The sequence below is a fragment of the Gossypium hirsutum genome, chromosome A02, assembly GCF_007990345.1.
Source record: "Gossypium hirsutum isolate 1008001.06 chromosome A02, Gossypium_hirsutum_v2.1, whole genome shotgun sequence".
Lineage (NCBI taxonomy): Eukaryota > Viridiplantae > Streptophyta > Magnoliopsida > Malvales > Malvaceae > Gossypium > Gossypium hirsutum.
Genome location: NC_053425.1, coordinates 24,173,102 through 24,317,280, shown reverse-complemented (window position 1 = coordinate 24,317,280; position 144,179 = coordinate 24,173,102). Strand labels below are relative to the sequence as shown.

The 144,179-nt window shown below is 35.4% G+C and overlaps 1 protein-coding gene across 1 annotated transcript; it reads left to right on the top strand.

The window, feature by feature from the left end:
- The first annotated feature begins 135 nt into the window (after positions 1-135).
- Positions 136-1,922, top strand: LOC107951045 (berberine bridge enzyme-like 13). The gene has a single exon (XM_016885937.2). It carries the CDS (start codon positions 180-182, stop codon positions 1,818-1,820), a length of 1,641 nt encoding a protein of 546 aa, XP_016741426.1. The 5' UTR covers positions 136-179; the 3' UTR covers positions 1,821-1,922.
- The last annotated feature ends 142,257 nt before the right edge of the window (positions 1,923-144,179 follow it).

Sequence of the window (144,179 nt, the reverse complement as noted above, 5' to 3'; positions counted from 1 at the left end):
ATTGTTCTTTCACTAGAAGAATGACTATGACGTTAAGATTAGCTCAATTACACGTCTGGGAAATTGGCTGGATTAAAATCAAAGGGTTTCTCCGATCCTCATCATCTATATATATAAGAGCACATACTCGAAGTCTCTCTCATGTTCTTGAGTAGTAACAAGACAAGATATTGAAAACAATGGCGTTTTGGCGCATTTCCATTTGTTCATTACTTTTACTCCTGCTATCTTCTTCAACGATGGCAACAGCTTCCATTTACAGACTTAGAAAAAGACCAACTTCGAGTTTGATCCAAGAAAAGTTTATCCAGTGCTTTACTGGCAGCTCCCAGTTTTATATACCGCTCTCCACAGCCTTTTTTACCCCAAACAATGCTTCGTTTACCTCTGTGCTGCAGTCGACATCACAAAACCTCAGGTACTTGGTGCCTTCAATGCCGAAGCCGGAGTTGATCATCACACCACTGCATGAATCCCAAGCCCAAGCTTCTGTCATTTGTGCAAAGAGGCTCGATATTCACCTAAGAGTCCGTAGTGGAGGCCATGATTACGAAGGACTCTCTTATGTATCCCAAATTGAATCACCTTTCGTCATTGTTGACCTCTCCAAACTGCGGTTAATCAAAGTTGATATCCAGGACAACAGTGCTTGGGTTGAAGCTGGTGCCACCATTGGTGAAGTTTATTATAGAATTGCTGAGAAAAGTAACATCCATGGCTTCCCTGGAGGTCTTTGTACTAGCCTAGGCATTGGGGGGCACATCACCGGCGGTGCATATGGTTCAATGATGAGGAAATTTGGCCTCGGTGCTGATAATGTCATAGATGCTCGAATCGTGGATGTTAATGGAAGAGTTCTTGACCGAGCAGCCATGGGAGAAGATCTTTTCTGGGCAATTAGAGGAGGTGGAGGTGCGAGCTTTGGGATTATCCTTGAATGGAAGATAAAGCTAGTCCCAATCCCAGCTACTGTGACAGTTTTCACTGTCACCAAGTCTCTAGAACAAGGTGCAACAAAGCTCCTTTATAAATGGCAAACTGTCGCAGACAAACTTGACGAAGATCTTTTCATTAGAGTTATAATTCAAACGGCCAACGCTGGGAAAAACAATGCCAAAACGGTGACGACATCTTACAATGCACTGTTTCTGGGCGATGCCGAAAGGCTACTCCGAGTAATGCAACAAAGCTTCCCTGAACTGGGTTTAACACGAAAAGAATGCACTGAAACTAGCTGGATCAAATCGGTGCTTTACATTGCTGGTTACTCGAGTAACACTCCTGCAGAGATTCTTCTTCAAGGTAGGTCGACGTTCAAGAACTATTTTAAAGCCAAATCAGACTTCGTTAAAGAAGCTATACCAGAAACAGCACTGGAAGGGCTTTGGAAAAGACTGCTCGAGGAAGACAGTCCATTGATGATATGGAATCCATATGGTGGTATGATGGGCAGGATTTCCGAGTCCCAAATCCCTTTCCCACATCGGCAAGGAATCAAATTCAAAATCCAGTACTTGACGCTTTGGCAAGTTGAGGACAACAATGCATCCAAGCATTTCGATTGGATTCGGAGGCTATACAATTACATGGCCCCATACGTTTCAATGTTTCCCAGAGGTGCATATGTGAATTATAGAGACCTTGATTTGGGGATGAACAAGAATATCAACACAAGCTTCATTGAGGCTAGCCTTTGGGGAGTCAGATACTTCAAGGATAACTTCATGAGGTTGGTCAAAGTGAAAACCAGAGTTGATCCAAACAACTTTTTCAGGCATGAGCAGAGCATCCCGCCTCTTCCAGTTCAAGCTAGATATTAGGAATAATGCTCATTTTTGTCCTTAATTTGTTCTCTAATAATGCTTGTCTCAAAAACTAAAATAAAAAAAGTTTTCACTATTAATATATACTATAAAATGCCATTGATAATAATTATATCAGTAAATAAAAATATAATGATCAAATTTTTAACTAATTTTATTTAGATTTAACAATTAAACTATCATGAAACATTTTATGAAATATATATAATGGATGGAGATATTAATATAAACATATGAACAATAATTAGATATATAGATATATTAACATGTTGCAATTTATATAAAATAAATTATAAATGTAATTTTTTTTTAAATTTATAATATTCTGAACACATAAAATTATAACATAAAAAACAAACTATAAAATAACTATGTCTAATGCACAACAAATCAATGGGACAAAATAGCTCATACCATAACTTAGTTTAACTTAACATTGCAAAAAAGATATTCATATTTCATTAATCAAACAATAATTTTGTATGAAATCAATGTTAGTTATAGAAGTATATATCAAAATTATAGTCGATCTCCCAGGCATAAGCATTTTTGATAATATTATCATTACCCAAGAAGTTATTCATTCCATGAGAGGAAAGAACAAACAGTGGATGGCCATCAAAATTGACTTAGACACGATAGGATATGTTGGGATTTCATTGACAAATCTATCCAAGCAGCTGATATACCCTCAATAGTAGGTGCCGCTAGTTTTTCATCAACATTTGCTCCCACTATATCTGTAACACCCCTTACTCAACCCAGTCTTCAGGTTTGAGCTACAGAATGCTACATGCATTGCTGAAGCAACTACAAATAATTGTACATTATTCATTTTGAGCTACAGAATGCTACATGCATTGCTGAAGCAACTACAAATAATTGTACATTATTCATTCATCCAAACATGTAAACAAGTATTAATCACATTCACAATAGGTTACACAACCATTACTGGGTCTCACACGAGCTTATGAAAGCTCTTTTTCTAACTCAAGTATGAATTAGGACCAAAATGTAAAGTTTTTTAAAGTTTTGGGATGACATTGTGACTTCATAACTTCCTTGTCAGGGCATTGCCAACTTAGTCAGTTACGTCGCGCGACATGTATAATCACGTCATGATGCCACTGAGTAAGCATAAATGCTTAGTAAGTTCACATGCAAATAGCAAGTAACATAACCATATAAGCAAACATAAAACATCATTTGCATAATCATCACCAAGACATTCATATCACATTTTCATTTATCATCTTACCATATTGTTGTTATATCGAGTTTTCAACCCGAGGGTTAAGTACATACCTGTTCAAAGTATCCATTTCACAACACTTACCAATACGTCCCTTTCATCTTGAGTATTCCTCCATTTGAGTAGAACTTTACCCGTTGAACACATCGGAATATAATTCGGATACATGGAAAGTTTGCTCATAAGTGCCACATATGTAGCCAAGCTACCATGTAACCCGCCCATAAGTGAACTCGGACTCAACTAAACGAGCTCAGGCGTTCGCATCCATAAGTGAACTCGGACTTAACTCAACGAGTTCAGATGCCTAGTTACATCTCACGAACTCGGACTCAACTCAACGAGTTCGGACATTCGCATCCATAGGTGAACTCGGACTCAACTCAATGAGTTCGGATGCCCAAATATCCTAGTGACATGTCACTTGTATCCTAATCCATTCCTAAGGTTCAACGGGACCTTTTTCCCAATCATGTGTCTCAACCATCTTCTACGGAATGCCGATACCGATACTCGGTAGTATTTCACATTTTCCAAGTATATCACACAATTTGACATATTATCAAACAATTATCACGAGTATAATATTTCATAATAATTATCATATCATTTAAATAACATAAAAACATTTAAAATAATAACTATCTTACCAACATTTACATATGAACTTACCTTGTAACACCCCAGACCCGAGACCGTTTCCGGAGTCGGACACGAGGGGTTCACAGACTAAATTCGCTTACTATCGCAGTCCATTTTAAAATTTTCTAGGCAGTTGGCTAACTGCGACACTGTCACCTTAAAAATCATATCTTGAGTTTCACAACTCGAAAATCAGTTTCGTAATTTTTTTCCTGAAACTAGACTCATATGGCCATCTACATATTTTTTTCTAGAATTTTTGATCGGGCCAATTAGTACAGTTTATTAGTCAAAGTCTCCCATGTTACAGGGATCGACTACACTGATCTTTGCGCATTACGACTTGGATATATCCATGCACAGAGCTTCAATACTGCTGCCGTTTGTTTCTATAGAAACTAGACTCAGAGAGGAATCTATACATATATGGTATGACTCCTAATTATCTCTGGTTAATTTATAATGAATTTCCAAAGTCAGAACAGGGAATCCAGAAACCGTTCTGGCCCTGTCTCACGAGAACCTGAATATCTCTTAACATACTGTCCATATGATTGTTTCGTTACTTTCCTATGAAAATAGATTCATCAAGGTTCGTTTACATAATTTATTCATTATTTAATTCCAATCCTACTATTTTTAGTGATTTTCCAAATCTACATCACTGCTGCTGCCAGCATCTGCCTTTAAGGTAGACTTTACCTATTTCATAGTTTCCATGATTCAACTAGCCCTTTTAGCATAAATAGCACAAATTATGATAGTGATTAACCATTCCATACCAAATGATTATAAAATTATGCTCAAACATATATAAGCCATTTTCGCATGGCTATACACATTAACCAAAATATTCTTCCGCCACTAGTCTATTTTATACATGCCATAAGATAATCCAAAACATAGCAGTACCAAACAATGGATAGTGATAGTGTGACTAGTTGCTGACGATCCCCGAGCCTGTAGCTTCCAAATGAGATCTATAAAACAGAGGAAACAGAGTAAACGGAGTAAGCATTACAATGCTTAGTAAGTTTTAAGCAGTGTCAACTGATAACAATCAAATTATAACATAGTTGTTCGTATTTTTATTTCACTCTTCCTTCGGGCATACCATCCCTTTACCGAATATGCACATCTCATCATATACAATAGGCAGATAAACTTTCACATAAAAGCGAGCTCATGTGACATAGATATATCGTATGATTTCACATAACCTCTCACACTGATCCGATGTCACATAATCATAGGAATAGTCTCATAGATTGCTCTCGTATGCATCACATAGCTACCTTATGATTTAGTGCAAATCAAGCTCACATATAAACTTGGAGTACATACCTGTTTAACCTTTCGCATTGAGTATATTTATAAGTAATTCTTATTACGAAGTCTTACCCGGACATAATCTCCACACGAAGTTATCGGGTCTTACCCGGACAAAATCCCCACACGTAGTCATCGGGTCTTTAGAGCTCGGATATAGTACGAGCACGAAGCTTACGGACATTAATCAGTGATAATATTCTCGCATAAAGCCTGCGGGGTTTTAACCCAGATATAGTACTGACACAAATGCCCTTCGGGACTTATCACATTTATACACATTCACATCCATCACGTTGGCCACTCGGCCCTGTCACATATATATACACTTCCACATTCATCACATCGGCCATTAGGCCTTATCACATATATACACTTTCACATTCATCACATCGGCCATTAGGCCCTATCACGTATATACACTTTCACATTCATCACATCGGCCATTAGGCCCTATCACATATATATACACTTTCACATTCATCACATCGGCCATTAGGCCTTATCACATATATACACTTTCACATTCATCACATCGGCTATTAGGCCTTATCACATATATACACTTTCACATTCATCACATTGGCCATTCGGCCTTATCACATATATATACACTTTCACATTTATTCAAATATACTTCACATACCACAATTACTATCATTTCATATTCGAATACTCATAAGCTTACAATACCACGATTTAGAATTCAAGTATGGGTTTAATCAATAGCTTATGAGCAACTAAAACAAGTTTTATCCATGTTTACAACAAAATCACATATTCACTACGAGCTGTTTTCCTGAGCAATGGTCACTAAATCATTTATAACCGGAGATACAAAACTCCAAATCACTTGCCGTTAATTTTTCCTGAATATAGACTCGTATATCTTCCATCCATAAAATTTCCAGAATTTTAGGTTTGGCCAATCAATACCAGATTTTTCTTAAAGTTTCCCCTGTTTCACTGTTTGACTAATCTGACCACTCTTCACTACGAATCAAATTTCTCATTTTACAGAATTCAAAATGTGTTGTATTTGATTTCATTTGAAACTAGACTCATTAAGGAGTCTAAGCATATAAATTTTATCTTATAACCATTTTTGCACAAATTATAATGATTTTCTAAAAACAGAATAGGGGATTTCGGAGTCATTCTGACACCATCTCACACAACTTTAAATATCTCATTATCGGAAATTAATTTTCTTACACGGTTTCTTTTATAAGAAACTAGACTCATTAAGCTTTAATTTCATAGTTTATTCAGCCTCTAATTCAACTCCAAAAATTTATGGTGATTTTCTAAATTCATGTTACTGCTGCTGTCCTAAGCAGGTTTATCACAAATTTACTCTTCGACATATCCTTTTAGCACTTCATGATATCATATCCATTTGGCAACATATCACATCAATAACTTACCTATACTTCATAATAGCCATTAGGCTATATGCATAAAAATTTACAATAGAGTTATGATTCTTTTAATATGTGCTTAACATATCATACTCAATCACATTATAGGCTTTAATACTTAAAACTTACCTCGATCGCTAATGTACGTCAATTCCAACTATTCGACCAATTTCCCTTTTTCCACGATCCGACTTTGTTTCCTTGAGTTCTTGAGCTAATGAACCAAATTTAAACTTATCACATCACTATTGTGTAAAACCACATTCGATTATATTATAATTCGGTTAGCAAGAAATACACTTATTCCTTATAACATTTAGCTTCGAGATCACCACCTCAATCATCTCAAGTACCAAACATGCATTAATACTCTCTTTAGTACAATTTCGTTACTTTAACTAAATACTAAACATATCCTTTTGCTTATCTATACACATCCGCATTTTAACTCATACCAATCATAACAAATAGCATAATATTTGTTAACATATAAAATTATGGTTGACATTACATCATTTACTTCCACTAATCATTTAAGCATAACCTAAGCGCATACATTGCATTGACAAACCAAACCAAAATATCCAATACATAGTCAAACATATAATTGTTATTTCACTCCTTTTCGAACTAATTTATAAAATGCATTCTCAAAGCCATAGCATATCATACATGAAACTTACCAGAGATGAATTAATCATAAGCTATTTATAGTACCTTAACCAAACACAACAACTAACTTCACACATATTTTGTCTATGCAAATACCAAAGCCGAATCAACTAAATATACTTATGAATATATATATATCATCATCAAAATCACCTAAGCTTAGACATCATTTCTTAATTCCAAGCAAGTTGCCGAATGCAACCTTACTAAATTTTCATGGATTCAAGTCATGGATTCAATATACCATTACCATGAAATCAACAACCAAAAATTCATAGACAATTTAGGAAAATCACATTACAAATCTCAAATTCAAGCAAAGACCATGGCCGAAATGCACATATAACCACATAACAAAAATATTGAACCTTTGGTTGCCTAAGTAGCTCAACATCCATCAAATTTTAAATGAAGAAACTCACCTCATCTATAATCAACCCTCAATACCCTAAAGCATCAAAAACGACATCAAAGAAATACAACCATCCATGGCCGAATCTCATCTTCTTAACTTTACAAAAAAACATTTGCCATGAGCTAGCTTCTATACTTGATGGCCACTCCAAATATACAAAGATTTTCAATGATAGAGCATTAACATACCTTAATCCACTTAAAGGTGACCAAATGCCTTAACTTCAATTTCTTCTTTTCTTTCTTTAGGTACGGCTAGAACCCAAAAACAATGAAGTCTCCCCTCCTTCCCTAGCTCACGGCACTTCAAGAAAAGAAAGAAGATGAAGACTTTCTCTTGCTTTCTTATTTTATTCCCCCTTTCTTTTCCTTTTTTTTTTGATCTATTTTAATCATTTACTAATAAAAGCATCATTAAAAATTCAACTTAATGGAAGAACCATCCTTGCTTGGCCGGCCACTACTTGAGGTTTGGGTGATTTGACATGCAAACCCAAGTTTCCTCACTTTGTTATCATTTGATCCTTACATATTCCCCTATCATATTTTCCTAGGTTCTCAACTAAGTCAATCACATGAAATTCACCTTCATAAGTCTAATTTAAAACATCAAATTTTCACACATGCACTATGGTTTAAATTCATGAACAATTACATAAAAATCACATTAACATACCTTTGATTTATGAACTAACCATGGCCGAATGCCTTGGCTTCTTCTTCTCCTTTTTTTTTTTCTTTCACTAGTTACGGCAATGGGGAAAAGAAAGATGGACATACCTTGTTTCTATCACTCTTTCCTTCTTTTAATTATTCTTTCTTCCATAATATAAAGCCATTAACTATTATCATGCTATAATAAAAATGCATATAATATCTATCAACTATCATTATGGCCGGCCACTAATTAAAAGTGGTCCATTTGACATGCAAGTCCCTCATGTCAATAACTCATGCATTATTTGGCCACTTTAAATTTCACCTATCACATTTTCAAGTCTTATCACATGGGTCCTTTCTTATAAATTAACACCGGCTTGATAAAATCAAGGCACGAAATATTCGCACATACAAATTCCACATTCAATAAGCACAGAATATAACATCTGATTATTTTTGTGACTCGGTTTTGGGGTTCCAAAACCACTTTCGACTAGGGTCAAATTAGGGTGTCACAACTCTCCTCCCCTTTAGGGATTTTCGTCCTCGAAAATTTCTACTGATGCATAGTTTAGGATAACGTCCTCTTATTGAATTATATCCATAAAACATTAGCTCATCGATAGCAATTGTAATTCATTACTGATTTCGCATCGATCTATAGAATCATTTTCATATCTTAAAACAAATACATAAACATTTACAAGTATGCACATATATCTCATTTTCTTGATTTCATAAGCAATAATCACTTAATTTAATTCACAAATGCATTTCAAACACATATTAGGCACATATTAACATGTATAATTCACATCGTCAACCCACATATTCATTCATGAATAAGCTGCAACCTAGCCGAAAGTACGCATATACTCAAACATCCCAATAATTATCTTTTATAACTTTATCACGTCTCAATATTCAACTAAACTCATTTCCAAAAGAAAAGTCAACTTCCACGTACCTGAACATTTAGTTCATTTAGCACATTCAATCATAGTTAACGTTACCCATATACAGTCGAATAGGCATAAAGTCTAATATAATACACTGGCATGAGATTTATTCTAGCGCATAACTCGTATATCCAAAATTATCAACATTCATCAAAAATTCTTTCAAACTTTCGAATGTCGAAACTTAACCAAAATAATTTCTTGAACAAGATTAACAAAATAGTGTCCATTCAGCAATAGCACATATAGCTCTTACAATGCCATATCCTAGATATGGTCTTACATATTCTCACATATCGAGCCGATGCCATGTCCCAGACATGGTCTTACACACTATCTCAAATCAATGCCTTCGTCCCAAACGAGGTCTTACATGAATTCCACTTCACACACTTAGTGCCCACTGACCGATCTCGCACTCATAGTGCTCGGTTAAAGGAATTCGCACACACACAGTGCCTCTAATCATTCACATACATAGTGCTCTTATTCATTCGTTAATACACATTGATATGACTTAACCAAGTCTATAAACATCATGTATGTACACTTTTAAACATATCATCTCATTTAAATTTGAATTTGTATAGTAATGAGCACTTAAACTTTGCTCAAATTACCGGCACGAAGCCTACTAGGCACGAAGGCCCGAATACACGTCACCAGCATGATTACTCTTCGGGACCTAGCCCGGATATAACACCAGCACAAATGCTCTTCGGGGTTTAGCACGAATATATCACTAGCACGAATGCTCTTCGGAACTTAGTCCGGATACATCACTAGCACGAATGCTCTTCGAGACTTAGCCCGGATACATCACTAGCACGAATGCTCCTCGGGACTTAGCCCGGATACATCACTAGCACGAATGCTCTTCGGAACTTAGTCCGGATACATCACTAGCACGAATGCTCTTCGGAACTTAGTCGGGATACATCACTAGCACGAATTCTCTTCGGGACTTAGCCCGGATACATCACTAGCACGAATGCTCTTCGGAACTTAGTCCGGATACATCACTAGCACGAATGCTCTTCGGAACTTAGTCCGGATACATCACTAGCACGAATGCTCTTCGGAACTTAGTCCGGATGCATCACTAGCACGAATGCTCTTCGGAACTTAGTCCGGATACATCACTAGCACGAATGCTCTTCGGAACTTAGTCCGGATACATCACTAGCACGAATGCTCTTCGGAACTTAGTCCGGATACATCACTCTCAATTCTCATGTACAGATACACATATAGCAATATACATTAGTATATCATTTACATTGCTTGAATACAAACACAACATGCTTATCGACCATTCAACTTCCAGTTCCATAGCCACATACAAAAATCACATTTATAGTCATAACACTCTTTCAAAATTGCATCACTTATACCCTTATAATTCAATCCAAATCGAAATTCAAATACGAGTACATGATACGTACCTGATCAACTTAATAATTTAGGCATATCTAAGTGAAGTTATATCGCAAATTCTCATAGTCAGAAGCTTGCTATAGCTCGATCGGGATTAAGATTCATTGTAATACAGCAAACACATTTTAATAGCCAAAAATCATCACACTATCATTTTATCACTTTATGGCATGTATAAATAGACTCACGCGTGCTACGTTAGTCCTAGAATCGACTAAACCTTAGCTCTGATACCAATAAAATTGTAACACCCCAGACCCGAGACCGTTTCCGGAGTCGGACACGAGGGGTTCACAAACTAAATTCGCTTACTATCGCAATCCATTTTAAAATTTTCTAGGCAGTTGGCTAACTGCGACACTGTCACCTTAAAAATCATATCTTGAGTTTCACAACTCGAAAATCAGTTTCGTAATTTTTTCCTGAAACTAGACTCATATTCCCATCTAAATATTTTTTTCTAGAATTTTTGATCGGGCCAATTAGTACAGTTTATTAGTCAAAGTCTCCCATGTTACAGGGATCGACTACACTGACCTTTGCACATTACGACTTGGATATATCCATGCAAAGAGCTTCAATACTGCTGCCGTTTGTTTCTATAGAAACTAGACTCAGAGAGGAATCTATACATATATGGTATGACTCCTAATTATCTCTGGTTAATTTATAATGAATTTCCAAAGTCAGAACAGGGAATCCAGAAACCGTTCTGGCCCTGTCTCACGAGAACCTGAATATCTCTTAACATACTGTCCATATGATTGTTTCGTTACTTTCCTATGAAAATAGATTCATCAAGGTTCGTTTACATAATTTATTCATTATTTAATTCCAATCCTACTATTTTTAGTGATTTTCCAAATCTACATCACTGCTGCTGCCAGCATCTGCCTTTAAGGTAGACTTTACCTATTTCATAGTTTCCATGATTCAACTAGCCCTTTTAGCATAAATAGCACAAATTATGATAGTGATTAACCATTCCATACCAAATGATTATAACATTATGCTCAAACATATATAAGCCATTTTCGCATGGCTATACACATTAACCAAAATATTCTTCCGCCACTAGTCTATTTTATACATGCCATAAGATAATCCAAAACGTAGCAGTACCAAACAATGGATAGTGATAGTGTGACTAGTTGCTGACGATCCCCGAGCCTGTAGCTTCCAAATGAGATCTATAAAACAGAGGAAACAGAGTAAACGGAGTAAGCATTACAATGCTTAGTAAGTTTTAAGCAGTGTCAACTGATAACAATCAAATTATAACATAGTTGTTCGTATTTTTATTTCACTCTTCCTTCGGGCATACCATCCCTTTACCGAATATGCACATCTCATCATATACAATAGGCAGATAAACTTTCACATAAAAGCGAGCTCATGTGACATAGATATATCGTATGATTTCACATAACCTCTCACACTGATCCGATGTCACATAATCATAGGAATAGTCTCATAGATTGCTCTCGTATGCATCACATAGCTACCTTATGATTTAGTGCAAATCAAGCTCACATATAAACTTGGAGTACATACCTGTTTAACCTTTCGCATTGAGTATATTTATAAGCAATTCTTATTACGAAGTCTTACCCGGACATAATCTCCACACGAAGTTATCGGGTCTTACCCGGACAAAATCCCCACAGGTAGTCATCGGGTCTTTAGAGCTCGGATATAGTACGAGCACGAAGCTTACGGACATTAATCAGTGATAATATTCTCGCATAAAGCCTGCGGGGTTTTAACCCGGATATAGTACTGACACAAATGCCCTTCGGGACTTATCACATTTATACACTTTCACATCCATCACGTTGGCCACTCGGCCCTGTCACATATATATACACTTCCACATTCATCACATCGGCCATTAGGCCTTATCACATATATACACTTTCACATTCATCACATCGGCCATTAGGCCCTATCACGTATATACACTTTCACATTCATCACATCGGCCATTAGGCCTTATCACATATATATACACTTTCACATTCATCACATCGGCCATTAGGCCCTATCACATATATATACACTTTCACATTCATCACATCGGCTATTAGGCCTTATCACATATATACACTTTCACATTCATCACATTGGCCATTCGGCCTTATCACATATATATACACTTTCACATTTATTCAAATATACTTCACATACCACAATTACTATCATTTCATATTCGAATACTCATAAGCTTACAATACCACGATTTAGAATTCAAGTATGGGTTTAATCAATAGCTTATGAGCAACTAAAACAAGTTTTATCCATGTTTACAACAAAATCACATATTCACTACGAGCTGTTTTCTTGAGCAATGGTCACTAAATCATTTATAACCGGAGCTACAAAACTCCAAATCACTTGCCGTTAATTTTTCCTGAATATAGACTCGTATATCTTCCATCCATAAAATTTCCAGAATTTTAGGTTTGGCCAATCAATACCATATTTTTCTTAAAGTTTCCCCTGTTTCACTGTTTGACTAATCTGACCACTCTTCACTACGAATCAAATTTCTCGTTTTACAGAATTCAAAATGTGTTGTATTTGATTTAATTTGAAACTAGACTCATTAAGGAGTCTAAGCATATAAATTTTATCTTATAACCATTTTTTCACAAATTATAATGATTTTCTAAATACAGAACAGGGGATTTCGGAGTCATTCTGACACCGTCTCACACAACTTTAAATATCTCATTATCGGAAATTAATTTTCTTACACGGTTTCTTTTATAAGAAACTAGACTCATTAAGCTTTAATTTCATAATTTATTCAGCCTCTAATTCAACTCCAACAATTTATGGTGATTTTCTAAATTCATGTTACTGCTGCTGTCCTAAGCAGGTTTATCACAAATTTACTCTTCTGACATATCCTTTTAGCACTTCATGATATCATATCCATTTGGCAACATATCACATCAATAACTTACCTATACTTCATAATAGCCATTAGGCTATATGCATAAAAATTTACAATAGAGTTATGATTCTTTTAATATGTGCTTAACATATCATACTCAATCACATTATAGGCTTTAATACTTAAAACTTACCTCGATCGCTAATGTACGTCAATTCCAACTATTCGACCAATTTCCCTTTTTCCACGATCCGACTTTGTTTCCTTGAGTTCTTGAGCTAATGAACCAAATTTAAACTTATCACATCACCATTGTGTAAAACCACATTCGATTATATTATAATTCGGTTAGCAAGAAATACACTTATTCCTTATAACATTTAGCTTCGAGATCACCACCTCAATCATCTCAAGTACCAAACATGCATTAATACTCTCTTTAGTACAATTTCGTTACTTTAACTAAATACTAAACATATCCTTTTGCTTATCTATACACATCCGCATTTTAACTCATACCAATCATAACAAATAGCATAATATTTGTTAACATATAAAATTATGGTTGACATTACATCATTTACTTCCACTAACCATTTAAGCATAACCTAAGCGCATACATTGCATTGACAAACCAAACCAAAATATCCAATACATAGTCAAACATATAATTGTTATTTCACTCCTTTTCGAACTAATTTATAAAATGCATTCTCAAAGCCATAGCATATCATACATGAAACTTACCAGAGATGAATTAATCATAAGCTATTTATAGTACCTTAACCAAACACAACAACTAACTTCACACATATTTTATCTATGCAAATACCAAAGCCGAATCAACTAAATATACTTATGAATATATATATATCATCATCGAAATCACCTAAGCTTAGACATCATTTCTTAATTCCAAGCAAGTTGCCGAATGCAACCTTACTAAATTTTCATGGATTCAAGTCATGGATTCAATATACCATTACCATGAAATCAACAACCAAAAATTCATAGACAATTTAGGAAAATCACATTACAAATCTCAAATTCAAGCAAAGACCATGGCCGAAATGCACATATAACCACATAACAAAAATATTGAACCTTTGGTTGCCTAACTAGCTTAACATCCATCAAATTTTAAATCAAGAAACTCACCTCATCTATAATCAACCCTCAATACCCTAAAGCATCAGAAACGACATCAAAGAAATACAACCATCCATGGCCGAATGTCATCTTCTTAACTTTACAAAAAAAACATTTGCCATGAGCTAGCTTCTATACTTGATGGCCACTCCAAATATACAAAGATTTTCAATGATAGAGCATTAACATACCTTAATCCACTTAAAGGTGACCAAATGCCTTAACTTCAATTTCTTCTTTTCTTTCTTTAGGTACGGCTAGAACCCAAAAACAATGAAGTCTCCCCTCCTTCCCTAGCTCACGGCACTTCAAGAAAAGAAAGAAGATGAAGACTTTCTCTTGCTTTCTTATTTTATTCCCCCTTTCTTTTCCTTTTTTTTTGATCTATTTTAATCATTTACTAATAAAAGCATCATTAAAAATTCAACTTAATGGAAGAACCATCCTTGCTTGGCCGGCCACTACTTGAGGTTTGGGTGATTTGACATGCAAACCCAAGTTTCCTCACTTTGTTATCATTTGATCCTTACATATTCCCCTATCATATTTTCTTAGGTTCTCAACTAAGTCAATCACATGAAATTCACCTTCATAAGTCTAATTTAAAACATCAAATTTTCACACATGCACTATGGTTTAAATTCATGAACAATTACATAAAAATCACATTAACATACCTTTGATTTATGAACTAACCATGGCCGAATGCCTTGGCTTCTTCTTCTCCTTTTTTTTTTCTTTCACTAGTTACGGCAATGGGGAAAAGAAAGATGGACATACCTTGTTTCTATCACTCTTTCCTTCTTTTAATTATTCTTTCTTCCATAATATAAAGCCATTAACTATTATCATGCTATAATAAAAATGCATATAATATCTATCAACTATCATTATGGCCGGCCACTAATTAAAAGTGGTCCATTTGACATGCAAGTCCCTCATGTCAATAACTCATGCATTATTTGGCCACTTTAAATTTCACCTATCACATTTTCAAGTCTTATCACATGGGTCCTTTCTTATAAATTAACACCGGCTTGATAAAATCAAGGCACGAAATATTCACACATACAAATTCCACATTCAATAAGCACAGAATATAACATCTGATTATTTTTGTGACTCGGTTTTGGGGTTCCAAAACCACTTTCGACTAGGGTCAAATTAGGGTGTCACATACCTCGTATGCAAAAATGACTATTTTTACCATTTCGTCCACAACTTGGTATTTTCCCCATTTTAGCCCGAATTTCAGTTTTCATTGCTAATCGAGCTTGGAAGCTTGAAAAACCCTAGTCATGGTTTCTCCTTGCTATATTCGGCCATGGGGTTGAAGATGAGCAAAATTGGCTTTTAATTTTGTATTTTAATTCATTTTACCCCTAAATGACCAAAATGCCCTTGTGCTACTCGGTTTTAAGCGAAAACTAGCAAAAGGGCTTAATCGGTAAAAATACCTAATAGTCATAAGTACATGTTAGAGTGAGAATTTGATGTTGCCATAGAAGGGAAAAATGTTCAGCATGTCATAAAACATAAGAAAATAGGTTGAAGTTTAATTTACGAGCTTTGAGGCAAAAGTGTAAATATGCAAAAGTTTAGGGGCAAAACTGTAATTTTGCCAAAATATGATTTTGGGTCAATTTGAATAATGTGAGTCATAATTAGACTATATTTTAAATGATAGAGCAAGGAAAACTGAAATTCGGGCTAAAATGGAAAAATACCAAGTTGTGGACGAATTGGTAAAAGTAGCCATTTTCGCATACGAGGTAAGTTTATGTGTAAATAATGTAGCATAATTGTTATTTTTAAGCTATTGATGTTAATTATATGATATGCTGATTTTTTATCGTGAAATATTATGCTTTGTGGTTAATGTTGAGTAATATGCAAAATATGTTTACTACTTGATAATATGAATTGCTACCGAGTATCAGTTCCGATATTCCATGGAAGACGGCAATGTGAGATCGAGGAAAAAAGCCCGTTTGAACCTTAGGAATAGATTAGGATACAAGTGACATGTCACTAGGATGGTTGAGCATCCGAACTCGTTGAGTTGAGTCCGAGTTCACTTATGGATGCGAATGTTCGAACTCGTTGAGTTGAGTCCGAGTTCGTGAAATGTAACTAGGCATCCGAACTCGTTGAGTTGAGTCCGAGTTCACTTATGGATGCGAACGCCCGAGCTCGTTGAGTTGAGTCCGAGTTCACTTAGGGGCGGGTTACATGATTTCTTGATTACATATGAGGCACTTATGTGCAAATTATCCGTGTATCCGAGTTGTATTCCGATGTGTTCAACGGGTGAAATTTCTAGTGAAATGAAAGAACACTTAAGATGCAAGCGACGTTTTGGTAAATGTTGTGAAATGGACACTTTGGACAGGTATGTTCTTAACCCTCAGGTTGATAATAGATACAACAACGATAAGGTAGTAAGATGATGAATGATGTTTAGAAATATGATATATGTTTTGGTGATACCATGCTAAAGTTGTTTGGTATATTTGTATTGTTATGTTACTTGTTATTTACATATGAACTTACTAAGCATTTATGCTTAGTCCCTCCTCTTTATTTACTGTAGTTTTGAACAAGCCAGCTCGGGAATCGGGACGAGTCGAAGGTTCGATCACACTATCCAAAGGACTTTCATCTGGCTCGACTCCGGCGACGGTTTCGGGCGTGGGGGCGTTACATTTGGTGGTCATACCATCTAAATCTTATAATTCAACCTTCACTACCCAAAGTAATATGCATATTCAAGTGACTATATAACACCTATGTACATGCCACCTTTACCCAAAAGAAAAATATACATCACCAAATTTGTGTTGGAGTCGGGAATGTTCTGGATGCTGAACCGGGACACTTGACTTCTACTAACCTGCGCGCGGAAACAACCGTACGCTAAGTATGGATATACTCAGTGATATTACCATAATTCAAATTATATCAACAATAGTAAAAATATAAATATTAAAATACCTAACAATTAATGTCATATATACTAATTCATAAATCAATGTATTTTCTCAAACTTAAATTTATATCACTTATGAATATACATTTCATACTTTTCTCTTATTATCACAATTCCAATTTCAATTCGTAATTCAATTTATTTTTCTCGTTTCAATGCCTCAAATTCACATTTCAATTTTTCACCCTATTAACGTAACTCGGACTTTGGCGGATACACGGATCCAACCAAACACACCAATATGGCACCCGGTGCCTCATCGGATAGTTCGAAGTAATAGTTGACACCCAGTGTCTCATCGGCCTAGCCGAAGTAAAGTTGGTACCCAGTACCTCATCGAATCTATCCGAAGAAATATAGTGACACCTAGTGTCTCATCGACTCGAGGTCGAAGTATCCCTGAACACTTTCAATCCTATGGCATGCCAACTATATCCGACTCAGCCCGACTAGTTAATAGGGTATTCAATTCACTTTCTCAATCCTATATCACTTTCAATTCACAATTCAAATCACCAATCATTTTTCAATTAATACGCTTTTCAAATAATTACATCTTCCATAATTCACTTATTCAATTCAATTTGATTCAATTTGCATCACTTTCATTTTCACTCAATATTCATATCAATTTCACATACTTACCTCAAGTCTTACTTACCATACATAACAATAAAAAAATTCAGCAATCAGTAATAATTAAAATTCGAATTATAGTAATACACACCGTAATTCTCCCGTTTTAGTACTCGATGACTTTCTCCTTTCCTTTCGATGCTGATGCTTCAGGTTCTTTGTTGGCTACGAAAATAATAATTTATAATCATCAATACAACATGATTCAATTTAATTCATGAGCCTAAACATGCAAATTTAATCATTTTTAATGTATATATATAATTCCACCATTAAGCTGTCTACTTGAGTCATTGTTACTAAATTATTTATATCTTGAGCTACGAAACTCCAAATTAATATACGTAAATTTTCCTTAAAACTAGACTCATATATCTACTAATCATAAAATTTCCAGAATTTTTGGTCTAGCCATTTAATACAGTTTATTCGTTAAATACTCCCCTATTATTTCATTTGACAGTTCTAACCTCTCTCTACTAAAACTAAATTATCTCATTGTACAGAACTCGAATAAAGTTCTTGTTTATTTATTTTGAAACTAGATTCATTAAGGAGTTCACATATATAAATTACACTCCATAATAATTTTTTTACAATTTTTAATGATTTTCCAAAGTTAAAACAGGGCATCTCGAAATCACCCCAAACCAGTATTACAAAATTTCAAATATCTCTTGATTCATCAATTAATTGCTTACAATGTTTATACTATAAGAAACTAGACTCAATAAGATTTAATTCCATATTTTGTTCATCCTCTAGTTCAATTTATAAAATTTTTAGTGAATTTTCAAAGTCAGACCATTGCTACTTCCCAAAACTGTTTTGATGAAAAATGTTAATAACCAAATTTATAACACCAATTCACACCTTATTCCTATTCAAATTTCATTTAAACTCAAATTTAACTATTAAATTTTCAACATATTTTCTTAATTTTGAATTTTCCTCAATCTAGTCCCTAAAACACAAAACTTATAGCTTACTTTGCAATTCAATCCTTATATCTATTCTAACTTGAATTTCGTTCAATTAAACCCCTATTTAATCATTTTATTCAACATGAACTTTGTTTAAAACCTAAGAACTTCCAAACTAACAACTTAATTTCATCAAAAACTTGTTTTAAGACTTCTAAATATCAAAATTATGAGAAAAGGACTTGATTGAGCTTACCAATTAACTCCAAGCTTCATAAACCTTATTTCCCCTTTTCTTTCTTCTTTCCATTCTTTCTCCCCTGTTCTTCTCTGTTTCGTTTGCTTTCATTCTGTTTCTTTTAACTTATTTGTTTCTTTTATATATAATAATAATATAATATAATATAATATAATATACTTAATTATTAAATAAATATATATATATTTTTAATCAATAAAATCTTTGATATTTTCCACGTTAAACCGCCTCAGCTATAGGAAATGGTTTAATTTCCTCTTAAGTCCTTCTAATTTTTCTTTAATCTATAATTAAACTTTTACTCTTATTCAATTTAATCCTTTTTACTAATTATTCTAAATTAAGCTAAATTTACTTAATTAAAACCTAATTAAACACACTACTAGACTCATAAATATTTTTAATAATTATTTTCGAACTTATTTCACTAAGACGGAGGCCCGATAACACACTTTTCTGGTGCCTACGGATTTTGGGTTGTTACATTTCCTCCCTCCTTAAAAAAATTTCGTCCTCGAAATTTTACCTGAAAATAAGTGAGGATACTGCGATCTCATAGTTTCCTCTGGCTCCCACGTTGCTTCTTCTACACTATGGCTTCTCCACAGTACTTTTACCAGAGGGACTCGTTTGTTTCTTAATTCTTTCACTTCTCGAGCTAGAATTTGAACTGGTTCCTCTTCATATGACAGATCTGGTCTAATATCAATGTTTTCAGTAGAGATAATATGAAATGGATCCGATCGATACCTTCGTAACATGGAAACATGAAAAACATCATGAATTTGTTGTAATTCCGGAGGTAAAGCTAATCGGTAAGCAACTGGTCCAACTCTCTCTATAACTTCATATGGTCTGATAAACCGAGGACTTAACTTTCCTTTTCGGCCAAATCTTAATACTTTCTTCTAAGGAGAAACTTTGAGAAACACTTTATCTCCAACTGAATATTCAATGTCTCGACGTTTCAGATCAGCATAAGATTTTTGTCTGTCAAAAGCTGCTTTTAATCTTTGTTGAATCTTCTTGACTGTTTCTTCTGTTTCACGAATCAATTCCGGCCCAATTATTTTTCTTTCATTCAACTCCGTCCAACATACTGGTGATCTACATTTTCGACCATATAACGCTTCATAAGGAGCCATCTGAATACTAGATTGGAAACTATTATTATAGACAAACTCAGCCAGTGGCAAATATCGCTCCCAACCTGCTTCAAACTCAATAATACAAGCTTGAAGCATATCTTCTGTAATACCCAGCTAAACCAAGAAAACTACGTACTTCAGATACATTCCTCGGTGCATTCCATTGAACAATTGCTTCAATCTTTTTCGGATCAACTCGGATTCCATCTGCAGATACTACATGTCCCAGAAATACCACTTCTGATAACCAGAACTCGCATTTACTGAGCTTTTCATATAGCTGTTTCTCTCGTAAAGTCTGTAGCACAATCCTTAGATGCCGATCATGTTCTGACTCTGACTTTGAATAAACCAATATATCATCAATAAAAACCACCACAAATTGATCTAAATATGGCTGAAAGATACGATTCATGAGATCCATAAAAGCAGCTGGGGCATTTGTTAACCCAAATGGCATTACCAAAAACTCATAATGGCCATACCTCGTACGGAAATCTGTCTTCGGTACATCACTTTCTTTTACCTTTAGCTGATAATACCCGGATCTCAAATCAATTTTTGAAAATACTGAAGCTCCCTTAAGCTGATCAAACAAATCATCTATACGAGGCAACGGATACCAGTTCTTAATCATCACTTTATTCAACTGTCGATAATCAATGCATAACCGCATAGAACCATCTTTCTTTTTAACAAACAACACTGGAGCTCCCCAGGGTGAAATGCTTGGTCTAATAAATCCACGATCTAGTAAATCTTGTAACTGCACCTTCAACTCTTTCAACTCAGTGGGCGACATTCGATACGGAGGTATAGAAATTGGTGTTGTACCTGGATACACCTCAATAGCAAATTCAACCTCTCTATCAGGTGGTAAGCTCAGTAATTCTTCTGGGAATACATCTGAAAACTCACGTACAGTCCTAATTTGACTGCACTGACTCCCAACTGAATCAGAATTAATAACATATGCCAAGTATGCTGGACAACCCTGCTGCAGTAATTTCTTAGCCTTCATCGCTGAAATAATGCGTGTCGAACCACTGGTATGGATGCCATTCACTTCAATTCTATCCCCATTTTCTGTCTGAATACTAAACCTCTTTTTATAGCAATCCAAAACTACCCCATGTTCATATAGCCAGTCCATACCCAAAATGATATCAAAATCACCAAAAGGCATGATCAACAAGTCCACAAGAAACATTTTATCATGTATTATTAACGGGCACCTCCGACATACTCTATCTACTAACACCGTTTGTCCCAAAGGGCTAGACACTTCTATAGAAACTTTAGACATTTCAGATTCTAATTTCCCCGATTCGACTAGTTTTGAATTTATATAAGAGTGTGACGAACCCGGATCAATTAAAGCATAAATAGGCTCAGAATATAATAGAGATATACCTGCAACAACATCATGTGCATCGCTTTCTTCTCGTTTTCTGACCACATAAGCTCTAGCTGGTACTCTGGCTTCAGACTGCTGAGTAGCAATATCACTGCTCCTTCTACCAGCACCTCCTCTGGAAGCCGAATTACCTCTACCTGACCCTCTGCCTCTAGCAGTAGATACTGATCTTTGTGATGATACAGGTGCAGCACTATCAGTATCCGGACAGTCTCTGATAAAATGGTCTGTAGAACCACATCTAAAGCAACCTCTAGTTACTTTCCAACATTCTCCTCTGTGTTTCTTTCCGCAGTGCTCACAGTCTGGAATTTCTACACCTCGAGATGGACCTCTCATACTGCTAGTAGTTACTGTCATCTGTTTACCTCTGCTTCTACCACCTCTGTCTGAACTAAAACTAGATTTCCAGTCACTTCTTGATTCTTTGAATCTCTTCGGTAATGGATTAAAACTAGTAGTTCCCATACGTTTCCCAGCTGATTTACCAATTTCTGATTTTTTATCCAGGCCCAGTACTTGTTCTATCATTTTTGCTCGCTCGACCAGATCAACAAGTTCAGTAATTTTGAGACTTACCAATTGAATCTTGATTTCATCTCGTAGTCCCCGTAGAAATCGTTTACAACTATCAGCCTCGGTTGGAACATATTCTAAAGCATACCTACTCAATCTAGAGAACTCTCGCTCATAATCCAGTACTGACATATTCCCCTGTTTCAACACTAAAAACTCTTGCTTTTTCTCTTCGATGTACAATTCCCCAATATACTTCTTCTGAAATTCTTTTTGAAACAAGTCCCAAGTTACCTGATCATCCGGCAAATGTCTAACCACAGATTCCCACCAGAGATACGCTTCTCCTTGTAACAGTGATATAGCACATATCAGACTCTCTCGGGGGGTGCAGTCTAATTGTTGCAAAACTCTTTTTGTTGTTTCTATCCAATTTTCAACAACGGATGGATCAGCTCCTTTTAATCCCTGAAATTTCGTGGCACCATATTTTCGTACCTCTTTAATCGGGGCCTGTCTGACAGTAGGTACAGATGTAGTAGCAGGTATAGCTCTCACTATATGCTGTAATGCATCAGCTATATCTCTTAACACTTGTGAGGTATTTCTTTCTCTCCCTACGTTAGGAGATTGATTATTTAACGGATCCACACCAGGTGTAACAGATTCAGTTTCTTCTAATTCTCGACTTCCAGTATACATTTCCTGTTCAACATTATCCATTCTTTCATCTGACATTTTATCTATAAAACAAAATCAAATAAATACATTAGCATCCAGAAATCCCGACTCGATTTCGACTCGACAGTGGCATGTACTTCTAAACTCACTTCCGAGCCCAATTTAGCCCGAGAATCGGCTAAACCTGATAGCTCTGATACCAACAATTGTAACACCTCCTAACCCCAAATCGTTATCGGAATGAGGTTATGAGGCATTACCGGACATATCAGACAACTTACTAATAATTTACAATTAATATAACTTTTATAGTATAATATAATAATTGAGTCCCTATCTTGAACTCTCAAAGTTCAAGCACGTGTTAAAAGTAGAACATAATTTGTTCGAATATTCTGAATTTTTTTTTTATAAAAATTTCGGTCTGCTTATTTTTACCTAAAACCTTCTGCAAATTCAAACTAAAACAACCAGCACCAATTTTTCACATTCATATAACTAATATTTATATCATTAACATAATTTCAACTTAATAACTATCATAGCATCATTCAAAATTGATTAAAAACTTCATTCATTTAACAACTTAATGTTCATGTATCAAAATATCATATACTTTTCTTACCATTTCATTTAACCATCTAAATCTTATAATTCAACCTTCACTACCCAAAGTAATATGCATATTCAACTGACTATATAACATCTATGTACATGCCACCTTTACCCAAAAGAAAAATATACATCACCAAATTTGTGTTGGAGTCGGGAATGTTCTGGATGCTGAACCGGGACACTTGACTTCTACTAACCTGCGCACGGAAACAACCGTACGCTGAGTATGGATATACTCAGTGATATTACCATAATTCAAATTATATCAACAATAGTAAAAACATAAATATTAAAATACCTAACAATTAATGTCATATGTACTAATTCATAAATCAATGTATTTTCTCAAACTTAAATTTATATCACTTATGAATATACATTTCATACTTTTCTCTTATTATCACAATTCCAATTTCAATTCGTAATTCAATTTATTTTTCTCGTTTCAATGCCTCAAATTCACATTTCAATTTTTCACCCTATTAACGTAACTCGGACTTTGGCGGATACACGGATCCAACCAAACACACCAATATGGCACCCAGTGCCTCATCGGATAGTTCGAAGTAATAGTTGACACCCAGTGTCTCATCGGCCTAGCCGAAGTAAAGTTGGTACCCAGTACCTCATCGAATCTATCCGAAGAAATATAGTGTCGGAAAAGGTTGTGACGCCAAAGATTCTTCGTCACAACGTTGCCCCTGTTTTTGTGAAAATGTACATTTGGTACCTAATTCTAGTGTCTCCAACACAAACTATCAATGAATTCTTTCATATCTCAATTCTACCTATACCAAAAGGTGGCAAACAAACCAAAACAAGTCTAAACATTTAAACCAAACCTTTAAACATAATATTCCATCCATAATAATCATTTGTCCGACTAACCAATTCAAACTAAATCAAAAAACTTTAACACATACATACTTGCACATTTTTGTGCATCAAAGATTTGCATTATAAACCAAACCAACACAAGTACATATGAAAAGCTACCTATTCACATGCCATAATCAATCATCAAGATTACCAATTTCTACCATTCATCAACCTAGCCATTTCAATTTATACATTTGCAATCTTTAACACATTAAACCATACCAAGCTTATGTTCTTCATTCACCAAGACATCAACATTGACCAAAGAATGCAACTATAAGGTACATATTATTTTGAACATTCAAATTCAAACATTGTCACATTTACCATGCCATAGCTAACACAAGACTTTCATTCCAAAACGATCATTTGTGTCTAAAAGCCCTTATGTACATGCCACATAGTCTAGACAACAAATTAAACACATAAGTATCGTCTCAAGATTAGTGTGTGCTCATTCGCTGATTCGGCCTGACAAGTTCCTTAAGGTGACAATCTACAAGGAAGGAAAACACTAGAGTAAGCATTAGAAATGCTTAGTAAGTTAAAATGGAAACAGTAAACATACATTGATTATTTAAAGCATAACTAAATTATTCATTGTTGCGCTTAACATCGCTATCCTTTGCACATAATGGCATAACTATTCACAAGTCATGCAACACCCTTGCCCGACCTGAACGCCAAATTCGGGTACAGAGTGTCACAAATGGATCCGATTTTAACTAAGAACCAAATTACAAACTTAATAAATTTAAGAAAAAATTTATTAAATAATATATATCTCTTACAACAAAATCATTAAATAAAAGTTTTCTATCTCAAGTTTAAACTTTGAAGGAACTAATTGTTTACAACATTTTTGCCCCTTTGGCGAAGTCTATAAAGGCACCTCCTTCCTATGTGCATGACATCTTCCTAACGAAGCTCCTTGATCCTACACGGTCTAGCTTGGTTCCTTCTTGAATTCTTTATCCTGCGAATCTTGCAATCACAGGTCAAACCCTTGTAAGTTTGAATAAACTTAGTGAGTTTCTACATTACACGAAAACATACCACACCTTTCTGGGGTTCAAATAAATAATACTAAAATACAAAAAAAAACTCCCTGCTCATTTAGGGAAATTTCTCTCCATATGACCCGATAGTGTTTGATTTATCTCCGAACATATTCGTTGGCAAATAGGTTGTTAAGCAATCCTTTCTTGAACCATACTAGTTTAATGGTGCCTTGAACGACTCCTCATATATGCAAACTCTACCCTTCATTTACTTATATCCTTTATTTTAATCCTACCCTAGGGTGGGTTTCTTCTTTTTACCATTTAACTATAAAGGGGGTCCCCAACCTATCCTCCTAATGGCCCTTCTTGTCAAGCCTCATTTTTTATTTAGTTATCATTAGTTTTTTAACAATATGATGTTTTAGCATAGTGTTTGAGAGGAAGGTTAGTCACCCTTGTCACCTAAGTTTGAGTCCCCTCTCTTACATTTTTATTTTTAGTTTTGACACACCTTTGGTCAACTCCTTTTGTTGCCCAAATGGGTTGTCAACCCATTGATTTCTTTCCTCCCTTTTCTTCTTCTTCCTTTCCTTACTTACTCCCCTTTTCACTCCCTATATCCCTTAATTTCCATTTTTCCTTCCCTTTGACTATTCCTAGTTGTCCCTAGTAGCTAAGAAAAACAATTCATTTTGTTTTTCTTTCATATTTCTTCTCTTCTCTCATTTTTTTTCATTTCTCCAGCACATTGTGCCACCACTTGTAGTCAGTTAGTTATAAAGGACTTATTTCATTTTGTTGCTACACCACCACCATTTGCCACCATTTGCACACCTTCAACCACCCTTGCACCATCGCTTTTTTCTTTCTTTTTCTTTGCTTCACCATTGGACCTCCACCACTGCCACCGCTGTTTCTGTCTCCACGCGTTTGTCTTCCTTTCTCCTCCTCTCTTCTTTTTTTTGGTTAAAACTAAATCCATATAATTCTTTCTTTTATATTTTTCAATTTGATTTATAATATTATACACATATTTTCTTTATTTTTATTTGTATTTCTCTACAGTTGTTTTTCCTCTATCTTTTCAAGTTTTCCGTTGGACCGTAATATTTTCTATCTAGCCTTGTAAAGAGTAAGTGATGATTAGTTAAGTCTAATCCCAATTCCTTCTTCTTTAATAAGGCTAAATCTTATTTTTATTATATGTATTGTTTATCATTGAAGGTGGCAATCCGGATCGCTTAAAATTGCTTTAGTGTAAGAGAAATATTTGGATCTCCATTCGAAAGAGTAATAGAGTAAGTGATTCTCAATCGATTTAATAAGAGAACTCCATTAGACTGTGTGACTGAACTAACACATTTGTGTTTTGGTGTTCGTGTTATTATTCTATAATTAAATTGAGGCATGATTTAGTAAGATTCAAAACAAAAGAGTGTGAAGGAATAGACCTTGTATTGTGAGACTTTCATTCAAGGTGTGGGTTCTAACCATTAAAGGATTGTGGATGATCCACTCATAAATAATTTAAGAGTACACGTAATAACAATAATAAATTTTATTTAAAATTTTATTAGACTTATGACTAATCATTTGCATAAGTGATCTTGGTGAAAAAAAATCCTTTATAAAGGATTGGCTACAAATAAGGATTATGATTGTACCATTGAGTACCATTCGGAGAAAGCTAACATCATGGTAGATGTATTGAGTAGGAGATCAATGATTGATCTGAGAATAATGTTTGCTAAGTTGATTTTGTATGAGGATGGAGGTTTACTTGCAGAGTTGTGAGTAAAGCCTACTTTGGCCAATGAGATTAAGATTAAGAAGCCTTTAGATGTGTCTCTTTTGCCTCAAGTTAAGTAGATTGAGGAGGGCAAGACTACAAATTTTGGGTTCAATTTGATGGTGTTCTGTGTTTTCATGAAAGGTATTATGTGTCGAGCGACAAGGATCTGAGACAATCTATACTTCGAAAAGCGCATAGTAGCATTACATTATGCATCCTGGAGGTAATAAGATGTACCATGATCTAAGAGAACTTTATTAGTGGTCGGGCCTGAAGATAATCGATTATGTAGCTAAATATCTGACATGTCAGCAAGTGAAACCTGAGCACCAGTTCCCTTTTGGGTTGTTATAGCCTATTAATATTCCTCAGTGGAAATGAGAGCGAGTGACTATGCATTTAGTGGGTTGCCCTCAAAACCTACCAAGAAAGATTCAATCTAGGTGATTTTGGATAGATTGACTAAGTTAGCTCACTTCTTATTGGTTTGTATGCATCATTCTCTGCAAAATTTGGTGAGGTTGTACCTCTCTGAGATAGTGAGACTACATGGGGTACCGGTATCGATTATTTCAGGTTGGGATCCTCGTTTTACATCTCGATTATGAAAGAAGTTGCATGAGGCACTTGGTACTTGACTAGACTTTAGTACAACTTTTCATCCACAATTTGATAGATAGTGTAAGCGAGTTATTCATATCCTGGAGATATGTCAAGGAGTTGTGTTATAAATTTTTTAGGTAGTTGGGAGGAGCACTTGTTGTTATCAATGTTGGACCGAGTTAGGTGAGAAGAAAGTGTAGGGTCCGGAATTGGTTCAAGAGATTGAGGGTATCGTTAAGCTGATTCAGGGCAAATTGAATGTGACATTGGATCAACAAAATTCCTATGCAGATTTAAAGAGAAAGGATATAGAGTTTAAGATATTTCTAGAAGTATCGCAATGGAATGAGGTTTTGAGATTTGGTCGGAAGGGCAAGCTAAGCTCGAGGTTTATTAGGCCTTATAGGATCTTTAAGAGGATTAGACTGGTGCCTTATCAGTTAGAGTTACCCCCAAATCTAGACCGTATTCATGACGTGTTTAGCGGATTCCACTAGTAAAAGTGTTGTAGCGAAATCATGGCACTGAATAGGCTAATTGAGAGCTAGAAGACTCGTTTAGTCAACAATATCCCCATCTGTTTGGATCAGGTAAATTTCAAGCAAGAAATTTCTTTTAAGCAGGGTAGAGTTATCACACCCCATTTTTATTTAGTTATCATTATTTTTTGAACAAGATGGAGTTCTAGACTTGTGTTTAAGAGCAAGGTTAGTTACCCTTGTGACCCAAGTTTGAGTCCCATAGCTTACATTTTTACTTTTAATTTCGGCACACCTTGGTCAACTCCTTTTGCCGCCCAAATGGGTTGTCAACCCATTGATTTATTTCCTCCCTTTTTTTCCTCCTCTTTTCCTTACTCCACTTTTCACTCCATATTTTCCCTTCCTTTCCTTTTCTTCTCCTTTTCTTTTTCCTCCTTTCTATTTTTCCTTCCCTTTGAATACTGATAGTCGTGTAACACCGCTAGCCCGTATCCGTCACTGGATTAGGGTTATGAGGTATTACCGATCATACTATTATTCATACAAATTTTCATTATAAATTGCAATTCGAGATTCAGATCACATATATGCTTATAACTCAATCCATTATCAAATCTTAAAAAAAATTAACATGCACAACGTAGCATAAATAATGTATGACCCAAAATGTGTATATATATATATAAGTTAAACATTTTATACATATACAGAACATGGAACACATCCATAACTTTATTATTGATTATTAGACTTGTATTATAAATGTCGCGCGTATGCACAAATTTTACATTAATTAAAACAAATGTCATTACCTTCCTTTTTATTTATTTATGTGGCATTACTTTATCAATTATTATGTTGTTCATAGGTCATACATTAAGGCTATCTAATACACCCATTAAATATATATAAACATGTAAGTAGGTGTAACTAAACATAACCGAATAAAACTATAAGGCAAGTCATAATTTCAATTTAATAAATCACCATCACATAAGAGACGCAACATATGTTATAGAGCTCAAACACATTTTACCATTTCGCATAAACCCGTTAAAGAACCCTAATGATAATTTAATATCACATCATGCAAAATTCATTATATTATCAAGCTGCCATTAAATCACAATAACAATCTTTGCATACACTTCTATGTAAACTAAAAGAATCAATAGTACATAATTTAAATAAAAATCACATATGCATCATTGGTGCTATATAACATGGCCGTACCTACTATCAATATATATATATTTGTAAGTAATGCTCATTTATCCAAAATTTTAATGCCACACTTAACATATGCATACATGCCAAATAATTAACCAAAACAATTTTAAAATGTATTTAATACTTGATACCTTTCATCACCGAATGGTAATACTTAAATCTAAGCTCACTAAGTATTATATCATGCACATACGAGCCTAAGCCAAAGCATATAAAAAAAATTAACATATGTATACTTCATCTAAACTTAATCACATCCAAACTAATTTAACATGCTTATGACCGATTCTACCATGTCACTTACTAAGTCATAAACCAACCTTAATATACAATCACATAGCACCATTTATAAATGTTCATAGCATAAGGCACCTTGACCCAAAATAGACTTAAACTATAACTAGACAGAAACCAAAATCAAGTAAGGTTGTTAAGCCATTTTCGCATGGCTACTATACAAACATTTTCAAAATAATTAATCCCCAAAGCCAGTCTATACATGGCATACTTTAAGTTTAGCTTATAAGGCACCAAAACAGTAGATAGTGTGATGAACTTGGCTGATAGTCCCCGAGCTCGTAGCTTGACTCCAAAATCTACAAAATAGAGTAACATAACACACAGAATAAGCTATCATAGCTTAGTAAGCCATAAGCAAATAAACAATCTAGTGATATAACCAACTCATTTTAAACTTAACCGAATTATACTAGCATAATTATGCTTAGTCTCAACCTACCAATTTCATACATGATATTTTCGTTTTTATACAAAATTCCCACTTTGGCCGAATGCCTATATAACCAATATGAGTAATTCACATTTCACTTACAAAGCCAATATATCATTAGACAATCAAATATATTTATACTCATAAACACTAACTCACGCATCTTAATATATCATCATGTACACATTACCTAAATGGCCGAATAGACATGGTTACATCAATAAACATATCTCATATCATTTCAAAGACAATCACAATATATATATCTGATCAAGATCGATTACACTTTTATAATTACACATTCCATATTTTCCTCATAAGTCATTTGTATCAAACATTAAATACTTACTTACCTTACCTTGAATAGGTAACAAGTTAATCCATACCTAGCATATAGCTCATTTTACACATTCAATCATAGCTTATCTTTGCCCGATGAATCATTTGGAATCGGATAGGACACTCGGATAATCACATAAATCGTACAATGCCAACGTCCTAGACGTGGTCTTACATGTAGCCACATATCGATGCCACTGTCCCAGACAGGGTCTTACTCGTACACACATATCGAAATTACATATCGATGCCATGGTCTTACTCACACACATATATCGGAATCTTATGTCATGAAATATGTATCCTAACTATTCCTAAGGTTCATACGGGGCTTTCGGACGCCGTAACTCAGTCGAAACGATTTCATGAACATAGTTACCATGCTTACACATTTGAAATTAGCACATATTAATTCATATATTTCATATCAGCATATATTCTCTACATTAGATTCAATTTAAGTACGTCTATTTGCTTATAAACTTACCTCGGACGTTATAAACGGAACAGGGCAACTAGTCGATGACTTTCGTTTTCCCCCGATCCAAATTCGATTTCTTTGGTTCTTAATCTAAACATATTCAAATTAAGTTCATTCAAAAATATTTTCATTCAATTTAGTCCAAAAACACATAAATGGGCAAATTACCATTTTACCTTAACATTTACAATTTTTACAATTTAGTCCCTATTGCACAAAACAAAAAATACACAAAATTTCCCTATACTCATGCTGGGCCGAATTTTACCCATGCTTATACAAGTCCATATATTTCATTTATTTCACATTTTAGTCCCTCAAATTATTATTTTTGCAATTTATTCCTAATTACTCAAAATCATCAAAAACTCCAATACAAAACATGTTAATCTAAACATATCTTTCATTTTTCATCATCAAACAACAAAAATCACAAGCTCTCATTAATGGCATAACTCAAAGTATTCATCCAAATAAAAAATTCAAGCATGGGTTTTGTAGTACTCGAAGCAACGATCTCAAAAACGTAAAAATTATCAAAAATCGAGCTGAACACTTACCTTGATTGAGCTTAGAACCAACCGAACCTTAGCTTGGTTTCTTTCTTTTTTTTTCTTGTTTTAACTTTCGGCAATGAAACTAAATAATTTTGATAACTTTATTATTAACTAATATATGTTTATTAACTAAATTACTTTAATAACCGTCCACTTATTATGCCAATGGGCTATTCACAACTTAAGGACTTCCATTTAATAAGCCAATAACAATTCGACCCTTTATGCTTTTAACTACCAAATTTTTAATTTACGCGATTAAGTCCTTTTATTAAATCGGATACCTAAACGACAAAATTAAATCACGAAAATTTCACAGATATAAATTCAAACAAAATAAACACAGAATATAATTTTTAAATATTTTTCTGACTCAGATTCGTGGTCTCGAAACCACAGTTTCGATTAGGGTCTAAATCGGGCTGTTACAAGTCGTCCCTAGTAGTTAAGGAAAGAAATTCATTTTGGTTTTCCTTTATCTTTCTTCTCTTCTATCGTTTTTCCATTTCTCCACCACCTTTTGCAACCACTTTTATTTCATTTTACCACAACACCACCACTATTTGCCACCATTTTCACCACTATTGCACCATCACCTTTTCCTTTCTTTTTCTTTACTCCACCACTGGACCTCTACCACCAGACACGCTGCCGCTGCCACCACCTATTTTTCTTCCTTTCTCCTCATCTCTTCTTTTCTTTGGTTATAACCAAATCCCTATCATTATTTGTTCTATATTTTTCAATTTGATACATTATATTATACTCATCTTTTCTTTATTTTTTTTCTCCATAGTCGTTTTTCCTCCATCTTCTAAAATTTTTCATTGAATTGTAATCTTTTCGATCTAGCCCGGTAAAGAGTAAGTGATGATTAGTTTAGTCTAAACTCAATTTATTCTTCTTCTTTAATAAGGCTGAAACTTATATTTATTATATATATTGTTTATCGTTGAAGATGACAATCCAGATCACTCAAAATTGCTTTAGTGTGAGAAAAATATTTAGATCTCCATTCGAAATAGTAATAGAGTAAGTGATTCTCAATCGATTTAATTAGACAACTACATTGGATTGTATGGCCAAACTAACACATGTGTCTATAATCAAATTGAGGCGATATCTAGTTAGATTCGAAGCATAGGAGTGTGAAGGAGAAAATCTTGTATTATGAGAAATTCATTCAAGGTGTGGGTTCTAACCATCAAAGGATTGTGGATGATACACTCATAAATAATTTAAAATTATACTTAATAACAATAATAATTTTTGTTTAAACTCTGATTATACTTATGACTAATCGTTTGCAGAAGTGATCTTGGTGAAAAATAAATCCTTTGTAAAGGATTGGCTACAAGTAAGTATCTCTGATCTAAGAAATTTGTGTTCTAAAAAAATGTGTGTATATGATTCGAGAATGTTCTTATGTTTTGAGATATTAAAGTATGCCACTGTTCTATTATTGATAAGATTTGCATGATAAACCATGTTCACTGAGACTGATAAATATGATTGCATGTTTAAAACATGCCACTGTTTCTGTTAAAAAAATTGATTACATGATAAAATCATGATTATTGATACTGAAATACTGAACGCATGAAATTCATTGTTAGAGTATGCCCAAAGAATAATCATGAGATGATTGTAATTACATACTCATTTTACCTTCCTGTTAATATAAGGCATTGCTATTGTTATTTCAATTTCTTTTTTTCAGTGTGTATAAATAAACTAATTAATAACAAAGTCCTAAGAATAATATGATTATTCTTGAAAGGTCCTTAGTCAAGTATTTTATAAGCTTGAATAATAATAATAATGCATTGAGACTAATGTGTAGTTGATTGATGACAAAGTATTGTCATTGACATAGGGATGTCAAAATCAATACATGAGTATGTGTTAGAGAACAACATACTGGACTAAGGGCTTGTTTCGTAGTGCTTAAAAAAACACTTTTGGCCCCAAAAGCATTTTTGAAAGAAAAGTTGTGCTAAACAAACTGCTTTTCATTGAGATTTTTTACTTTGTCATTGACATAGGGATGTCAAAATCAATACATGAGTATATGTTAGAGAACAACATACTGGACTAAGGGCTTGTTACGTAGTGCTTAAAAAAACACTTTTGGCCCCAAAAGCATTTTTGAAAGAAAAGTTGTGCTAAACAAGCTGCTTTTCATTGAGATTTTTTACTTTTCAGAAGTACTTTTGAAAAACACTTTTGAAAAGGAGAAGCTAAAATTTTTAGCTTTTCCTCTCCCAAAAGCACTTTTGGTGCTTTATTACTTTTGCACCCCTCCAATAACATAGTACTTTCCTTTCTTTTTTTCTTGGTACTTAATTACAAATGTGTTAAAATCATTAACTAAAAATAAAAAATATATATATTTTAAAATAATACAAATGTGTTAATATCTAATTAAAAATATTTAATGATTATATTTAAATATTTAAAATATAGTTATATATTCTAAATAAATTTTATAAATAATTAATCTTTATTTCTTAAAAATATTTCAAATTTATATTTTATTTATTAAAATATTAACAAGTTATAATAATTTTTATATTCTTACTAAAATATAATAATATTAACAAATTTGAACATTATTTAAATGCATATTTGTTACTTGATAATAACATGTCTAAAATGAACATTTTACTTCTCAAAAGCACTTTTTGACAGCAATGCTAAACACTAAAATCTTAAACCAAACTTTTCAAAAATACTTCTCAAAAGCACTTTTCCACAGCACCTTTTAAAAGCACTTTTTAAAAACATTGCTAAACTAGCCCAAACCCACCTTGAGTATGTTTCTGGATTATTATGTAATATTCACAAACATTAGTCATAGTGATAACTATGTATATGATCCTTAGACTTGAGATCATCATTATCCCAACATTGTGAGTTGCATATTTTGATACAGTCAAACCTCTACTATAACAAGTTATGCTATAAAGATTGATGTTGGATATACCATCATCCATGTAGTGGGATATGATTGATCAAGATAGGATTTATCACTCCTACATAATGGGAGTAATATCTTGGGCCACTTGATGGAATCAGACTAAAAATGCATGGCCATACTTAAATACGTTGATATGAGATACCACACTTATTTGTTTATTGTAGTCTACTTAGAATATCAAGAAATATGAGATTGGACTATACAAGTGTGATTATACCATGACTTGTGTCCAATATAGATATAAAGGATAAAAATATAAAATACATGAAAATTTTATCACAAAAAGGTTATGTCGAATCACGACTTCTTGTAACTTGGGTAGCAATGACGCATTGCTAGATTCCATTTATTGCTTGTAGCATTAGAAATGTTCTAGCATTACTACTAATGTTACAAGAACCTAAAGGGTCACACCTTAGGGTTAAAGTGAATATACTTCATGCAAATAAATTGGGCGTATACCCTTCTACATACATATTTGGCGGACTGTATCGCCTGGCAGATAGTATTTCTTGGTGAGCTATATCATCTGGTGAATTGTATCACATCGCGGAGTGTATCACCTGATAGACAGTATCTCCTAGTGAAAATGATTCGCAACTACTTTCCAAAGTTAATAGTTATGGAAGTTGATATTCTTTTGGAAAGAATATAAAATTTTAATACCTTCCATGATTTTCTCTAAAAGTAAAAGGCAATTGTTTCGTTTTATTATAGGTGATTAATAAAAGGAAACAGATCTTTGATGATTGTGAGGCAGTAAGAAAAATTCAAAAGGTCTAGTAACCAATTTTGAATTCTCTCTAAAAAGGTTCAAAGAGTTTTTGCTATTTGTGCTTAACTAGGTGCACTACGTAGAGGTTGAGACGATTCTATTGCGGCTTGGAATTGACACCCCGAAAGAAATGAGATCTCTAAAGGTATATTTTCAATCCTATTTCAACCCGATTCATTCCTCATACATGGATCCTTAGTTGACGATCACCAGAATAATTTTTTCGTTTTGCCACAGGGTGTACTGGCGATCCAACATTCATGTCTATTGTTTCTGCCACTATTCACATATTTTAATCATGCGTAATGTACTACTCTGTTATTATTAAAACATGTCATACTACATTGGGCTTGACACGATTATTTAAAGAGGAAGTATTGGAAGCTTGTCTACAATTCTTGTGGTTTGTACCCATTATTAGTAGCTTGTTTGCAACAATGGTGGCTTGACCACATATTACTGGCAGCTTGTTTGCAATTTTGATGGCTTGTCCACAATATTGCTAGCTTGTTTGCAATTTTGGTGGCTTGTCCATAGTACTGGCAGTTTATCTGCAATACTGGTGGCTTGTCCACAAACTGGTGTGTTATTGCCTGGATGAGTTCTGGGGAAATCTTATTATGGTGTGTAATGAAGTTGGGTAGGAACTTTTTTGAAAACATTGCATTGACATGTTCATGCATGACATAAATTGTGAATTTTATATTGTTTTTTTAATATTTTGTATATCCACTACTTGAATGCTATAATTACTTTCTATTACTGTTTACTGGAGTTATGACTCACATTGAGCTTATCAAACTCACTCATTAGTTTCTGATTTCATTTTAGATAATCATCAAGGTTAGGACTTGGACACGACTATCGGAGAAGCTTTTCGGATGTTTTCACTTTTTAAAGTACTTTAAACTTAACTTTAATAATTGCTTTGGGACTATAATAATTTTATTCAGACTGTGGCAAGATACTTTATTTTGGGGTTTATTTCAAATTGAATGACATAAAATTTTAAACTACTTGAATTGATATTTAAATGACTATCCATGAAATTTGTTTTTTTAATAAAATTCTGATTAAATCACTTCTTTTTGTTGCAATATTGAAAATAAGTTTTTAACAAAATTCAACTTAGTTTTTAAAATGATTATTCTTTACAAATGAAATTCTAAAATCAACCAATTTTCTGAAATTAGCATATTTTCATGAAATAAAGAAAAATATCCAATTTCACTAGTTTTAAGTAGAAAAGCAAATGGTTTTAAAACATTTTTGAAAAATACAAAAGTTTATCTAAGCCTTTTTGATGGCCAATGTAGCCTTCAAAATTCAACCATAATGCCTAGGCCAGGCTAGGAAGGTTACATTTAACCGTTAAAATCATCTTATCTCATCTCAACCTTGATGCTCGAACACTGAAGTGCCCCCCTAAGGCCTAGAGCTTCATACATCACAATTTGCTTCCAACAACCCCGGATGGCAGAATTGTAATGGAATGTTACAACCCGTTTTAGTTAAATCGGAATAGTGGTTTTGGAACCACAAATCCAAAGTAAAAATATTTATTTTATTATTATTTTAATGTTTACAGCATGATAGCATGTATGTGAGAAAATTTCGTGAAGAAATTTTAGCATTTGAATACTCAAGTAGGTAAAAATAATTAAATCGCGTAAAGTTTAAAAGTGGAGTTCTATTAGCTAAAAGTTCTAATAGCTATAGAACCTTAAAGTAAAGGTCCTTATGTTGTAATTAGACCATTAATGGCATGATTGGACAATTATGGACAACCATTAAGTGATTTTAAAGTTTATTTACAAAGGTTAATTTAGTAAAATGAAAATAAACAAATATTAAATAAAAACAAATAATAAAATAGTGTTCATATTTCATCTTCAACCAAATTTGAAAGAAGAAAAAGAAGCCATTGTTCAGCTAGGTTCGGCCAACCTTATTTTGTCAATTGTAAGTCCGTTTTTGCTCGATTTTTAATGATTTTTATGTTTTTGTAATCGTTGCAGCTAGTACTAGCTAGCCCAGGGACTAATTTGCAAAATTTTTTAAAGATTTTGGAAGTTTCCATTGATGAATATGTATGAGTTTTGATGTTTAATGATAGATTATAAATATTTGGTTTTAGTTAAACAAGTTTTGTTAAGTGATTTTTGAGAAAAATGCAAAATAGGGATTAAATTGAGAAATGTGTAAATTGTGTGGTAAAATTCTGAAATAAATAAAAAATGGACTGCTAGGGGTATAATGGTAATTTGGCTAGCATGTGTTAGTCTTGAATTTCATGATTTTGTGATTTTGTGAAATAAGGACTAAATTGTAAAAATGTGAAAGTTTAGGGGCAAAGATGTAAAATAACCCTAGTGTGTGTTTTGGATTGAATTGAATAAATAGAAGAATAAATAAGTTGATTTTGATTACTTATAGATCAAGAAAAGAGGAATTCAAACTTAGATCGAGGAAAAAGAAAAGTAATTGAATAGTCGATCCGTTTCGTCATTTCCGTATTCGTATATTTGAACTTAAATGTGCATTTATTCAATGGATGGATGGTATTAAGATTGTATTTATCCTATGGTTAAATGTGTAGAACTTAATTTAAATGTACGGTTTAAGTGGACGAGTTGTTGAATAAGACCCTAGTTAGGCTCTGGCAAATTGGATAATAAGACCATAACAGGGTTATGGCATGTGAATGTAAGACCACGACAAGGCCTTGGCAATGTATGTGTAAAACCATAGTTGAACTATGGCATCGAAAAATCAAAGTATTTGTATCGTAAACATTTATAAGCTCGAAGTGATTTGGTAAGAGAGTTAGTGATAAATGGATAAGTATCAGTACAGGTATGTACTGAAAACTATTCAGGTAACGAGTTAGAAGAAGTTGAGGACTTATGAGTTCGATATGGTTAAACTTTATGTTAGCTCATTGATTGATGTTTTAAATGTTAATTATGTTATCCATTTTGAAATGCTAATGATTGTTGAGATTATTTAATATTTACATACCAACTTACTAAGCTTTATAGCTTACTTTGTTTAATTTTCGATGTTTTATAGTTCTAGAAAGCTAGCTCGGATCTAGGGATCATCAGGGACTTCATCACACTATCGAACATCTATTTTGGTACTTCTGAAGTGTGTATATATGGTATATGGCATGTATAGGCTTGAGTCATTTTGGTATGTGATGAAAATGTATTTTGGCCACTTGAGTTTGCTTGTGATGATGAATTTAATGATGTTTTTAAATGTACAAATGGTTCTGTTTTGAGTTTGGTAATTGGCTTATATTGTATGTTTGAAGTTGGATTTATAATGCTTAATGATATTAGGTAATTTGAATGGTAAAGGATTGATATTTGGGAAGCTTTATGCTTGTGAATTGGTAAATGATAATGCATGATTATAAAGGTATAATTAGTTGAATTGTATATGTGAATTTAGGTATGAAATTAGATTGCAAATTGTAGCATATTGGTGATTGGTATTGATGGTAAAGAAATGGCATGATTTGAACATTGGTTGATGGTATTTTGATGCATATTAGTGTCTTGAAATGGTACCATTTGAGCTTGAATAGGTATGTGCAAAATGGGTGGCAAAATGGCTTGGTAAATAACCTATTTTTGTCCAAACGGGTGGAGACACCGGCGTATGTCTTAGCCGTGTGTCCCTTGGTGTTAAATTTGAAAACAAATAAGTTTGCTTCACACGGTCTTTGTAACAACCCGATTTCGGGTCTAGCCAGAATAGTGGTTTCGGGACCACAAATTAGAGGTAGAAAAATTTATTTTTATTATATTTTTATGGTCTACAATTTTATGGAATGATTTCATGAAAATTTCATTCAAAAATTTTAACATTTGGGCACTCAATTTGGTCAAAAGGACTAAATTGTAAAAAGTACAAAAGTTGAGTTCTACATGCTAGAGGTGTCTAATTGCTATGAAATTTTAAATTAGAGGTCCTTAAATGGTAATTAGAACATTGGTTAAGTTGTTGGACAAAAATGGACATGGTTAGGTATGTTTCTAAAGTTTTTCATTAAGGGCATTTTTGTAATTTGGTAATTAAATGAATTAAAAAGCCAAATTTTGTCCATGCCGAATTTTACAAGGAGAAACCATGGCTAGGATTTTTCAAGCTTACAAGCTCGATTGTAAGTCCGTTCTAGCCTCGTTTTTAATGATTTTTATGTTTTTGAAATCTTTGCAACATGATCTATCTATTTCTACCACTAATTTAAGACATAATCAAAGTATAAAATTTTACCCATGATGGATATTTGTGTATTTTGATGTTTAATGGTAGATTATACAAGTTTTGTGTTTGATAAATGACTTTTGCTAAGTGATTTTCGATGAAAATGCCTAAAAGGACCTATTTGTAAAAGTTATAAAATAAGTAGAAAAAGTGTGATTTAATGAAAAATGTGGGCTGTTATGAGTACAATAAATATTTTTCGAGGCTTGGGTAATGAAGAAATTTGATGAAAATCATTTTACGATCCTAGGGACTAAAATGTAAAAATGTGAAACTTTAGGGACAAAAATGTTATTTTTCCATAATATGATTTTGGGCTGATTTGAATAGTATAATGATTAAATAAGTTAAATGTAATATTATAGATCAAGAAAAACAAGGTTTGGACCTAGAACGGGGGAAAACGAGTATTTGACGGTTAGGTCCTTTTTGCCATTTTTATGTCGAGGTAAGTTTGTATGCAAATAATGCATTGTTTTTAATTATGTTTCAAATGCTTTATTATTGTATGAAGTATGATTGATCATTGAGCGTGTTCAACAAAGTTCGACAAGCGTGAAATCCCGGTTGAACCTTAGGAACAGATAGGATACAAATGTCATGACATTAGGGTTACTAAGACTATGAGTAAGACCATATCTGGGATAGGGCATCTATATGAGACTTCATGTAAGACCATATCTAGGATATGGCATCGATATGGGATTTCGTGTAAGACCATAGCTGGGATATGGCATTGGTATGGTACCGAGTGTACGAGACTCCCGAGTATCCTTTAGTATTCCAAGTGGTTCAACAGGTAATTTAACAGGTATGCCAAAGAAGAGAAACAACATGTAAGTATTACGAATTGGTACAGGTATGTACGTAAAGTTTATAAGCATTGACTTCATGAAATTATGAGTTCATGATTTTGCGAAAACCTTGTGATTATTGGCTTATGCTTATGATGTATGAAATTCATGATAAATTCAGTTGAAGACCATGTGATTGGCTTTCGGGCCAAATTGAGTTATGATATAGCGTGTTTTATTCACCTAAGTTGCGATCTATCGGATATGAGAAAAAGGAAAGATTGGTATAATTGTCTATTAAAATGATTATGGAAGTATGATAAGATATGAACTTGGAACAATTGAAAAATGTTAAAATATATGCTTGAAATGTGAATACTCATATTTAATGTGCATGTTTACTATGAGGTTCAAAATGACATGTTAAGTGCTGTAATATGTTACGAAAGAGAGATTATGGTTGTTAGGCTAATGCCAAGATATGTTAAATTATGCTTATAAGTTAATAGAGTAAATATCGTGATTGAATAAAATTATAACTATGAGATTTATAGCAATTCGTATTATTTTGTGTTTAAATTGTTGAACTTGATAAATGCCTAATAAGAGTTGCTTATTATTTTCATGCGGACTAAGCTATATAGCTTACCCTCTTTCCTTTCCCTTATCTTATAGGGTTATTAAACTAGCTCGAGTTGGAGAACATCAGAGATCTTATAACATTATCAAGTTATCGATTTTGGGTATTGTTGAATTCAAGTATTTTAAGTTTATGGCATGTATAGGGACTTGGTCTTTTGGTCATATGTGTCATTATGATTTTAGCCAATGTAATGGCTTGTAATCGTCAAAGGCTTGTTTTGCTATTTGGCCATGTAAGTTGGCTTATATTGGCAACATGGTTGTAAGCCTAAGTATATTCATATATATGTCAATGCCTTTGGTGATATGAGCGTGGTATGCATGGTGAATGTGAATTGTTTGTAAATGTGATTTATGGCATGAATGTGAAATGTTTGGTAATGTGGCCTATTGATGAGATGAAGAATTTGAGTATAATTTGGTAACTAGAAAGTAGTTAAACGAAGCCTAATGAAGGTGAAATTGACATGAATTATTGATGGCATGATAAATGTTGTGTGCATGATAAATGTTGATATGGTATTGGTATGTTATGTTCATAATTTTGAATGGTTTCGTTGATCTTACATGCTTGAATTTGTGCCACGTGATGTTGTCTAGATATGTGCAAGTGAGGGTGGCAAAATGACTTGGTAAATAGCCTTGTTTTTGTCCACAGAGGTAGACACACGGGCGTGTGTGACATATAGTCAGCCCCATGGGGGTGTGATCTGACCATGTGTCCCTGCACCTAAATTGTTGCAAAATAGAATGCTCAGTATTGAGCACATGGGTATGAGACACAACTGTGTGTCTCAACCATGTGAAAGACACGTCTCGGGACACAGGCGTATGTCTTGGCCATGTGGCTTCAATTTGTTCTTGGGTGACAAACAGAGAGTTACACGGGTTAGGGACACGAGCGTGTGTGACCACACGGCCTACCCACACAGGCATGTCCCAAGCCACACAGGCGTGTGACTCCTGTTTTAGCAAAAATTTTCTAAGTTTTGTAAAATTTCCTTGAGTTATCGGTTTAGTCCTGAACCACTCCTAAAGCATATTTTGAGCCTCGTAGGCTCATATTAGGGACGATATGATTGATTGTTAAAAAGTTTTAATTGGGTGCCAAATTTGTTGCTCAAAAATGTGTGTTTGCTTATGTTTAAGTCCGGTAATGCCTCGTACCCTGTTCTGTCGTTGGATACGGGTAAAGGGTGTTACAGTCTCACACACGGGCGTGTGGCTTGGCCGTGTGGTATAAGTCAGTATACCCTACAGGTTTGACACGACCTAGTACACGGCTTGGCATATGGGCGTGTATGGTCATTTTTAGGGCACACGGGCGTGTGTGTTGGCCATGTGACAGAAGTCAATGAGTTACACGGGGTCAAACACGGGCTGGGACACGGCCATGTGCTTTCATTTCAAATGTCCACACTGCCTGTGATAGAGGCGTGTTTGGTGGCCGTGTGAGACACATGGCCTGGCCACACGGGCATGTGTCCCCTGTTTTAAGAAAAATTTTCAAAGTTTTGTAAAAGTTTTTAGAGTTACCAGTTTAGTCCCGAATCACTCCCAAAGCATGTTTAGGGCCTCGTAGGCTCGTATAAGGGAAAAATTGATTGAGATTGAATGATGAATTCTTGAATTGAGAAAATTTATGCTAAATGGATGTTTTATTATTTTGTAAGTCCGGTAATGCTCCATAACTTTATTCTGGCATTGAATACGGGTGAGGGGTGTTACATGGGATTCCAAATTTTTGTTTCTTCCCTATTCCTCCTCCCATTCCTCCATTCACCGTCCAAACCTTAATGCTTGAACACTGCAATGTTCCCTCCACAAGGCCTGGAGCTTTGCGCATCATGGTTTGCATACAACAAAACCCTATGGTTGTATCTAACAGGATCACTCTTTCCAAAATCCTAACTTCATCTAGCCCGCTGATGGTTCCCTTCAGTATTTCACAATAATAATTAGACATTTCATGCAAATTCATAAACAACGACATATGGCAGATACTCATAACATTTTCAACCATATGCAACCAACATTCTCAAACAATTAGAATTATGTATCATCATAGAACTTATGCCATCATCACAATATTTCAAAAAATAGAGTTCAAAAACTCACCTGGTACTTCTTTACTTTATCAGCATAGCTTTTCCCATATGCTAGAGCTTTTCTCCTAACAATTAAGCATTATAACCAAAATCATAGGTTAAACTCAACATTTTTAACTTAAACCCCTAATTTTCAAGAAACATGCAGAACCCCTAAAATGGTTTTAAAAACCTTTTGACTTTGTTTTCTAAATCTAATGTACACCGAAGGCCTTAGAACCTTACTAGTTCCCCAAATTTTCTACTTTTTCAACTAGTTCTATAACATCCCAAAAACAGGGTTAGAAAATCTAGAGTTAGTGAATCAAAAATCGTAGTTAGGTTAAATAATTAAAATATATAGGAATAATAAAATAAAATATTAAAATAAATAAAATTAAAATAAAGGTTTGAAAATTAAAAATTAGATATCCAATAATTAATTTGGTTAAAACAAAATTTTCAAACAAGGTCGAATTTGAAAATATTGTAGAAAATAAGTTTTAATTGGAAAATAAGGACCTATTTGAAAAAGAGAAGAAACTAGAGGTCGTTAAATAGGTAATGACCTAATTTTTAAAAATCGGTTGCCTATTTAACAACCTTACCGTCCTTTTCCCTTTCATTTCTCCCTTTATTCAAAATATTCCTAAACACCAAATTAGAGCTTTTCTATCTAAATTAATTTATCCTTTTTTATTCTAAGCTTTCTAAACACAAATTCCTTTACCAATTTCAAAGAATAATCAAGTTTTCATCCTCAATTCCTCTATTGTTAATCACACATCCTAGTTCAAATTTGATCTTAAACTCGTCATTTTCGTAAAATTGAGGCGAGATTCTGACTTTTTAAGATTAAACTAAGTTGTTATTTCATTTTGAGTTTTAATTGATTAAATTAAGTTTTCAATAGATCCATTGATTTTAAACCAATTTTTAGCTTGAAAATGGTAGATCTCGTATCACTAAGCTAAGCTTCTATTTTAAAGTGATTTCTAACTCATTTTGATATAATTAAAAGGTATTTTATCTTGATTAAACAAATCCTTAAGTAATTTAAACAAATCAAACGTTTTCCCCATCCTAAGGATCATATAAGCTTGATTTTTTTGAAAAAATAGGTCTATTCAATTTGATAAATTTTATGGTTTAGATCTGTAATTAAATGATATTTAGGATGCATGAAGTCAAAATAAAAGGTTAGAAATGAGATTTGAGTGTTTAAATACCTATTTCGGCAAAACTAACAAACTTTTTGGTATTGAGAATGAAAGGCTTTGATTTGTTATTTTGGAGTGATTTAGTTGTGTTTGTTGTTATTTGTAATACCTTTGTATTGTTTGATGTATATGTTCAGTACCAACTCGTTTAGAAGCCTCTACAAGCAAGGAAAAAGGCAAACAAAAGTTTATTTGAGATTTGGCTTGAAACAAAGTTGATCAAGCTGAATGGTCTAGTGTGCTATGATTATTATACAATCAGTACATTAAAGTGGGGCTTAGGTGGTCTAAACACCTAACCTAAATTCCAAGAGTAAGTGTTCTTACTTGAGCTTGATATGTTGCAAATAATGCCTACATGAATTGTGATATGCTTAAGTGTGTGAGATAATCATATGTGTTGAATAAATGTTTAAACATGCCTTGAAATAGTTGATTTTATGCACTCACATCTGATATGAAAGTGTATTTGGCTCAATGAGCAAAGCGGTTGCACTTGAAGTGGATTATGTTAACATGTGATAAGTGTTTAATCATGATAAATATGATATGTGTAAGTGTGCATTCTACAAAATGAATGTGTGAAATGGATATATTAGCCTTGTGAACTTTTGAAAACATTGGATATAGTTGGCATGCCATAGGTTTGATTACTCATTTATATGCTTTGTTATTAGGAAATGTTTGGAGGGTTAAGTGAATGTAGAGCATTGCTCTATTCAGTGGGACATGTTGGTGTGTTGGAGAGTGTTAGCAAAATGCTACACTTGGGACATGTTAGGCTCTTTTGAGTCATGGTGTCATGAAGATCTGAGTATCCAATGAGATGTATTTGTATAAATTTTCATATTCACAAGTTGTCAATGTATCAACATGGTATGTTATTTGAAGATACTAAGTGATAAATTCCTTTAGCGTGCTTGCTTTTTAAGCACTCACTGAGCTTGTTTAAACTCACACTCCTTTGTGTTTACTTTTGCATAGAAATAGATTGAGTGGAGTGGTGAAGTGAGCAAGCTTGTGATCCCAAGGAAAAGGAACTCCTTTGTGCATGTGAGCTGGTTTTAATAGGAAATAAGGGATGACAATATGAGGTTATTTTTAGGGACTAGACTTTAGTTTTGTTTTGGTTTGTAAATGGACTTTCCATGGATTGTTTATGGACTTTTATAATTAGTTTGTGGATGTTTTATTTGGTTTAATTGATGCATGAAATATGCCAGATGATTGACTAGGTTGTGTGTTGGTTAGCATGCATGTGCCTTAATGAATTGTGGTTTGAAATGTTTAACTCACTTGTTAGATGCTTTAATAGATGAAAAGTGAGCAAATGGCAAGGTATGGACCTGCAATGCACTTAAATTTCCTTATATGCAAATTTGGTATATTGAGTAATGGATTTTGAACTTTAGAAAATCATGTCAATATAGGTAATTAATTTGGATTCCAAAGCATGTTAGTGTTTGATATTGGGTGATTGAGCATAATTTATATGATCTATGTATGTCTTATGACATGTTAGAATAGGTATTTTTGCATGAAATCATATAAGGGTATGTGTACTTAAGTGTCAAAGTGTCATATGCTTATGTTGTAATTTTTCTGCAAAATATTACACTTGGAAGTCATGACGAGCCTTAATGACGTTGCGACGAGGACCCATTTTCGGGCCATCATTATCGCATCAACAGGACTAACAAACCCTTTCATGCAACTTCGTGATGAGATTTTTCATGTCATCTCGACGTGGCTATTGAGTGAACTGGCATGTTTTGTTATATTTACAAATATTTCCTGATTTTAATGCAATTAAATTGGAGGACTTAAACACCACGAAACATTTTGAAAATTTACAAGATAAGGTTTTAAACTATGAAATTCACAATGTTACCTTTAATCTCTTAAAAAAGGGTTTCGATATTTCATAAAATTTATATTTTAGTCCTTAAACTTCGTTTAGAAATAAATTGGGTTTTAATTATCATTTTGATCTAAAATTTTCAAATATGATTTAAAATAAAATACCCAAGGTGTAACATCCCCAAGTTGGGCCTAGTCGGAACAGTGGTTTCAGGACCAAAAATTCAAAGTCAAAATATTTATTTTATGATTATTATGAGACCTAGAATATGAAAGTAAGCATATGTTAAAGTTTCGTGAAGAAATTCTTAGTGTAAGGTGTCCAATTAGAAATTAGGGACCAAATCGAATAAATTGCAAAACTTGGATTCTAGAAAAAAAATTGTATGAAATTGTTTTAGATTATTAATTAGAAGGCCTTAAAGAGAATTTTTCCAATTTCTAAGTTTTTGGACAAAAATCGGCATGCATGGAAACTTTTGGAAGTTTAGTCAGGAAGGGCATTTTGGTTATTTAGTAATAAAAAAATAAAAAGGGAAAATGATGGCACAAATCAGCCATTCTTCTCCCTCTTGCTGCCGAAATTTCAAGGGACACCATAGCTAGGGTTTCTTCACTTTTCAAGCTCAATAGTAAGTGACTCCTAGCCCCGTTTTTAATGTTCTTTGTATTTTTGAGATCCTTGTAACATGTTCTCTCCATTTCTACCCATATTTTAAGCTAGGGTTCATGTATGCAAAATGACCCATGTGTAGGGTTCATGTATGCAAAATGAACCATGTGAGACATGTTTTTTCTTTGATGATTTATGGGGGAATATGAAAGTTAGATGTGTGTTAAACATCATTTCCTAAGTGACTTTCATGAAAAACACCTAAAAGGACCTTTTTGCAAAAAGAAAAAAATATGTGGTAGAAATGTAAAATAAGGGAAAATGTGGGCTAGTATGAGTTTATAATACATTTGGCTAGGCTTGGGTAACCAATGAATTTCATGTATTTCATTTTACGAGCCTAGGGACTAAGTTGTAAAATTTTGAAATGTTAGGGGCAAAATGGTCAATTTTCCCGGGGGTGAATTTTAGGTTTGAAATAAATAGCATGAGGTATTAATAATTTATTTTTACTGATATAGACCCCGAGAAACCGATTCTGGAGATCGATCGTGGAAAACAAAAGGTTTTGGAATAACTGAAATACGAAACCTAAACAGTTACTAGGTAAATTCGTGTAACTCGAATGTGAACTATTTTAAAAATACATTTAAGATGTATGTACATAGATGAATTGCAATAGTAGTATTTATTGTATGATAACTCATGAATTATTAATGTTATGATGAAATGTCCCGGTTGAATAAAAAGGAATGTCTGATGGATTACACGAAAACGAAATAACAGTATAAAGGATCTAGCCCAGAAGGGTGATCTTATAGTGATCTAGCATCTCGAAGAATATATGTGCTTTGACAGATTTAGGCCGGACGGGTAAGCTGAATAGGATCTGAATTTAGCCTGGACTGGTAATTCAGACCTGAACTCGTAGGAGTGTATGTCATTGTAGAGGATTTAGCCTGGGCTGGTAATCTCGACATTACTCTGTGAGTCACGTTGTGGGGGATTTAGCCTAGACTGGTAATCCTACCATAAAAGTGAGGTTCAAGGGAGTGTGTATTTAAAGGATCACTTGCATGATTTGATGGTAAATGAGATATCTATCGAAATTCCAAGAAATTCAACAAGATTAAAATGTTAAATGGTAATAGACATGTTTGAATTGATGAGCTCATCTATGAAGGATGTTACATTGTACTGGCATGAAGCTAACTTGATGGTTGAGTACATGTGATAGGAAATTTTACTATGAATATTGGCCTGGATGTTTTCTGTGATTGCATGATAAATAACCGGTAAGTTTACTTTCCCGTTATCCGGACTTACTAAGCATTTTAATGCTTACCACATTTCCTTTCCCTATTTTTCAGAGCTCGTGGACTCGTGAAGATTGGACGACAGTTGGAGTATTGTCAACACTATCAACTTGTTTTGCTTTGGTATATTGATACTTTATTTTGTTTCAATGGCATGTGTAGGTCCTGGTTATTTTGTGATATGTGTCATTGGTTGGCTTATGTAAAGCTTAAAACATTTAACTTATTCTTTTTATATATGGCCATAAGACATGGCTTATTTTGATGTAGGCTATGACCTACTAATCGTGCTTGTTTTTGGTTAAATGTTCTTGTGATGGTTAAATGTGGCATATTATAAATAAACATATGAAATGTGGCCAAATCACTTGGGATGGTTAGGTCATAATTGACAATGAATTATGATAATGAGCCAAGTCTATGTGTGTTTTTGAATGAGACGAAAATCTTAAATATAAAAAGGACAAATTAGCATGTACATAACTGATAAGATGAGGTTTACATGCAATAGACCATTGTGGTAGTACTCGGACATATTTAGGCCCTGTTAAATGTCATTGAGGTTCACGAATATGAGCGGTTATAAAGGGTGACCATTGGCTTAGATTTTAGCCTCCAAAAAGGTCTACATAGATAGGCACACGGGCATGTGTCTAGGCCGTGTGTGACACACGGACAGCCTCATGGGCGTGTGGTAAGGTCGTGTGTCCCATGTATCTAAAATTTTTAGGCTAGAATGCATACGGGTAGAGACACGGCCGCGTGTCTCAACCATGTGAAAGACACGGCCTAGCACACGAGCTTGTGTTCTAGCCATGTGTCCCTAAATGCATGATAATGTCATAAACAAAATGCTCAAGTTTTTGGGCATGAGCGACAACACGGGCGTGTCTAGGTTGTGTGAAGTACACGGGCCAGGGACACGGGCATGTGCTCGGCCGTGTGAAAACCCCTGCAGGTTTGGATTGAGAAATAAATTCAATTAATTACAAATGGGTAAAGGACACGGGCGTGTCCCAAAGCACACGGGCGTGTGCATTGCCTCTACACAGGCGTGTGAGGCTTAACCTAGGAAATTTTCCAAAAACTTTCTTAAGTTCTCAGTTTAGTCTTAGACTATTCTCAATGTATGTTTTGGGCCTCGTAGGTCTATAATAGGGACATTATGAATATAATTGTTTGGTTTTAATTTTGGACGAAATTTTTATAGCCCAAAATTTTCCGGAAGTGTCATGTTCGTGCACAGTAATGCCCTGTACCTTGTCACTGTCTTGGGTACGGGTAAGAGGTATTACATTTAGTGGTATCAGAGCTACAGTTTAGTCATTTTTAGGACTAACGTAGTATATGTCGAGTATATCTATACATGCCATTATACAAGTTATGAAAGTGTGACAGCTCCTAACATTTCTTAATTGTATTTGAATATAGTAAATGTATTCCAATCAAGCTCAAGATGAGTCTGAGGGAGCCGAGAGCCATGCGCTAGCTTCAGTTCAATGAGCTACTGCTAGTAGTAGTAGAAGGCCTATGTCTGAAGGCGGAGAAGAGGCAAGAGCTATCTTTAAGATGATGGATGAATGGTTTAGGGATTATTTGAGAAATCACCCCAATATACCACGACCTCCTCCACCCCTTGCTCGACCGAAGGAGAAGTGCCACAAGGTGTAGTACCCGTGAGAATTGGTAAGGCCCCTGTGGAAAAACTTAGGAAATATAGAGCCAAAGAGTTTAGGGCCACAATTGATGACGACCCGGAACGTGCCAAATTTTGGCTTGAGAATACCAAGAGAGTTCTCGACGAACTATTATGTACTCCTAAGGAAAGTTTGAAATGTGCAGTGTCGCTATTGAAAGACACTACATACCATTGGTGGAAAATCGTATCCTCTGTAGCACCGAGAGAGAGTATCACACGGGAATTCTTCCAAGAGGAATTTAGAAAGAAGTATATCAGCCAAAGGTTCTTGGACCAAAAGTGGAAGGAGTTCTCGGAACTCAAACAAGGAAATAGAATCGTGTCAGAATATGAAAGAGAGTTCGTAAGACTAAGTCAGTATGCAAGTGAGTGGGTCCAATCAGAGGTGGAAATGTGTAAGCACTTGGAAGAGGGTTTGAATGAAGAAATCAAACTATTAATCGGGATTCTTGGAATAAGGGAGTTGGCTACGTTAGGTGATCGAGCCAAGAAGGCTGAGGAACTGAATAATGAAAGAAAGTGAGCAAAGAGAGAAGCTAGAGCTTCAAGTAAGAGATCTAGTGGAAGAACGCACTCCTTTCCCACGAAGAAATTGAAGAGTCAACAAGAACGCTCCACGGCATCGGTGGGATATTCGGGCAAAACAAGATGCTCTAAACGACACAACCCAAAGTCTTCCTCCTCTAAGGTAACTAGTGTGGGGAGTACAGATGATCAAAAGTCGAGATGTAAGAGCTGCAACAATTTCATTTTGGGGAATGCCGAATGAAGAGTGGGGCATGTTTTAGATGTGGTTCCTTTGAACACTTCATAAAATATTGGCCGGAACGAGCCGATAGAGAGGTGGATTTAGCCCTAAAGTCTAATGTTCCTAATCCTCGAGGTAGAACACCACGATATCTTGGAAGTGCAAGTGGTAGTCGAACTATTGCCAAGGATAAGACTATAAAATTAGAGGCTCGAGCCCCGACAAGGACTTATGTGATACACGCTAGAGAGGAAGCTTTAACTTCCGAGGGTACATTTTCTCTTCATAATACTCATGTTATTGCCTTATTTGATCCGGGATCGACCCATTCCTACATATGCATGAAATTGGTGTCTAGCATGAACATGTTTGGGGAATCAACAAAATTTGTAATTAAGGTGTCGAACCCTCTAGGCAAGTCAGTATTAGTAGATAAAGTTTGTAAGAATTGTCCTTTAACGATTCAAAGACATTATTTTTCGGTAAATCTTATGCTTTTGCCATTTGACGAATTTGATGTAATACTTGGTGTGGATTGGTTAACTGTCCATGATGTGATAGTAAACTGTGGTAGTAACTACATGGAATTAAAATTTTTAGAGGGTGACATTCACCGGGTGGATTCGAATGAGTTGAATACACTGCTAGCTGTGATTACTTCAATGATGGCTCAAAGGTATATGAGGAAAGGATGTGAAACTTACCTTGCGTTCATATTGAATACTAAAGAATTTGAATTGAAGATTGAGTCAGTACCGATAGTCTGTGAATATCCAGATGTGTTTCTAGAAGAGTTACCAGGGTTACCTCCTGTTAGAGAGGTGGAATTCGGTATTGAGCTAGTACCGAGAACGATGCCTATTTCTATTGCTCTGTACAGAATGGCCCCGATTGAGTTGAAGGAGTTAAAATCATACTTGTAAGAATTGACTGACAAAGGTTTTACAAGACAAAGCTCTTTACCTTGGGGTGCTCCCATTTTATTCGTGAGAAAGAAAGATGGATCGATGAGGTTGTGCATAGACTAGCGGCAACTCAATAAGGTTACTATTAAGAATAAGTATCCCTTGCCAAGGATTGCTGACTTGTTTGATCAGTTGAGGGGAGCCACCATATTTTCAAAAATAGATTTGAGATCCGGCTACTACTAGTTACGAGTTAAGGAGGTAGATGTGCCTAAGATTGCCTTCAGGACAAGTTATGGCCACTACAAGTTCCTCGTCATACCTTTTGGTCTAGCAAACGCCCCAACTGCGTTTATGGATTTAATGAATCGTGTATTACGGTCATACTTGGACAAGTTTGTAGTAGTATTCATAGATGATATTTTGATCTATTCCTGGAATGAGTCCGAACATGCTAAACATTTGAGGACTATTTTACAAACTTTATGGGATAGGTAACTCTATGCTAAGTTTAGCAAGAGTGAGTTTTAGCTTCAACAAGTTGAATTTCTCTGTCATATTGTGTTAGGTGATGGCATCCGAGTTGATCCGAATAAAATTTCTGCTATTGTAGAGTGGAAGCCGCCAAAGAACGTAACAGAGGTTAGAAGCTTTTTGGGCTTAGCTGATTATTACCGACGCTTTTTGAAAGGATTTTCAATGATTGCAACTCCCTTGACGATGTTACTACAAAAAGATGTTAAGTTTGAATGGTCAGAAAAATGTCAGCAAAGTTTCGATAAATTGAAGACATTACTGACGGAAGCTCCAGTTTTGGTACAACCCAAATCGGGAAAAGAATTTGTGATTTACAGTGATGCGTCCTTAAATGGACTAGGTTGTGTACTAATGCAAGAGGGTAAAGTGATAGCTTATGCCTCAAGGCAACTGAAACCGCACGAGAAAAATTACATGACTCATGACTTGGAGCTAGCTGCTATTGTATTTGCCTTAAAAATTTGGAGTTAAAAATTTGGAGACACCATTTGTATGGTGAAACTTGCCGTGTATTCACCGATCATAAGAGTCTGAAGTACTTGATGACTCAAAAGGAATTGAATCTGAGATAGCGAAGGTGGTTAGAGTTGATTAAAGATTATGAGCTTATGAACGATTACCATCCTGGTAAGGTAAATGTAGTCACCGACGCGTTGAGCAGAAAATCCTTGTTTTCTTTGAGGGTTATGAACATGTGTTTGACGTTATCTGATGATGATTTAGTTTTAGAAGAGTTAAGAACCAAACTGACATTTCTCCAAGAGGTTTGCGCAGCTCAGATCAATGATAGTAACTTGAAGTGAAAAAAAGAGCACAATGTGTAACGGGAGTTAAATCAGATTTTCGGGTTGATTCTAATAGATGTCTAATGTTTCGAGATAGGGTCTATGTACCCAGAGATGACGAGCTTATTTAGAAGATTTTGAAAAAGGCACATGATAGTCGTTTGTCAATTCACCCGGGAAGTACCAAGATGTACAATGATTTAAAGACCATGTACTGGTGGAATGGTATGAAAAGAGATATCTCTGAATTTGTGTCGAAATGATTCATATGTCAGCAGTTCAAGGCTGAACACCAAGTGCCTTTAGGTTTATTATAGCCTGTAATGGTTCCTGAATGGAAATGGGACAAGATCACCATGGACTTCGTGACTGGACTACCGTTAACCCGAAAAAGAAATATGTTGTTTGGGTTGTAGTAGATAGGCTAACGAAGTCAGCTCACTTTATTCTTGTACGGACAGATTACTCTCTTGATAGATTGGCTGACTTATACATATCTGATATTGTGAGATTACACGAGGTACAGTTGTCGATCATTTCAGATAGAGACCCGAGATTCACTTCAAGATTTTGGAAGAAACTATAAGAAGCCTTAGGTACAAAGTTGAGTTTTAGTACGACATTCCACCTACAGACCAATGGTCAGTCTGAGAGGACAATTCAGACCCTTGAAGATATGTTACGGTGCTGTGCCCTTGAATTTCAAGGTAGTTGGGAAAAACATTTACCATTGGTGGAGTTCGTTTACAACAACAGTTTCCAGACAAGTTTAAAGATGGCACCTTATGAGGCGTTATATGGCTGAAAGTGTCGGACTCCATTGTATTGGATGAAACTCAAGGAACACCAGATTTACAGGATTGATTTAATGAAAGAAGCTAAAGAAAAGGCTAAAGTGATCCGCAATTGTTTGAAGGCGACATCGAATAGGAAAAAGTCATATGTCGATTTAAAAAGGAAAGAGATTGAGTTTCAAGTCAGAGATAAAGTATTCTTGAAAGTGTCTCCCTAGAAAAAGGTTTTGAGATTTGGTCGGAAGGAAAATTAAGCCTGCGGTTTATTGGGCCATAGAGATTACTGAACAAGTTGGGCCTTTAGCCTACCGCTTAGCACTGCCATCTGAATTAGAAAAGATTCATGATGTATTCCATGTGTCCATGTTACGGAGATATAGCTCGGACCCCTCACATGTGATTTCACCGAAAGAAGTTGAGATTAGACCGGACATGACCTATGGTGAAGAACCGATCAAAATTTTGGCTCGAGAAGTCAAACAATTAAGGAACAAGAATATAGCTGTAACACCCCAAACCTGACCTAGATGTTATGGCCGAATATGGTGCGTCACATCAAACCATTTTTCAAATTTGATCTTTCCGGTGACAATCCATTACTGAATCTAAATTCCTTTATTATTAGTAAACTAAAGTTCTCATCAAAACATTTACCAATTTGTTTGCCTTCGGTATATTACCTCATTTAAAATCGCGGAAGCATTTTGAAAACTTTGTTGTTGGAAGCTCGGGTTCCTTAGAAAAATCATGCCATTTTGAAATCTCGAGTTTTCCTAGACTAGCAGTTTAGTATAAGAAATCACAATCCAAATTAAAACTTAAAACCCACCAACGGCCTTATTACATAAATTAAAAACCCAAAACGAAATCTAATTGCAATTAAAAGAAACAAAATAGTAGTGTGGCCATCTCCGAGTCCCTCGCAGCTCCAAACCATCTAAGCTTAGGGATTACCTGCACAGTTAGAAACGGGGTGAGTTTACAAAAACTGAGTGTGTAACCCCAATAACAAACAAACAGTAAATAACACGGTATCAGTACAATTTGGGCCAAAGCCCTATTTAGTCTTTACATATACTGGGCTGAAGCCTTTCCATAAATCATATCACTCGGCCGAAGCCTTTTCATAAATCATATGATAGGGCCGAAGCCTTTTCATAAATCATATCACTGGGCTGAAGCCTTTTCATAAATCATATCACTGGGCCGAAGCCTTTACTGTAAACGGTATGGCCCTTAGGCCATTTCAATATCACATGTAATGTCAATGGATGTATGCAAGCCCATTTCAATATCACATGTAATGTCAATGAATGTATGCAAGCCCATTTCAATATCACATGTAATGTCAATGAATGTATGCAAGCCCATTTGGGGAGACTACTCGACCCACCATCCGCTACTCTCCACCCGTACCAACCAAGCTCTCCATGTAGGGAATAACTCAACCCACCCAACCAAACTCTCCACTGGCAGCATAGCTGCTTTATCATATAACTGGAGGCCTAGCCTCTTTTAATAACTGGGGCAAAGCCCTTTCTGATAAACTGGGGCAAAGCTCTTTTCGGTAAACTTGGGCAGAGCCCTTTTAGCACTTCCTCCATCAATATAACCCATATCCCACGCAATATGTCATGTATGCAGAATGTCATGCCCATATTTGAATCAAACAATCACAGTCAAGTCAGTCATATCACCAATATATATTCACAATCAAATCTGTCAACCACACAGTCCAAGTCAGTCACTTGCCCACAAGGGCAAAACAGTCATTTTTCATATTATAAGGGTAATTTCGTAATTTTACCAAAAATTAGGGTTTTCCATGTTCATTACAATTGTCAATATTTCTGAGTGTTTAAACAATGATCTTTAACCCACTTATCAAATTCGGGCTTTTGGGCCCAAAACCCCTAATAGGCCCTACGAATGCTGATTTAGCCTACTAAGCCTGCTTAACCCAAATTTTACAACAATACTAACCGTGTTAACATGCAACTTTTCCAAATTCCATTTTCTATCAATTTTACCCAAATGGGCCCAAAAGCCCATTTGGCCCAATTCCTACCCATTGAGGCCCAACTTACCATCGTGCACAAAATTGAGTTCTTACCCGTTCCATCGATCCAAACCCCGATCTTATTGTATTTATCGCATCTATACCCATACGCAACATTACAAGTTCCCAAAATACTGGTATTTTAGCATTTCGGCTTCTCAGCAGATATTAATCTAAGCTACTACGAGGGTTAGTACACACCTGTTATGGGTTGAAGTTGAAACGTTTCCATAATCAATCACCTACGATAACCACCACCTGTCACTCAAACTTAACTAATCCAATATCAATATATGTAAATCCTAAGCACATCAGTTATACGGAACATAAGGGCATATTCGTCATTTTACCATACAAGGGTATTACAGTCACTTTACCCTACAGGGGCTTTATAATCTTTTTACCTATTAGGGGTATTTTAGTCATTTCATCCTACAAGGGTGTTTTGGTAAATCTACAAACCAAGGGTATTTCAGTAATTTTGTAAACCAATGGTATTTCTATAATTTTTAGAAAGTCAAGGGTATTTTTGTAATTTTGTAAATCAGGGGTATTTTGGTAATTTTACAAATTGAGGGTATTTCGGTAATTTCACAAACTAGTGGTATTTCGGTAATTTTACAAACTAGGGGTATTTTGGTAATTTTACAAACTAGGGGTATTTTGGTAATTTCACAATTGAGGGTAAAACGATAATTTTGTAAATTGAAGGTAAAATGGTAATTTTGTAAATTGAGGGTAAAACGGTAATTTTGTAAATTGGGGGTAAAATGGTAATTCTACAAATCGAGGGCATTTCAGTAATTTGGTAAACTAAAGTATTCTAAACAGGGATAACAATACGAATAGACCTAAAGCCTATTCTCAGCCCAAATGGGCCCACACGCTCGTGTGGCCCTTTTAGCCCAAATCTAGCCACAAATATGAGATTCACCTAGCCTAGTCCAATATTTACTACACAATCAAACAACTTATCCAATTGGGCCCGTAGGCCCATTAGGCCCACATGACCCCTTTCGGTCTATCGGGGCCCGAAGTAGCCATCCTATAGCTAGAGTAGCGAGAAAATACACACCTGATAGGAGACTGGAGTTAATCCACGCTCCGAGCACTCTTAGCCGACGCCTAACCCAAACGAGCACGCCATACAGCGAAAGGGATCAGCCAAGAAAAGGTACCTTTACTCTCCTCATCGTTCCCTCTATTTAAAGCCAACTTCGCAACCACTCTTATGTTAGCTTCCCGATATGGGATCCCTCCAACATCAGAGTTTAAATTCAACACCAACTCTTGCCGCCCCCTGTTAGCAAAATAAATGCTCCTTGCTTTCCGTGGGATTCAAACCCATGCCTCCCTTCAGATGCTCCACACGCTACTTGCCACTAAGCCACAAGGCCTTTTGTGTCATATTTTATCCCCAATTAATTATAAGGTCTAAAGGCCAAAGTCCAGGTTCCCTTAAAAAAACCAAAATAAATTGCAAGAGCCAAGGCTTGAACCCAGGCTCCCATACAACCTTAATGACGCCACAACCACTAGACTACAAGCTTCCTTGTGTCATTTATTTAACGCAATAATTTAAAAACCGTCATCCAAGCATCCATGTTTTTTTTTCACTTAATACCAAATTTTTTACTAAAGCCCAAGTTTGAACCCAAGATTTCTCTAACACTTCTCAGGGCCATTAACCACCAAATTAGACATTTAATTGTGTTATTTCATTGCACAATTAAATACCTATATACAACCTCCTTACGGACCCGCACTCAAGGCCCAATATTTCTAGGCCCAAATTCAGGGTGTTACAATAGCCTTGGGAAAAGTTCTATGGCACAGACACAGAGTGGAAGAAGCCACATGGGAACCCAAAGAAACCATGAGAAGTCAATATCCGAACATGTTTACTGGTAAAACTTTCGAGGATGAAAGTCCCTAAGGGGGAGAAATGTAATATCCCCAAATTGGGCGTAGTTGGAACAGTGGTTTCGGGACCACAAATCTAAAGTCAAAATATTTATTATATGGTTATTATGAGGCCTAGAATATGAAAGTAAGCATATGTTAAAGTTTCGTGAAGAAATTCTAAGAGTAAGGTGTCCAATTGAAAATTAGGGACCAAATCGAATAAATTGTAAAACTTGGATTCTAGAAGTAATTTGCATGAAATTATTTTATATTACTAATTAGAAGGTCTTAAAGATTAATTTGCCCAATTTCTAAGTTTTTGGACAAAAATGGACATGCATGGAAAATTTTGGAAGTTTAGTCAGGAAGGGCATTTTGGTCAATTGGTAATAAAATCAATAAAAAGGGAAAATGAAGGCAAAAATAAGTCATTCTTCTCCCTCTTTCTGCCAAAATTTCAAGGGACACCATAGCTAGGTTTCTACACTTTCCAAGCTCAATAGTAAGTGACTCCTAGCCCCGTTTTTAATGTTCTTTGTATTTTTGAGATCCTTGTAACATGTTCTCTCAATTTTCTACCCATATTTTAAGCTAGAGTTCATGTATGCTAAATGATCCATGTGTGACATGTTTGTTCTTTGATAATTTATGGGGGAATATGAAAGTTAGATGTGTGTTAAACATCTTTTCCTAAGTGATTTTCATGAAAAACCCCTAAAAGGACCTTTTTGCAAAAGGAACAAAATATGTGGTAGAAATGTGAAATAAGGGAAATGTGGGCTAGTATGAGTTTATAATACATTTAGCTAGGCTTGGGTAATAAAGGAATTTCATGTATTTCATTTTACGAGCCTAGGGACTAAGTTGTAAAATTTTGAAATGTTAAGGGAAAATGGTCAATTTGCCCGATGGTGAATTTTAGGTCCAAAATAAATAGCATGAGGTATTAATATTTTATTTTTACTAATATATACCCCGAGGAACCGATTCCGAAGATTGATCGTGGAAAACGAAAGGTTTCAGAAGAACTGAAATACGAAACCAAAACAGTTACTAGGTAAGTTTGTGTAACTCGAACATAAACTATTTTTAAAATACATTTAAGATATATGTACATAGATGAATTACAATAGTAATATTTATTGTATGATAACTCATGAATTATTAATGTTATGATGAAATGTGCCGGTTGAATAAAAATAAATGTCTGATGGATTACTCGAAAACGAAATAATGGTATAAAAGATCTAGCTCGAACGGGTGATCCTATAGTGATCTAGCATCCCGAAGAATATGTGTGGTTTGACGGATTTATCCCGGATGGGTAATCCGAATAGGATCTGAATTTAGCCTGACTGGTAAATTCAGACCTGAACTCATAGGAGTGCATGTCATTGTAGGGGATTTAGCCTGGACTGGTAATCCCGACATTACTTGTGAGTTACATTGTGGGGGATTTAGCTTGGACTAGTAATCCAGCCATAGAAGTGAGGTTCACGGGAGTGTGTATTTAAAGGATCACTTGCATGATTTGATGGTAAATGAGATATCCATCGAGATTCCAAGAAATTCGACGGGATTAAAATGTTAAATGGGAATATACATGTTTGAATTGATGAGCTCATCTATGAAGGATGTTACATTGTACTGGCATGAAACTAACTTGATGGTTGAGTACATGTGATAGGAAATTTTACTATGAATGTTGGCCTGAATGTCTTGTGTGATTGCATGATAAACAATCGGTATGTTTACTTTCCCGTTATCTGGACTTACTAAGCATGTTAACGCTTACCCCCTTTCCTTTCCCTGTTTTTCAAAGCTCGTGGACTCGTGAAGATTGGAAGACAGTTGGAGTATTTTCAACACTATCAACTTATTTTGCTTTGGTATATAGATACTTTTTTTTGTTTCAATGGCATGTGTATGTCCTGATTATTTTGTGATATGTGTCATTGGTTGGCTTATGTAAAGGCTTAAAATATTTAACTTATTCTTTTTGTATATGGCCATAAGACATGGCTTATTTTGATGTAGGCTTTGACCTACTAATCATGCTTGTTTGTGGTTAAATTTTCTCATGATGGTTAAATGTGGCATATTATAAATAAACATATGAAATGTGGCCAAATCACTTGGGATGGTTAGGTCATAATTGACAATGAATTATGATAATGAGCCAAGTCTAAATGTGTTTTTGAATGAGACAGAAATCTTAAATACAAAGAGGATAAATTAGCATGTACATAACAAATGAGATGAAGTTAACATGCAATAGACCATTATGGTAGTACTCGGACATATTTAGGCCATGTTAAACATCATTGAGGTTGGCGAATATGAGTGGTTACAAAGGGTGACCATTGGATTAGATTTGTAGCCTCCAAAAAGGTCCACACGGACAGCCCCATGGGCATGTGGTAAGGCCGTGTGTCCCCTGCACCTAAAATTTTTAGGCCAGAATGCATGGTAGTAAACACAAGGGTAGAGTCACGGCCGTGTGTCTCAACCGTGTGAAAGACACAGCCTAGGACACGGGTGTGTGTTCTGGCTGTGTGTCCCTAAATGCATGATGACATCATAAATAGAATGCTCGAGTTTTTGGGCACGGGCGACAACACGGGCGTGTCTAGGCCGTGTGAAGTATTGATAAACGCCAAATTATACATATCTATACCTCAAATACTTAGCATATTTATGGATGTTTATTACTAGATATGTGGATTTTGGTGCTCTTAATCTGGTTATTTCATGTTTTGTACTCAGGAGAGCACCAAGAGTTGAAAGGAGCCAAAAATAAGCTAAAAATGGACAAAATGGATCAAATCGAGAAGATGACACGGCCTAAGCCTTGCCACACGAGCATCTCACACGCCCGTGTCCTTCAGGGGTGTCGACCAAGGTTTTCACGATTCACACGGCCTGGCCATTGAGCCCACATGGCCGTGTGCAGTTCAATGGATCGAACATGACCTAGTAATCACGTCACACAACCGTGGCACACGGGCGTGTCCCGTTTTCAAAGAGTTATATTTTACACGGAAAAGGGTACTTAGGGAGGAAGAAAGCCAATCCAAAGCCTATATAAACACCCTAAGTGTGACCTAGAAGGAGGCCGCTCTTTCCAGAACTTTTCTGGAATACAGAACCACACGCCAGGAATTACTTGAAGAAAGCCAGACGATCTATCTCAAAAGCCGAAGCTACTCCAAGAATGAAGATCTCTCTCAGAATTCCTTCAGGGGTTTTCGAGTTTTCTTTATGTTTTGTTATTTTCATACTCTTGAGATGTACTCTTATTTTATTATGAACTAAACCCCTTAGATACCTAAGGGGGATAAAACCTATGATGGATCTTGTTATTATTATCTGAACTATATGATAAATACTTGATTTGTTCTTAATTATGTGTTCTTAATGCTTGAGTTAATATTCCGGGTATTTATTCATGATTTGATGTGCTTATGCAAAGGAGGAATAGACCTTGCCTAAAAGTAGATTTGACATAATTAAGCAGAGTTGATCGAACACCTAGAAATAGAGTTACGAGATTTTGTCGAATTAGGGTGAAACCTAATATGGGAGTCTATAGAGTGATTTACTACTTCCCTAGGGGTTTTAATTAAGAAAGAAATTTCGATTAATTCAACTGAGGGTTAGACGTTATTAGTCTCGAAAGGGATAATAACATAGGTTAGGGAGTCTCACGGATCAAGTCAAGTGAATAAATCGTCTGGTTTAGAGTCAGATAACAAGTGAAATCTAGGTGGATTCCTCATTGGGTGTCATTTTTATCAATTTCTTTTCTTCAAGTCTTTTTCCAAATTTTCTCTTTGCTTTAATTAAATCAATTAATTAGTTTAAATAATTAGTTAATTAAAACAAAACCTTTTATTCTTAGGCTAAATAATAAAAAGATAGTTATTACTAGCACTTTTGGTTCCCTTGGGTACAATATCCCGTTCTTGCCATTACTATACTATTGTTCGATAGGTGCGCTTGCCTTTTCGTCGTGATAATAGTTAGTCTAGGTTTGATCTTCATTATAAATATTTATTACTTGTTACAAATCACGTGATCAAGTACACGGGCCAGGGACACGGGCGTGTGCTCGGCCGTGTGAAAACCCTTGTAGGTTCGAATTGAGAAATAAATTCAATTAATTACACACGGGTAAAGGACACCAGCGTGTCCCAAAGCACACAGGCATGTGCATTGCCTCCACACGGGCGTGTGAGGCTTAACCTAGGAAATTTTCCAAAAATTTTCTTAAGTTCTCAGTTTAGTCCTAGACCATTCTCAATGTATGTTTTGGGCCTCGAAGGTACATAATAGGGACATTATGAATATAATTGATTTGTTTTAATTTTGGACAATTTTTATAGCCCAAAATTTTCCGAAAGTGTAATGTTTGTGCACAGTAATGCCCTGTACCTTGTCCCAATCACAGGTACGGGTAAAGGGCGTTACACAAGGCACTTTTTAATTTGATATTGTGAATTATAAGTATTTAGCCTATGTTTTTCAAAATAATGATTTTGCCCCTGATTATATTCTGTTGTATTATAATATACGAAGCATATTTTAGGCCTTCTATGTTAAATTTACTTGATTAAACATGTATTTGGTTTGTAATATCCCGAATTAGGGCCTAATCAGAATAGTGATTTCGTGACCACAAATTCGAGATAGAAATAATTATTTTATAATTATTTTGATGTTTATGATATGATTGCATGATTGTGTGAAATTTTCGTGATGAAATCCTATGCCTAAAGTGCTTAAATTGAAATTAGGGACTAAATCGAATAATTTGCAAAATTTGCATTCTAGGAGTTTTTAGTATGAAATTGCTTTGGAACATTAACGAGGAGGTCTTAAATAGAAATTTGACCAATTTATAAGTCTATGGACAAAAATTGGACATGGATGGAATTTTTGGAAAGTTTAGTAGTAAGGGTATTTTGGTCATTTGTATATTAAATGAAATAAAATGGGAAAAATAACACAAAATGATCATCTTCTCCATATTGTTGCTGCCGAATTTTACCTCTCCCCATAGCTAGGGTTTCTTCAACTTTCAAGCTTCATAGTAAGTGATTTCATGCCTCGTTTTTAATGATTTTTATGTTTTTAAAATCCCGATAGCTCGAATTAACTTATGCTAGCAATAATTCAACCTAGGGTTCATATTTGGAAAAATACCCATAGGTGAAATTTGTGTATTTTGGTATTTTATGATAGAATATGAGGTTTTAAATTATGTTAGACAACTTGTGCTACTCGGTTTTAAGCGAAAACGAGTAAAAGGGCTTAATCGGTAAAAATACCTAATAGTTATAAGTACATGTTAGAGTGTGAATTTGATGTTGCCATAGAAGGGAAAATGATCAGCATGTCATAAAACATAAGAATAAGGGATGAAGTTTAATTCCCGAGCCTAGGGGCAAAAGTGTAATTATGAAAAAGTTTAGGGCAAAAATGTAATTTTGCCAAAGTTCGTATTAAATGCTGTTTTGATGAATGAATGTACTAAATAAGATTAATTTGGCATTATAGATCAATAGAAACGAGATTCAAGTCGCGATCGAGGGAAAACAAAGTTTACGAAGAATAGGCTCGATTGTTAATATTTTGTATCGAGGTAAGTTCATGTGTAAATGAAGTAACATAATTGTCATTTTGAGAAATTTAATGTTGCCTATATGATATGATGCTTATTATTATCATGAATTGTTATGTTTTGTGGTTATTGTTGAATAATATGTAATTATGTAATTACTTGATGAATATGAACTATCACCGAGTATCGGTTTTGATATTCCGCGGAAGACGGCAAAGATGTGAGATCGAGGAAAAAGCCCGTTTGAACCTTAGGAATAGATTAGAATACAAGTGACACGTCACTAGGATACTTGAGTTCCGAACTCGTTGAGTTGAGTCCATAGGCATCCGAACTCGTTGAGTTGAGTCTGAGTTCACTTATGGATGCGAACGCCCGAGCTCGTTGAGTTGAGTCCCAGTTCACTTATGGGCGGGTTACATGGTAGCTTGGCTACATAAGTTCCACAGGCCATTGAGTTTGTCTAGCTGAGGGTATGGCACTTACATTCATGGAATCCGCGTATTCGAATTATATTCTGGTGTGTTCAACGGGTGAATCTTAAGTGAATGGGAAGAATGCCTAAAACGAAGGTGACATATTGGTAAGTGTGATGAATGAGAAAATTTGACAGGTATGTGCTTAAATCCTCAGGTTGAGAACTTGGTATGATGAAATCGTAGAAAGATATTAAATGCAAATGAAACATGAATGTCTTGGTGTTGTTTATGCAAATGATGCTTTATGTGGAATTTCATGATTATGTTACTTGCTATTTGCATGTGAACTTACTAAGCATCTATGCTTACCCCCATATTTTCATTCATTGCAGGTGTTGACAAGCCAGCTTGAGAATCGGGATAGGTCGAAGATTCGTCCACACTATCCGAAGGCCTAAATTGGTAAAATGGCTTGTGTGTTTTGAATGTGGCATGTATGGCAAAATACTCACTTTGTGTAAATGATCTTATGATATGGCTATGGTTTGGAAAGAAAAGGGTTTGTAAATGATTAGCCATTGGAATGACCAATCTAAGTCATATTTGATGTTATGTATGTTTAAAATGCTATTTAGTCTATGAAAATAGATAGTAAAGTAAATTTGCCATAAAACAGAATCTGATAGCAGCAATGATGTAAATTTAAAAAATCACTAAAAATAGTAAAAATGAAATTAAATGATAAGTAAGTTATGAAATTGAATCTAGATGAGTCTATTTTCATATGGATGGAACAAAACAGGTATATGTGTTATATTTTGTAAGATATTTAAGTTTTGGTGGAACAGGGTCAGAGTGATCTCTGTATCCCCTGTTCTAACTTTAAAAATTCACTATAAATTGTACAAAAATAATTATGAGTTTTATCTTACATTTAAGAAATTCTTATTGAGTCTAGTTTTATAAGAAACAAACGGCATAGTCATTGAAACTCTGTACAGGGAGATATATGATTCGTAATACACAGGGGTTAGAGTAGTCGAACCCTGAAATAGGGGAGAATTTAACTAATAAACTGCACTAATTGGCTTGACCAAAAATTCTAGAAAGAAATTAGTAAATAGATATATAAGTCTAGTTCTAGTTAAAATTTACGGATATTAATTTTGAGTTTCAGAACTCGAGATATGATTTTTTAAGCGACTGTGATGCAGTTGGCCAGCTTGTCTAGAAATTTTAAAAATAAATTGTTTGAGCTGTTAAATTAATGAATTAAGTTTAGTAACACCTCAAGCTAAACTCTGGCGACGGTATCAGGCGTGAGGGCATTACATTTGGTGGTATCAGAGCAGGTTTAGTCGGTTCTCAAACTAATGTGTTGTATGTACGGGTTTTGCTATACATGCCATATATATATTGTGATAGTGTGACGACTTCTGAGCTTTTAAATGATTTTTTTATAGTAAATGGATCCCGATCCAGTTGCGGCTGATGATGTAGAGAGTAATGCACTAGCTCCAGCTGAAGGGGCGGTGCCAACTGAAAATCCACCTCCTACTGTTGGTCAAGGAGGAGGAGAAGGGGCTCGGGAAGCCTTTCTCCAGATGATGAGTGCCCGGTATGCTGAGTTCGTTCGTACGAACCCGAATGCACAACCTCCCCCACCTCCCCCGTTTCCTCAACCTGTACCCTCGATGCCTCAAGGTGTAGATCTGATGAAATTTCACAAAACTCCAGTTGACAGAATCCGTAAGCAAGGGGCCGAAAAATTTAGGGCAAATATTGATGATGATGCCGAGAAAGCAGAGTTTTGGCTTGAGAATTCTATTCGAGTATTTGATGAATTGTCTTGTACACCTGAGGAATGCTTAAAATGTGCTATATCGTTGTTGAGGGATTCAACTTATCATTGGTGGAAGACATTGACTTCAGTAGTACCGAAAGAGAAAATAACTTGGGAGTTCTTTCAAGAAGAATTTCGGAAGAAATACATCAGTGAAAGATTTATTGATCAGAAGCGTAAAGAGTTTCTTGAATTAAAGCAGGGGAACATGACAGTTACTGAATACGAAAGGGAGTTCATCAAGTTGAGTAAGTATGCTAGAGAATATATTCCTACAGAAGCTAAAATGTGCAGACGATTTGAAGACGGACTCAATGAAGACATCAAAGTATTTGTTGGGATTCTTGAATTAAAAGAAATGGTAGTGCTGGTTGGTTGACCTTGTAAGGCTGAAGAACTACTTAAAGAGAAGAAAAAAGTAGAGGCTGAGACTAGAAATTAGAAGAAAAGACCGATGAGCAGTTCATTCTCACAGCAATCCAGAAAATCTAAAAATATGAATCCTCCTTCACAGGTTTCGGTTGGACAATCATATGGAAATTTTAAGAAGCAAAATGTGGGTCCTAAATCTCAAACTACTTCTGCGGCTAGTGTGGGAAATATGAGATTCGTTAAGCCCGAGTGCCAACAGTGTGGCAGAAATCATTTTGGCCCATGTAGAGCGAATAAATGTTTTTAGTGTGGTTCTCCGGATCATTTTCTTAGAGACTGCCCAGAGAGAGCTAAAAAAGAAAAATTTCAGAGAGTAAAAGCTAGTGGTGCAGACTTGAGGGGAAGATATTCAAGAAAAGCTGGAAATGAAGCAAGCAGCAAAAATGTAGTTAGAGATTCAGCAGCTAAATCTAAAGCGAGGGCTCCAGCTAGAACTTATGCTATAAAGGCACGTGAAGATGCTTCATCACCCGATGTGATTACTGGTATATTTTCTCTTTATGATGTTAATATTATTGCTTTGATTGATCCCAATTCTACTCATTCATATGTATGCATGAAACTGGTGTCTAGTATGAATATACCTGTTGAGAACACAGAATTTATGATTAGAGTGTCGAATCCATTAGGCAAATGTGTGATAGTTGATAAAGTATGCAAGAAATGCCCTTTAATGATTCGGGGTCATTACTTTCCATCGGACTTAATGTTGTTGCCGTTTGATGAATTTGATGTTATTTTGGGTATGGATTGGTTGACATTGCATGATGCTATGGTAAATTGCAAAGAAAAGGTTATAGAATTAAAGTGTGAAAGTGGTGAAATTCTGCGGGTTGAACCAGATAAATCAGAGGCATTATCTAGTATGATTTCTTCGATGTCGGCTCAGAGATATTTGAAAAAGGGTTATGAAGCTAATTTGGCATATGTAATTAATACAAAAGAAGTTGAAAAGAAAGTTGAATCAGTGCCGATTGTGTGTGAATTTGCGGACGTATTTCCAGAAGAGTTGCCGAGTTTGCCTCCAGTCAGGGAAGTAGAATTTAATATTGAATTGATATAGGGAACAACTCTGATCTCGATTGCTCTGTATAGAATGGCACCAGTAGAGTTGAAAGAATTAAAGTCGCAATTGCAGGAGTTGACTAACAAAGGCTTTGTGAGACCGAGTTTTTCACCCTGGGGTGCTCCCGTGTTATTTGTGAAAAAGAAGGATGTTTCTATGAGATTGTGTGTTGAATATCGGCAATTAAACAAGGTGACAATTAAAAATAAGTATCCGTTGCCAAGAATTAATGATTTGTTTGATCAGCTAAAAGGAGCGACATGGTTTTCAAAGATTGACTTGAGATCTGGGTACTACCAGTTGCGAGTAAAAGAGTCAGATGTGCCTAAAACTGCTTTTAGAACAAGGTACGGTCATTATGAATTTTTAGTTATGCCATTCGGGTTGACAGATGCTCCTGTTGTGTTTATGGATTTAATGAATCACATATTTCAGCCATACTTGGACAAATTTGTTGTGGTGTTTATAGATGACATCTTAATTTATTCAAAAGATGAGATAGAACATGCTGAGCACTTGAGGATAGTTTTGCAAACTTTGAGAGATAAGCAGTTGTATGCTAAGTTTAGTAAAAGTGAATTTTGGCTTCAGGAAGTTGGATTTTTAGGTCATATTGTTTCAGGTGATGGTATACGAGTTGATTCTAGTAAAATTTCAGCCATTGTTGATTGGAAACCACCGAAAAATGTAACCGAGGTTAGAAGTTTCTTGGGGCTAGCTGGGTATTATCGGCGGTTTGTAAATGGCTTTTCTATGATTGTTGCTCCTATGACTAGACTACTTCGAAAGGATGTTAAATTTGAATGGACGGAAAAATGTCAACAGAGTTTTGAAGAATTGAAAAAGTTATTAACTGAAGCACCAGTGTTGGTACAACCAGAATCAGGTAAAGAATTTGTGGTGTATAGTGATGCTTCTCGAAATGGCTTAGGATGTGTACTTATGCCAGAAGGAAAAGTGGTGGCTTATGCTTCGAGGTAGTTAAAATCTCACGAAAGGAATTATCTGACTCATGATTTGGAATTGGCTGCTATAGTGTTTGCTTTGAATATTTGGCGACATTATTTGTATGGTGAAAAGTGCCGAGTATATACCGACCACAAAAGTCTTAAGTACTTGATGTCACAAAAAGACTTGAATTTGAGACAGCGAAGATGGTTGGAGTTATTGAAAGATTACGAGCTTGTTATTGATTACCATCCGGGAAAAGCGAATGTGGTTGCCGATGCTTTAAGCAGAAAGTTGCTATTTGCTTTGAGAGCTATGAACACTCATTTAAAGGTATTAGATGAAGGTTCGATTCTAGTAGAGTTAAGAGCAAGACCGATGTTTTTACAAGAGATTTGTGAAGCTCAGAAAAATGATCAAGAGTTGCAAGCCAAGAGAAAGCAGTGTGAAGCTGATATGGGATCAGATTTCAGAATCGGTTCTGATGGTTGCTTGATGTTTAAAAACCATATTTGTGTACTGAAAAATGATGAGTTGATTCAAAATATTTTGCATGAAGCACATAATGGTTGTTTGGCGGTTCATCCGGGCAGTACGAAAATGTATAATGACTTGAAGAAAATGTACTGGTGGAGTGGAATGAAAAGAGATATTTCAGAGTTTGTATCAAAGTGCTTAGTTTGTCAACAAGTGAAAGCTGAACACCAAGTACCTTCCGGATTACTCCAGCCTATCATGATTCCTGAATGGAAATGGGATCGGATTACTATGGATTTTGTATTAGGGTTGCTGCTAACTCCGGGAAAGAAAAATGCCATATGGGTAATAGTTGACAGATTGACTATATCGGCTCATTTTATTCCTGTACGTACGAATTATTCTCTTAATAAATTGGCTGAATTGTATATCCGTGAGATTGTTAGACTTCATGGAATACCTTTGTCAATCATTTCGGATAGAGATCCGAGATTTACTTCACGGTTTTGGCAAAAGTTGCAAGAGGCATTAGGTACGAAGTTAAATTTCAGCACTGCCTTTCATTCACAAACTGATGGACAATCAGAAAGAGTAATTCAGATTCTTGAAGACATGCTCAGATGTTGCGTATTGGAATTTCAAGGTAGTTGGGAAAGATACTTACTGTTGGTAGAATTTTCTTATCATAATAGTTATCAGTCGAGTTTGAAGATGGCACCTTATGAAGCATTGTATGGTCGTAAATTTCAGACACCACTGTATTGGACTGAACTTAAGGAAAATCAGATTTATGGAGTTGATCTAATAAAAGAAACCAAAGAAAAGGTGAAAGTGATTCGAGATTGTTTGAAAGCTGCTTCAGATAGATAGAAATCTTATGCGGATTTGAAATGAAAAGAAATCGAGTTTCAAGTTGGTGATAAGGTATTTTTCAAAGTGTCTCCATGGAAGAAAGTCCTTAGATTTGGATGGAAGGGTAAGTTAAGTCCGCATTTTATTGGACCGTATGAAGTAATTGAAAGAATTGGACCAGTAGCTTATCAGCTAGCATTACCACCTGAATTACAGAAGATGCATGATGTGTTCCACGTATCTATGCTATGCCGGTATCATTCGGATCCCTCACATCTAATTTCACTGACAGCAATTGAACTACGACCGGATATGACTTACAAAGAAGAACCGATTAAGATTTTAGCTCGAGAGGTCAAGCAACTAAGAAATAAAAGTGTTGCTCTCGTGAAAGTATTGTGGCAAAAGCATGGGTAGAAGAGACTACATGGGAACTTAAGGAAACTATGAGAAACCAATACCCACACTTGTTTACCGGTAAGATTTTCGAGGACGAAAATCTTTAAAGGGGGGAGAGAGTTGTAATATCCCGAATTAGGGCCTAATCAGAATAGTGGTTTTGTGACCACAAATTCGAGATAGAAATAATTATTTTATAATTATTTTAATGTTTATGATATGATTGCATGATTGTGTGAAAATTTCGTGATGAAATCCTATGCCTAAAGTGCTTAAATTGAAATTAGGGACTAAATCGAATAATTTACAAAATTTGCATTCTAGGAGTTTTTAGTATGAAATTGCTTTGGAACATTAATGAGGAGTTCTTAAATAGCAATTTGACCAATTTCTAAGTCTATGGACAAAAATTGGACATGGATGGAATTTTTGGAAAGTTTAGTAGTAAGGGCATTTTGGTCATTTGTATATTAAATGAAATAAGATGGGAAAAATAACACAAAATGATCATCTTCTCCATATTGTTGCTGCTGAATTTTATCTCTCCCCATAGCTAGGGTTTCTTCAACTTTCAAGCTTCATAGTAAGTGATTTCATGCCCCGTTTTTAATGATTTTTATGTTTTTGAAATCCCGGTAGCTCGAATTAACTTATGCCAGCAATAATTCAACCTAGGGCTCATATTTGGAAAAATACCCATACGTGAAATTTGTGTATTTTGGTGTTTTATAATAGAATATGAGGTTTTAAATTATGTTATACAACTTGTGCTACTCGGTTTTAAGCGAAAATAAGCAAAAGGGTTTAATCGGTAAAAATACCTAATAGTCATAAGTACATGTTAGAGTGTAAATTTGATGTTTCCATAGAAGGGAAAAATAATCAGCATGTCATGAAATATAAGAATAAGGGATGAAGTTTAATTCCCGAGCCTAGGGGAAAAGTGTAATTATGCAAAAGTTTAGGGGAGAAAATGTAATTTTTCCAAAGTTCATATTAAATGCCGTTTTGATGAATGTATGTATTAAATAAGATTAATTTGGCATTATAGATCAAGAGAAACGAGATTCAAGTTGCGATCGAGGGAAAAACAAAGTTTACGAAGAATAGGCTCGATTGCTAATATTTTGTATCGAGGTAAGTTCATGTGTAAATGTAGTAACATAATTGTCATTTTGAGCAATTTAATGTTGTTTATATGATATGATGCTTATTATTATCATGAATTGTTATGCTTTGTGGTTATTGTTGAATAATATGTAATTATGTGAATTACTTGATGAATATGAACTATCACCGAGTATCGGTTCCGATATTCCGTGGAAGACGGCAAAGATGTGAGATCGAGGAAAAATCCCATTTGAACCTTAGGAATAGATTAGAATACAAGTGACATGTCACTAGGATACTTGAGTTCTGAACTCGTTGAGTTGAGTCCGAGCTCGTGAGATGTAACTAGGCATCCGAACTCGTTGAGTTGAGTCTGAGTTCACTTATGGATGCGAACGCCCGAGCTCGTTGAGTTGAGTCCGAGTTCACTTATGGACGGGTTACATGGTAGCTTAGCTACATAAGTTTCGCAGGCTATTGAGTTTGTCTAGCTGCCGGTATTGCACTTACATTCATGGAATCCGCGTATTCGAATTATATTCCGATGTGTTCAACGGGTGAGTCTTAAGTGAATGAGAAGAATGCCTAAAACGAAGGTGACATATTGGTAAGTGTGATGAATGAGAAAATTTGACAGGTATGTGCTTAAATCCTCGGGTTGAGAACTTGGTATGATGAAATCGTAGAAAGATACTAAATGCAAATGAAACATGAATGTCTTGGTGTTGTTTATGCAAATGATGTTTTATGTGGAATTTCATGATTATGTTACTTGCTATTTGCATGTGAACTTACTAAGCATCTATGCTTACCCCCTTCTTTTCATTCATTGTAGTTTTTGACAAGCCGGCTTGAGAATCGGGATAGGTCGAAGATTCGTCCACACTATTCGAAGGCCTAAATTGGTAAAATTGCTTGTGTGTTTTGAATGTGGCATGTATGGCAAAATACTCACTTTGTGTAAATGATCTTATGATATGGCTATGGTTTGGCAAGAAATGGGTTTGTAAATGATTAGCCATTGGAATGGCCAATATAAGTCATATTTGATATTATGTATGTTTAAAATGCTATTTAGTCCATGAAAATATAAAGTAAACAGAATCTGACAGCAGCAGTGATGTAAATTTGAAAAATCACTAAAAATAGTAGAAATGGAATTAAATGATGAGTAAGTTATGAAATTTAATCTTGATGAGTCTATTTTCATATGGATGGAACAAAATAGGTATATGAGTTATATTTTGTAATATATTTAAGTTTTGGTGGAACAGGGTCAGAGTGATCTCTGTATCCCCTGTTCTGATTTTAAAAATTCACTATAAATTGTACAAAAACAATTAGGAGTTTTATCTTATATGTATGAAATCCTTATTGAGTATAGCTTTATAAAAAAACAAACGGCATAGTCATTGAAACTCTGAACAGGGAGATATCAAATTCGTAATACATAGGGGTCAGAGTAGTCAAACCCTAAAAAAAGGGAGACTTGAACTAATAAAATGTACTAATTGCCTAGACTAAAAATTCTATAAAATAATTAGTAAATAGATATATGATTTTAGTTTCAGTAAAAATTTACGGATATTAATTTCATGTAACACCCCGAACCCGAGATCGTCGCCGGAGTCGAACACGAGGTGTTAACAGACTTCAAACCACTTATTAAAAATTTCCCAGACAAGCTGTCACTCTGCGTACTAGTCGCTTTAAAAATCATATCTTGAGTTCTGAAACTCGAAATCCAGTTCCGTGAATTTTCCCTGAAACTAGACTCATATTCCATTCTACATATTTTTTTCTAGAATTTTTGGTTAGGCCAATTAGTACAGTTTATTAGTCAAAGTATCCCATGTTACAGGGATCGACTACACTGACCTTTGCGCATTACAACTTGGATATCTCCCTGTACAAGGCTTCAATACTGATTTCGTTTGTTTCTATAGAAACTAGACTCAAAGGGGAATCTATGAACATATAGCATGACTTCTAATTATCTCTGGTTAATTTATAATGAATTTCCAAAGTCGGATCAGGGAATCCAGAAATCACTCTGGCCCTGTTTCACAAGAGTTTAATTATCTCCTAACCTACAGCTCATATGGTCGTTTTGTTTCTTCTATATGAAAATAGACTCATCAAGCTTCGATTACATAATTTATTCATTAATTAATTCCTCTCCTACTATTTTTAGTGATTTTTCAATCTCACGTCACTGCTGCTGCCAGCATCTGTTACTAAAGCAACTATGCCTATTTCGTGATTTCTCCTTGATCTAACTAGTAATTCGTCATACATATCACAAATTATGATCATGACTAGCCATGCCAAAGGCTAATCATTGTCAAACATCTCTCTACTACACTATTGCCATATCATGAATTTTAACACCAAAAATAATCAACCATGACATATGGCATAAAAATCGAATTTCCAAGACTTACGCCCTAACATTATAGAACCAAATCCAACCGAACATTTATGCCATTTTCGCATGGCTAAAAGTTTACATACCAAATTTCAACAAAACATATTAGCCTATACATGCCGAAATGTTCTCCTAGACCCACTAAAAAGAAGATACCAAAAGTTGCTAGCCGGTGTGATGACTTCGATGACGGCCCGATCACGCAAAAAGAGACGAGTCCAAGAAACCTAGAATAGGTGACAAGGAAACACCGAGTGAGTATATAACTCAGTAAGTCATAAGCAATGCACTACCATCCATTAATAACATTATCACAAGAGGAAACAAAATGGAACGAGGCTAGTTACTCCATCCATACCGAACCATGCCATAGTTCCTCAGACCTATCGGTTCAATCTCATACCAAATCATGCATTCACATTCCATATACTAATCAATAGGATATTTGAGGCATTTTCATACATCATTTTATTTTCGTTACAATCATACAACTAAACGGCCTTTCACCTATTCCACGATAAATCTTATGTACGTGACTTCAAGTATAATTGTCACATAGGTTCAAACTTACCAAGCTCAACCCCAAATATAAAACATAGCGCCTATTAGCCATGAACTCAAGGTACTTACCCGATCCGCTGTCCGTGATCAACTCAATAATGTCGCACACTTAGTGTCCATAGTGATTCAAAAATATATATTAAGTCCGCACACTCAGTGCTATATAATCAACACGCACACTTAGTGCTATATAATCAAACTCGCACACTTAGTGCTATACAATTTAAACCCGCACACTTAGTGCCAATCTCATGATCATAAATGTTTATACCCGCACACTTAGTGCCGAGATCAACAACTCAATAAATCTCACCTCTTTTCTTTTCATTCAACACTTTCATCACCACATGCATACATGTATATAAATTTATCATTCCATTCGGCATAATTACATAGACATTATATCTATTTAGATCAATACAAAATATATGCTTAATGACTTACCTTGTGTTGGGTAAGACGGTTCCAACTCGGTTACTCGATGATCTTTTCTTTGCCCTTGCTTGCCTCTCCACCTTTAGCTTCTTGAGCTAAATCGATAAATTAACTAGTTTAACCATCTTGCTAAACATTCATACTTCAATTACACATGCATATGTATGTTTGTATATTCGGCAATGACAATGGTAATTTAGCAAACCTTAATTTAACTTATAATTGTTCATAACACATTTAAAGCATCCACTCCATTCCATCATTTTAAAGCACATACATTACTCAATATTATCCAAGTTCACATTCGGCATTTTCACAAATACACATGCCGATTTCATTCACTCATCTCTAATGTTAATTAAGAAATGCCGAATGTCACCAACTAAATGGCATACACACACTCACATGCATAAAAGTCATCCACACCTCCTATAGCTCATTCGGCATTCACAAAATCATACCATTAGAATTCATGTACAATACCGAACCTTTAGACATTCAAACATCTACTCTATTCTTTTCAAATCATCTAAACGGCAACACTCACATTCTAGCATTTAAATACAAAACATTTATTCAAGTAACTAAGCAAGTCCAAGTTCGGCTATTACACATATAAATACTATCAAATTAAATTTTTAACTAGATCAAACATCTCTCATCAACATTTATTCATCAAAACATAAAGAAAATAATCAAATCTCTTCATTAACAACCATGGCCGAATGCTCCATTCACCACCCAAATCCAAATTTTTAACATGGGCAAAGTAAGGAACTTAGTAACTAACTCAAAATAAGCTAAAATTTCAAAATCTAACATGAATTACTAACCTTGTTTTAAGCTTAAGATGGCCGAATGCTATATCCCTTTTCTTCTTTAAAGTTCGGCTACTGAGGAAGAAGATGAAACCAACATTTTGTCTTTCTTTTGTTTTTCTATTATCCTTTCTTATTTTACTTAATTACTAACCCTTTATTTATTCTTTCTAACATAACACACTAAGCCAACATGTTCCCAACATGTTTCCACCCATAGCATGGCCAACCACTAGCTCAAATTTTAGGTAATTTGACATGCAAACCCATCATTTTCATAACATGCATTAATAGGCCACTTCACATTTGCCTAGCACATTTCTAAATTTTCTCACATAAGTCCTATTTAGTAAAATTCACTTACAATTAACAAAATTCAAACATGAAATTTTCACACATGCATATATACATATAATAAGTATCAAATATGATGGCTAATTACTAGTATGACTAGGTTTTGTGGTCCCGAAACCACTTCCCGACTAGGGTCAATTTTGGGTTGTCACATTTCAAGTTTCAGAACTCGAGATATGAATTTTTAAGCGACTATGATGCAGTTGGCCAGCTTGTCTGGAAATTTTAAAAATAAATTGTTTGAGCTGTTAAATTAACGAATTAAGTTTAGTAACACCTCAAGCTTAACTCTGGAGATGATGTCAGGCGTGAGGGCGTTACATGGTTGGTGTGATGGGTGTCTTTGTTGTGTGTTTAGTGATTAGTAAGAAAGTCACATAAGTGGCTAATGTGACGTTCCACATTTAGGTCGGTTTGTCCCGGTCCCGGGTTGATGTGTCACATTTGGTGGTATCAGAACCAGATTTGAAAAAAATCTTAGGTATGAAAATTTTGAAAATTAGAATGATAACGAAATAAAACAGAGAATTTTTGAACTAAAGACGAAAAACCCTTGTGTGAATTGCTTGTTTTGGGGTAGGAATGGTTAAACATTACCATCTATTAAAATGATTGTCTTTGTTGGAATTTCCTTGGGTCACTTAGCATTTCTCACTCATTTGTATTGTTTGTTTTATTTAATGTTATAATATACTCGATATGCCTCATAGACGCCAGAGAGTAAATACGGATGCGCTTAAGGTACTTCTCCTCTGGGCTATGGGAAACCAAAGGCGGGTGTAGAACCTTTAGTACTGGCTATGATAGGAGCTTTTCAATGGATTGTGGGTGGTAATCCTACACCTGCACGCTAGAGACTATTTCTCGAGTGTCTATATGCTCTAGGTGGACAAGAATTCCAAAAGGCTAAAGGAGTTGATTCGACCATTGTTGAGTATTGATTGGAGAGTGCAGTGAGAATCCTAGAATAGATGGATTGCTCAAATAAAGAGAAGCTAGGTTGCACCGTATCCCTGTTAAACGGTGAAACACATCAATGGTGGTGCACAGTTAAGAAGGGAGTTGCTCTTGATCGTTTGTCTTGGGGTTTCTTCTTCAAGGCATTTAGAAAGAAGTATTTGGTTGAGTAGTATATGGACACTAGGAAGAGGGAATTCCAGGATTTGGTGTAGGGTAGTATGACAGTGGCAGAATATGAGTTGGAATTTCTAAAGCTTAGTCAGTACTCCTCTGAGTTAGTCCACTTTGAGAGAGATTGTTGCAAGAGATTTTAGTTTGGATTAAATCGTGACATCTATTTTTATTTGGTAGCATATGGAGCTAAAGCCTTCAATGAAATGGTCGAGAATAATAAGGTAGTAGAGGAAAACACTGAAAGAGCCATCAATATCAGTTGCTACTAAGTTCAGAAAGAGGGGCTTTGATAAGTCTAGTACGAAGAGAGGTCATGAGTCACAGAGTTTGGGTATGAGTACTAGATAGGGATTTTGATTGGGTTAGTCCAAGTAGCAAACTAGTGTTGCAGTCAATGCTAAAGGTTTGATAGGAGGTTTCGAATGGTTTCCTTGTAAGCACTATAATCGTCGGCATTGAAGAGAGTGTTGGAAGCAGACTGGAGCTTGTTTTTGACATGGTTTAAAGGACCATCTTTTGAGGGATTGTCCAAAGAGGATTGAGGTGTCCCAGACACAGAGTTCTACACCCAAATCTATTAGAGGCCAAGGCCGTGATCTTGGAGGTAATGGTCGATTTTGTGGACAGATGACCATTGCTCGTACTGCAGTTGCACAGACTAAGACTGGAGATCCAACGTGGGTATATGCCATTAGGGAGTCACATGACTGTTAGACAACAGATGTGATAGTGATCTATCATAATTTGATGTAGCAGATTAAACTAGTTTTCGTACTTGAAGAGCTTGAATATGAGCAATTTTAGTATGTTTTATTTATGTTTTCTTAGTTTAGTTAAATTCAATAAAAAATCCATTTTGAGTCTTTTATTGACTTTAGGTAGAGGTAAGCAAAATTTGATTCGATACAAAAAATAATAAAAAATTCAAATTTTGAATTAAATAGTTTGAGTTATTTGAGTTAATCAAGTTATTCGGATCAAATCAAATAAAAAAATATGTTTTTCGGTTTAACTTGAATATGAATTACACAATTCGAGTTATCTGAAAATCTAAATAAGAAAAGACAAAATTATGTCATTTTGATAAATGTTTACTTTTTTAAAGTTAAAAGTCAAAATCATTAAGTTAAAAGGCAAAACTAAGTTGTTTTGATAAATGTTTACCCATTAAGTTAAAGGCAAAACCATTATATTGTTTATGTAGTTAAATAATCCTATACTTCATCTACTAGTTAAATAATCAGTCTATGTAAACACAACATTGAGTATAAATAATAGGATCCGTTAACTCGACTCGAATTGACTCGAAATTTTTTTACTCATTTAAGAAAAGATTAAAATTGAGTTCGGTTGCTAAAATAGAATTCTTTAACTCGACTAACTCAAAATTTTTTACTCAATCGAATGCGCACACCTAACCTTCGAGGCTAACTGAGGCCTAAAGGTGAGCAAACATACTTAGTAAGTGTGCAAGAGACCATTCAGTGGCATGTGGGTCTCTGTGTTGTAGCACAAGGAGTTTGATATCGCAACATAGGGAGCAAAATGAAAGGATTGATATACTACCTTGAGTGTCGTGACATAGCCAAGGGATGTCGTGACACACCCTTGAAGCTACCCTGAAGCATACATGCTGCTTTTGATGTCGCAGCATAAGGACTAGGGTGTTGTGACATTAGTCCTGAACAGGAAGAACTTACAAGCCAAGGGTGTTTTGGTCCACACAATGGAAATTAAACATGAGAACATCAGCTGACCTAAGGCTAAGGATGATGACTGCCCTAACTCTATAAATAGGTTCTTAAAACACTTGTTGAAAGACAACTTTTTACATTCTAAGTTTTTTATTGTAAATATAGTCTTTAGTTTTTCCTTTCTTTTAGGCTTTAGGTTTATTTCAGTTCTTTTTCTATTTCGTGTTTGGCAGAGAACGTAAGTTGTAATCGTGATCAAACTCTTATGGATATTGTGCTTCAATCAATACAATATAGGATTCTCTTAAACCTTTCTCTTAATTTATTATTCATGCTTATCTTTATTATCAAGATTATTGTGTTCATGAGATCTACAAGGAACTAATCCTTTTATGGGGGATTAGTGAGTGGAGGTGTGAGTAATGAATTGCTATGTAAGGTTTTCTTAGCATATCAGTTGTTTGGGAGAGGAAGAACTTAAAACCTAGGCTTGATGACCTTAGGAAGTCATTTAGGTGGGAACCCAAATTTGGTATGACTTATATGCGAACACCTTAGCCTCGAGCCAGTCTGGACTGTGAGGTCGAGAGATAAGTAGTTCTTTTTGACTCATTAGTTTAGTGGAAGATTGAGAGATCCTACTAGGGTAGTGACTACTTGATTGGGTAGAAACCCAAAATAGGAATTAGTTAGGATTACCAAAGCAAGCTAATCACCCATACTTAGATTTGATTAAGTTAGAATTTATATTTTCAAAGTTTACTTTCCTTTTTTATTTTTATTTCATTATTTATAAAACCCTAAATTTTTTTTATGTTTTATCATACTATAATTTATTTAAACTACTAATTACTTCTATTTGTGTTTAGGTTGACATTAATTTAACACTCGCCTCCCTTGGGTATGATCCTTAGAGTACTTACCTACTTTGTTGTAACTATATTACAACCTGACCCGTATACTTGCAAACATCACCTCAATTCCATATCTTTTAGTTGCAATATTTACACTCTTAATGTTGGCATGTTAGAAGGTAGTCAAGTTGTTGGCGTCATTGCCGGGGAGGCAACACTACTAGATTAATTTTAATTTTTATGTTCAATAGAATAAATTAGGAAATGTTTAAATTATAGATACAATTATTTTTTTAATTTTTACTACCACTTTTATTTTGCTTTGTGGTTTCAGTGTATGACTCGTAGTAGGGGAACACTTATAGAGCCAGCCACTGATCTAGAAAGACTAATATGAAAGAACCATCGACAGCAACAATAGATGTATAATCAACCACCTACTTTAGGCAATCCACCACATGAGAACCCGTTATACGAAGAAATTAACGAAGCTAACCCAAGAGACCTACCACCACCACCACCACAGCTACCCACAAACGTACCTACAACACAGAATGAAAGAACCCTAAGGACTATGCACTGCCAAATTTAGAGATGATGATAAGTGCAAAAGTTAACATGTTTTAATCCTAATTTTAATGTGATTTTAGGAGATTATTCAATGTTAATAGTTAATTTTATGCTCCTAATCCTTTAAATTCATGTTTTTATACAAATGAAGGCATTTGGAAGCAAAAGGAACAAAAAACAATAGAAAACCAAAAACTCAGGGTAAGATACATGAGCCACACAACCTAGCCACACAGTCGTGTGAGCCACACGAGCTACCATGCGACCATGTGAAAGGCCGTGTTGATTTCGCAAATTGACACTTTGAACTATGGGAAACCATAATTTTTAGGTTTTTCAGGCATTTTAAGATTTATATATGAGAAAAATAAGAAGATATGAGAGAGTTGTCACAGAATACTCAAGAAAGCAACTCGAAAAGCACCATTAAAGTTGATTCTGAAGGAAATTTCCTTCAAGAGTTAATACTCCTAGTTGATTTCTTAGGAGAGTATAATGACTTCCTTTATATCTTTCGAATATACCATCTCCGGGATGTTTTTATTTTCAAATAACTAATTTTCTAAATACTTAGGGGAGATAAACCCTATGATGAATTTTGTCTTTTGATTTTTATTTACGCAATAAATACTTAGTTTATTACTCTCAATATGTGTGTTTAATTCTTGGTTTCATATTTCTAGACTATTGATCTATGTTTGGTGTGCTTAAATCCAAGGAGGAATTGACTCTGTTTAAGAGTAGATCTTGCTAGGACCACCAGTACGCCTCGTGGCGTAGTGAAAAAATATTCTAATGACCCTCAGCCATGGATCCATATACGAGAAATGAAACGGGATGAAAAAAGGTTGAAGACATACCTTCTTAAATGAAAAACAATGAAAGGATGTTGCTGATTCAATGTTAATTACAAGCCACAGTGAAAACGTCTCGGCCTCTACGAGTCCAACTGGTATTAAAACGAATGACAAAAACTCTCTGGGAACTTTTCCATAAAAAATATCCCAAAACAACTACTAGACCTTTTTCTTATTTTCTTTTTGAAAACACTCTAACCCTAATTCGAGATTTTTGGTATCCATATATTGAAAACGGAATAATCCTACAGAGAACATATGGAAAGCATTAAAAATGTTACATTCTTTCCAAAAAGAATTATAACTATCATGTTTCAATGTTTGACTAAAATCATAATTATAATAATTTATTATAATAATTTCAGTAAACTATATTCTTTTAAAACTTTATATGAATCAAATTCATATATTAATTTTAACTCTGTTCTCTATTTGTGTCCAACAATCTTGTACATTTAATTCGTATAATGTTTAACTGTCAAATTAAAGTAATTCAATAATTAATTTAATTCATGAGACAACTAAACACAATACCAACTGTTTTTGGATTTTGTTCGCTTTAACTGTAGTGTATCACCCTATAGGTTCTTGTAATGTCAGTAGTAATACTAGAACATTTCTAGTAATATAATCAACGAGTGGCATCTAGAAATGCATCATTTCTACCTAAGTTACAAGAAGTCATAATTCGACATAACCTTTCTGTGATAAACCTTTCATGTATTACATCATTTTGTGCTTTATATCTAGATTGGACACAAGTCATGGAACAATCACACTTTTATAATCCAATCTCTAGTTTCTTGATATCTCGAGTAGACTATAATAAACAAATAATTATGATATCCCATATCAACTTATTCGAGCATGACCATGCATTTCTAGTCTATTTACTGTTATAAACTTTTCTAATAATGATATGATATAGAGAAAGCTACCTGGGAAAACTCGAAGAAAACATGAGAAAGTAATATTCAAATCTCTTTACTGTTATAAATTTTCGAGGACAAAAATTTTTAAGGCGGGAGAGTTGTAATGGCCCATTTTTAGAGAAATCGAAATAGTGATTTTGGCACCACAAATCCGATTCAGGTAAAATATTTTATTTTACTATTATTTTATAGTCTATAATATGATAATAATGTTGAGTGAAAATTTCATAGAGAAATTTTATTGATTATGCGCTTAATTGTGAAAAGGACCAAATCGCATAAAATGCAAAAGTTGAATTCTAGTAGCTATAAGAATCAAATAGCTATGGAATTCAAAACTTGAGGTCCTTATATGGTAATTAGACAATTAATTAAAAGTTACTAAATATTTTTGGATGATTCATCCATGGAAAATTAGAAAAAGGCTAAGGACAAAATTGAAAAGTGATAAAATTAAAAGATAATAAATAATTAAATAGAAATAAAAATCATTTTATATCATATTCTTCCCCAAATATTCTATGGAAACCTTAGGAAAGAGAAAGCAAGCTTTCTTGGCCAAATTAGGTAAGTATTCAAGCCCCGTTTTTAGTAATTTTTATATTTTTGAAATCGGGATAGCTTAATCTATCTATTTGGGGGATCAATTTGAAAAGTTATCAAAGTATGAAAACTATGTCATGGATGAATATGTTGAAAATTTGAAATTTATGGTAGAATATGAAAGGTTGTTGATAGATAAACAACTTTTACAAAGTGATTTTTGATGAAAACATGATTTAGGGACTAAAATGTAAAGTTGTGAGATTTGAAGAAAAATCCAGAATTTTATAGAATACATGTGCTGTAAATTTTATAGTGATATTTTGGTTAGGCTTGTAATAGAGAGTAAATTACATAAATGTCATTTTCCGAGCCTAGGGACGAAATAGTCATTTATTAAAAGTTTAAGGGCGAAATAGTAATTTTTCCTAAAGAGTAAATTGGACTAAATTGAGTATGAATTACATTAAATTGATGTTAAATTTACTCGTATAGATCCAAATAGACCAAATTCGGAGCTAGAACGAGGAAAAGAGGAAAATGTTGGATTAGTAGATTTTACGTATACGAACATTTGTCGTGGTAAGTTCGTGTAACTAAATTGTGTATATTTATATGCTTGAATTTATTGTTGTGTTCGTGAATTGTATAAATATCATATATATATATGAAATTGAAAACATATATGACAAACCCCGATCAATGATAATGCCCTATAAATAATAAATGATAAAAAAGTTACTTTTGTGCTTGAAATGACTATGAAACGTGTTTATTTGAATTATATAAATGTTATGGATGTATGAAATAATTACATGCTTGTTAATGCCTGAGAAATGTTAAACCCCGTGTGAATAAATGAAAATCGATGGATAAGTGTGATTTCCCTTTTTGAATGAGGTCCTGTATTTGTTACTAGTAGGATTTAGCTCAGACAAGTAATCCTATTGAACTCATTACAGAAAGGATTTAGCCTAGACTAGTAATCCTGATATATGTCCTCTCAAGCATATGTTATGGATTGGATTTAGCCCGGACAGGTAATCTAGATCAAGCCCTTTAGAGCACAAGTCATAAAAAGGATTTAGCCTGGACTGGTAATCCTGACTAAGCTCTATTAAGTAAATATATATTGGAGACAAGATTTAGCTTGGACTGGTAATCCTATTGTATACATGTGTGGCTCGAGAGTGTATTTTCTAAGATAGTACCTTATGGGTACCATTGGACATGAATTGACGGATCCTGATTTGTACACCTCGAGTGTACTACATGTGTATCCATCAATATTCTGAATAAATCCAATAGTTAACAATCTAGACATGATAAGATATGGATAAGAAACAAGTTATTACACATATCTGCCTAAAATACATGAAATGATAATACATGATATTTGTACATGGAATTTATTTGATGAGTTCATCCTTGATTATAGATTTGTACACCTTGAGTGTACTACTCGTGTGACATTGATATTTTGAATTAGAGGAGTAAAGTTCTGACATGGAATAAGCTGAACTCGAGATGAATTGTTATGAAAATATATTTGTAATGTAAAGATATGATTTATACATGTTATGTGGATATATGATATAGAAAGTATATATATATTCAAAATTTTGATTGTGTTGAGCCCATATATGTTTCTTGATGGAATATATGTCTAACAAGGGCAGTGAGGATATGTGTAGGGCATGAGATCAAATTGATTGAATGTGCCTTACATGTTTACCATGCAATACAATGAATGGTAAGTTAAGTACAATGTTATACAAACTTACTAAGCATGTAATGCTTACTTCATTTTATTTCTCTGTTTTATAGTAAATCAAAAGCTCGTTGGATTAAAAGCTTGGCGGAGATCACTCACATTATCCATCAGCTCATTTCAGTACAGATGGTAAAACAATTGTGGTTATAATGGCATGTATAGGTTAATTGGCCATCTTAGCATGTAAATGTAAATGGTTATTGTAATCTAGCCATTGGAATGGCTAGTGATGATTATGTATTGATATATATACATATTAAGATTATTTCATGGTGATAACATAAGTGTTTATTATTGATTGATTGAGAAATGTTAAATAAGTATGCTTAATAAGGTAAGATTAAAAGCATGAAAGCATGTAACGATATCCCATGTTAAATGGTAGAATTAGCTTGATTAAAATGTTTGGATTGGTTGCTTTATGAATGCAAGTTTTGGTGTAGGTTTATGACAATGTTTTGGGTGAGAAACGAAGCTGGAACTGGCTTTATTTTGTCCAGACGGGTAGACACACGAACATGTGTCTTGACCTTGAGTGACACACGGCTTAGCACATGGGCATGTGGTCTGGCCGTGTGTCCCCTGCACCTTAAATTTAAGATAAAGAATGTTCAGAATTGAGAACACGGGCAGAGACATAGGCGTGTGTCTCAGCCATGTGTGTTACACGGCCTAGCACACAAGCGTGTGGCCGGTCGTGTGGCACAAGTTAGAGAGTTACACGGGGTCGTACACGACCTCCAACACGGGTGTGTCCCAGGGTCACACGGGCGTGTCCCTTGGACCACACGGGCTTGTGAGCCCGGTACTTAGAAATTTTTTGAAATGTCATAGAAAATTCTTAGAGTTTCTGATAAAGTCCCAACATGATTCTAATGCTCGTTCTCGGCCTCGAGGGTCCATTTAAGGGACGATATTAATAATTCCAGTTAATGAATAGTAATTTACATGAATTATCTGAAAAATATTTTGAAAGTTCCTGTAACGCCCCAAATTTGGTCCTAGAAGTATGTGGTTTTGAGTAAGGGTGCAGTTAGGATACTACACATAAATATTTAATTGTGCAGGAAAGTGACACAATTGAGTGTTTGGCTTAGTGGTTGTATGCTTTAGAAGTGTCTGGGAAGTCATGGGCTCAAGTACTGGATTTCACAAAATTTTGGTTTTTAAGGATAAAACCCCTATCTTTGGTCAATAAGGTTATAAATAAAATTTGGTAAGGTATGACACAAGAAAGCATGTGGTCTGGTGGAAGTGGCATTACAAGTGTGGCAAGGAGGTCTGAGGTTCGAATCCCTGCTTGCGCAAATGGGGATTATTTTTGCCAGTAGCTTTAGAAAGAAGTTGTGTTTGACCGAAACACCAAGAATTTGAACTGGTTTGAATAGTATTGTTGTTGGCCGAATTTAGGGAGTAAAAAGGGGGATTTTTTGAATGTTTGAATTGGTGGACGGGAGTAAGGGAGAGAGAGTTGGTTGCCCAAAATAGGTCTCTTCTTGTGAAAATTCCGGTCACTTGTGCTCTTAGTGCCGTAAGAGTGTTGTAGTTTTAGGGGTTCTCTGAACGATTTTCTTTTGCTCTTTTTTTTGGGTATTGTTCTTTTGGTGCCCGAATATCATTTGTGACCACTTGGGTATTTTGGATTGCTCTTCTTTATCGTGTTTTCTTAGACGACTTCTCCTCTTTTTCCCCATCCTTCTCCTCTTGAATATTGTTGTTGTTCTTTTCTTTGCTCACATTGGTTTTGTGTGCCGAACACTTCCCCTTCTGTAGCCAAACTTTATTTCGTTCTATCAATCTTCTTCCTAGTCTCCCTTGCTGGTTCTCTTCAACTTCTCTCTCACTCTCCCTTTCATTCAATCACTTTTGTGTTGGCAAGGCATTAGTTGGTAAGTCTCTATTGACTCATGTTTTTCAGCTAGTTTTCCTTTTCTTCCTAAATGCTATTTTTATCACTTCTTCCTTTGATCATGGTACTTGTTGTTTTGGGTTGTAGTGTCGCTTGCAGAGTGAGGGAGTTCGTTTGGATTCTAAGAACAATCGTAATCTTCCTCTCATCTCTCGTTCTAAGGTAACACTATTCGTTGGTGTTTTATTACTTGAGGCACTTTTGTTTGGGCTTCTTGATCTTGGCCGAATGTCCATGTCTCTTAGGGTGGTTGTGTGATGTTTCATCCTTGTGTAAGCAGTATGTTCAAGGGGTTTGCTGTCACGTAGATAGTCATCAAGTGACTAATATCAATTTTAGTTAGCTGTCTAAGCGGGCTGTAACCACTTTCGTTCAAGCAAGGCATTAGTAAGTAGTCTCTTGGAACAAGTTTCAGTTAGGGTTCTTTTAAACGCGTATATTAAATTTTAATCGAAGTTTCTAGTTTGTTAGGAGGAGTGCATGGCCTAAGTCATTCGTTTTTGCAGCTAGGTGTGTACATACACCACCTTAACTCTAGATTAGCAAATCCTGAAATACCGAAATGTTGAAATGCCAAAAAGTCGAAAGAACAGCAACGGGTACTACACGAGCGCGCGAACGCATGTGTGGAAAATCTGATGCGATGGTAGAGGTCACTATGAGCGAACTCATGGGTTGTGGCCGTCATGGGCCACGTTGGGCCAAGTTGGGCCATTTGGGCCTAATGGGCCCGTTGGACCTAGATGTGTAAACTCACCAATAGGTGGAAAACGTTGGACCGGTCGTGTCCCTCACATGGCTTGGATCAAAATTGGGTTGGGTGGGCCTATGGGTTTGCTTAAATAAGCTTTGGGTCCAGTCGCTCTGTTTGTTTGCTAAAGGTTGCATGGGTCACGTGAGACGATGTGAACCTTCTAATAAGCTAGTAAGTGTACTTAGGTCCCAATTTACGAAATGATCGTCATGCCTCGAAGGGAAAAATGACTAAAATGCCCTTACATGTTATATGATTGTTATTGTATGCCATTTATGATATGTTTGCATTCATGTGATATTATGCTATATGGGGGACAAGATCGTTGATTTGGAGGAAGTATATGATTTGTTAGGGTCGCTTGACGACTGTGGATCCACCGATAGCTTAAAGCCATTATGTGATTGGCAACTTTGCTGTGAAATTGGTTAGTGCCACAACCGGTGCTACATCAGGAGTGTAGGGATGGGTGGGTCAATTAAATCCCTACAAGAGTGTAGGGTTGGACGGGATACGGAGTGTAGGGTTAGTTGGGTATTTGTGCATTGCATAATCTGATTCTGATTGTGACAGGCTTAGGCCCAACTGAGGCTACTATGAGCTAAGGCCCAAGTGCCACCGTTATTGTAATGGGCTTAGGCCCAAATTGATGTCACGCATGTTTTATGATCGATGAGGGTTGTACACATTGAGTTTTCGTAAACTCACCCACCTCTTTTAAAATTTTCAGGTAATCCTCAGTAGGCGGTTCGACGTATAGGAGGACTCGGAGGTGGCCACACTACGAACAACTTTAAATTTTCGTATTACCTTTACATTACTTAAATTACTTTCTCTTTGGGTTTTTGATGTAATAAGGCCTTTTCTTTAATTTTCTAGCTTTTAATTTGGAGGTTTTAACTATTATGATTTATTTCTGTCAAAGGTAGATCGTGGTTTTCCAAAATTATATCTGTTTCCAAAACATCACGTTTTTGCAACATTGTTGAAATGCTTCCTCAACAAACATGTTTTTTTCAAAGTAAGGCTGGTTTAAAATGGTTAACAAATAATCAAGTTGACTGTAACAAAGGGGCTTTTATCTTTCAGGCGAGATTTATTAATAAGGCTATGTTTTTCGAAAAAGCATTTAATATGTGACACGCCAGATTTGGTCATAACGTCTAGGCCGGGTTTGGGGTGTTATATTTAGTGGTATCAGAGCTAGGTTAGAAAACTCGGCTGGGAAATAGGCCTTAGTTTTTAGATTTTAAAGTTATTTATAGACGATTCTGAAGCATTTTGAAGGATTTTTATTGTGTGGCTCACCGAGTCTCCGGCGTCAAACCAAGTAAGTTCTCCTGAGACTGAAATCTATTTTAAACTGTTATACTATAGATAGTTACTGGTCTTACTTTAAATGATAGACTATTTTGAGACTCTTTAGCTAGAGTAAACTGAAAAACTATAGGAAACTAGAACTTTAGCGAGCTTGAGATTGCAAAAACAACTCTTAACTACTACTGTCATAAACATCTACTTAATTACTGAAACTATGAGTTAAATTGCATAAAATTTCTTAATCAGATTATACGTGAGGTGATAATGAGCACTAGAAGGGGTGCAAGAGGTTGCGGTAGAGGCCGTGGAAGTGCTAGGGCTGGATCTTTAGCATCAGGTCACATGCCCAACGTTGAGGCAAGAGAAGCACCGGCTTCACCGGTACCTGAGACAGGGTCGTATGATTGAGCAGCTGGGGATGACGCATTGTCCCAAGCAATGTTAAGGATTTTAGAAAGGGTCTCTAGGCCTTACACTGGTAATGGGAGCATAGGGTCGATTTCTGAGAAACTTCGGTCGAATGGAGCTAAAATCTTTAAGGGTATCATGGGAGTAGCACCGAATGTGGTTGAATATTGGTTAGAGGCAACCGAAAGGATAATAGATGACCTGGATTGCAGTTCGGAGCAAAAATTGAAAGGAGCAGTGTCGCTGTTGCGAAAGGAAGCTTACCAGTGGTGGCTTACCGTGAAAGAAAGCACTTAGCTTAACCGGATAACTTGGGAGCTTTTCAAATCAATGTTTCAAGGGGAATACGTGGGCGCAAGCTACGTAGATGCCCGGAGGAAGGAATTCTTGAACTTGACTCAGGGAGACTGATCTGTGGTGGAGTACGAGCATAGTTCTTATGACTCAGTCGGTATGCTAAAGGAATAGTGGCAATAGATTATGAATGCTTGTTCGGTTCGAAGACCGCTTCAGAGACAATCTGCGAGTACTGATTGCTCCTCAGAGGTAGCGGGATTTCGCAGCATTAGTAGAGAAAGCAAAAATCGCTGAAGATGTAAAGCGCACTGAGCGCCTAAATCGAGAAAGAGAAAGGGGCAGAAATAAAAGGGATTCTGAGCCTTGCAATTATAATCAGGGGCCTAAGAGAAGGTCCAGAGTGGATGGGCCGTTAGAGCGGGGCCCCTGTTGCTACAATTAGGTTACCGACTTGTGCTATTTGTGGAAAAAGTCATGTAAGAGAGTGCTGGAGGAGAACAAGAGCCTATCTGAGTTGTGGTTCCATGGAGCATCATCTCAGAGAGTGTCCTAGAAGACTGGATCAGAGGCAAGTCTTTGGTAGAGGTAATGTACAGCCACCGAGGGGTGGGCAGTAGGGGCCAAAAGGTGGTGGTTAGGCCAAGGTGAAAACGGTTTGGGTCATGGAGCACCAAGAAGAGGTGCTAATCATACTGAGGTGAGGCAGCCAGCTTTGGTCTATGCAGCATGCCGCAAAGAGGACAAAGATGCTCCAGATGCGAATACTGGTACGTACTTTATCCATAGTGTGTTATTTATCTATTTTAAAATTAGAATTAGAGTGCGCAGCAAAAGCATAGTGGTGTAACCTGGGTTGTGCGACTATTGGATAGTTTGAAATTTCGAGGACGAAATTTCTTTAAGGGAGTAGAATTGTAACGCCCCAAATTTGGGCCTAGAAGTATGAGGTTTTGAGTAGGGGTGCAGTTAGAAGACTACACATAAATATTTAATTGTGCAGGAAAGTGACACAATTGAGTGTTTGGCTTAGTGGTTGTGTGCTCTGGAAGTGTTTGGGAAGTCATGGGTTCAAGTCCTAGTTTCCACAAAATTTTGGTTTTTAAGGATAAAACCGCTATCTTTGGTCAGTAGGGTTATAAATAAAATTTGGCAAGGTATGACACAAGAAAGCATGTGGTCTAGTGGAAGTGGCGTTACAAGTGTGGCAAGGAGGTCTGAGGTTTGAATCCTTGCTTGCACAAATGGGGATTATTTTTGCCGGTGGCTTTGGGAGGAAGTTGTGTTTGACCGAAACACCAAGAATTTGAACTGGTTTAAATAGTATTGTTGTTGGCCGAATTTGGGGAGTAAAAAGAGGGATTTTTTGAATGTTTGAATTGGTGGACGGGAGTAAGCGAGAGGGAGTTGGTTGCCGAAAATAGGTCTCTTCTTGTGTAAAATTAGGTTACTTGTGCTCTTAGTGCCGTAAGAGTGTTGTAGTTTTAGGGGTTCTCTGAACGATTATCTTTTGCTCTTTGTTTTTCGGGTATTGTTGTTTTGGTGGCTGAATATCAGTTGTAACCACTCACGTATTTTGAATTGCTCTTCTTTATCATTTTTTCTTAGGCGGCTTCTCCTCTTTTTCCCCATCCTTTTCCTCTTGAAGATTGTCGTTGTTCTTTTCTTTGCTCACATTGGTTTTGTGTGCTAAACACTTCCCCTTCTGTAGCCAAACTTTGTTTCGTTCTATCAATCTTCTTCCTAGTCTCCATTGTTGATTCTCTTCTACTTCTCTCTCTCTCTCTTTAATTCAATCACTTTTGTGTTGGCAAGGCATCAGTTGGTAAGTCTCTATTGACTCTGTTTTTCGTCTAGTTTTCTTTTTCTCTGTAAATGCCGTTTTTATCACTTCTTCCTTTGATCAAGGTACTTGTTATTTTGGGTTGTATTATCACTCACGGAGTGAGGGAGTTCGTTTGGATTCTAAGAACAATCGTAATCTTCCTCTCGTCTCTTGTTCTAAGGTAACACTGTTTGTTGGTGTTTTATTAATTGAGACACTTTGGTTTGGGGTTCTTGATCTTGGCCGAATGTCCATGTCTCTTGCGGTGGTTGTGCGTTTTTTAATCCTTGTGTAAGCAGTACATTCAAGGGGTTTGCTATCATGCAGACAATCATCAAATGACTACTATTGATTTTCGTTGGCGTTCTAAGTAGGCTGTAACCATTTTCGTTTAAGCAAGGCATTAGTAAGTAGTCTCTTGGAACAAGTTTCAGTTAGGGTTCTTTTAAATGCGTATATTAGATTTTAATCGAAGTTTTTGGTTTGTTAGGAGGAGTGCGTGGCCTAAGTCATTCGTTTTTGCAACCAGGTGTGTATATACACCACCTTAACTCTAAATTAGCAAATCCCAAAATGCCAAAATGCCGAAATGCTGAAATGCCAAAAACCCAAAAGAACAGCAATGGGTACTACACGAGCGCGCGAACGCACACGTAGAAAATTTGATGCGATGGTGAGGCCACTATGAGCGAACTCATGGGCTATGGCCATCATGGGCCACGTTGGGATAAGTTGGGCCTTTTGGGCCCAATTGGCCCATAAGCCCTAGATGTGTAAACTCACCAATAGGTGGGAAAACGTTGGACTAGCCGTGTCACTCACAGCGCTTGGATCGAAATTGGGTTGGGTGGGCCTATGGGCTTGCTTAAATGGGCTTTGGGCCCAATTACTCTCGCGCGAGATGACTGTGAATCTTCTGATGGGCGAGTAAGTGTACTTAAATCCCGATTTACGAAATGACAGTTATGCCCTGAAGGGAAAAATGACTAAAATGCCTCTACATGTTATATGATTGTTATTGTATGCCATTTATGATATGTTTGCATTCATGTCATATTATGCTACATGGGGGATAGGATCGTTGATTTGGAGGAAGTATATGATTTTTTTAGGGTCGCTTAACAACTATGGATCCACCGACGGCTTAAAGCCATTATGTGATTGGCGGCTCGGCTGCTAAATTGGTTAATGCCACAACCGGTGCTACATCAGGAGTGTAGGGATGGGTGGGTCAATTAAATCCCCACAAGAGTGTAGGGTTGGATGGGATACGGGGTGCAGGGTTAGTTGGGTATTTGTGCATTGCATAATCTGATTCTGATTGTGACATGGGTTCAGGCCAACTAGGGCTACTATGGGCTAAGGCCCAAGTGCCACCGTTATTGTAATGGGCTTAGGCACAAATTGATGTGATGCATGCTTTATGATCGATGAAGCTTGTACACACTGAGTTTTCATAAACTCATCCCCCTCTTTTAAATTTTTCAGGTAATCCTCAGTAGGCAGTTCGACGTTTGGGAGGACTCGGAGGTGGCCGCACTACGAACAGCTTCAAATTTTCGTATTACCTTTACATTACTTAAATTACTTTCTTTTTGGGTTTTTGATCTAATAAGGCCTTTTCTCTAATTTTCTAGCTTTTAATTTGGAGGTTATAACTATTATGATTTATTTCTGTTAAAGGTAGAGTGCGGTTTTCCAAAATGATATCTATTTTCAAAAGATCACATTTTCACAACATTGTTGAAATGCTTCCGCAACAAACTTGTTTTTTTCAAAGTAATGCTGGTTTAAAATGGTTAACAAATAATTAAGTTGACTTTAACAAACGAGTTTTTATCTTTCAAGCGAGATTTATTAATAAGGCTAAATTTTTTGAAAAAGCATTTAATGTGACACACCAGATTCGTTCATAACGTCTAGGTCGGGTTTCGGGTGTTATAATTTTGGTAATGCTCTGTAACCCTGTTTCAATGATGGATACGAGTTAAGGGGTGTTACATTTAGTGGTATCAGAGCTGCGGTTTAGCCAGTTCTCGGGCTGAACGTAGCATATGTGGAGTCTAAAAATACATGCCATTACATAACCTGTGATAGTGTGATATCTTCCAACTCTGATGAAAATTGTTTTACAAATAAACAGAGAGGCTTTCAACCGAGCTAATTCTGATATTGCTGAAAGTGATACTCACGTGCTTGAGTAAAAATGTTACTTATGTTGAAACAAAATTTGAAAAGGTACAAATAAATGTTTTTTAATACATGATAATGATAAATGTTATGATATATGAGTATATACATGAGAGTTAAATTATGAGGCTGTACGATCTCCACCCTCTTACTAGTACAGTTTTATATAATGGAATTCCTAAGATTTATAATGAGTTAGTTCAGAGATGTGGAACTGAAGAGTTCATTCGCTGAACAATAAATAAAAAAGTTAAAATTGAGAATGGGTTAGTAAATAAAAATGGGTTCTGAAGAGAGATATCATATTTTTCTAAAAACTATTTGGGATACACAATGTCACTATTAAAGAAAGAAGTTATTTATGAGAAATCAATTTATTTAGATATGGTATATACAGAATAGGTTAACTGAAAATTTCTTTCGAACAAGCTTCGTGAGTGAACTAAATGATATAACATTGTCGTTGACTATATATGTTAGTGGATTAGTGATGAAATTGCAAAAATATTTGAATACAGCTGTTATAATCGGCTATATTACAACAATATCTTTTGGGTATTTTATATGGGTATTCTATATGTACTATTATTCTAAGAGATATATGTAACTATTCATGTTCGGATGCTATAATCACTATATGGAAAGGTTGGCTAAACATGGTAATAGACAAAAATTATTGCAAGTTAGATTGATTCATGAGTGATATTGCTTTATTTTTCTCTGGTTTTTCCAAGCTATTATAGGTGATAGAAGACTTGATGATAAGATTAGTATGATACTATTTTCTACTTCTGTTAGTTGAAGTTCTGAATGGAAAATGTGTAAATTACACTGTCTCTATTATGACTGTTTATAGTGTGAATGTACAATATTACCCTTCTTGACTTTCTCTGAGATGTCATCAATCTTTTTATCATTCAACATGGATTATCTTCACAGAAATTCAGTATAGCTTTGCAATTTGGATTTCGTTATCTCTATTTTCTTGTTATTTTATGGTCTGACTGAAAAAGATATTCATTGGTCAGTGGTAATTATACTTACTACTATTATGAATTCTGACTTGATCATGGGAATTTGGTAATATGGATCACAGATTATAGAAACCGTATTAGCCACCATCGATTTTCCTCTTCTATTTGAAAAATATTATTAAAGTTTTCCATTTATATTGTTGAAACGTCATATCTACTACAGTATTATGGTTTTAACCTATCTGATGATTGTGGCCTTAAAATACTTTAAAGCTTCGATATCCTTTTTAATTTTTGTGAAAGTTTTTTCTATGATAGCTACATCAAAGATATGGATATTATAGAAAGATGTAAGATTTGAATAGACTGAATAATGTTAGTAAAGTTTTGACCAGTTGGAAGCCATGATGACCGAAGCATCAGTTCTAGTTCAGTCTGAATCGGGTAAGGAATTTATTATTACAATGATACATCATTGAATGGATTAGACTATATTTTGATGAAGAAAAGTAAAGTAATGGTCTATACTTCTAGCCAGATAAAGCTACAGGAAAAGGATTACCTGATATATGGTTTTGAATTGACAATTATTGTGTTTGCATTGAGAACTTGGTAACAGTATTTGTGTGGTGAAAATATCACATATGTACTGATCATAAAACTTTAAAACACCCGATAGTATAGAAAGAATTGAATCTGAAATAGAGTAGATGATTTGAATTATTGAAAGAACCTGATTTGGTAATTGATTATCATTTAGAAAAAGTAAATATAGTTGCTGATATTTTGAGTAGAAAATCTTTGTTTGCTTTATGAGCAATAAATACTCGATTGCTATTGTCTGAATAGAAAATCTTTGTTTGCTTTATGAGCAATAAATACTCGATTGCTATTGTCTGATGAAAGATTAATTTTAGCTGAGCTTAAAGCTAAGTTGATGTTTCTACAACAGACCAGTGAAGCTCAGAAAAGTGATAATGAGTTATAAGTTAAACGGGTACAGAGTGAAATAGTTACTGATTCAGGATATCAGATTTGAATATGATGATTGTCTGTTATTCTGAGATAGAGCCTGTGTACTGCAGAAATTAAAGCTTGTACAGAAAATTTTATATGAAACTCACAATGGTAATATATCTGTCATCTAGGAAGTATGATAAATTGAAAAAGATGTATTGGTAAACCAGAATGAAATGTGATGTCTTTGAAATTATGTTTAAATGTTTAAAATGTCAGTAGATTAAAGCTCAATATTAGGTACTGATACTTTTAGAATTGTTACAGCTAGTGATGATACTAGAACGGAAATTGGATAAAGTTATTATGAATTTTATATAGGGATTACTCCCGTCTCAGAAAAAGAAAGATGTTATTTGGATAACCACCAATTGTTTGACAAAGTTGATACATTTTATCTCAATATGAATGGATTATGCACTTGATAGATTGAATGAGATATAAGTTTTTGAAATTTTCAAGCTATATGAAGTGTCAATATTCAATATGTTTGATAGAGATCCACAGTTTATGGTAAGTAGTTACAAATTTTTTATACTGCATTTCGCTTAAAGACTGATGGTCAGTCCAAGTGTGTTTGTAACACCCCAAACCCGTCCTAATTATTATGGTCAAATCTGATAGTGTAACAACACGTACACAAGACCGTCGCCGGAGTTGAACACGAGGTGTTAACGGACTTAATTCATTACTTAAACAGCTCAAACAATTTATTTTTAAAACTTCTAGAGAAGCTGGCAATCTGCGTCACAGTCGGTTAAAAATTCATATTTCGAGTTACAAAACTCGGAAGCAAATTCCGTAAATTTTCCATGAAACTAGACTCATTTATATATCAAATAATTTTTTTATACAATTTTTTGGTCAGGCCAACTGGTAGATTTTATTAGTTAAAATCTCCCATGTTTCAGCGTATGACCACTCTGACCCCTGTGCACTACGAACCAACTTTCTCCCTGTACAAAATTCCAACGACCATTCTGTTTGTTTCCCTTAAAATTATATTCAATAAGGAATCCATGAATGTAAGGTATGACTCTCAATAATTTTTTTAAAATTTATGGTGAATTTCTAAAGTCAGAATAAAGGATCCAGAAATCGCTCTGCCCTGTTTCACAAAAATTTAAATATCTCATAAAATATATCTCATTTACCTATTTTGTTTCTTCCATTTGAAAATAGACATAATAATATTTGATTTTATAACTTATTCATCATTTAATTCCATTTCTAATATTTTTAGTAATTTTTCAAATTCACATCACTACTACTGTCTGATTGTGCTAATTTCACCTTTTTCATAATTTCCATGGAATAATTAGCATTTAGGCAAACATAACACCAAACATGTCTTTGATTAGCCATTCCAACAGCTAATCATTATCAAACATTTACATACCAATCATTAGCCATATCATAAGATCATACACACAAAATGGCTACGATACTATACATGCCATACTCAAAATGAAACGTCTAGCTATACCAAAATAATCCTCGTGATAGTGTGCCCGGACCTTCGACGTACTTTACGATCCTTGAGTTAGCTTGACAAAACTATAAAAAGAAGGAAAATAAAGGGTGTAAGCATTAATCTTAGTAAGTTTTCATGCAAATAAATAACAACATTCATAAGAATTATTTTACTACTTGGCATGATACTACTTAATGCAACTTCATTAATTGTCATAGACATATTTAAAACTTCTTCACTTACTCACCTACTTAAATAATTACTTACTTAATCAAATTTATTAATACATTTTACTTACCTTTTTCCTTATCAAGCATACATGAACATTATGTACTTACCTTTACTCTTCTAGCATGAACTTGTCTTACCTTTTTAGTATAACTCATCTTACCTTACCTTACCTTGATATTCTCTTTAAATTTTCCCGTTGAACCACTTGGAATACTAAGGATACACGGGTACCTTACCATTGCCATGACTTGTCATGGTCTTACATGGTATCCTTTTGAAACTTACCATTGCCATGTCTTGACATGGTCATACATGCTAGCCTTCCTTATGAACTCACCAATGCCATGCCTTGGCATGGTCTTACATGGGACCTTTGCCTTATAGTAACTTATCAATGCCATGTCTTAACATGGTCTTACATGATTTCCTTGCCTTAGAAACCTTACCAATTTCCATGCCTTGGCATGGTCTTACATGGTATCCTTAAACCCTAATGTCATGAAATTTGTATCCTACACATTCCTAAGGTTCAACCGGAACTTTCTGAAATTACTTCTCCGTCAATTAATGCTTGAGTCTTCTTTGAATAATTTCATAAAATAAATATACACATGCTGGAAATTAATAAAATTAACATAAAATAATATAATATTGCATTTATTTACCGTAAACTTACCTCGAAACAAAATACGATCAACTATATCGATTTAGTCCACTATCTTTTTCTTTCCCCGGTCTAACTCCGGATTTTGTTCTTCTTGATCTATAATAAAAAATTTAGCTTATGTAATACTCACATTTATTAAAACAGTCCTTGACCCAAACTTTCGCAAAATTACATTTTTGCCCCTAAACTTTCACATATTTGCACTTTTGCTCCAATGCTCGTAAGTTAAACTTCATCCTATTTTCTTATGTTTTATGACATGCTGATCATTTTTCCCTTCTATGACAACATCAAATTCACACTCTAACATGTACTTATGACTATTAGGTATTTTTACCGATTAAGCCTTTTTACTCGTTTTCACTTAAAACCGAGTAGCACAAGTTGTCTAACATAATTTAAAACCTCATACTATATCATAAAACACCAAAATACACAAATTTCACCTATGGGTAGTTTTCCAAATATGAACCCTAGGTTGAATTATTGCCAGAATAAGCTTAATCAAGTTATCGGGACTCCAAAAACGTAAATATCATTAAAAATGGGGCTTGGAATCACTTACTATGGAGCTTGAAAGCTTGAAACAAACCCTAGCTATGGAGAACCCTTGAAATTTCGGCCTAATGAAGAAGATGGACAAAAATTGGCTTTTAATTTTGTTTTTAATTCATTTTAATAACTAAATGACCAAAATGCTCTTACTACTAAACTTTCCCAAAAATTCCATCCATGTCCAATTTTTGTCCATAGACTTAGAAATTGGTCAAATTCTATTTAAGACCTCCTCATTAATATTCCAAAGCAATTTCATACTAAAAACTTCTAGAATGCAAGTTTTTCAAATTATTCGATTCAGTCCCTAATCTCAACTTAAGCACTTTATGCACAGAATTTCATCACGAAAATTTCACACAATCATGCAATCATATCATGGACCTCAAAATAATAATAAAATAAATTTTTCTACCTCAAATTTGTGGTTTCGCAACCACTGTTCCGTTTAGGCCCTATTTCGGGATGTTACGTTTCTCCCCCCTTTAGGGATTTTCGTCCCCGAAAATCTTACCTGTGAAGAGATTTGGGTACTGTTTTCACATAGCCTCTTCGGGCTCCCATGTAGCCTCGTCTACCCCATGTCTATTCCATAGTACTTTCACAAGTGCAATACTTTTGTTCCTTAATTGCTTTACCTCTCGAGCTAGAATCTTTACCGGTTCTTCACCGTAAGTCATGTCTGGCTGAATTTCAACCTCTGTCTGAGAAATCACATGTGACGGATCTGAACGATAACGACGTAGCATAGACACATGAAATACATTATGAATCTTCTCTAACTTAATCGGCAAAGCTAACCAATATGCTAATGGTCTGACTCTCTCAGTCACTTCAAACGGTCCAATAAAACGTGGACTTAGTTTGCCTTTCTTGCCAAATCTGAGAACTTTCTTCCACGGGGATACTTCCAAAAACACTTTGTCACCAACTTGATACTCAATCTCTTTTCTCTTCAAATCTGCATACGACTTTTGTCTGTCTAAAGCTGCTTTCAAGCAATATCTGATGATTTTTACTTTCTCTTCTGCTTCCTTAACTAGATCAACCCCGTAAATCTGATTTTGCTTAAGCTCTGTCCAATACAAAGGTGTGCGACATTTACGTCCATACAAAGCTTCATAAGGTGCCATCTTCAAACTCGACTGATAACTATTATTGTAGGCAAACTCTACTAATGTTAAATATTTTTCCCAACTACTTTGAAATTCTAGTACACAGCATCTAAGCATATCTTCAAGTACTTGAATAACTCTCTTTGACTGACCGTCGGTTTGAGGATGGAAAGTTGTACTAAAACTCAACTTTGTGCCCAAAGCCTCCTGTAATTTCTTCCAAAATCGTGAAGTAAATCTTGGATCTCTGTCTGAAATGATCGATAATGGTACCCCGTGTAGTCTGACTATCTCTGAAATATACAATTTGACCAACTTGTCAAGTGAATAATCCATACGAACTGGGATAAAATGAGCCGACTTCGTTAACTTATCAATCACAACCCATATTGCATCTTTCTTTCTTGGTGTCAACGGCAATCCTGCCACAAAATCCATAGTAACTCGATCCTATTTCCACTCAGGGACTAGCACAGGCTGCAATAAACTTAAAGGTACCTGATGTTCGGCCTTTACTTGCTGACAGATCAAGCATCTAGAAACAAACTCTGAAATGTTCCTTTTCTTTCCTACCCACCAGTACATTTTCTTCAAATCATTATACATCTTTGTACTACCTGGATGAATAGACAAAGAACTACTATGTACTTCCTGTCAGATCTTTCGAATAAGCTCATCATTCTTTGGTACGTATACCCTATCTCGGAACATCAAACAACCGTCAGAACTGATCTGAAAATCTGACTCTATATCTGACCCACACTGATCTCTTTTGGCTAACAACTCACTGTCATTTTTCTGAGCTTCACAAATTTCTTCAAGAAACATCGGTTTAGCTCTCAACTCAGCTAAGATAAAACCATCACTGATAAGGCTAGACTAGTGCTCAAAGCTCTTAATGCAAATAAAGATTTCCTACACAAAGCATCAGCAACAACGTTTGCCTTACCTGGGTGATAATCGATCACTAGCTCATAATCTTTAATCAACTCTAACCATCTTCTTTGCCTCAAATTCAAATCTTTTTGAGTCATCAAATATTTCAAACTTTTGTGATCAGTGAATATGTGGCACTTCTCACCGTACAAATGATGTCTCCAAATCTTCAACGCAAAAACAATGGTAGCTAGCTCTAAATCATATGTCGGATAGTTCTTCTCATATGACTTTAGCTGTCTAGAGGCATAAGCAATTACCTTCCCTTCTTGCATAAGTACACAACCAAGTCCATTCATGGACGCATCACTGTAAATCACAAACTCCTTACCTGGTTCTGGTTGTACTAAAACAGGTGCTTTAGTTAACAATGCTTTTAACTTGTCAAAACTCTGTTGACACTTCTCAGTCCATTCAAACTTGACATCCTTTCGCAGCAATCTTGTCAGCGTGGTAGCTATCATGGAAAATCCCTCTACAAATCATCTATAATATCCGGCAAGACCAAGAAAACTTCTAACTTCTGATACATTTCTAGGAGGCTTCCAATCAACAATGGCTGAAATCTTGCTCGGATCAACCTTAATACCTTCACCTGAGACAATATGTCCAAGAAAACCAACTTCTCGTAACCAGAACTCATTTTTTCTGAACTTGGCATACAACTGATTATCTCTCAGAATCTGTAAAACTGTTCTCAAATGCTCTGCATGCTCAGTCTCATCATGAGAATAAATCAAGATATCATCAATGAACACAACTACAAACTTATCCAAGTATGATCTGAAAATTCAGTTCATTAAGTCCATGAAAATGGAAGGAGTATTAGTCAAGCCAAATGGCATCACAAGGAACTCATAATGACCATACCTAGTCCGAAAAGCAGTCTTCAGGACATCTGACTCTTTAATTCGCAACTGATAGTATCCGGATCTCAAATCTATCTTAGAGAACACAGTAGCTCCCTTCAATTGATCGAACAGATCATCAATTCTAGGCAATGGATACTTGTTCTTTACTGTTGCCTTGTTAAGTTGCCGATAATCTATGCACAATCTCATCGATCCGTCTTTCTTTTTCACAAATAGCACTGGTACACCCCATGGTGAACTACTGGGTCTTACAAAGCCTTTATCTGTTAATTCCTACAACTGGGCTTTCAATTCTTTCAATTCCAACGGAGCCATTCTATAAGGAGCAATAGAAATGGGCGTGGTACCTGGAATCAACTCAATACCAAACTCAACTTCTCTAACAGGAGGCAAACCTGGTAGTTCTTCCAGAAACACATCGGGGAACTCACATACCACAGGCACTGATTCAATTTTCAATTCTGGATCTTTAGTGTTTAACACAAAAGCAAGATAAGCTTTATATCCTTTTCTCAAACATTTCTGAGCAGACATAACAGAAATTATGGGAAATGAACTATCTGACTCTTCTGAATTAACCCGAAGAATTTCATCATTTTCACACTTCAACTCAATGAAATTCTTTCCACAATTCACTATCACATCATGTGTAGTCAACCAATCTATACCAAGAATCACATCAAACTCATTAAATGGCAATAGCATGAGATCGGCCGGAAAATAGTAGCCTCTAATCATTAAAGGGCAATTTCTACATACTTTATCTACTAATAGATGCTTGCCTAATGGATTCGATACTTTAATCACAAATTCTGTAGATTCTATAGGCATACTTATACTAGGCATCAATTTCATGCAAACATATGAATGGGTTGAACCCGGATCAATCAAAGCAATAACTCTAGTATCATGGAGAGAAAATGTACCCGTAATCACATCGGGGGAGGATGCCTCTTCGCGAGCACAGATAGCATAAGTCCTCGCAGGTACTCTAACATCTGGCCTCACTGTTAAATCTCTAGATGCACCTCTATTATTTGCCTCAGCTCCCAGATTTCTCAATGGTCTGCCTTTGACAGGAGCTTTTCCTGATCTTACATTCGGTATTGCTTCCCTTTTAATCATATCGGGACACTCCCGAATAAAATGGTCTGGTGTACCACATCGAAAACAACCTGTCTCAGTTGCTCGACATTGACCTGGCTGACGTCGACCACATCGGGGACACTCTGGTCTATCAGGCTGAACACTGCCAACACTAGCAATCGAAGTGGTCTGAGCTTTCGGACTCATAAATCTTCTGCCTCTGTTTCGACTAGAATATCCAGCTGAAAAATTAGATCTAGTGGAGAACTCTCTAGGCCTCTTGGATGTAGACTGAAATGACTTGCTCATTAGTCTTTTCTTCATGTCTTGCATATCAATTTCAACTTTGCTCTTTCTTTTTAACAGCTCCTCTGCCTTACAGGCTCTCTCAACTAGGATAACAAACTCTTTTATTTCTAGGACACCAACAGACAATCGGATATCATCATTAAGTCCATCCTAAAATCTTTTGCACTTAATAGCCTCTGTAAACACACACTCTCGAGCATAATTACTGAGTCTAACAAACTCGCGCTCATATTCAGTCACTGTCATATTGCCCTATTTCAACTCTAGAAACTCTTTTCTTTTCTGGTCAACAAACCTCTGACTGATGTACTTTTTACGGAATTCCTCCTGAAAGAAGTCCCACGTGACTCTCTCTTTCGGTACAACTGATACAAGTGTCTTCCACCAATGGTAGGATGAATCTCTAAGGAGTGATACAACACATTTCATACATTCCTCAGGTGTGCAGGATAACTCATCAAAGACTCTAATAGTATTCTCGAGCCAAAATTCTACCTTTTCTGCATCATCATCTTTTGTAGCTCAAAACTCTTTGGCTCCTTGTTTTCTGATTTTATCAACTGATGGTTTTTCTCTTATAACCGTACCTGTGACTGGGGGAGCTACATGGGTGGTCTGATGATCATGAGGGGGTGGAGGTCTAACAGCCGGATTCGTTTGAATGAACTCGGCAAACCATTCATTCATAGCTTGGAAGAAGGCTTCTCGAGCCCCTCCTCCCTAACTAACTGTAACGGGCCTTTCACTACTATTTGGTGGCACCGTCCCTTCTGCGGGAGTGGGCACGTTACTCTGTACATGATTTGCACCAGCTTGTTTGAGATCCATAACTATAAAAGAAAACATTTTAAAATCGTCAGAAGTTGTCACACTATCAACACCTAAGTATGGCATGTATAGCTAGAATCTTACTCATACTAAATATTTTGAGAACCGACTAAACCTTTGCTCTGATACCAACAAATGTAACGCCCCGTACCTGAGACCGTCGCCGGAGTCGAACACAAGGTGTTAACGGACTTAATTCATTACTTAAACAGCTCAAACAATTTATTTTTAAAACTTCCAGAGAAGCTGGCAATCTGCGTCAAAAATATAAATGTAACGCCCTGTACCCGAGACGGTCGCCGAAGTCGAACACGAGGTGTTAACGGACTTAATTTATTACTTAAACAACTCAAACAATATATTTTTAAAACTTCCAGAGAAGCTGGCAATCTGCGTCACAGTCGCTTAAAAATTCATATTTCGAGTTACGAAACTCGAAATCCAATTCTGTAAATTTTTCCTGAAACTAGACTCAAATAACTATCAACTTATTTTTTTCTAGAATTTTTGGTCAGCCTAACTGGTACAGTTTATTAGTTAAAATCTCCCCTATTTTAGGGTATGACTACTCTGAACCCTATGCACTACGAACCAAATTTCTCCCTATACAGAATTCCAACAACCATTCCGTTTGTTTCCCTTAAAATTAGATTCAATAAGGAATCCATGCATGTAAAGTATGACTCTCAATAATTTTTTTACAATTTATGGTGAATTTCTAAAGTCAGAATAGGGGATCCAGAAATCGCTCTGGCCCTGTTTTACAAAAATTTAAATATATCATAAAATATATCTCATTTACATATTTTGTTTCTTCCATTTGAAAATAGACATAATAATCTTTGATTTCATTACTTATTCATCATTTAATTCCATTTCTAATATTTTTAGTGATTTTTCAAATTCACGTCACTGCTACTGTCTGATTGTGCTAATTTCACCTTTTTCATAATTTCCATGGAATAACTAGCATTTAGGCATACATAACACCAAACATGTCTTTAATTAGCCATTCCAACAGCTAATCATTATCAAACATTTACATACCAATCATTAGCCATATCATACGATCATACACACAAAATGGCTACGATACTATACATGCCATACTCAAAATGAAACGTCTAGCTATACCAAAATAATCCTCATGATAGTGTGCCCGGACCTCCGACATACTTTACGATCCCCGAGTAAGCTTGACAAAACTATAAAAAGAAGGAAAATAAAGGGGGTAAGCATTAAGCTTAGTAAGCTTGCATGCAAATAAATAACAACATTCATAAGAATTATCTTACTACTTGGCATGATACTACTTAATGCAACTTCATTAATTGTCATAGACATATTTAAAATTTCTTCACTTACTCACTTACTTAAATACTTACTTACTTAATCAAATTTATTAATACATTTTACTTACCTTTTTCCTTATCAAGCATACATAAACATTATGTACTTACCTTTACTCTTCTAGCATGAACTTGTCTTACCTTTTTAGTATAACTCATCTTCCCTTACCTTACCTTGATATTCTCTTTAAATTTTCCCGTTGAACCACTTGGAATACTAAGGATACACAGGTACCTTACCATTGCCATGACTTGTCATGGTCTTACATGGTATCGTTTTGAAACTTACCATTGCCATGTCTTGACATGGTCTTACATGGTAGCCTTGCCTTATGAACTCACTAATGCCATGCCTTGGCATGGTCTTACATGGGACCTTTCCCTTATAGTAACTTATCAATGCCATGTCTTGACATGGTCTTACATGATTTCCTTGCCTTAGAAACCTTACCAATTGCCATGCCTTGGCATGGTCTTACATGGTATCCTTAAACCCTAATGTCATGACATTTGTATCCTACACATTCCTAAGGTTCAACCCGGACTTTCTGAAATTACTTCTCCGTCAATTCATGCTTGAGTCTTCTTTGAATAATTTCATAAAATAAATATACACATGCTGGAAATTAACAAAATTAACATAAAATAATATAATATTGTGTTTATTTACCACAAACTTAACTCGAAACAAAATACGATCAACTATATCGATTTAGTCCACTATCATTTTCTTTCCCTGGTCTAACTCCGAATTTTGTTCTTCTTGATCTATAATAAAAATTTTAGCTTATTTAATACTCACATTTATTAAAACAGTCCTTGACCCAAACTTTGGCAAAATTACATTTTTGCCCCTAAATTTTCACATATTTGTACTTTTGCCCCAACGCTCGTAATTTAAACTTCATCCTATTTTCTTATTTGTTATGACATGATGATCATTTTTCCCTTCTATGACAACATCAAATTCACACTCTAACCTGTACTTATGACTATTAGGTATTTTTACCGATTAAGCTCTTTTACTCGTTTTCACTTAAAACCGAGTAGCACAAGTTGTGTAACATAATTTAAAACCTCATACTATATCATAAAACACCAAAATACACAAATTTCACCTATGGGTAGTTTTCCAAATATGAACCCTAGGTTGAATTATTGCTAGAATAAGCTTAATTAAGTTATCGGGACTCCAAAAACGTAAAGATCATTAAAAACGGGGCTTGGAATCACTTACTATGGAACTTGAATGCTTGAAACAAACCCTAGCTATGGATAACCCTTGAAATTTCGGCCTAATGAATAAGATGGAAAAAAATTGGCTTTTAATTTTGTTTTTAATTCATTTTAATAACTAAATGACCAAAATGCCCTTACTACTAAACTTTCCCAAAAATTCCATCCATGTCCAATTTTTGTCCATAGACTTATAAATTGGTCAAATTTCTATTTAAGACCTCCTGATTAATATTCCAAAGCAATTTCATACTAAAAACTTCTAGAATGCAAGTTTTGCAAATTATTCAATTTAGTCCCTAATCTCAACTTAAGCACTTTTTGCATAGAATTTCATCACGAAATTTTCACACAATCATGCAATCATATCATGAACCTCAAAATAATAATAAAATAAATTTTTCTACCTCAAATTTGTGGTTTCGTAACCACTGTTCCATTTAGGCCCTATTTCGGGATGTTACAGACAGTGTTACATGTTAATGTGTTTGAAAACCGTAACTTGGGTTGAAAACCATAACTTTACTTCAAACATTTTCTATTTAGAATGTTTTCATTATTACTTATTAATCCTATTATCGCATTATTTAATTATTCAACAGCTTTCAAAATGTTTATTTTATGCGGAACCTTTTAAACCAGTTTACGTATTCCTGAGTAATTTGTTAAAACGTTTGGTTCTTTTGAAAACTCGAGTTTTCCTAAAACTAGTAGTTATAATCCATAACTAATAAAAATCCAAAATTTGAGAAACATCCATAGAGGCCATATTTACAATAAAATTCCTAAACAAAATTAAAAATCATAAATAAGTACGAAACAGAGTCAAACAAGGTTGTGTGGCCGCCGCTGAGTCCTCTACCGCACCGATTCGCTCACACCTAGGGATTTCCTGTATAGATAAATTAAAGGGGTGAGTTTACGAAAACTCAGTGTGTAATCCCCATATAAAACAAGCAGAAAAAATACAGTCACAGTTTGGGCTTAACCCCTTTCAGTATCAGATTCAGTTTAAGTTAGGGCCTTAGCCCATTTCAGTATCAGCAATCAGTATAGTAATAGATATACAATCACAAAATTCCTACCCAGCCAGCCTCTACACAACATCTCCGTCCAACCCTACACTCCATGTGGGGATATAATCAACCCACCCATCCCTACACTCTAAAAAGTACCGAATGCAGCACTAAACATGTAACACCCCAAACCTGGCCCAGACGTTATGGCCGAATCTGACGTGTTACATTGAAGTGTTTTAGCGAAAGCCGTGTTTTCATTGAAAACCATTCTTAAACAAAAGAAACCTTAATTAACTTAACAATAAACACACATTTCAGTTTCGAAAGCCTTGTTTAAAACATTTGATTTAAGAAAACTTATCATTTAAAAATTAAGTTGCAGAAATGTAGAAAGCATACTATAATTTAGGAACCCATGTTCAACTTCTCGTAATTACAATGGAAATAATAATAATTCAAGTATTAATAACATAATGAAAACCTTATTACAATCTGATCTGAACACACTTAAAAAGAAATAAAAACTTAAATGCTTTAAAAAAAACCAAGTCCGAATTATCTTGCTAGCCGGCCACCCAGAGTCCCTCCAAACATCAAACTTTCTACTGAGTATCACCTAAAAATAAAATAAAAGAGGGGGTGAGTTTTCGCAACTCAGTGTGTACAACCCTCGATGAAAAACAAATATTCAAAGAGAAACCATCAAACATGCAATGCAATCCCATCCAAATTATCCATCCACTACACACCAGCTCTATCCCCCATCACACCATGTGGGGAATATAAATATTGACCTACCTAGCCCACACACCAAGGGTAGCCCGGTTGCGGAACTACCTTCATTTACATATTGGGCTTTAAAAGCCGTCGATGGATCCATGATTGTCAGGCAACCATGCGATCCTCATATACTTCCTCCGTACCATAATTCCCAACCCATATGCAACCTAAGCAGACTATCATATGTATGCATGTCACATCTATAAAACTTACATTCTACACCTAGGGGTACTTTGGTCATTTTCGCCCTTATGGGCATTTCGGTAATTTTCCCATAATTACGGTTTTCACTTACCTTGGCCCGTTAACTAGTCCCATGAGCTAAGATGAACGAACACTATGCACCAGGTAGGATTCCAGAGAAGAGGAGGTGAGTCATTAAGACCGCTTAAGTACCAAGCTCTCCTTAGATCCAATCCTAGACATGCATATACCCGTTGCCACACCTTAACCCTTTGACTTGTCCACGATCACAATATATTAATTAAGTCTTATGTGGATATCATATACTAGACCCAAAATCGCTTACAAAGCCCAAACAATTTCACATACTTGTATCTGGCCCATTAAGCCCAATCATATTCATATGGCCCATTAGGCCTAAATCACCTGTATATGGCCCATTAGGCCCAAATCACATTTATATGGCCCGTTAGGCCCAGTCACATTCATAATCATGCTCACATACAAGTTCCTATCACATAGCATCAACATTCAGTTTTTGCCTATTATGGGCCCAACAGCCCATCGGGCCCATTTAGTCCATTCCGACCCATATGGTCAAATCACAACCCAAGTCCATGGAATCACCCATGGGCTTCAAGCAACCTATCGGTCTCCCCTTTACGAGTATTCGTACACTCGCAAGACTACCGTAGCTAAACTTTCAGCTTTTCGACTTTTCAGCATTTCGGCTTTTGCCGATACATAATGTGTGTGTAGTGTATGTACACACCTGGTAGGCAAGCGTGCTATGATTTCCTTAGCCCAAACCTACAATCGATATCACTTAAAGATTAACCTCACATAATTATTGAATACTTAACCAAAAGCCAAAATCTCACCTTAACCTTACCTTGCGTAATAAGTATAACAACCCCTTCACTAACCACGATCAACTCTTAGATCTACACCAATCGTAACTATTAAAACCATAATAATAGGTGACTCATATCCAACACAAGTCCCCTTACCTTACTATGGCTATTCGACCAACCTTAGCCAATGGATGAGGAATACTTACCAAAATCGCAAACACCTAAAGAGCAACTCGACAGAGAGCTAAGATCCGAGATCCGATACTAATTCCCTACAAAGTTGATTAAAAGAGTGAGAGAAAATAATTGATACCTAGCAAAGAAAATCGATTGGAAGAGCAACACTTACACTAGATTCGGTCAAAGAGTATTCAGCCCTTGGGAGATTCAGCTTTTTGGCTTTTCAAACTTAGTATGGTGAATAAGGTTTATTTGGTACAGATTAAAGAAGAAGAGTAGAAGAAGAAATTGGCTAAGTGAAACAAAGAAAATTGTGTAGAGAAGAATAGAAATTGGCAGGATGAAAAGAAAGAAAAACAAAAGGGTTTTCAGCTTTTTGGATCTTGAAAAGAAAAGGGTTTTCGGCTTTTAGAGAAAGGGGATTCTGGCAACAAGGTGAAGAAGAATTTCAGCAGTAGCCTGGCAACCCTGTATTCGCCCCTATTTATAGCCCTTATAGCTGAATTTTCCATGCCCAATTCCCAATTTGGCTCCATCACTTCTCCCTTTTCATCTCCTCGTTTTTCTCACTGATAACCCCTTGATCCTTTCCTTAATTTTCTCTTCTGAACACTCCCCTTAGAGTCCATCTTCATGCCACTTCCATCCTTCTAGAAGGCCAAAATTAAACTTCTAAAACACAAAACTAGGATTTGAACCGTGGACCTCATTTCTAGCTACTAACGCCACCTCCCTGCACTCTAAGTGGCGTCACTTAGCCACTCTTCCACAAGGCTTTTTTATGCTATTTTTCCCCTATTTTTATTTAAAAGGCCACCTACTTGCCAACCCTGATTCTTTTAATAATTAAACTATAATTTCATTTATTCCAATGTTCGAACTCAACCCTTAATTAAGACTTACTATAATTATCACATGGCTAGGAACATAAAACACAATTTTTATCAAAACCGAAAATAAAGAAAGTTCAGGATTTTGAGATTTTTGGGTTTTAGGATTTTTGAGGCGTTACAAAATAGTGGTTTGCAGTTGAGCTGCTAGTAAATTAGGCCTGAGGCCTTTCAGTACACTTCCTCCAAACAATACCAACCCTAAACCCAATTCAATGTAACATATAGTAATGACATGCTATATCATGGCAATAGTACATACAATATCAGTTCATTAAATATCATCATGCTCGCTAACATGTAAATATATATATCAGTTGTACAGTCATTTCAGTCAATTAGGGGTCTAGGTAAGCTTACTGACCCTACAGTAGGTTCACAGTCATCTCAGGTGACCCGTGCAACCTTGGCAACAAAATAGTGGAGATGGGCTCACACGCTCATGTTGTTGGCCCGTGTGGATCACATGGCCTGACACAAAAATCTCACACGCCCGTGTGGCCCAAATAGCCTAATTCAGTTCGGTCCGTGTATCGCACACAGCCTGTCTCGTCGATCAAACACCCGTGCTCCATTACACGGACGGCCACACGCCCATGTGGCGTCAACAACCCCATTTTTTGGCTTTTTGTTGATTACCATTTTCAGTGTTGTGGTTACACACCTTCTTGGATTTTTATGCCTAAAACTCCTGAGCACTCCCAAAACCTAAAATCAGCAACATACACTTGATTAAATGATTAAACTATCGAATATATCCAAATCCCAAAAGAAGGTATTCATTTTTGAGTAGTAAGCCATTACCTAAAATTTCATTTAATTCAAAACTATTCAGACACATGCATAACGTCCCTTATTTGGGTCTACGAAGCCCAAAACATACTTTGGAATGGTTTCGGGACTAAACTGAAAACTTACGAAAACCTAGAAAATTTCACGCAACAACAAGTCTTTCATTTTAAACATGTTTCACTTTAACCAACATCCATAACTATCAACCTCAACACAAGATATTAGCACATACATGAGTTCAATAACATTCAATATCATCTATTTTAATACCAACGTATCATTTGCCTACCATCATGTATGTAATGTACATTCTTACATTAACTAGAACTAGATATGCCAAATCTTATTAATAATACATGTCATAAAACTAGCTTCCTATACATGCCACTCACTTGATATTTCTAATATTTGTATTAATTCTCCCAAAAGTGATAGCTTGATAGTGTGATTTTGCCTCCGACGATCTCCAACCCTGAGCCGGACTGCCAATACTAAAGAAATGGAGAGGAGGGGTAAGATTTATGCTTAGTAAGTCCATATGAAATTAATAAGCAATTACTAACATGCTTTTCAAGATAAAACACTATAATTGTACAATTACTCATGTTCAGGTTAAGCTATTTTATCAAGTTACAGTTACTAAATAATTTATATATGGATCTAATAAACTCCAAATTAAGTTTCATTAATTTTCATTGAAACTAGACTCATATACCTTTCTTCCATAAAATTTTCAAAATTTTTTACTTATCCAATAAATACATTTTATTCATTAAAGTTTCCCCTATTTCAGTGTTTAGCTACTCTAACCCCTGTTCAATACGAATAAATTTTATCTCTGTAAAGAATTCAAAGGGCTATGATATTTATTTATATTAAAAATAGACTCAATAAGGAATCTATACATGTAAATTATAACTCCTAATTATTTTTTCACAATTTTTAGTGAATTTATCAAATAGGAACAGAGGATCTCGAAGTCATTCAGACTCTGTCTCACAACAATTTAAATATCTCATAACATAAAATTCAATTGCATGTACCATTTACTCTATGTGAAACTAGACTCATTTAGATTTAATCTAATATTTTATTCATCCCCTAAATCAATTTCCACAATTTATGGTGAATTTTCAAAGTTTCATCACTGCAGTATCCCAAAACTGCCAAGGCTAAATTTACTCAATCACAACTATTATTCACTAAATCCATACAATGTCATTTCATCCATCATGGAAAGAACATATAATTATGCTTCATAGGCATAGATCCATAATCTCAATGTCATCAAGTATCAAGACTTATTCTTCATCATGTCATTTTCATAGTATTCACCAATACTCTATACATCATATATCAAGGCATCACACATAAGTTTAGTGTACATACCTGCACAACTTGTAATTTAACTTAAGAACATACTCACCAATGGCTTGTCTCATTGGGACCATTATCGAATACTCCGTCAAATTATACGTTGAACACTTGGAATATAATCGGATACACGGAAGCCCACAGCTAGACAAACTCAAACGCCTGCGGTTTATGTAGCAAAGCTACCATAATCTCACCCATAATGAACTCGGAATGCAACTCAATGAGCTCGGGTGTTAGTATCCATAATGAACTCGGAACACAACTCAATGAGTTTGGATGCTTGCATCCATAGGTGAACTCAGAATGCAACTCAACGAGTTCGGATGCCTTATAATTCTCATGAACTCGGACCACAACTCAACGAGTTCGGATCTCAATTTCCTAGTGACATGTCACTTGTACCCTAACCTATTCCTAAGGTTCAAACGGGCTCTTTCCTAGATCATACGCCTTTGCCATCTTTCTCGTGATGTCAATATCGATACACCGGTGGCAGATCATATTTTTCAAGTATTCCACATAATTTTTATAATAATTCAACAATAATCATAGCATGCAAAAATTCGTAAATAATAATCATCATACCTTTATAAAGACATCAACAACATATAGTAATGTTATATCATTTACATAATATCAAATTATTCACACATATGTATACTTACAATTCATATAATATCATAACATTAACATTAAAGTTCACATTGCATTATTAAAATCATATGAACTTACCTCGTATGCAAAAATGGTCATTTTTACCATTTTGTCCACAACTTGGTATTTTGCCGATTTTAGCCCAAATTTTGATTTTCCTTGCTCTATCATTTCAAATATAGCCCAATTAGGACTCATATTATTCAAATCAACCCAAAATCATATTTTGGAAACATTACAATTTTGCCACTAAACTTTCACATATTTACACTTTTGCCCTAAATCTCGTAATTTAAACTTCACCCTATTTTCTTGTGTTTTATGACATGCCGATCATTTTTCCCTTCTATAGCAACATCCAATTATCACTCTAACATGTATTTATGAACATTAGGTATTTTTACCGATTATGTCATTTTACTCATTTTCATGTAAAATCACTTAGCAAAAGTCGTTTATCTAACACCCAACCTTCATTTTCTATCATTAGACATCAAAATACATGCATATTATTCATGGGTAAATTTTTAGACTTGAACCTTAGCTCAAATTAATGGTAGAAATAAGTAGAACAAGTTACCGGGATTTCAAAAATGTAAAGAACTTTAAAAACAGGAAAAAGATGGACTTACAATCAAGCTTGGAAGTTTTAAAAACCCTAGTCATGTCTTCCATCTTCATAAACGGTTATGGCATGAAAAAAATGAAGAAGATGACATCTTTTTCTTAATTATTTTAGCTTTATTTGCCAATTTACTAAAATACCCTTAATGAAAAATAAATAAAAACATATCATACCATGTCCATCTTTGTCCACTACAAAATGGGCTATTTACCATTTAAGGACCCCCAATTTAAAAACTCATTGCTCACAAGTACTTAGTACCTTTGTAAACTAGAATACACATTTTGCAACTTTTACAATTTAGTCCTTTTGACTAAATTGAGTGGCCGAACGTCAAAATTTTCGAACGAGGTTTTCGCGAAATTATTCCATAAAATCGTAGACCATAAAAAATATAATAAAAATAAAATTTTCTTCATCGGATTTGTGGCCTCGAAACCACTGTTCCGACTAGGCCCAAAATCGGGATATTACAATCTCAATAACCAATTTGTTTTCTAGTAAGAATTTCAAGGAAAAAATTTCCTTCAGAGGGTAGAGTTATAACATCCCATTTTTTAGTGGTGTCAGAAATAGTGGTTTAAGTGTCATATTCAAATTTGGTCTAGCAATTCTTTCGTGTGAATTAGTAAATATTATTTATTTAATATTTATAAAGTTATTTAAGTGTCATATTCAATTTTGGTCTAGCAATTTTGTCATTTTGCTAGTTGAATAAAGAAAAAGGACTAAAACGTAAAAGCTGCAAAAGTTAATCACTATTGAATTACATATACTAGGCATTTTAAAAAATAAGTTTGAATGGTTTTATGTCGCAAATATCCTTGCTTTTTAAAGCATATACGATAGGTAGCTTAAAAATCAGTGGAAATGTTTGTTTATTTTATATTATTTAGTTAATTTTGTAATAAAATATGATTAAACAACAGAAAAAGAAAGAAAACAAATGGCATTTGGTCATCTTCAACCTTAAAACCGATTTTGATGAGAAAATACAATCCTTAGCTCTCATCAATGCTAAAACCTTTAATCGATAAGTGAATTTTAGTCTATTTCTTGTAATTTTTATGTTTTTAGAATCTCAGGAGCTTGATTTAGCTAACCTAAGACTATTTCATGAAATTTTTAAATTTTTTTCATAGTTTTCATTGATATTTTCTTGAAGCTTTTGTGGCTATTTGGTTTGTTTTGAAGATTTGATATGTTAATGGACTAGTTTATAAAGTAAAAGTTGGTAATTTTGAACTTAGGGACTAAAATGCAATAAATTTGAAATGTGTATGAAAATTCTAAAATTTTGTGTTCAAATGGACTATTAGAAGATGAACTTTAGATCGATTTTGAAATTAAAGCATGCCACACCCCAAAATAGGGCCTATGAGTTTTAGAGGTATTTTAAAAATTTTGGCCTTCGAGTGTTTGGAATTTTATGACATGACATATCAATAATGTTTTCAATTATGGTTTTTAGAAAATTAAATAAATTTCTAAAAATGAGTTTTAAATGCCTTTAATTTTAGAAAAATGTCTGATTTGTAAAATAGTCAAAATTGTGAGTTTTTAATCAAAAATTAGACCAAAATTTAAAAACCAACCTATTTCTTCTTGCCACCTACAAGTTTTCACATTAACTCTTCCCCAGAACTAGTTCTGTCATCCATTGATTCTCTCTTGCTATTTCAATCAATTTTGAACTCCAATTGCGAATCCTCCTTGATTTTTGTCACTCTTGAACCTTAAACCTCTATAAAAGACCAAGAAAAACACCCAAAAATATCATAGTTCCTCAATTGTCAAGCTTTCAGGTTTTTTGGGTTCTCGATCAAATACACAGATTTTCTTCATCTAAGGTAACAATTCAATTCCTTATGAGTTTTTAATGTTATCTAGTATTTAAAACTAAGTAGTCGCTAAAATGCATGTTCTTGATAAAATCCGAAAATCGGGTCATTAATGGTGAATTTTGGGTTTGGGGATAAAAACTTTATTTTAAAGTGTTTTTCAACTTGTTTTAACATGATTAGAAGCTTTCTAAAGTTACTTTGAAGTTTTCATTAAGAAATTCTTGAGTTTTAATGAATTTTCGTCATAAAGGCCAAAAATTGTCGAAATATTTTGATACATTAAAAAGTGTAGTTTTGTGTAGTTTAAAAGTTAATAATTAGCCGTAGATGAATATATAGATGAACAGAACTCGTTTCGTGTGAAAAGGTTAAGTGCAGATGGAGATATTCGAATCTAAAGTTTTTTATGTTCAAAGTTTCGGTTAAAAGATAAGGTAGCTTAGGCTTTTGTTTGTGACTATTTTAATGAAGTTGATGACTGATTGTTGAATGTGTGCTTGTGTGGTTTGTCTTGTTGAAGCGTCAGAGTCAATAGGATCTTCAACTGACGCTTCAACGAGTAGAGATAAAGGCAAATAAAAAGCTTGTCTAAGGTTTTCGTTTTCGACAAATGAATATATTTTGGTGAGTGTTTGGATTAGATGCTCGTAAGCGATTCATTATGTTATTTGGGAATTTAAAGTTAGCCTAAATCCTTTCTTTGAATTCCAAGTGTAAGTGTTCTTTTACCTATGCTAAATATGTGATAAATATGTTTGTGAATTGTGATAAAGAGAGTTATGATGTGACAAAATATGAACATGTTGTGATGACTGCTGTGATGGTAAATATGAGGGTATGTTATTCATGACATGTGATAATGTGTATAATATGTTAATGATACAGTTATGCAGAGAATATGTATGAATAATCGATAAAGTAATATTTGATAACAGTATGAATATTTTGGCCTTGTGACTTAATGTGACCATTGAATATAGTTGGCATGCCATAGGATTGTGAGTACTCACTTATATGTGTTGTGATATTTGGGGCGTTGAGGCCCAGGGACAGTTTTTGGAGAGATAAGGGAATGCAAGCTAAGCTTCATTCACCGGGATATGTGTGTTTGGTATCTTGGAGAGTGTTAGCTATAAGTTACAATTATGGGATATGTTCGACTTCACGAGTCTATGTGTGGTGTGTTGGAGATCCGTGTTTTCGATTAGTGATGATGGAACTCACTTTTATATTTCATAGCTCAAGTGCCAAGTTATCTTAAAAAGTGTATATATGTGTAATGTGATGTATGCCTAAACGAGTATGTGGAAGCTATGCAAATTATTATAAATAATGTTTAAATGGGATTATATGTGACTGTATGAGATTCATATGTATCGGAATATATTCCTAAATATTCGTATATAAATGTGTAAAGGGGATACATGAAAGATGATTAAATATGTAAATTATAGCACTAAGTTAAAGACGTTTTGGACAAATGCTATAAGTTGTTTGGTTGGTGCATGACGACCTGTTTGCGTAGTGGTTATTTTGAGCATTCATTGAGCCTATTAAGCTCACCCACTCCTTTTAAAACCATTGCAGATAAGTAGTGCTAGTGTGAGCGGTGTGGTCTCGAGGAGTGATCCAAGCCAGGAACTTAGTTGCTATTAGTAGGTGTTATTTGTTTAATTGGGTTTGGGCAATAAAAGGCAGTGTGTTAGATGTTATGTGATTTTACTATAAATTTTTAGTTGATTGCGTGCCTATTATGATTGGTATTTTGTATACTTGAAAATATGATGTTTGGGACTGCCATTTGAGGTATTTTTGTGCGTATTTTATAAGTTATTTGATACATGTCGTTTAAGACTAATCGAGAATGATCAATGTGCTGATACATGTTATATTTTTAAGGTCTAAAATAGAAGTGTAGATATGCAGGCTTTAAAAACGATGTTACATCTAACCAACCACCTAAGTGAAGGCGTGATACACAGGGTTCCAATAGGAGTGCATGACATGAGATTTGACCAAGTCAGTCTAAGCTACAAGATAGTGTTGTAGTTAGTTTGGTGGTTCGACGGGTGGTTCTAGATGGTCGCTTAGTCGCATTTTGAGCGTAGGCATCTTGATGAGTGTTGTAAGTTGACAAGTGGATGTTTTAAGTGTGGTTCTAAGTAACATTTTTTGAGGGATTGCCCGAATAGAGTAGAGGTTTCACAGACTCAGATTCTGGCATGTGTTTCTATACATACTAGAGGCCGTGGTCGTGGTGGAAGTAATGGAAGACCGATTGGGCAGTGAATTGTAGCTCATATTGTAGCTACTCAATTTGAGTCTAGAGGTTTCACTCGAGTTTATGCTATTAAGGAACCCCAGGATCAAGATTCAAACATTGAGATTGCGGGTATTTTCATCTTTTGATCAATTTATTTATTCTTGTTAGTAGACTTAGGTACCATGCCTTCATAAATTTTGGCTGACAGAACTAATAAGTAGAGAATTCCATTAATGACTACTGATTTAAGAAAAAAATGGTTATGAGATTTATAGATGAGAGTGTCATAGTGAATAGAGGGAATCGTTGGCAAAATTATCGTAGAATAGTACGTGGTACTGAATAGAATCATTAAGGAAAGTAGTAGGAAGTTAGAGAGAAAGAGAATCAGAGTGCGCAGTGAAAGTGTGATAGTTAGTTTAAAAGTAGAAATAGCTTATCTTGTGATTAAACAAGTGATGTGCCAGTAGGGAATTTTGAAGACGAAATTCCTTTTACAGTGGTAAAATTGTCACACCCCAAAATAGGGTCTAGGAGTTTTAGGGGTATTTTAGGTATGTTAGCCTTTGATTGTTCATAATTATATGACATGACATATTGATAATGTTTTCAATTATGGTTTTTAAAAAATTAAATCAATTTCTAAAAATGAGTTTTAAATACCTTTAATTTTATAAAAATGACTGATTTGTAAAAGAGTCAAAATTCTTAGTTTTTAAGAAGCAATTAGACCAAAATTTAAAAACCAACCTATTTCTTCTTCCCACCTATAGTTTTTCATGTTAACTTTTCCCCAAAACAAGTGTTGTTGTAAAACCCTATATCCAGCCTGGTCGCCAAGCCCAAATACGGGATGCCACACCACCATCTCGTTTCATGTACATCAACTAGGAAACTAGATCCAAGCAAACTGATCTTCTTTTGTTAACCCGTATAAGTTTTAAGTCATCCAATTAGTTAATTAACATTTTTCCATGCAAATCATTCATTAATCAGTCTTACATCCAATTAGAATCATGCAAAAGGGCTATTTAGCAAAATTTCATAAAACTACTCGTAGGTATCGATACTGACATTTAGGTACTGGTATTTTCTTTAAGTGGTATCGATACCACTTGGAAAAACGATACCAAAGTAGCATATCGTTTTCTAGCCAAAAATCCCAATTATCAAAAATTATCGGTACTTGCTATAAATTATCGATCCTTTAGTCCCAAGTATCGATACTCGATATAAGGTATCGATACCAAATCCCAATTTTGTTTTCTTGTATGTTTTAATTCACAGAGGTATCGATTTTTAAACCCAACTATCAATACCTCTACTACTGAGGCTAAAAATGTTGTATAGAAAAGCAAATAATTCATTTCAAATAGTTCCTAAGCAACATGCATAAAGTACTTTGTTTATTTCATCATGCTATGGCTAAATTTATCAGTCCAATTTGTCCAATCATCCACACAAGAATCGTTATGCCAACATCAATGTTTAAAAATGCAAACATAAAAATAACATGAAATTCTTATAAGCCAAATCAAAAGGTTTAAAGATCAATAACCCAAAATAGTTCTACCACATTGCCTATTTCCACAAAACGAATAAAAATAATAGCACCTGCGATAAATAACCAGTTTTCCTTGGATCACACCCTCGTTAAACACACTGCCCACACTGTGACGTCACTAATCTGTATATGTTGAAATGAGTGGGTGAACTTCAACAAGCTCAATAAATGCAAAGAATTTCCACAACGCAAACATAACATCATGCAACACAACCAATCATTTACTCACATGTACTTTATTCTTAAGTCTAACATAATATAGTTTTAAATCATGCATCATCTAATACTTCATTCTCACAACGCATACATACTCATTTAAGCATAGAACATATTCCACACGATTGCATAAAATATGATAAGATGGCACTTGGGTTATGAAACATATAGTGAGCTCTATCATCACACATCAAATACACGGATCTCCATTACAGCACATAGACTCATAAAGTCAAACATGTCCCAAAAGTGAAGCATTTAACTAACACCCTCCTTATTTCCCCTCACATGTCCCATTGAATAGAGCTTAACTCTCATTCCCTTATCCCTCCAAGCATGTCCCAGTGCCTCAATGTCCAAAACCACTATACATATAAGTGAGTACTCACAATCCTATGGCATGTTAACTATATCCAATGGTTCCAAGACCACAAGGCAGAAATATCAGAAAACAACACATATTACTTACCGATTGTCAATGCACTATCACTACATATTTGTATCTTTTGCAAAACACCAGTATAGTCATGTACCATATATATTACACATTTATTTCATGTATATGGTTGCTCTTTTCACAATAATCACCATACTTATCGCATTTCATGCACAATACATAACCACAAGATAATTAAAGATTCAAGAAGACTTATGCTCTGAACTCAGAGTAGGGGTTTAGGCTATAGCTAAATTCCCAAAAACTCATGACTCGTGTTTACGAGTAGCAAGTCCATACACTCACCACTTTATGCTTTTGTCGAAAAGTTGAAAGCTCAACTAACTCTTCCCTAGCTCGTAGCAAGCTCTAATAAATCTGAGTCTTTACACACCAAACTCATACAATATCCACAGTCAAATTAACAGCAAAAAATTCACTCGAACCAACTAAAACACAAGCTTTAATCTAAGTTCCCATATAACTTAAACTATTTACATAAAAACTTTAAATTCTAATATCTTGATCTATACTAAATCTTTTTGCCTAAAATTAGTTCTGTTCGTCTAATTAATCATCTACGGCTAATACGCACCCTTTAAACTAGACAAATCTACTCAATTCATGGTATCAACATTTTTCGACATATTTCAGGCAATTTTCACAAAATTCATTAAAACATGAGAAATCATTAACGAAACTTCAAGCTAAGTTTAAAAACCTTCTAACCATGCTGAAACAAGTTGAAAAACACTTTGAAACTGCATTTGAAGGCTAATGGCTCGATTTTCAACTTTTATTTAAAACATGCGATTTGAAGGCTAATAATTCAGTTTTAAGGACTAGATATAATGATAAACTCATAGGAATTGGAAACGTTACCTTTGATAGATGATTAGACGAATTTTGATGCAATTCCAAAAAACCCACGTTTGGAGAAGATGATGAAATCTATGGAGTTTTGGGTTTTTTTTTTCTTGAAGATTTATGATGGTAAATGACTTGGGAATGATAGGAAATCAAGGTATTATGGTTTAGGAATAAAAGACTGGTTTAAAACTCAAGGGGAATTGCAAGGGTGGCACAAGTTTGAAAGGAGATGAAATAATCATGAAATTATATGTAGGGGTGACTTTTAGGTTAAAATTTAAAAATTGGTTAAATTACTACTCAAATGCTCATTGTTTTGACCCTTTTACAAATCAGTCCCTTTTCTAAAATTAAAGACATTCAATACTCATTTCCAAAAACTGAATTAACTTTATGAAAACCACTATCGAAAACATTATTGAGTACCAACCTTACGAAATTTCGAGCTCATATAGGCCAAAATTTCTAAAATACCTATAAAACTCCTAGGCCCTATTTTGGGGTGTGCCAACTCTCCCCCACTAAAAAAAATTGTGTCCTTGAAATTTACCTAAGCTAAACAAATACAGATATTGGTGTCTCATAGCTTCCTCGGTTTCCCAAGTAGCCTTTTCCACTTTGTAGTTGTGCTACAAAACTTTAACCAACGAAACTCTTTTGTTTCGCAATACTTTCACTTTATGATCTAAAATCTCTATTGGTTCCTCATCAAAAGTGAGATTAGGTTGAACCTTAATCTCCTTTATTGGCACAATATGCAATGGATCTGAATGATACTTCCGAAGTATAGACACATGGAAAACATCATGGATTTGCTCAAGTTTCAGCAGTAACTTAAATCGATACGCTATCGGTCCAACCCTCTTGACAACCGCATATGATCTAACATACCTTGGACTTAACTTACCCTTCCTTCCAATCCTTAAAACCTTATTCCAATGAGAAACTTTCAAGAACACATTATCACCAATTTGAAAATCGGTGTCTCAACGTTTCAAATCCGCATAAGATTTATTCCTATCTATCGCTGCCTTCAACGTCTCGCATATCAACTTCACTTTCTCATCGGTCTCTCGAACTAAATTCGGTACAACAACTCGCTTTTCATTCAGCTTCTTCAAACAAAGGAGTTCTACACTTCCTACCATACAACACCTCAAATGGTGCCATGCGAATACTCGCTTGGAAACTGTTGTTGTAAGCAAACTCTGTTAAGTGAAAATATCACTCCCAACTACCACTAAACTCGATCACACAACTTCGTAACATGTCTTCTAAAACTTGAATTACCCTCTCAGATTGGCCATCAGTTTGGGGGTGATAAGCTGTACTAAATGTAAGCTTCGATCCCTAAGCCTCTTACAAACTCTTCCAAAACCTTGAAGCAATCCTCAAATCCTATATAAAAAATAATCAAAACTAGAACCCTAGGAAGATGAACAATCTCAGCAATATACAACTTTGCCAACTTTTACAATGAATAATTGGTTTGCATTGCTAAGAAATGTGCACTCTTCAAAAATCGATCAACTATACCCATACCAAATCTTTCCTTGATAGAGCCAATGGCAAACCCGAAACAAAATCCATAGTAATCATTTCCTACTTCCATTCAAGAATCGCAATAGGTTGCAACAACCTTGAAGGAAATTAATGTTCAGCTTTCACCTTTTGACAAACCAAACATCGAGCCATAAAATCCGTAATGTCACACTTCAACCCAGGCCAACAATAAATCTCATGAAGATCATGATACATTTTACTACTACCGGGATGCATAGCGTAAGGGTTACTATGCGCCTCAATAAGGATCACTTGCCTTCAATCCATATTTCGCGGTTTACACAATCTACCTCAGAAATCCAAAACACCTTCCGCATCAATATCAAAATCTCCCTTAACACCTTGCTCCACTTGTTGAATCTTTTTCAAAAAATCTCCATCTAACGGTTGTTTTTCCTTCATCTACTGTGACAAAGTCGGCCTCACTTGAAATTTAGCACACAAGCCACCATAACTAGCTAAACTCAAGCGTGCAAACATAGCTCTCATCTCCGTCATCGACTTCCTACTTAAAGCATTAGCAACAATATTTGCCTTGCCAGGGTGATACTCAATCACACAGTCATAGTCCTTTAAAAGCTCAATCCAATGTCTTTGCTTTAAATTCAACTCCTTTTAGGAGAGAAGGTACTTAAAGCTCTTATGATCAATGTAAATCACACACCTCTCTCCATAAAGATAATGACACTATATCTTAAGTGCAACCACAACAACAGCTAACTCTAAATCATAAGTAAGATAGATCTGTTCATGCGTCTTTAACTACTTTGAAACATAAGCTAGAACTTTACCCTATTGTATCGAAATGCAACCAAGTCCTGAATACCTTAATACAAAGCATCACTATAAACTTCAAAATCTTTTCTAGGTTCCGGTTGAATCAACACTAATGCCTTATTCAATATAGCCTTAAGTTGATCAAAACTCTTCTGTCTTTCCCCAGTCCATTCGAACACCATACTCTTCTGAAGTAGTTTCGTTAAGGGTGTAGCAATGAGAGAAAACTCTTTAACGAATCTACGATAGTAACCAGATAAGCTAAAAAACTCTGAACTTCAGTAACACTCCTAGGTGACTTCCATTCTAAAATCGCCTCAATCTTCTTTAGGTCCTCACGAATCCCTTCTGTCGAAACCACATGACCCAATAATGTCACTTCTTTAAGCTAGAATTCACATTTACTCAACTTCGTAAACAACTGCTTATCTTGAAGAATCTGTAGAACAATTCTTAAGTGCTCGTCATGATCCTCCTCAAAACGAGAATACACCAGGATGTCATCTATGAAGACAACCACAAACTGATCTAAGTATGAATGAAATACTCAGTTCATCAAATCCTTGAACACAACAGGGACATTAATTAATCCAAACGGCATCACCAAAAACTCATATTGCCCATACCAAGTCCTAAAAGCAGTTTTTAACACATCCAACTCATTCACTTTCAATTGGGAATATCCAGATCTAAAGTCAATCTTCGTAAACACCATTGCGCCTTGAAACTAATCAAACAAGTCATCAATTCGAGGCAAGGGATACTTATTCTCGATATTTAACTTGTTCAACTACCTATAGTCAATACACATCCTCATCATACCATCCTTCTTCTTTACAAAAAAAATCAATGCACACCACGGAGATACACTCAGTCGAATAAACCCTCTATCCAGCAACTCTTGTAATTACATCTTTAACTCTTTGAGCTCTGTTTATGTCATGCAATAGGGTGCAATAGACATCGGTGTAGTACTAGGGTAAAGCTCAATACCAAACTCAACCTCACCATCCGATGGCAAACCAAGCAACTTTTTAGGAAACACATTAGGAAAATCCTTAATAGCACGAATATCCTGAACTCTCAGTTCCTTACTAACTGAATTCATCACGTAGGCTAAGTAAGCCTCACAGCCTTTTCCCATCATCTTTTTAGCCTTCATTTCGAAACCATATTAAACATAAACCCAATCTTTTACCCACTACAACTATTTCCAAATCATCACTACCTCTCAAGGTAATTCTATTAACCTTAAAATCTTCTTTAGCCTCATGCTCAGTTAACCAGTCCATGCCCAAAATAACATCAAACTCATAAAATGACATTTTCATAAGATCAACAGAGAAAACGTGCCCTTGCATCATAAGGGGACATCTATGGTAAACTCTATTCACAATAGCACTATCTCCAAAGGAACTAATTACAGTTATCCCCAAATCAATTATCTCTATAGGAATCCCTAGCTGACCAGCTAATTTACTCAAAGTGTATGAATGTGTAGATCCAGAATCAACTAAGGCTAACAATGGAATAGATCACAAAGTGAAACTACCTGTAATAACATCAGTCAGATCTTGATCTTTGGGTTCCCTAACATCATAAACACGAGCGGGACCACCATACTTAATCTGTGAGGCAACAATGTGAGCAAAATTTTGCTGCCAATCGGTCTCCTATTACTTCTACTATGACCTCAGCCTCTAGCAGGCGCAATAATAGGTGATGAACTCTGAATCTATGAAACCTCAACCCTAAGTGAACAATCCCTCAGAATTTTGAACCACATTTAAAACATCCACCTATCAACTTCTGACACTTTTCAGAATGCTTACGCTCACAGTATACACAAAGCTGTAGCGACTCGAAAGTCAATGAAGTAAAAAATGATTGGTTCAAAATACTATTTTATATTATAGGATCAGTGAATATTATTTATTGAAATTTGCGAGGACATTACTGTAACGACTCGAAAGTTAGGGGTGTCGAAAGACATACTTCCAGGACACCATTTTCGTGAATTGGGCTTATAATATTTTTTATTTATTTATTTATTTTTATTTCATTGTTAAATATTTAGACTTGCTTTAAAAGTGAATTGAATGATAGACTTATAAATTAAATTATCGATATTAAACTTTAAAATACAGGGACCAAATCGAGTATGTGACTGAAAAATTAAATTTATATTAAATTGCATAGTGAAATAGGGTAAAGGGCTCATTAAATAAATAGACCAATCTGATAAATAATGATAGTGGAAATGTATGAGCATCATCATGAATAGAATGGTAGTTATATAATATTTATTATTTTATTTATAAAATAAAATAAAAATTAATAAAGGGATATTATATATAATAAAAGAAAGAAAGTTAGTGGGAAAAAGGAAAATAAAAAGAAACAAATAGCTCAGTGGAGAGAGGGAATGAGTTTTAAGTTTCATTTTCTGTGCATGTTGATTTGGGGGAAAGGAGAAAGCATATTCGGCCATTGTTGTTTTAGTTTGAAGCTCAAATTAGTTGGTATGTTAATGGTCCTTTTTGCTTATAATTTATATTTTTGGAACCTTAGGATCATGAACTAGCATACCCATGTTGAAATTTGTAGAATGATTGTAGTTAATAGAAATTACTACGGTAGAAAATTAAGTTCTTAATATTATTATGGTAGATTTTTAAAGTTGGAAGTGAAGTGAGATGATTTGCAAAGTCAATTCATGAAATTGCACATTGAGGATTATTATGGAAAATTTTAAAAATATGGTGGATTAAATTGTTTATTTATGTGAAATTATCAATGTATAAAGAAAATACGTCATTGACATATTTTGAAGTCTTTTATTTGAAAGAGTTTTGTTTGGGTGCTTGATGATGAATTTGTGTTATTTTATAGAGTAAATTTTTACTACATTTAAAAATTAAGGATTTAATTGGGTAAATTATAAATGAGAAGGATTTTATTATAAATTAAAGATATACATATACATGCTGTATATTAAGGGTTAAGTATTTGGCAATAGTGGGTTATGTGTTAATTGTGGAATTAACTTGGTTGATATGATGGATTAAATTGTATAGGATGTAAATGTTTTGGGGAAAATGTGTAAAAGTGTAAAAAAGTAGCTAAATGTTTTGAATTAAATGGTATATGAAATTGAGATTAATATTTACATAGTCATTTTAGAAACGAGTAGAATGATAGTTTGATAATTTTTAATTATTAGTGTTTAATTAAGTACAATGATTAACTTAAGTGGGAGATAAATTAGTAATTAGTATTAAATTTCAAAGTGAGATTATAATAAAGGATTATTTAAATAAATAGTCCATTAATTTGATGAGTTTTGGTTAGTGGATAATTATGAGAGAATTATATATATATGTAATATATGTTAAGTTATAATAAAAAAATGAAAATGATATGAAAGTAGGAATAAAATAAAAGAAACAAATAGAGTAGTGGGGGAAAGAAAAGGAAAGAGAAACAAAAATTAAAGCTTCATCTCTTGCATGCTGATTTGGGGAGAAAAAAGGTTAGCATCATTCGGCCTTTAAGTGCCATTTTTGAAGCTTAATTCTGTTGGGATGATTTGATTATTTTCAATTAAATTTTATATTTTTGGAACCTTAAAATTTTGTAGTAGATTACTCATGTGGAAATTTAGAGAAATTATGACTTTTGTGGAAGTTGCCATTATTGAAAAACTTTACTGCTTGAAGTTATTTTGATAGAATTAGAGGTTAAATTGTTAATTTTGTGAAGTCTAGGGACTATTTTGGTGGATTGTTCTTTTTGCTGGAAATTTGAATTGAATTACTAGGTTTAGTGAGTAATTAAAATATTTTGTACCATGAGTTTTGTTAGTATTAGCTTGCAAGGAGTTTAATGCTATAAATTAAATTAGCATGGTGTTAAGTTATAAAATTCAAGAATTTAGGGATTGTTAATAAATTATATGTATATTTGGTTAATTATGGAAATGGTAAATTCAATGATTAATTTGTGAATAAATTGAAAGTATGAGTTGTTTTTAACCTGGTGGAATAATTGGTTAAAATGAGACTTTCTTGATTTTAATTAAATAATATGATTTATAATTGGGGATTTAATTGTATCGAGGGTAAATGTTGAGTGCAAATAAGTAAAAATGGAATTAAATATGTAGAATGGTTTGAATTTGAAGTTGATATGGTATTTGAATTAGTTAATAAATCAATTTATTATGTTTTGATCGTGAAACGAGTAGATTGATTGTAAATCGGGGAAAAGAAGAGGTTGCAAAATAATCATCTGTGATCTCAGGTAAGTTCGTAGTCCCCAAGCTCGAACTTTATAAATTGTTTTACTTAATCTAGTTACTACTTGATTCCTTAATATATATCCCTAATGTAATTGTTAATTAAATTGAATGGAAATTTAAGGAGGTATAAGTTAACTCAATTGAATAGAGGTTTATGAAATGTGACATTATGAAATAAGTTAATGTATGATTAGTCGATAATTGGAGTGGAAGTGTTATTAAATTATGAAATTTGATATTGATTATGAAAAGTAAAATTTATGGACTAGCAAATGAATAATTAACATCGTCGATTTGTTCGACTAGCGCTAGGCGCAACTTTCATTCAGTTTAATTTTAGTTTATATTTAAGTGAAATATATGAACCTAATTGCATAATACTAGATTATATTGAGCTGTGTAATTGAAAATGAAAATAACAAATTGATATTACGTTGATCATTGATTGAGAAACTCGGAGCCATTACTGCAAATTAGCTTTGTAAGTTCATTAATAAGAACTTAATTATATTTCTAAGTGTTTATGAATATTAAAGTTTAAATGATGTAAAATTTCTGATATTAAATTGATTGTTGATAGAACAAGAATGGTAAAAAGTTACGAAACTGATAATTTCTGATATCAATGGAGACAAGTTGCATTCGTATGTAAAACCATAGCTAGGCTATGACATTCTGATGATAAGACCATAATTGGGTTATGACACTATGGTCGTAAGACCATGGTTGGACCATGGCAGTGTTTATATGTAAGACCATAGCTGGGCTATGGCATTCTGATGATAAGACCATAACTGGGTTATGGCAGTATGTACATAAGACCATGGTTGGACTATGGCAGTGTTTATATGTAAGACCATAGCTGGGCTATGGCATTCTGATGATAATACTATAATTGGGTTGTGGCACTACAAATGTAAGACCATGGCAGAACCATAACAATGCACATGTAAGACCATAGTTGGACTATGGCACAAAGGAAACGGTACCATGGCTTCAATCGTCTTCACAGTATTCATCGATTATAGAAAAAGGATGGTTTCGACCATCGTTTAACGCACTTTGTGCGAGCTCCAGTAAGGGTTACGATTGACTTCACTATGAAAAATGTGGAAAGGTATGATATGTTGATGATTAAAGTATGAATATTCTTAAATATGAAAGATATCGTTTAAGAGATGCTATGTTTATGTACTATATCTTACCATGTGATGATATCACTAAGTTATGTGTTTAATCATTAGCTTGTGGCTATGGTAAGTGCTTAATATGCACCAAGACATGTGTGTATTAAATTTAACTAAAATGATGATATCTTGTAATTGTATATTTAGATAGTAGTATGATGATATAATTCAATTTGAGCATTCATGTATTATATCATGTCTTAAAATGTTTGGATTATAGAAATATCATTGAGTTTTACTCAGTGTACGATTTTATTTTTTTGTTCGTAGGTTAGGTACTCTCTTTTGATCATCGACTCAGCATCCAACAACAATAATCTCGATCTCAAGAGTACTGATGTTTGATTTTGTAATGGCATGTACCTATGATGTTTTTGGTTGTTAGTTGATTTGTGAATGTGATGTAAATTGAGTTATTAGAATATGCTTATGATTACTTATAAATTAGTTGTTAAATGCTTTGATTGGTTGGCAATATTCTGTAACCCTACTCTAGTGACAGATACGAGTTTGGGGTGTTACAGCGGAAGCTCGGTCAAGCTTTTATCTTTTTTGAAATACTATTTTAGGAATTTCGATAAATTATGATAGTGGGACTTTGGAAGATTATATACTGAACTAATATTTGTGGTGAATATTATGCGATGTATGGTTTAGTGTTATTGTGTTATATGTATGGTATTTGAGTATCAATGATGTAACTTCCTAAACTTGGACTGGACGTCTAGGCCGAGTTTAGGGCGTTACAAAAGTGGCCATCCAGAACTACCTACTGAAACATTAGCACAAACCACAGTACTACTATGCTGCTTAAGCTGACTCGGTCGAGTCTCATGTTTCACACATCTACCAGAGACATGACTATCATGCCCTCTCTTAGATGGTCAACCTAATGCTCTATCAGAAGCTCTCTTGCCGGAATTAGTAACCACAGAATGAGGCAGCTCAGGTAAGGTCTCCTCAATAGCCTTATCTCTCTCAACTAACTCATCAAACATCTCTATAGGCTGAGCTACCAAATAAACTCAAATTTTGAGGTTTAGCCCAAAATGGAACCTTTTACAATGGTCCTTCTTAGAAAGAATCATCTCATGTGCATACTAACAAGTCACAAAAACTTAGCCTCATAATCAGCCACAGATAAATCACCCTGAATCAAGTCCAAAAAATCACGCTTACAAGCCTCCATATACTGCTCGCCCATATACTTCCTCTTAAAAACCTCAAGAAAGTAGCTCCAAGTCAACTTATCAATAACAATACCTTTCCTAACTGTATTCTACCAACGATGAGCCTCATCATCAACTAAGTACACAACACAACCAAACTTCTCCTCGTTAGAACTGGATATCTGCTCAGGGATCCTTTCAACTCCCTCCAACTAGTACTCAGCTATGATTGGATCAATACCTTTAACTTCAGAAAGTTCTTTACCACCCAATGTCAAAAGACATTCAAGTGGAAAACCTCAGTTAATCGGTGTAGGATTGGTAGGTTCAGGAGCAAGGTTAGCACCAGCAATCCGTTGAAACACTCCTATCATTGGTTCCATCAGAAGGCCTACACCATCATCAGGTATGTTCACTCTACGCGGTGGAATAGGAGATGCAAAGGATGTACCATCCTCTTGAGCGCTAGCTCTCACATTAACACGTCTAAGAGGCATATCTAATAATAGCATACACACAAACAAATAAACAGTGTGAGTGTCGAGAATGATCCAGGTCTCATTCCTATAAATAAACAGTAGGATTAAAGGTAATGTGTTCCTATTCCTGCCCCACACTCATCACAAACAAGAGATATCTCAAGCAATTCAAACAACTAGAATAATTTAATCACTTGGGTTTCCAAGATTCATGGGTTGAGAAACCCCAAATAGCACATCAACATCAATTACCTAAGTCTGAGATTTATTGAACGTAAGCTCTGATACCACCACATGTAACACCCTATACCCGACCTGGTTGCCAAGCCCAAATACAAGATGCTACACCATTGTCTCGTCTCATGTACATCAAATAGGAAACTAGATCCAAGCAAATTGATCTTCTTTTATTCACCTGTAAAAGCTTTAAGTCATTTAATTAGTTCATTAACATATTTACATGACAATCATTCATTAATAGATCTTACATACAGTTAGAATCATGCATAAGGGCTACTTAAAAAGATTTCATAAAACTGCTCGTAAGTATAAATATGACATTTAGGTACCAATATTTTCTTTTAGTGGTATCGATACCACTTGGAAAAACGATAGCAAAGTAGCTTACTATTTTTCGGCCAAAAATCCCAATTATAAAAAATTATCAGTACTTGTTATAAGAGTATTGATACTTGAAATAAGGTATCGATACCAAATCCCTATTCTATTTTTCTGTACATTTTAATTCACAAAGATATCAATTTTTAAAGCCAATTATCGATACCTCTGCTACTGAGGCTAAAAATGCAGAATAACAGAATTTTTATGCCAACATCAATGTTTAAATATGCAAACATAAAAATAACCTAAAATTCTTATAAGCCAAATCAAAAGGTTTAAAGATCAATAACCCAAAATAGTTCTACCATATTGCCTATTTCCACAAAACGAATAAAAATAATAGAGCACTTACAATAAATAACTAGTCTTCCTTGGATCACTCCCTCGTTAACCACACTGCCCACACTGTGACATCACTAATCTGTAAATGTTGAAATGAGTGGATGATCTTTAACAAGCTCAGTAAATGCAAAGAATTTCCACAATGCAAACATAACATCATGCAACACAACCAATCATTTACACGCATGTACCTTATTCTTAAGTCTAACATCATATGGTATTAAATCATGTATCATCTAATACTTCATTTTTACAATGTATACATACTCATTTAAGCATAGAACATATTCCACACTATTACATAAAATATGATAAGATGGAATTTGGATTATTATAACATCCCGAATTAGGGCTTAGTCGGAATAGTGGTTTTGGGACCATAAATCTGACGTTAAAATAATTATTTTATGATTATTATGAAGTCTAGGATATTAAAATAAGCATGTGCTAAGGTTTCATGAAGAAATTCTATGTGTAAGGTGTCCAATTGGAAATTAGGGACCAAATTGAATAAATTACAAAACTTGGATTCTAGAAGTAATTTGCATGAAATTGCTTTGGAATGTTAATTAGAGGTCCTTAAAGAGTAATTTTCCAAATTTTTAAGTTTTTGGACAAAAATGAGCATGCATGGAAAATTTTGGAAGTTTAGTAAGGAAGGGTATTTTGGTCATTTGGTAGTAAACTAAATAAAAAGGGAAAGATCAATCTAAAATCAACTCATTTTATTTTCCATGCTGCCAAAATTCTAAGGGTCTCCATAGCTAGGGTTTTCAACATTTTCAAGCTCAATAGTAAGTGCTCCCTAGCCCTGTTTTTAACGTTCTTCGTATTTTTGAGATCCTCATAACATGCTCTCTCTATTCCTACCCATATTTCAAGCTAGGGTTCATGTTCAAAAAATTACCCATGCATGAGATGTTTTTGTTTTGATGATTTATGGAGGAATATGAGGGTTTAAAGGATGGTAAACAATCTTTACTAGGTAGCTTTTCATGGAAATGACTTAAGGGACCATTTTGTAAAAGTTGTGAAAATGGGTAGAAAAATGTGAAATGAAAGAAAATGTGGGCTGCTATAGGTAAGAAAAATATTCAGCTAGGCTTGGGTAACTTAGAAATTTCATGCATTTCATTATACGAGCCTTAGGACGAAATTACAAAAGTGTGAAAGGTTAGGGGCAAATTGGCCATTTTGCCCGGGGGTGAGTTTTAAATACTAAAATGAAAAATGTGATGTATTAATAGTCAAATTTGATTGATATAGACCCTGAGGAACCAATTTCGAGTGGCCACCTCTGAGTCCTCCGTCGCCTAGATCCGTCTAAGCCTAAGGGTTTCCTGCATAGTTAACAGATAGGTGAGTTTACGAAAACTCAGTGCGTAAAATCCCAAAATCGTAAACAACCAGTTAAATACAGTCTGGGCCTAAGCCTTTTAATTCCAGTTAGGGGCCTTAGCCCCTTTTTTAGTAACAGTAACAGTCTAGGCCTTAGCCTATTTCAGTACAATATTGTGACAGCCCAAAATTGACCCTAGTCGGGAAGTGGTTTCGGGACCACAAAACCGAGTCTTATAAATAATTAAAGATTATATTCTGTGTTTATGATGTGCGTAAATGCTTGTGTGATAGTTCCATACTTTAATTTGGTCAGTGTATGTGGAATTTATTAGTAGGGACTTATGTGAGACAATTTAGAAATATGCTAGGCAAGTGTTCAAGTGGCCCATTAATATATGTGGGAAAGTGTTTGTCCTTGCATGTCAAATTAGCCAAATTAAAGCATAGTGGCTGGCCATGCTATGGGTGGAAACATGTCACCAACATGTTATGCTAGTGATGTATGCTAAGAAAAATAAAATAAAGAGCATGGTAATTAAACAATGAAAAGGAAGGGTGATGAAAAAAAATGGTCTCATCCATACCCCCCCTTGTTGCCGTGAGTTGAGGAAAGAAAACAAAAAAAAAATGTGTTCATTCTTGAACACCTTTGGCCGAATAGAGGAAAGAAAGGAAGGGGAAGAGCTTGAGAAAACCGGCTATGGTGGTTTGCTAGACTAAGGTATGTTTGATGTTGTTCTTGAGATGCATGCATGTTTTAGTAGTTGACTTGAGTTCTAAAAACCCATGGTTCAATTTTGTGGATTGATGATGATTTTGTGTTTTGCCATTGATGAGTGCTTGAGCTTTTTGATAGTTGTTGATGAAAAGTGAAAGATATGTTAAAGATTAATATGTTAAATTAAGGCTTGGTAAGCTAGCTATTAAGGTGAAATGCTAATGTTAGTATTTGATTTGGTAATAATCTGTTTGGGGACAGCAGCAGTAAGGTGATTTTGGAAAATCGCCATAATTTGTAGGAGTTGAATTAGAAGCTGAGTGAATTATGCCATTAAAGCTTGAAGAGTCTATTTTCTTACAAAAGAAACTATAAAAACAAAAGAGTTACCGATCTTGAGATATTTGAAGTATTGTGGGGCTGAGTCAAAATGACTACTAGATTCCCTGTTCTGTTTTTAGGAAATCATTATAAATTGTACAAAAATGATTATAAGATAAAATTTATATGCTTAGACTCCTTAATGAGTCTAGTTTCAAATGAGATCAAATACAACACATTTTGAATTCTGTAAAATGAGAAATTTGATTCGTAGTGAAGAGTGGTCAGAATAGTCAAACAGTGAAACAGGGGAAACTTTAAGAAAAATCTGGTATTGATTGGCCAAGCCAAAAATTCTGAAAATTTTATGGATGGAAGATATACGAGTCTATATTCAGGAAAAATTAACGGCTAGTGATTTGGAGTTTTGTAGCTCCAGTTATATACAATTTAGTGACTACTGCTCAGGAAAACAGCTCGTAGTGAATATGTGATTTTGTTGTAAACATTAATGAAAATTTGCCAATGAGTTATTTATTGACTATTATAAAGCTTACTATAATCTATGTGTGTGAAGGTCAAATCAATATATATATTATTCTGAAAGTAATACTTGAATAGTCGATTAATGACTATTTTAAATTTTGTTGAACTTAAGCTCAAGAGCAAAAGGGAACTAGATCCGATAAAGGCAAAGAAAAGATCACTGAGTAGTCGAGTTGGAACCGTCTTACCCAACACAAGGTAAGTCATTAAGCATGTAGTTGGTATTATTTCAAATGGTCATAATGTTTATGTATTGATGCTGAATGGAATGAATAAATATACATATATATATATGCATGTACGTATGTGATGATGAAATTGTTGAATGAAAAGAAAAGAGGTAAGATGTACTGAGTTGTTGATCTCGGCACTAAACGTGCGGGTATAACCATTTATGACCATGAGATTGGCGCTAAGTGCGCGGGATTAAATTGTACAGCACTAAGTGTGCGATTTGACTATGTTGCACTAAGTGTGCGAAATGAATATGATGCACTAAGTGTGCGAATTGACCATGCGGCACTAAGTGTGCGAGTTTGACTATGTAGCACTAAGTGTGCGATTTGATTACGTAGCACTAAGTGTGCGAGTTGATTATATAGCACTGAGTGTGCGGACTCAATATGCATTCGTGAATCATTATGGACACTATGTGTGCGACACTATTGAGTCGATCGCGGACAGCGGATCGGGTAAGTGTCTTGAGTACATGGCTAATAGGTGCTATGCTTATACTTGGTGTTGAGCTCGGTAAGTTTGAACCTATGTGACAACTATACTTGAAGTCACGTACATAAAATTTATCGTAGGATGGGTGAAAGGCCGTTTAGCCGTTTGATTGCAACGAAAATAAATTGATTTATGAAAATGCTTCAATGTCCTATTGATGAGTATATGGAATGTGAATGCATGAATTGATATGAAATTGAATCGATAGGTTGGAGGACCTATGGTATGGTTCGGAATGGATGGAGTAATTAGCCTCGTTCCATTTTGTTTTCTCTTGTGATAATGTTATTGATGGATGGTAGTGCATAGCTTATGACTTACTGAGTTATAAACTCACTCGGTGTTTCCTTGTCACCTATTCTAGGTTTCTTGGACACATCTCTTTTTGCGTGATCGGGCCGTCATCGAAGTCATCACACCGGATAGCAAGTTTTGGTACTTTCTTCTTAGTTGGCTTAGAAGAACATTTTGGCATGTATAAGCTATTACGTTGTGTTTGAACTTTGGCATGTAAACTTTAAGCCATGCGAAAATGGCACGAATGTTCGATTGAGTTGGATCAAGGGTAGGCATGAAATGGACCTAGTTACTTTCGTAACAGATGCTGGCAGCAGCAGTGTCATGAGATTGAAAAATCACTAAAAATAGTAGGAGTGGAATTAATTGATGAATAAATTATGTAATCGAAGCTCGATGAGTCTGTTTTCATGAGGAAGTAACGAAAAGATCATATGGGCAGTATATTAAGAGATAATCAGATTTTTGTGGGACAGGGCCAGAACGGTTTCTGGATTCCCTGCTCCGACTTTGGAAATTCATTATAAATTAACCAGAGATAATTAGGGGTCGTACCATATATGTATAGATTCCTCTCTGAGTCTAGTTTTCATAGAAACAAACGGCATCAGTATTGAAGCCCCGTGCAGGGAGATATCTAAGTCGTAATGGGCAAAGGTCAGTGTAGTCGACCCCTGCAACATGGGAGACTTTGACTAATAAACTGTACTAATTGGCCTGACCAAAAATTCTAGAAAAAAATACATAGATGGGCACATGAGTCTAGTTTCTGGGAAAAATTACGAAACTGATTTTCGAGTTACGAAACTCAAGATATGATTTTTAAAACGACTAGTACACAGATTGGCCAGTGTCTGGAAAATAAATTTTATAAGGGGTTAAAGTCAGTTAACACCTCGTGTTCGACTCCGGTGTCGGTTTCGGGTTCGGGGTGTTACAAATATGCAAGCAAATAATACTACCCAATCCATCCGCTACACACCATCTCCATACCAGCCCTACACACCATTTGGGGATTAAATCGACCCACCCAACTTTACACACCAAATCGTACAGATTTCGGTACTACCACAGTATTTGTAGCCGGGGCTGCTAGTAATAGGCTTATAGCCTTTCAGTGCACTTCCTCCAAAATCATATATCCCACCCATGCAATGCAACATAATATCATACGTGTATGCAGAAATGTCATGCTCAAAATCAGTCATACATAATACAGGGATATTACAGTTAATTTACCTCGTAGGGGTATAATGGTCATTTCAATAGTATGGGGTATAAGTGTACTTACTGACCCAACAGTAGGTCCACAGTCATCTTGAGCAACCCGTGCAACTTTATCAGTCAATCAGTGCTAATGGGCCTCTAGCCCATATTACGGGCCCATTTGGGCCTACACTCTCGTATGGCCCTCATAGCCCAAAAATGGCCTCAACCGTGTAGTTCACACAACTTGGCTCAAAATTTACCAAATTTTATGCAATTTATCCACGTGGGGCCCACAATCCCATTGGGCCCACACGACCCAGTTCGGTCCAGAATGACCTAATACTATTTCGGCCCATGAAATTGCTCATGGCCATTTCATCGACATCACAGCCTCATTTTGCTATTAGGCCTGCCCGTGTGGTGTCGACAGCCCACTTTTCGGCTTTTCAACTTTTGCTATGTCACATTTAATGATAGTGTTCACACACCTGTTATGGAGTTGTAGCTGAAATGCATTCGAGATCAAGAACCTATGGTCAACCACAACCTCTCATTAGTCTCAAACCCTTGTTAATCCAATATCATAGTATTGAAACCACTATAAACAAAACACATACTTACCAATCAATAATCGGAACTTTCCCTTGCTCGAACTCCACGTACTCCTTCCAATGCTTTTACCTTCACAAGAATAGTTAACCTACTTATAAGAATCTGCAATCCCACACAACCACAACCACAACTAAAACTTAAACACCTACCAATAAAGGGATTATGGCATGTAAAGGGAAACAATCGCCCAACACCTTACTTAATGAAATAGAGCCCCTAGCAACATTCGACAAAACACAGTGTTATAAGTCAATCACTAAGGTGAAGAAAAGAATAAGTAAGAAGGGTACATTCGGCCCACAGAAGAAGAAGCTGACATCCCTTGAGAAGAAGACTTACCAATACTTAGCCGAGACCTCAACCTAGATGTCGCTCGAATTGTAAAGGAATAACTGACCAAGACTATTCGGCTAAGAGAAGAAAGAGAGAAATTGGGAACAGGTTGTTCGACTTGAAGAAAAAAAGATCTTAGGTTCGGCCACCACGGTACAAAAGCAAGAGAGGTCGAAGGAAAGAAGAAAACAATCGGTCAAAGAATCTTGAACGAAAACCCAAAAGTTGAGAAGGAGAGGAAAAGAAGACAGTTGATCAATAAGCACTGTTGTGAAGGGCCAAAATGAAAAGGCAAGTGCCTAAATGGTCAAAGTGAGAAGTACCCCCAAGACCCTTAGCAGAAACTGGCCACTCAGTAAAAGTGAAAAAAAGGACTCCAAAACACAAAAAGGGAAAACGAGAGTACTAAACTGACCAAAAATGAGGAGTGTGACCCCTAGGCCAAATTCATGAGTGCCTAGAGTCCCCATTCGACACCAACTCCCAAAACTTCAAATCCCTTGATTCGCTCCTAAAAACTATCCTTATATCTCTCCTCAACTTCCTCCTACAACCCTCCATGACTGATTCAAACTACCCTTCCCTTATTAGTGTTTCGATCAACCACTACTACCTCCCCAAAGCAAGTAGTAAAAATAATCTCCATTTGCAAAAGTAGGGAATCGAACCTCAGACTCCATGCACACTCTACACGCCACTTACCACTAGGCTAGCATGGTCACTTTGTCATATCTTACTCACATTAATTTAAAAGTCTTTTAGCAGCAGACAAGGGTTTATTCAAATAAGACCAAAATTTTTGCTCAAGCTAGGACTTGAACCCACAACTACTCAGACACTCCCAGAGCATTAGATCACTAAGACAGACATACATCAATATCACAAACACAAAAAAATAATTTAAACAGGGCTTCTGGGATTTGGGGCGCTACAATTCTACCCTCCTCAAAGAAAATTTTAGCCTCAAATTTTACATGGTCAGAATAGGTGAGGGTATTATTGTCGCATCGCCTCCTCGGGTTCCTACGTTGCCTCATCAGAACTGTGATTCTGCCAAAGAAATTTTACTAATGGGATTTACTTCCTTCTTAAGACTTTCACCTCTCGATCCAAAATCTAGACTAGTTCTTCCTCAAAAGTTAGGTCTGGTCTAACTTCAATCTCCTCAACCAATACCACATGCGTAGGATCAGAGCGGTAGTGTCTCAGCATCGAGACGTGAAACACATTGTGAATCTGCTCTAATTCCGGAGGTAACTCTAACTGGTAGGCAATTGGTCCTACTTGTCTCAAAATACGGTAAGGCCCAATAAACCTTGGGCTCAACTTTCCCTTACGCCCAAATCTGAGTATCTTCTTCCATGGCGAGACCTTCAGAAAGACAAAATCTCCCGTAGAATACTCAATTTCCTTACGCTTCAGATCTGCATAAGACTTCTATCTGTCTGATGTTGCCTTCAATTGATCCCGAATTAATCTAACCTTATCTTCGATATTAGATACTAGCTCAGGGCCTAGAACACGTCGCTCACCCAGCTCAGTCCAACATGAAGGAGTGCAACACTTACGACCATATAATGCTTCGTAAGGTGCCATCTGTATGCTAGTTTGGTAGCTATTATTGTAAGAAAACTCTGCTAACGTCAAGTAATCCTCCCAACTACCTCGAAAGTCAATTACACAACTCCTTAACATGTCCTCCAGTATCTAAATCACTCTCTCCGATTGACCATCTATCTGAGGATAGAACGCGGTACTATAGTCCAAACGTGCACCCAGAGCTTCATGTAACTTCTTCCAGAACCGAAACGTGAAGTGATGATCTCTGTCTGATATTATGGAAACTGTCTCACTATCTCGGATACATATAGCTTAGCCAATTTCTACAATAAATAATCTGTGCGAACCGGTATGAAATGAGCAATTTTGTTCAACCGATCCACAATGACCCATACTGAATCTTTTTTAGAAGGCGTTGGGGGTAGCCCACTCACAAAGTCCATAGTTACTCTTTCCCACTTCCACAGTGGAATCTTAACAGGCTGAAGCAACCCAGAAGGCAATGGATGTTCTGCCTTAACCTGCTGGCAAGTCAGACATTTCCCCACAAAGTCGGTCACCTCTCGCTTAAGCCCTAGCCACTAGTATAATTCACGAAGATCTCTGTACATCTTATTTTCACCTAGGTGCATAACATAGAGGCTATTATGCGTCTCTCGCAGTAAAGTCTGTCTTAAATTAGTATCCTTAGGTACGCAAAGTCTACCTCGAAAATGGAGTACCCATTCATTATTGAGCCCAAAATCTACAGTATTACAATTCTCAATCTAATGAAACCGATGACCCAAGACTAATCTTCCAGCTGTTTACTCTTAATCTGCTCGATCCACACTAGTTTAACTTGGAACTTAGCCAAAAACTACCATCATAAAATAAGCTAAGACGAGAAAACATTGCTCTCAGATCAGTTACAGTCCTGCGACTCAGCGCGTCGGCCACCACATTAGCCTTACCAGGGTGGTATTCAATCGAGCAATCATAGTCCTTAAGCAGCTCAATCCACCTATGCTGCCTAAGATTCAACTCCTTCTAAGTGAGGAGATACTTGAGGCTCTTATGATTCGTGTAAATGATACACTTCTCACCGTACAAGTAATGCCTCCAAATTTTCAGTGAAAACAACACTGTGGCCAACTCCAAGTCATGAGTCAGATAATTCACCTCATACGTCTTAAGCTAACGAGACATATAAGCTACCACCCTACCCTCTTGTATCAACACACAACCCAAACTAACGTGTCATCGCTGAAAACAGTAAATTCCTTCCCAGACTCTGGTTGAATCAAGACAGGGGCCTCAGTCAGAACTTTCTTGAGCCTCTCAAAGCTCTCTTGCTGTACATTAGTCCAGCTAAAAGGTACGCCCTTACGTAGCAACTTAGTTAAGGGTGAGGCTATCAGTGAAAACCCCTCTACAAATCTTTGATAATACCCAGCCAGTCCTAGAAAACTACGAATTTTTGACACGGTCTTAGGCTGCTTCCAATCTATAACAGCCTCACTTTTTCAAGGATCAACCCTAATTCCCTCCGCAGATACCATATGACCAAGAAACGTTACCTCACGTAACCAAAATTCACACTTGCTGAACTTGGCGTACAATTGTTTCTCCCTTAAGATTTGCAGAACCACTCGTAGATGTTCATCATGTTCATTCTCAGTCCTCGAATACACTAGTATATCATTGATAAATACTACTACAAACCGATCCAACTAGAGTTGAAACACTCTATTCATCAGATCCATAAAAGTTTCCGGTGCATTTGTCAGTCCAAAAGGCATTGCCAGGAACTCGTAATGACCATAACGAGTCCTAAATGTCGTCTTGTGCACATCATTGTCTTTAACTCTCAATTGGTGATACCCCGATCGGAGATCTAGTTTAGAGAAAACCAATGCTCTTTGCGGTTGGTCTAACAAATCATCAATACTAGGTAAAGGATATTTATTCTTAATGGTCAGCTTATTCAGTTGTCTGTAGTCGATGCACATATGCATGGATCCGTCCTTCTTTTTCACAAATAAGACTGGAGCTCCCTATAGAGACACACTAGGTCAGATAAACCCACGGTCCAATAACTCTTGAATTTGGGCCTTTAGCTCCACCAGCTCTTTCGGTGCCATTCTGTTAAGGGCGATGGACACCAGAGCTATACCAGGAAGGAGCTCAATCCCAAACTCCACTTCACACTCTGGAGGTAACCTCGATAACTCTTCAGGAAAGATGTTCGAAAAATCCTTAATAGTCCTAATATCCTTTACCGAAGAGTCTCCAACATCTGAAACACTGACAGAGGCCAAGTACGCTTTACAACCCTTGCAAACCAACTTCTCGACCCTGAGTGCAGGGATTACATTACTCAAATAGTTCTGTCGTTCCCCAATTACCATTACCTCTTCATCTACTTTAGCTCTCAGTACAACTCCTTTAGGGCACAATCCAAGCTTACCCGATGTTTAATTAACCAATCCATGCCCAATATTAGGTCAAATTCTCTGAAAGGAACTCTATAAGATCGGCCAGAAAAATAACTCCTTGAATCTCCAAGGGAATATCTCTAAACATCTTATTTATCAAAACAGACTGCCCTAGTGGACTTAGAATAGTAACCTCACTCATAGTGTTTTCAGCCATAATACCCTGTATCTTGGACACAGAGCATGCTACATACGAATGTATAGACCCAACATCAAGCAGTTCAATATAAGGTACATTATATATAAAGAATGTACCAGTAATGACATCTGGAGCGTCTCCATCTTCTCGGCGACGTGCAGCATAAACTAGTGTCGGCTGCCTCACTTCAGTATGACCAGCACCTCTGCCCGGTACTCCTCTACCACGGCCCATACAATTTCCTCCCCTGGCCTGACTCCGGCCTTTCGATGGCTGCTGACCACCCCATTGAATATTACCAAAACCAATAGCTTGCACCTACTCGGGCCTCCGTGGACAATCCTTGACACGGTGCTCCAAAGTTCTACATCTCAGATATGCACCCATCTTTTTCCAACACTTGCCCTAATGGCGTTTTCCACAATCAGCACAAAACTATGATCCAGAATTAGCAGTAGCAAGGGTCCCTACTCTGGCTGGCCCATCAGCTCTAGGCTTTTTCTTTTACCTCTGAAAGGAATTTGAGGGAGCAGCATCCCTCTTACCTCTGCCTTTCTTTCTATTCTAGCGCTCAGCGCGTGTCACATCCACGACGATTTTTTCCTTGCCAACCAGTGTTGTGAAATCTCGCTCCCTCTGAGGAGCTATCAGAACCCTTAAACCATCTCTGAGGCCATCCTCAAATCGAACACACCGCTCTTATTCTATTGCCACCATCCCACGTGCATAGTGATTCAGTCGTAAAAATTCAGCCTTATATTCAACCACTGTCCTGTCTCCCTGAGATAAGTTCAAAAATTCCCTCCTACGGGCATCTACAAACCTAGCACCCACATATTTAGCCTAGAAGGTAGTCTTGAAAAACTCCCAGGTCAAATGATCAGCTTGAGTTCCCTCTTTGACGGTAAGCCAGCACTGATAGGCCTCGTCCCTCAGTAGAGATACTGCACCTTTTAGCTTCTGATCAGGGGTGTAGTCCAGATCCTCCATGATCCTTTCTGTGGCCTCTATCCAATATTCAACCACATTAGGGGCAACTCCAGCAATACCCTTGAATATTTCTACCCCATTAGACCTGAGTCATTCTGTAACTGACCCACGGCCCACATTACCAAAACCAGGCCCAGTAACCCTTTCTAGAATCCTCAACATTGCTTGGGACAGCGCATCGTCCCAGCTTCTCAATTTTGAGACCCTGTCTCAGCCATAGGTGAAGTTGGTGCCTCTCTAACTTCCTTATTAGGCTGGTGTCCAGAAGACGAAGACCCAGACCGAACACCTCTACGGCTTCTGCCACGGCCTCTACCACGAGTACCCTTAGTGCTCATTATCCAATCACACTTTTTTTGTAGTAAAAGTTTTATGCCAATCAATTTATTGTTTCAATATTTATTACAAATGTCTTATGAACAATATTATCTCAGAGTTTGTTTTCACAGTTCGCAGTCTTACTACGATTCGTAGTTTACTCTAAAGAGTTTCAGCACAGTTTTACTACCTAAGTAGTCTTAGTAATAACATTTCGATATTATTCTTTCTGAAATAACAATCAGAAGACTTACAGGATCGGCACGGAGACTCGGTGTACCACTCTTTTAGTAAGCATAAACCCAAATAATCTCTTTAAACCATTTTGAAAACAACATTGTTGAAATATCTACGTTTTTGAAAAACCCAAATCCACAGCAGAGTTTTGCAACCTGGCTCTGATACCACTAAATGTAACACCCCAAACCCGGCATAGATGTTATGGCCGAATCTGTGATGTCACATTAGAGTGTTTTTCCAAAACATGAGTTCTGTGAAAACCCATTCTTCATAAAAACTTCTTTAGGTTCTCAAGAAAAGTTTAAATTGTCTGGTTCATTGTAAAAACTTCAAGTCGGTTTGGCAAAATTATTAATTATATGAGTTTGTTTTTAAACTTAAAAACGGTGTTTTTTGTAGAATTTTTCAAAATGTGTTGCGTAAGCATGATGTGTTCAGAAAATCATTTAGTTGTACCACTTGAAAATCTGAGTCCTTGTACTAACAGGTAAAGTAAAAGAAAATAAAATCCCCAAATCAAAATAAAAATTAAAAAGGCCTTATTACATAATGAAAACCCAAAATAAAATCTTAAGAATAATATTAAAAGAACTAGGTCGAGTGGCCATCTCTGAGTCCTCCTTTGCCTTGATCCGTCTAAGCCTGAGGGTTTCCTGCACAGTTAACAGATAGGTGAGTTTACGAAAACTCAATGCGTGAAATCCAAAAAACCGCAAACAACCAGTGTAAATACAGTCTGGGCCTAAGCCCTTTAGTTATAGTTAGGGACTTTAGCCCCCTTTTCAGTAACAGTAATAGTATCAGCCTTAGCCCGTTTCAGTATAGTATGCAAGCAAAGAATCCTACCCAATCCATCCGCTACACACCATCTCCGTACCAGTACTACACACCATGTGGGGATTAAATTGACCCACCCAACCCTACACACCAAATCGTACAGATTCCGGTACTAAAATAGTATTTGCAGCTGGGCTACCAGAATAGGCTTATAGCCTTTCAGTGCGCTTCCTCCAAAATCATATATCCCACCCCATGCAATGCAACATAATATCATACATGTATGCAAAAATGTCATGCTCAAAATCAGTCATACATAATATAGGGGTATTACAGTCAATATACCTCGCAGGTGTATAATGGTCATTTCAACAATATGGGGTTTAAGTGTACTTATCGACCCAACAGTAGGTCCACAGTCATCTTGAGCGACCTATGCAACCTTATCAGTCAATCAGTGTTACTGGGCCTATAGCCCATATTGCGGGCCCATTTGGGCCCACACTCTCGTATGGCCCTCATAGCCTAAAAATGGCCTCAGCCGTATAGTTCACACAATTGGCTCACAATTTACCACATTTTGTGCAATTTATCCACGTGGGGCCCGCAATCCCATTGGGCCCACACGGCCCAGTTCGGCCTAAAATGGCCTAATACTATTTTGACCCATGAAATCGCTCATGGCCATTTCATCAATATCACGGCCTCGTTTTGCTGCTAGGCTTGCCACACGGGCGGCCATACACCCATGTGGTGTCGATAGCCCACTTTTCGACTTTTTGGCTTTTGCTATCACACATCTAATGATAGTGTTCACACACCTGTTATTGAGTTGTAACCGAAATGCCTCCGAGAGAACCTATGGTCAACCACAACCTCTCATTAGTCTCAAACCCTTGTTAATCCAATACAGAATATTGAAACCACTATAACCAAAACATCTGCTTACCAATCAATAATTGCAACCTTCCATTGCTCAAACTCCACGTACTCCTTCCAATGCTTTTCCCATCACAAGAATAGTTAACTGACTTATAAGAATCTGCAATCCCACACAACCGCATCTAAAACTCAAACACCTACCAATAAAGGGATTATCACTTGTAAAGGGAAACAATCACCAAACACTTTGCTTAATGAAATGAGCCCCTAGCAACATTCGGCAAAACACAGTGTT

Excerpts from the sequence above, each read along its gene's own strand:
- LOC107951045 (XM_016885937.2), top strand. The coding sequence starts at position 180 with ATGGCGTTTTGGCGCATTTCCATTTGTTCATTACTTTTACTCCTGCTA.